The sequence below is a fragment of the Lissotriton vulgaris genome, unplaced genomic scaffold (assembly GCF_964263255.1).
Source record: "Lissotriton vulgaris unplaced genomic scaffold, aLisVul1.2 SCAFFOLD_607, whole genome shotgun sequence".
In the NCBI taxonomy this organism is placed as follows: Eukaryota; Metazoa; Chordata; class Amphibia; order Caudata; family Salamandridae; genus Lissotriton; species Lissotriton vulgaris.
In genome coordinates this window covers 663240-807418 of record NW_028250684.1, presented here as the reverse complement: position 1 = coordinate 807418, position 144179 = coordinate 663240, and the positions used below count along the sequence as shown (strand labels likewise).

The window sequence follows — 144179 nt, the reverse complement described above, 5'->3', positions numbered from 1 at the left end:
TTGCAATGCACCAACCGGCGCGTGAGGTGGGGGAGGGGTCCCTGTTCGGGCGCCAGAATAATGTGGTAAATATTTGATTTACCGTCTTAATTTCTATGCAGGTAAGTACTTGAACAAGAATAACTCCGTCCGTGGTGTTAGAGTTCTTAGGGGTTTTATTCCTTAAAAAGGAATGGTACCAGACCGGATATCGTATTCCTGTCACCACAGGGGTGCAGGAAGGGATAGAGCAATATTTTATTGACAATACATAGCTTATATACTTAAATCATATTATAGAAACCAATACAGTAGGCGTAACAGCTGAGAGAAACAAGATAAGAGCACACACGTGGTAGTGATACGTGTTAGGGATTAGTCAGTTCTTTCCTCTCTGTTCTAGTCTTTTCTCTCCTTTCGACTTTCCTGTGGTGTCCTTTCTCTGTTTCCTTGTTTTCGGTACCCCCGCCCCTTTTCCCTCCGTTGGATTTAGGACGCCAGCACTTGGGCTCTGTGCTTGGTTTCTGACCTTGTTGGCGTTTTTCATGCGTCTGGAGTGTGATTTGCGAGTCTAGGATTTATCTGGTGACCGTGTGGGACTACGTTTCTTCACGACGCGACCTGGCTGGAAGGGGCGTTCTGCTGCACGAGGCTTCGTGTCAGCAGCCCGGATGGGTGCAACTCCGGTCGTCTTCCCGAGCGAGAAAGAACCTTCGGAAGCGTAAGAGGAGCGTTCGAGTTGTGAAGCTCGAGTACTAACTGTATTTTGTACTTTGAGGATTCGTATTTGGGCTCAAGGGTTTGCCTCGCCGCCGAGGGAACCGCGGTAAGCCTTTTCCGGGTTTTGAGTACCCGATGTATAGTGTAGTTTTTAGCGCTGCATTTGGAAAGCGCGTCTAGTCTGTGGCCACAGTTATCTTGATTTATTTTGGAGACATTAGTGCCGTGTTCTGCACTTCTAGTTTTTTCCTGGGGTTTTTTGTCAGAAGTATGACTTTTTCCCCTTTTCGAACATAGAGAGTAATTCGAGGAATTGGTCCTTGTAAAGCTATTGGAGTCTCGCTCTCCTTGGGACAATCCTGCTATGTTACACAAGTAAGGAGGGGATTGGGGTTGTGTTGGGCATATATATGGTGTGAGAACAAGGATTCAGGTGAAGGAACACTGGACCATGTGTTAATGTGCTATTTCTCTTCTGTGTTTCTTTTCTCTTATGGCTGCAGGTTAGAAGACCTTTCCCTACGCTACAGAAGAGGGTCTGCAGTGCTGTAACATAGAGAGAGCTTTGGCTTTACTCTTTCTTTGTTTTACTTTTTCCTACCTTCTCCCTTTGCCCGGTTCGCGGTCGCGCTGTACTGAATTGCGTGTGGCGTTCCGAGCAGAGGCAGAGGAGTGGGGCCATCCTTGCTTCCGTGGTTGTGGGTTGAGTCGGAGAAAGATCCAACAATACGTAATTAGAAGGCGTGAACTAGGCGTGAACATAGAGGTGTGTGCTAGAAACGTCACATGTAAGTGTCATAAGTGGGTGGCAACAAAAGCAGAATCTTGCAATGTCAGCAGAAATCTGAGGCCTGGATGCGCGCGCAGCTGCATGACGTGTGCATGACGTGTGACTGGAGGGTGCAGGGGACTTGACATTTACACTTAGCGGAAAGAGACAGAAGTCTGGCATGTCAGATCAACTTGTACCACTATCATATCTGATATCTGATGTTTAGGAACCATATTATCTAGAAGAGAAAGGTCTCTGGGGCAGAAGCTATTCTATACTGACTGTGAGTGCGTGTATAAGCGTCTAAGTGTCTACATGAGATGCGAGGGGGCATGGGCCTTTCATGGTAACAGAGGCTATGAATTACTTGCACGGAGACAGTGAGGCTGGGCCCTTTTGCTCTGCAGCTGGGGGAATGTTTACTTAAACTAGTAGGTAGGAATGCATTTTCGAGGAGCGGAATAGATAATGCGAAGGTTGAATTTGGTCTTGGCAGGCAGCAGGCTGAGCTAAGCGCCGTGGGCCGCGCAGGGAGTAAGGCAGAGGTCACGGGTACAGAGGCAGCCCAGGCTGAGGCATTCGGAGTCAGAAGACAGAAAAAGGCTCGATGGCAGAATTCGGGGCCTGCTTCGCCAGAGCTGAAAAACGTGTAAAGTACACCACAAAAAGACGTTGGCATAGCATATTTAGGAACTGAATATTCAACCCGTTCATGGCGGGTCTGAAAGAGGACATGTTAACGTTGGACGCAAATGTATTTGCGTCTCCATAGCTGGCACAGGAGGGAAGTTACATGCACTTTAAACTCGTACATGGAGACGGTGGGGTACACGTTAGGGAACATTTCTTGACCATAAAATTTATATTTCCTCAGAAGGACAGGATAGACGACAGGATAGATGTGGGAGGCTACGAGGGTCTCGGGAGCCCTGTGCTCACGCGGCCATCTTGGTCATGTGCAAAGCTCCTCCCTCCGAAAAAAGACAGTTTTTAAATAGTTTTCCTAACTGTTGTATTGGCCAGGATATAACAATGATGGTCATGTTGTTGTAAGAACTGTTATAAAAGAGCATTTGCAATGCAATAGGTCTCACATTTACCCTAGTTTGAGCTATTGACATTGCAAATAACAATGCATTTTATTTTTATTTTAGTTTCAAAAACATAAATAAAAGGCATTGTCATTTACAATGCCAATGACTTAAACTTGTGTAAATGCAAGACCTATTGCATTGCAACTGCTTGTTTTACAGAGAACCGGGCCACAGGCTTTCCTAGGTACAAGGTTTGAGGGGAAACACTGGAGGAGAGACGCACAAATTGAGCATGCTATGCACCAAAATATTTGTGAACTGGTGATAAAAATGCATTTACTGCAGATAACATTGTGCATCTATCATTTCGTGCATCTGTGAATCAAGTCAGGTTTCAAATGACAGGCTTTTACATAACACCCTAATACATTCTGGGAATTGTGGGTTAGCTGCTTTTTGATACGTGATTAAATAAAAAGAAGAATTTTGATCTAAACTTGGACTTTTTGTCATTTCATTACACTTCAGAGTGGGCTCTTCTTTAATTAGATTAATTGTTTTCTGTGATTGTAGTTCAGTTGAACTCACTGGATGAAAGAATCCGGTTTTAACGGTTCGTCACACTGTGGGAAAATAGTGACCTCAAGCCGCTTTTGTTTTTTCTGGCCGCTAAATAGAATTGAGCGCAAGAGATCTCCTTCTGAGTGAAATCCTCTCTCCATGGCATTTGCAGCTGGGTGTTAAGTGTCCAATGCTTCTTCTTGCTGGCTCCGGGCGCGGCAATGGTTGTGGCCGTGGTTGCAGAATGCCCATTCTTTATTTAATAAGAGCGACCCGAACAGCATGTGTAGCTGCTAAGAGCCCCCAAGTTCTTAAAGCACCTGCTCCAGCAAACTGTCCCCAGAGGGCCACAGAGTCAAATACAGGACAGGGCCACCCTGGCTAATACCCTCTTGGGGCAGTTCCTTTGTATCTGGTAAGAGTAACTCTTATCACAGTTCCAAGAAGAAGTGGCCTTTTACAAAGCACTATATTCAAAGCACAAAAAGATGGAGCTAGCTCTGTGCTGTAGGCTTTATTAAGAAGATCACTATGGAGTAGAATATTCCGATTGCCTACAGCGCGTAATAGCAGGTTAGGCTGTTAATATTGCTCAGTGGGACGGCCACCTGCTGCAGAGACAGGTATAGAAAGCCTTAAGGTGGCAGATTGGGTTCCAGGCGTTAAACTATAACCTGAGTGCCTTAGACTCGTTAGACTCTGGGGCCGGGTGCAGGAAGATCACTGCAAATGTTGAACATTTAACCCACGTATTTATGCAGACGTTTGTGTTTTATTTACTTATTTTTACTTTTAACCCCTTCCAGGCTCATGACGAGCTGGGCTCGTCATGGCGTAGCCTCCTCGCACGCTGATGCCGAGCCCAGCTCGTCATGAAACATGGGATTTTGTAAATCTGAGCACAGGAGGAGAATTCTCTGAGCGCGGATGTGGTTATTAAGGAAATCGAAAAGTACTGCAGGTGCACTCCTCAATTTGTACGAAATTGTACCAAAGCCCAATAATGCATACATATAAAAATACAAATGGGATGTTTAAAAAAAAAAACAGCACTGGTAAACTTATTTTTTCGGATTTGTCCACAGCAAAGTACTTTCAGTCCCCTGAAAGAGACTTCCCAGACACCATCAGTATTGTTTGAGGGGTGCTCCTTTCGATTCCGGACCGCAAACACATTGCCTCTTGGAATTAACCTGAGTAAATGTATAATTGTATACATGGTGAGAAAACACTACAAGAGTGCCCATGCACTGGGGGTAGTACAGGGACCCGGTACCCAAAATGCACAATTTTTAGGGCTCAATGTGACTGTTATATTATCAGCACAAGTTGTAATTGGCGTCCCCGAGGCACCGTCCCCACCTCATGTGCGCTTCGGGGACAAAGCGCTCCCGTCGCCGTGCTAGGTGAGAGATGTCCCTGCTGGTTCTGAGGCTAGCATGACTGCCCTCCTGGGCCAACCCCGCACGTGAACAGGATCCGGCATCTGTCCCTCGCCGTTCACCTACAACCGATGAGGGTGTGCTGAGAAACGAGGCCTTGTAATTCTGCCCTGCTCTCAGAAAGCCGGGCGGCCATCTTCGTCTGGGAGGGTCTCCCCCGGGCAGCTGCTACCTTTTAATGGGGGACTCAGGAGCCGGGCATGCTGTTCCCACATCTTCCTAAATGAAGGCAGATCGTAACAAGTGGAGCCGCAACAAAGCAATATTTTCTCTGCTTGTGGGAGAAAATAAATAAACAAGCGCGAGCGAAGTGGACTGTACTGTAAATAAAAGCAGACTGCATTAGTGAGAAGAAACGCTCCCTTTCAGTCAGAGTGGCAAAATAATGAAATAAATAAGCAAGCGCAGCCGAAGCAGACTGCGCTGAAAATAAAGTGCTTACCAACTTATGAAGGAAACTGTGTAAAGCCACAAGTAAAAGATCCAGTCCTGATGGGCAGTCCCAAAAGGAGACAGGGCGGTAACAAGGAGGGACTAAGAAGCCTTATTATCAATCGGAAGCCTGCGTTTACCATGGACGATGACGCCAGCCAATGAAAAATATGGGTGGGGCTTCCACACAACATCTAAAAAATACCCTAGTACAGCATGCCTCGAAAAGCGATAGCGCATGCGCTGCAACGCTAGGCTATACCTAGAAATGGTGGTGATGCTGTTATGAAACGTGACCAGGTGGCAACCCTAGTCTCAGTGCTTAAATAACAAGAGATGTAAAGTTTGTCTGGTGTTGTTAACAATTGCGGATATGGGTAATGTGCAACACACGTGTTGGTAGACTCTTTTTTTATGAATGCTCCCACATCATCTAGCAGGAAGCATCAAGCGCCACCCCAGGGGAGACAAGTCGAAATTATTATTTTCGAGTTGAGAGGGGTTGTAAGAGCTGTGTGTTTCCCCAGTAATGGCCTAGCATAGTTTCGGGTTGCCACCTTTTCTATTGAAGAATACAGGCTATCAGTACAGTATTTAAAGTTTTTGGAAATGCCTGTCATTAGGATAGCTAAAGAACACATTGTAAAGTGCTTTCAAACATTTATATTGAGGGAGAGAATATAGCCTTACGGCTAGAGTGGTCGACCCTGCAGCTGAGGAACCGGGTTCAAGTCTCGGCAAGGACGCTCAGCATCCTGTGATTCTGGGCAAATCACTTAATCTCCTTGTGCCTAACAAAAAATGAATGCATTCATCTGTAATGAAACTGGTGCTCATGTAAAGCGCTCTGATACCAGATATCTTCAGGTCGAGTTCACGCTATATAAAACTCAAAAAAATGTATTGTGTAAACTATGTACTAATAAAGAGAAAGAATACCAGATTTAGGTAACTTTTCTAATGTTGTGCCAGCAGGGACATTAAAGTGCATTCATGCAGCTATAAACCTGGCCACATGGCAACCCTAGCAACAGGTCAATAATGTGGTGCATTGAAAGAGGGGTGTTGTTTTGAGATGGCGCAGGCTCTACAGACATTGAATGAGTTCTTGCAGAGCTGAAGAGTGGGCCTCAGAGCAGAATAAGAAAGGCATTCTACAGGACAGGACTGGAATAGTAAGAGGACTTGCTATGAGGGAGGGAGCTTTGTTTGAGGATTCATTACCAGCAAGGCAGGTGGGTCTGGTGTTCAGGACAAGGCAAGGGGTACATTGATACAGCTGTGTTCCCACTGAGGGAACAGAATGGGAGCTGTAGCCAGAAGATTATTGGGGTGTTTTTGAAGGTCTTGCTTACCTAGGACCTACTATTGCAATGACAAGGGTTTCTACACATCTGAACTGAGGTGCATCGGTAGAGCTGTGTTGCATCCACAAGATTATCAGGGTGTTTTGCCAGTGCTGCCTTCCCTGCCTTCCCTGCCTTTTAATGTTGCATCATCATAAAACTTTATTTCGGTCATACGACCATAAAAGGGCAAGTGCTATACAGTATACAGCTCACATAAATAGGATAACATTAAGAAGTAGACATAAGTGGGGGCGTGGCTAGGCGCCGGCAGAAATGGCCGCCTGAATCAACTGCTCCGTCCACCATAACCCCCAACAGCCTATATCCGCCCTAAAATCCTCAGAGTCCAGCACCTGCACGGCGGCATCGAACTCCCCAGCGGCAGCGGTACCATCCGGTCAAACCCCGGTCCCGCTGCGCGGCTCCCTCAGCGAGCGCCAGCCGTGAGAGTGGCGGCCCGGGGGCGGACCCAGAGCGGGAGTGCGAGGCAGACGGCCACCTCCCTAGGCGAGTCCCCGGCCTGAGGCCTATAGCGCGGTGGGGCCTTGTGAGTCCGGGACAGAGTGTTGCGCCCTAGTGGGGGGCTGTGATATCTACCAGGGCCCGTACACATTGTGGAGGACCTGACGGCCCGACGGGAGGTGAGGCTGGGCCAAGGGAAGGAGGGGTCGCCACAGGAGGACTGAGGGCCCAGTCTAGCAACACAGCGAATTGGGCGGAGGGAGAAGACACTCCGCTCCATGGCCTGCAACCTCGGCAGGCAGTCTACTGCCGCTGGGTAAGCCCAAACCCCACATACCGGTGAGTGCCCGTGGGCAACCCGAGTTGGGCCGGTACTACTGGGCCTATACGACCGGTGCCGGACGCCCAGGACAGGGGGGGCCCGTTGCGGGGCGCAGGCGCTTGGAGCGCAATCACCGCACCGCCCAGCGACGGCCGGCGGAGTGACATCGTGCCCCGGGAGGTAAAACTGCTGCAGAGACTCCATAATTGGCACCCATGGGGGCAGTGAACGCCCGTGCATCCTCAGAGCCAGGCCCGAAATCTGCAGAGCACTTTCACTAGGCCGTTTCGTGGACCTGCGCCGACAAACAGACAGACCCGGGACTCCAGGGCGCAACAATGAGGCCCAAGCAGGGTACGTCCACGCAGTCAAATAACCTGGATAAATACACAGTCCAGAGGGGCGCGCCAAGGACAATCATCCCAAAGATCCTCAACTATAGAGACAGAGACGCCATTCTTCAGGCAGCGAGACTGACTGGAGACCTGCACTACAAAAACGCCACAATAAGGTTTTTCCCGGACTTCACCCTCCAGGTTCATTGAGAGAGACGATCCTTCACAGGGGTCAAGGCGGCGCTGAGAGACAAGGGCATCAAATACATGATGTTTTTCCCGGCCAAACTCAAGGTCCTTGCCGGAGGAAAATCCTTCTTCTTCATGTCACCATCGGAGGTGCAGGATTTGCTGGACAGAGAGTCGCCCGCCATGGGCAGCGACCCGGAGGGTCAAGGCTGGAGGGACACCCGAGGTGGATCGCCGGGATCTGCTGATAGGAGATCGGACCTGGACGGCCACAGTCAACGCTCCTGGAGTTCCCGCTCGGCGAGCCCGAGATGGGACACACTCCGTGAGGCGGCTGGATGAGAGACTGAGGGACCCCGCCGCAGCTGAGTGGTAAACTGTACTGTGTTGCTTTTAACCAGGCCTCAGGGGGCCGCTCAACAATGGGATAAGAGTTCCAACTTGTGCTGCTGCTGGGGCCGAACGCCAGACACACTGAACTGCAGGACTTGTGGACAGATTCCATGCCTACTGTTGGGGGGGAGGGACCCGGGCGGCGGGCAGGCGGGGCCGGGCCAGCACACGCACCCGAGTAGTTGATACACCGGGAGGGGAGGACGGGTCTCACAGACTTCTAGTTCTTCCTATTCTGGGTAACTGGTGCGAAAGGCACTCTGCTAATTGGGGATGTGGGTAGTTTTAAGCCTACGGAGCAGGGGAGCAGGGAGGGGGGGTGGAGAGGGGGGTGTTGGACAGTTCGAGGGGTGGGTCGAGAGGGGGGGAGGGAGGATGGGTGGTAAGGAATGGGGGAAGGAAGTTTGGTTATTTGGCATTTTGACAATTTTACTGTAGCTATTTGGTCACACTGGCGAGGCACGGGCACTAAGGAGGTTCAGTGGGAGGCACAAGACAGGGAAAACTTGCAGTTCTTGAAGAAAGGTTATGGCTAAACAATGGGAAAAAAGTCTCAATGTACTCTGTTGGAATGTGAACGGGTTGGGGGATAAACTCAAGCGCACCATGGTGTTGCAATGGTTTTGCAATTCGTTAAGCTCCACCTACTCGACGCGGTGCTGCTTCAGGAGACCCACCTGCTGGGCAACACCTGCCAAGCACTGAACAGGTACGGATACACGCTGGTGGTCCACTCTGGCTTTACAACAGGATCGAGGGGGGTGGGCATTCTCCTCCGGCGGGGCTTCCCCTTTCTCACTGAACACACTACAACTGACCCACTGGTTCGATTTGCCTCGGCCTCCGGTACATGGGAAGGGCGCGGGCTAACTTTGGTATCTGGATACGTCCCACCGAGTCTCCAAACGCAGGCATACACTGATCTGGGGAAACTCCTTCTCTCCCTCCCGGAGGGGCGCTTGATCATAGGGGGTGACTTTAACGCGGCTGTATCTGGTATACGAGACAGACATCCACCAAGGAACACGCCTCGGGGGCAGAGATGGTTGGGGGACTTCTTAGAATCGTTCGGCCTCATGGATGTGTGGCGCCTGACGCACCCAACAGTCGAACAGTACACATTCTTCTCGGGGCCTCACCGCTCCTTCACCCGCCTGGATTACATCCTTACTCCACTGCACCGAGACACAGTAGTACAGACGGCGACCCACCTGGCGAGAGGTATCTCAGACCACTCGCCGGTCATGGCCCACTTCACAATGGGCATCAAGCGAGTGGGATGCGTGGCACCAATTAATGCCTGGCACTCCCGTGACGAGGACCTTCGCAACAAACTGACCCTCTCAATAGCGAACTACTTCGCTAGTAACGACGGTTCAGTGGAATCGGCTACCACTCTGTGGGAGTCCTTCAAAACGGTCCTCAGGGGAGAGACTCTCTCAGCGATCGCGGGGCGGCAAAAAGTGAGGGAGGCGCAACTGGTTGCGATAGAGGCTGACCTGGGTGAATTGGAGGAGACCATGCGCTCGGTGGACACCACAAGTGCGCGTCACCAGCTATCTCTTAAGACCGCAGAATACCGTGAGTTCGTAACAGAGGCGTCAAAGAAAATCGCAGCCTTCAAGGAGGGCAGGATATATGACCAGGGAGACAAAGCGGGCAAGCTTCTTGCCTGGCTCGACAAAAAGCAGCAAGCGAATAGAGTAGTGGAGGAACTTTGGTCGGAGGCCGGCACGCTCCTCACAGATCCGCAAGACATAGTCGCGGAATTTGCCCGACATTTCCAAATGATTTACCGCAAAGGGTCTGACCGCCCGGAGGAAGGCTCGATTGAGTTGCTGAAGGATCTTAAAATGCCTTCCCTCTCAGAAGAGGAATGCGAACTCCTGGAAGAACCGCTTACCACGGCAGAGGTGAAACGTGCAATTAGGGATCTGCGCCCCGGGAAGGCACTCGGGCCAAATGGCCTTCCGATCGAGTTCTATAAGCTCAAACCGGAGAGCGTTAGCATATATCTCAAGCGCATGTTTGATGAAAGCAAGTCGAACGGGACACTACCCCGGGACCAAATACTAGCGACGATCGTTACGATCCCCAAAGACGGCAAGCCTAGGGAACTATGTTCCTCCTACAGGCCCATTTCCCTGTTAAACGCGGAACCAAAAATCCTGGCGAAAGTCCTGGCGAATAGACTCCAACCGGTCCGTAACACCTTAGTCCATCCCGACCAAGCGGGCTTTATGCCCCGCCGTAACATGGCACTTAACCTCCGCCGGTTGAATGGGGTCCTGGCGAGATGCCACACCTTGACCGAAGAAGCAATGGTGGTGTCACTAGACGTCACCATGGCTTTCGACACTCTAGAATGGCCATATATGATGGCGGTCCTCCGTAAGCTGGGGTTCGGCCCCAGTTTTATAGGCTGGGTGCAGCTCCTCTATTCGGACCCGCTGGCACAGGTAGTTGTAAATAATGAAGTCTCTGAGACATTCACATTGGGGAGGGGGACGCGCCAGGGATGTCCGCTTTCGCCCCTCTTATTTACCCTCTCCCTGGAACCACTGGCCACCTGGATCCAACAGGACGTCTCCCTGAAGGGGCTTCGGTGGACAGACGGTTGGGAAGACAGGATTTCCCTGTACGCGGACGACATTCTCCTTTACCTGTCCCGACCTAGGAAGTCACTGATAGTAGCCCTTGACATTTTTACTAGCTTCGGCAAAAACTCCGGTTACAGCATTAACTGGAGCAAATCACACTTGTATGTCCTCCACGGCGACGTCCCCACTCTGCCGCGGAATTGCCCCATACAGGGAGCTACCGAAGGCTTCACATACCTGGGTATATTTATATCCAAGGACAAGGCGGTGATGTACGACAGAAACTTGCTTCCGCCCCTCCGGAGACTCCAACGTGACTCCGCTGCCTGGCAGAGGCTCCCCGTCTCACTACTGGGACACGCGGCATTATTTAAGATGATGGCACTGCCGCGCTTTCTCCATGTCCTACAGAATTACCCAGACTTGATTCCACCCGCCTACTTCACCGCGGTGGAGGCGGCACAGCGAAACCTCCTATGGTCTGAAACGCCTAGGATAGCGCTGCAGAAATTGACACTAGGCTGGTACGATGGGGGACTAGCCCTGCCCGACATCCGTAGGTACTACTGGGCAGCGCACCTCTCAGCAATCAACCAGGGCACTTATAGTGATGGGAACGATCCAGGGTATGGTATGGATAGGTGGCTGCTGCCGGGAGGGAACTATGAAGCGGTGCTGTACTCCCTCCTGGCCAGGCAGACACGCTCTGACGGGGCCCACACTCCACTCACTGCAACTTTGGCATAGGGTTCAACGTCACATGGGCTGGCACAACACACTCACCATGGCCACCCTGCTATGGGTCTCGGAACGACTCGGCCTCCTGGTTCGCACTAAAGGGTTCAGAAACTGGGACCTGATCGTATTTCCCGAGTAGGGGACCTCTGGGAGTCCGACGGGGTTAAATCGTTTTCCTATCTGCAAACCACATATGAGCTCGCGGACACTGAACACTTTAGATACCTTCAGATACGCCACTCACTACAACAACATATCCCGCAAGGCACAGTGCCCCCCCAAGCTTCCCCTCTCGAAGATAGATTGCTAGATGGCCATATTCAGGAACATGCTATCTCACTCACGTATAAGAAGCTGATAAACAACCTCCCTGATTTACTTTTGTGACTTAAAGGGAAATGGGAGGCAGACGGCTTGGAAATTGATGAGGAGGAGTGGAAAAGTGCACTTGGCTCCCCTAAGGAGGTGACCATTTCGTCGCGATTGCGGCTTGTGCAACTTAAAATCCTTCACAGGGTCTACTTCTCGTGTACAAGACTAAAAAGCATGGGCAGAAGTGAGAGTGATGTATGTAGGAGGGGATGCGGGGGAGTTGGAACCTTCTTTCACATGTTATGGGAGTGCCCACTACTGCAGACGTTCTGGTTGAAGGTAACGCGCTGTATGCAGGATGTGTGGGAGGTGGAGTTGCGCCATGAGGCGAAACGCTGTATCCTTAATATCTGGGAGCCATCGGACTTACCGGCAAGAGGTAGGCTCTGGGCAACGCTCGGCCAAATGGTAGCCAAACGCAACATCGCCAGACTGTGGGGGGTGGCCACACCTCCGCGACTCACTGAGTGGAAACGAGACATGGACTGGTGTATGTTGCAAGAGAAGACGGTATATGTGGCCCTGGGGTGCCCCAGGAAATGGGGGGAGATCTGGAGCAAATGGAATGAATATAGGGGAAGTATCTGTGAACCACCCCTCCCCCGATGTTCCATGCCTGAGACAGAGATGTAATGTTCTCGAACACTGTTGCCACGCTGCCTATGCCACTACTGAAATGTAATATCTCTAGCTTGCTCTACGAAGTACTCCTCACGCCTGGTGTGACCTGGACATTTACTGTTAGTTTTGTTTAACAATAAGAGTTTCTCATATAAAATGACCTGAGTTATTTTAGCCGACTTATTGAACATTCATACCAACATGTAACACACTGCCCTAATTAGCTATCCCTTACCAAACGCCGCCGGACCGAAGGTTGTCGGTCACTGGCCGTGTGATAGGCTTAACTGCCATGATACGATGCTGCCGGCCTCCGGGTTGTAGGCTTTGAAGCTGTGTACATGAAGCATGTGTGAATAAAGGTCTTAAAAAAAAAAAAGAAGTAGACATAAATAACATACTAAGAACATCAGTCAAGCAATAGTCTACAGTACAGTAAATATATGGATTAACCGCTTGGTGCACAATGAGAAAAAATAAATAAAACAGGACAGCAAAAACCTCTGCCTATTCTGAAGGAAGCAGCATAGTCTGCTATGATGCCTGGGTTCTTAAAGTGTACTGCACTCAAGACCTTAAGGTGGCATCAATAGAATATGAGCTAAGACTAAGAATAAAACAGATAAAACTGATAAAAAAGGTTGGGAGGATAAGGAGCTAGCTCATGTTTTTAGCGATTTCCTCCTAATTGCCCACATATAACCCAGGAATTTTGCTACTGAGCAAGCAGCCACTGGTCTAGGGTCCGATCTAAGGATACGGAGAGCTTCACCATGGATACGTGTTCCCAGCTGCTTGCAAATTGGTTTGAGACATTTGGCTCTCGGGTGAAATTGCACCGGACAGGGAAAAAATACATGGGCAGTTGCCTCTACTGTAAAAGTACAGCTGGGGCAAAGCTGAGAGGTAGTGTGAGGATGGTGCCAAAGGCCAGTGAAGGAGTTCAGGGGAAGAGAGATGCATATAGAGTTTCCTATCTTTAGGTGACTCGATAATGTCTAGATATTTTTCTAGCAAACTAGCCAATTTAAAATGCATGAACGCCATAGTTAGACATCCCCATGATGGATTAATAAGTGAAGCGTGTGCTGCCCAGTTCCAATACTGCTTTTTGACAATATCTTTACTAGAAGCAGTGACGGGTCCTTAGCATCCCAAAGGCCCCTCTAGTCTAATTGCGGCTAGCAAGGATTTCATACTTCGTATTCAGCCTCTTTTTTAAATAATTGAGTGCACTAACTTCCATGAGGGCATTGGCATATGGGAGCCACTCAGAATAGGCCTGCCAAAACAGTAGATGGCGTAGATTAGGCTTATCTGCAATTGGGACTCTACCCAAGTCAATCCTTACTGGGTGGAGAGGCGTGCTCTGGGGTGGCAAGGCCAGGTACCTCAGGAATCAATGGTGCTAACCCTTTCCAATGCAACTCCCCGAAATAATAATATACCTCTGTAGGATTTGTGAGGATTAAGCAATAAAAGCTTTGTCTTTGATGTATTGACCTCTAATCCTAGTGTTTTGGAAACTAATAATGGTAATCAGCAAACAATAATGTCACAAATACTCCCCCCCCCCCCCCCAGAGTAGGGGTATCTGCTGGAATTTGGCAAAGATACCAGACAACACCATTCCTAAAGAGAGAAAAGAGTGTGGGTGCCAGGACACAGCCCTGACGGACTCCCTTGCAATCATTAATTGGGTCAGTAAGCTGGCCTTGGACACCCCAGAGTACCCTGGCAATATTAGCTTTAGGAAGGCGGATGACGAGATAAAATCTCGAGGAGAAGCCCCATTTCCTTTAGGATTTGCCTTAGCTTATTCCTTGGCACAAGATCGAAAGCAGTCTATAAGTCAATAAAAACGACATAGAGGCTCCCCTGGCCAATAAGCACAATCTTCCAAGACAGAAGAAAACGAAATACCTGATCTTTGGGGCCTGTCTTTTGTCTGAAGCAGGCTTGGAAGGTGGTGAAGATGTTATATTCACTGATCCGGTCCTGTATCTTCGCAAGGAGTGCTCGGGAGAACACATTTTGGCACAGTCTATAAGAGTGATGGGTCTATTTTTGCTGGGCGAAGACCTAGCACCTTTCTAATATATAGGGATCACCTCCGCAACCCTTCCGGACTTTTGGTATTTTGGCTACCTCGTCTAGCGCTTTGGCTAAATACATTTTCCAATTCTCTTTGTCATATAGAAATACATTGCCAGTGATCACGTCAGGTCCAGGGGCTTTTGCCTTAGTAATTGAATCGATGCAGGTCCTGATTTCGCTTTTAGAGGAAAAAATCCTTAACAGTAACATAAGCAAAGTCTGGGGCCATTGCTTGTGTACCTAGCACAAGTGAGCCTGATCATAAGTGGTTAAAGTGGTCATACCATGCAGAAATAAAAATATTATTGGTCGGTGGTGGTGTCCTATGGTCATCCCCCTTGATAGCGAAGAACCAGAACATCTGCGAATATTCACTGGTGCAGGCCTGCCAAATTAACCTCCCACTCCCTTTTCGCTCTCACCTGAGCTGAGCTATAAGTCCTTCCTCAGTCTTACACTAGGACCAAGTTCTTAGATCTAATCACCACGGATAGTTGCTGTCTAAGACACCTACACTCCTGATTGTGCCATGGAAACTGAGATCTTGGCTTTGGTCCCGAATTAGCAGAGCGTATAGGGTCAATAAAATGTGCAGCCAACTGCTCGAAAAGACAAGTGCGGCAAGCTGAGATCTTTTCCAGGCCTCCCGGTTGAATGGTTAAGCATGAGATCTCTGCTGTACAAGCCAGTAAATCTTGCTTAATTAATTCAAGTTTGTCTTCGTCCTGAATCACCTGCTGCCACTTAAGGCACTGGTTATCATTTGTTGTAAATAGCTCTCTTACTGTTAGATCAGATCTAGTGCAACTAGGCGGGTCCCCACAGGGTGACACCAAAGTAAAACCCAGGGGATTATGATCGCTGTCGGTGGTAGAGCCAAGAACCATATCAATCACCCTAGGCCATAACCATAGGTCTACCAGAAAATAGACTATACGACTTATATTATTGGTCCAGTCCAGGAAAAAAGCATTAGGCTGGAGTGCCACTTGGGACCATTTTTTAATTGATGGTAGGTCAAGATTGGGAAGTTACCACAGAACATCCTCTTCCCTCTTTCCACAAACATTCTCCCTCTCCATTAGTTCAAAAGTAACGTTAAAATCTCCAGCTTCAGTCAAGGGGCATGGGGAGGGCCTATCATGCAAGAGCTCCTTGAGATTGGGTATCATGACAGACCTCCTACGCCCCTTAGTCCCTTTGGTGTAGACATTATAAACGTCGAGGGGGATGCCATTCTGGCCTTTGAGTTTGATACCTAAAATATCTGGGCTGCTAGATAGAAGTGTTCAAATTACTTAATTGAGAGCAATGCTAACCCAGATTAACAACCTCAAGTACTGGGGCGTTACCAGGGTGTTTTGGCGCCAATGTCTCTTAGAATTACTACTGCAATGGCAACAGATTCAGCAGGGTAGATTTGTCATGTTTTGGAAGAGATATAAATGCTTCCAATAGGACTGTTCTCTGATGAGATTTCAAGTACTGAGGTGGTGTTGTTAAACACAAGGGTGTGTGATACATAATGCATAAAAATCAGGGACTAATGATGACCAGTTTTTTGGGTGCAGTGGGAGAGGATGTCGCAGGGCAGCACTTACGACCACTGGCAAAACCTAATGTGTTTTTGTATTAGATCAGACGAGAACTGAACAAAAATAAATTAATAAAAATATGAATGAGAGATATGATGCAGCAGATATGAGATGAGGCATAAAGGATATGTATTAAGAGACATGAGATGTCAGAGATGCAAGCTAAAAACAAGAGATAAAAGAAAAAACATGAGAGTTAAGAAACAAAAATGACGAAAAAGGAGAGCTAAGTGGAAGCCATATCAGAGCTAAGAGTGAGATAAACAAATAATGAGATATAAGAGGTATGAGATAAGAGATGAGATGTGAGTGGTAAGAGTAGTGATATCATTACAGATACCATAACACATACTCTAAAAAACAAAATCTGCTAACAGATAAGATAATAAATACCGTCACAAGATAAGATGGTTAACACCCTAACAGATAAGATAAGGTAATAAATACCGGATGGGATAAGATAAAATATCGGTCATGCTTTCTTCTCCTATTAATCTGTTATTTCTTGTTTTTAGGCGCTTCTTCTGCCTGCCATTACCTCACTGCTTATACCCCAGCCGTGGTACGTCTCATTTCTTCAGTCTGTTTCCCTATGTTCTTGAGCTGTGGTTGTGCTGTGTGGAGATGGGCACGATCAGTGGGGACTTGTAGGAATGAGGTGGAGAACATGGAGGTGTGACCAATGGGTTGTGACCACGAGAAGTGCTGATGAAAGCAATGCTTGAAGCATGTTGTAACTATGTTGGGGGTCTGTCAAAATCAGTGATAGAAAAATAGTAATTTAAAAAAAATCCTCGGGTTCACAATTCAATGCTTAAGTGTGATTTCCTGTTGGTTTGATAACTTTACGGTGAATCTAAACTTTAATATTTCCTAGTCATCTACTTTGATGAGATCCATTAATATTTTAATGCTGTAGCGTAGCTACTGTCTCATTGTTGGTGATGCAACACCTTCTGCCTCTTCCTCTCTGAAAATATACAGCCGAGAAGTTACAGCTGCGCTGGTATTCAACATGGCTGCAAGCGGCTGCTAAAGCTGCCATCAAATATTGGGACACTGCAGTGCTGCAGGTCATAGCGGTGTTGCAGAACATAGTGGTGGGCAGCAGGGTTGAACAATGCCTGATTTGCCTATCTTGGAGCCTGGAGCAGTTCAGGGGTAGTTTGGAAGCTGTTTAGAGCTGAGACTGGCACAGTCAAAGCTGGTATGTGGTGAATTGCAGTGGCCTTTAACAAGCATTACCTGTTGGAAATCTGCCAAAAAGCCTGCCAGAAAACCAATCAAGAGCAACTGGATAGTCAGGGTGTCCCACTACAAGTATTTAGCACATTTAAAGTCCCGGCTCCCTGGCCACCCTTGCAAATTGTTTATCTACTCTGCTTACTTTACCACCTTAGGCTGCTTTACTGCAATTGTCTATCATGCTACAATCTGAATGGCCAGGAAGGCCTACTGGTGATTCATTACTAGTACTAGCTGCTTTACTGTGACTGATACACAATCATACCAGAAGTTACCATTGGATAGGTTGACCAGACATCACAAATTTGCCTGGGTCTTTCTGTTTTTTTTACCATCTGTCCCGGAAGATTAAGGCAAATTCGGCTCATCTCCTAGTTTTTGGATAGGGTCGACTGAAAACAGTGGAAGGCATGTTTTTATGTGTTACAAAGCAGAGCTTGTTAGCAGCAGGTATAAGAAAGCATTTTAATTAAAATGTGTGTTGGTTTAAAAAAATGGCATTTTATTTATTTGCTTAATATCTCTTCTGTGATTCTAGATTACTGAGCGCTGTCATTCTGTACCTCCCAGTTGCTGTTACGTTGGATATACCCTGCTTTCCGGCCTACATGCTGTTAGGGTTGCCCAATGCCTTAACCTATCCACTACACTCCGAACGGAGTAAAGCCATTACTTTGTTGCTGTGTGCTGCGAAGCACGTCCTGCTATCCAAGTGGGGCCGAATGTAGTTCCGACCCATACAGAATGGCCCCATAAACATGGGGTCTTATTAGGGATGGAGAAGTTGACAGCTACCATTAGCTACACACAGCCCAAATTTGGAAAACGATGGGGCACATGCATTACACACCTCTCTGGAGAATTTCAACAGCTAACATGGCCAATATACTTACGCATACTGCAGATCACGCCGCCAACACCCCCATCGTATCCAGGGGAAAAGAAAGAGTGATGTCTAGAACTTAGCAACTTGAGCACATGCTGTTTTCTTTTTCAAAGTTTGAAGTAAATTTGGATTATGTTTCCCCTCCCCCCCCACCCCGCCTTATTTTCTGTTTGGTCTCATGACTACTGTGCCGGCCAATGGATGTAGGCGCTGGATGATGTAAATTAAATTAGTGCCTTACTGCAAAGTTTCTGTCTGCGACTGCGCAGTGTTTTCAATTGAAATTAAGAGCGCCAACATGGACGCCCGGCCCAGGAGCAGTGGCGCAGACCCGGTCACTAGTCAGGGGTACAACTAAAGAAGAGAACTCAGATTGGTACCAGTACACACACAGTTAACTAACTGGAAGAGGCACGAGCACGAGTGGAGCACGCCGAGACCAGCGGCCAATTCCAGCGCCGAGACGGAGAGGAGAGGTTGTCGCGGGCTGTGGGTACTCCAGAGTTGTGGAAAGCCGTGGAAAGCCGTGGAAAGCCGTGGAAAGCCGACGCGTGCAGTCGTGAGCAGTGAGTGAGCCGAGCGAGTGAGCCGCTTTCGCTCCAGCCCCTCCAGGAGCTCCCGCCGGGAGTCGCCGTGAGTCACAGAGCGAGGAGCAAAAGAAAGCAGGCAAAAAGCGGGCAAAAAGAAAGTGGCTGCCGATACTACCACCACTACGGTCATTACCGCGAACAGCAAGACACCGCTGAGTGCTGAGATCTGTGAGCCGCTGGCAGTGTGAGTTAATCCCGTTTTTGTTGTTGCTGGCGGGAGGCAGCTTTGCGGTTGGGTCATGCGGCGGGGCACTATTGAATTACAAAAGCAGCGCTAGAACTATTAACTATTGAACCGTGAATTGTGAACTGTCGAGCAACTGCCGGAGCAGAGAGCAGTGAGCCGTGAGGATACAGCCACCATTAAACGCCGTGTTGAAAGGAGCCGAGAGGGGCTGCAATAAAAACTAAACACTGTTTCAAAAGAACTTTGGGCTGTCAGTGGGTCTGAGCTTCGGGCGGCTCATTGCTATAAGGCACGTGAAGAAAAGGCAGCTGGAGGGGGGCCCTCTGTTTAATACCATCGAGCTAAGTACCCTCGGCATGTGTCTTTACCCAATGTGATTGGAAAAAAGCTCCTGATAGTGGTCGGTCTAAGTCTTATTAAGCACTCGCAAACCTGTGTTCAGTTGATCATTGACCACTGAACATTGACTACTGAACATTGAATATTGATTATTGAACATTGAACTGTGTGATTTGAAATCAGCCTTACATAGTTTGTTTTGTTACTATTTGGTGTTGATATTAGTTATTAGTTATTTTTATTGTTATATTTTGTAGCCCTATCTGGGAGACAGTTGATGATGAGATCTGGTCTGATGTCTGATGTATCGATTAATGTAAAGCAAGATGAAAACGAGGGGTTCAGTGGAACAAGCCGCGCAGGCAGAGGCTGCGGTTTTCCAAGGGAGCTAAAGAATGAGTCAGTTGAGTTGAGTTCCTCACGTTTATCCCCCATATCTCCCATAACCCCTGGGAAGATTCAAAAGATCTCCAAGACCGACGTCCAGCCGTCGATTAAGAGTTTCTCTTTTAAGTACAACCACAGTCTGACCCATAAACAAAAAGAAAGACAACTAAGAATATTGATTCTATTACTGAATGTGGAATATCTGATTCATCATCTCAGATACTATGTCTAAAAAGTTCTCAGCCTTGTGAAACAACTGAGTCTAAAACTGACTCGAAAGTAGTAAAGTCATGCGAAGGGGTTGTTTCTCCAGAAAGGGGTTTAAAATCTGATCAATTCAGTACAGTAAAAGAGTCTATAATCGCCCCGGGTTTATTCAAGTTGCATGAAGTGGCTGGCCTTAAGGAGAGGAGGCTAAAGTCTGACAAAGTGGTACAGGATTCAGTGTTCCTACCGCCCGAACGTTTATTGGGGCAGTCTAGTAGGCCACAGACGCAAGCTCAAATTCACTGTCAAAATATGGTGGAACACCCTACCGGGCCAATCCTGGTGGAGGACTCAAAAAGTATCGGACCTGAGGAGCTCTGCAAAAAAACCACTGAGAGCGTAAATGCTGTCGCCTCAGTAATCAATATCTCCTCTGGCTTGATTCAAAATGTGAGTGATGTGGCCGTGGTGTTGGACCATAATGCTGACAATGTAAATAATAAAGGTGGTGTGGATGATTTAGTTTCAAGCCCTATAGAACAACCTTTACCAACCGGTGATGCACGTCCTTTTAATTTGGAACAGTCTAGTATAATTTTGGAGAATAGTTTTTCTATCAATAAGTCTATTCTGATTCCAGGTGTGGCTAGCAGGCGCAATAACCCTAAGGCCAATACAAATGAGCAATGTCAATCTCTTAACGCAGCTGACTTATCTTTGTTAACAAAATTTGATGGAAATTTTCAAGCAAGATCTGGTGCCTTCGAAAATTATTCCAATAAGCCAGAGTGTGGGGTATGAGATTGTATGCTAAACACTATGGATTCTATAACGAACGCCCTTAATTTTCATTCAGCCTAACTGGACATGCAGGTGGACATTTTAAATACTTTAGCATCACATGTTGTAGGAATTGATGCAAAACTGATCTCTAAGGTACAAGCAGATAAAGAGAATCAGCTAATATCTTGCACATGTGCTCAATTGATTGATAACATTTCTGACTTGCCTTAAATTGTTAGCTCTATGGTCCACGGAGTAAAATTGTTGTCTGGTAGAAAGCTGAGGGGTGTGATGAATCAATAAACCTGGGAAACTGAGTCAATAATCCCCAAGTTCTAAAACTTACCCACTCGCAGTGTGCCTGTCGCCCAACCCTAACTAAAGAACTAAAATTAGTATGAGGAGAAACCCATTGCTCAGACCCTCCCCCCCTCCTGACCAACTCCCCACCCGAGATATGATCAATGTCAGTGTTTCTTACTAAAATTGTCAAGAACACCCCCCCCCCGCCAACACCCTCTGCTCAGGTCCACAGTTACGATGTATCACGCCAACTTTTGATTCTTGGTCCTGCCGCTCCTCTTCCGCCTCCTGGCGCCACTCCTCCGACCGATCTTGCATTGTACTGTCCAACCAGTCTGATCCCACCTCCGGGTTATCAAAAAACCATGCCTTCCCGTCCACCTCCACTCTAAGCTGTGCTGGGAAGTGCATTGAGTACCTCAGTCCCTTCTCTCTCAGTCTCCTTTTAACGGGAAGGAAGCTTTGCCGTTGTCTTTGCACCGCCTGGGTGAAGTCCGGAAAAAAGGATAAAGTTGTATTCTCATACCGGAGCAGGTCTGCTGACCGTGCCGCCTGCAAAATCACACCTCTGTCCCCAAAGTTAGGCACCCTCGCTTGGTTGACCCCCTGGCACTCTATGCGCCCGTTCGATGGTAAAAAAATTACTGAGGCCTTTAGGTTTGAGGTGGTTCAGCACAATATCCTCCACAAACAGGTCCGGTGTCTGACCTTCCGATTTCTCCAGTACTCCGAGGATACAGACATTGTTTCTCCTATTACACCCTTCATACTCGTCCAACTTTCGACGCGTCTCTTCACGAGCATCTTGTAGAGCACGGACCTCTCGTTGCATCTCCGCCATACATTCCACTAGACTGGATGTTTTAATGTCTAGCGACTTGACCTTTTAACTAGTCTTGGCATGGTTTGCGGTCCTACCGTTTTGTCTCTCTACTGCACCTCAAGTCTTCACAAAGGTGATGGCAGTGGTGGCGACTTATCTCAGAAGGTCGGGGATTCCTGTTTTCCCTTATCTGGATGACTGGCTGGTCAAAGAGGAGTTGCCGGAGATGGTGCTTCATCATCTGCGAGTAACAACTGAACTGTTGTTCAACATGGGCTTTTCAATAAATGTGCCCAAATCTCACCTGGTGCCCTCTCAGCACAACCTTTTCATAGGAGCGGTACTGAATACTACTGTGTGTCGAGCTTTTCCACCTCCACAAAGAATTCTCGACATTCGGGAGATGATTCCTTTGTTTCACAATGGAGAGGTTGTTCCGGTCCTGAAGGTCCTTCGCCTGCTCGGTCTGTTTGCTTCGTGCATACTGTTGAACACTGATGCACGCTGGCACATGAGGGCGCTCCAGTGGTGCCTCCGCTGGCAGTGATATCAACACAACAGAGATCTCAGGGAGTCAGTCAGAATCTCCAGAGAAGTTGCAGCGGAGCAGACTTGGTGGAGTGTGCAGGGCAACCTGACTCAAGGAAAGCCCTTTCAGTCTCCTCCTCCACTGCCCACAGTGATCTCGGACGCCTCTACTCTAGGGTGGGGTGTCCATCTGGGGGATCTGGAGGTCAAAGGTCTTTGGTCTCTTGAGGAAAGGTTGCTTCATATCAACCTTCTGGAATTGCGGACGATACGTTTGGCACTAAAGGCTTACCTTCCTTCCCTTTGCGGTCAGTCTGTTCAGGTCCTGACGGACAATGGTACTGCAATGCTGTACATCAACAAACAGGGAGGTGTAGGGTCATATCGTCACTGTCGAGAGGTTCTTCTACTCTGATCCTGGGTTCAGGACCATCAGATTTGTGTGTTTGCAAATCATATAGCCGGTGTGCTGAATGTTCGTGCGGACAGTCTCAGTCGGCATTACTCGGCCGATCACGAGTGGCGCCTTCATCCGGAGGTGGTCCATCACATCTTCTAGATGTGGGGGTCCCCTCGGTTGGACCTGTTTGCCACTCACGAGAATGCACACTGTCCGTTAATCTGCAGTCTCCAGTATCCGATACAGGGAGCGCTGGGGGGTGCGTTTCAATTGGATTGGAGCTCGCAACTCCATTACGTGTTTCCTCCCATACCCTTGATTCCTCGGTTTCTGAGGAAGATTCGCCAAGACCGGGCCCAAGTTATATTGATGGCCCCGGATTGGCCAAGAAGGGTGTGGTACACAGATCTACTTCACCTCTCATCGCTCCCTCCACTCCGTCTCCCTCTTAGGGCAGACCTCCTCTCGCAGTCGCTGGGGCAGGTTCTACATCCCCCACCTCCAGAGCCTTTACCTTTATGCCTGGAGATTGAATGGGGCAACTTGAGTTCCTTCTCTCTCCCGCCAGATGTGGTGGATGTTATTTTATCATCCAGGCGACACTCCACTAAGTCTATTTACTCCTATAGGTGGTCTAAGTTTGTTAAATGGTGTGGAGAGAGGTCCATTGATCCTTTAAAGCCCCACTTGTCAGATGTTCTTCAGTTCTCACTTGTGTTGGCTCAGCAAGGTTGAGCTGCAGCCACTGTTAATGGCTATTTGTCAGCTTTGTCTGTGTTTCTGTTTGCCGGATCAGCCGTCTTTATTTAATTCTCCCATTGTTTTGAGATTTATTAAGGGCCTTACTAATAGGTTTTCGCCTACTCCTTTTGTTATGCTTGTTATGCTTCAATGGGATTTAAATCTTGTTTTTACTTTATTGATGGGTTTCCAGTTTGAACCCTTACATAGCTGTCCTTTGAGACTCCAGACTTTTAAAACAGTCTTTCTTGTGGCTATTACCTCAGCAAGGAGGGTAAGTGAGATTTAGGCTCTTAGTTCAAAGCCCCTGTTTTTGACCATACATGCTGAAAGGATGGTCCTAAGGACCAGGGCTGCTTTTCTGCCTGAGGTGGTTACTCCTTTCCATCTAGGGCAGTCCATTACTCTTCTTGTGTTCTATCCTCCCCTCACCCTTCCAAGGAGGAGGAGAGACTTTACCGCCTGAATCCTAAAAGAGCGGTGAGCTTTTATTTGGACAGGACTAAGGACTTGCGATTGGACGATCAGCTCTTTGTGGGCTACGTTGGACGTATGAAGGGCAAGGCTGTGCACAAGCGCACTCTATCCAGATGAATCATCTTGTGCATAGGGATCTGCCACAACCTGGCTGATAAGGAGCCTCCTGAAGTTATTAGAGCTCATTCTACCAGAGCTACGTCATGAACTTCTGCTTTGGCCAGAGGTGTTCTGGCAGTGGACATTTGTAAGGCTGCGACTTGTGCCTCCCTCCACACTTTCGCACAGCATTATTACTTGGACCCCGAAATGAGGAGGGAGGGCATCTGCGTGCTCTGTCCTACAGGACATTTTGCTATAGAAGGGTGGATACCCTCCTCCGGGAGAGGGGCGGCTGGGGGAATCTATTCATAAGGTGAGGAATCCACAGGCAGATGTATCCATCAGAAGAACAAGTTACTTACCTTCGGTAACACTTTTTCTGGTGGATACAGTATCTGCCTGTGGATTCCTCACTGACCCACCCACCTCCCCAATGTCCACCCTTGTATACCTTAAAGGTGACATGTTGTTTTGTATTGTCTCTTCTATCTCTCTTGTACATTTATAGGAAATGCTTATATCCTTTTGATTTTACACCATGTGTATTTGTTTGAATATTGTGTATTGTGTATACTTTGAATCTGTTGTCAGTCTACCTGTTCACCACGGAGGCACGGAAGAAATGGGTGGAACTGACGTCATCACGACAACGAGGCTCTCTTATGGTCCGGTGACGTCATGCGGAGTCGCTAACGGAGCCGTAGCATTGTGACGTCCCCGATGGCATGGAGAGCTAGGAAAAAATTCTGCAGAATTCTGGCGCAAGGGATATTCATAAGGTGAGGAATCCACAGGCAGATACTGTATCCACTAGAAAAAGCGTTACCAAAGGTAAGTAACTTGTTCTTCAGTACCCTCAGCTAAGCACATTTTATGTTCTACATATCGACCGCAACTCTGGTTCTCCAGCCAACAGGTTTGTGTGCGAGCTAGATGATAAACTGTAACAGTTTCCAACACCCCAAAATGATAAGCTTCACCGTTACGGAGAACTTTTAGTAAGGGCGCCAGATGAACAGCCCCAAGATCAAGTGTTTGCGTGCTCTTAGTCTACCACGCAATAAGACTAAGCAGATATTTCATTTTTTAATACATTGGTGTAAGGAGTGATTCGCGGTTTATGCTTTAACACTTCTCTAACACATAGCGGGAATAGGCGCCCGTTTTGCCACAGCACGATTCACAACACGTGTATTTGTAAACAAAGGGTTCCAATGTGTTGCTTGTGTCGATTACATTTAATTTTGTTGTTAAGCCAATGGGTAACATTGTGTTTTTTCACTCTGTGCTTCAACTTTCTCTTCCCTTGATATGTTTCTTTAATGCACAAAGTCTGTAACAAAACCAAAATACAGGAGTAGAAGGGTCAGATCAGTCTTGAATGCCCTTGTTCAGTCTAAACTAAACATGCAGATTCACCTGCATTCACATTCTAAGTTTCCGTTCGTCCAGGCCTTCTCAGAATTGTTTACTACCCATTGCCACTTCACCTAGCTAGCAGACGCTGCTCACGTTCCCCAGCATACTTGAGTAGCATGGGGTCTGACTGTGCACCACACTTTGGACGGGTTCGCTCTGAAAATGGCCAGCAGTGGTCAAGACTGAGATGCCCTTCAACCTCAGCGAAAATGGTGTCTCCCAGGCTGGACCGGGCTCCGCACCAGAAACAAAGACAGCAGCAGTCTGTGCCAGGGAGAGCATGTGGCCACCCCGAGAGAGAAAGGTGGATACGGGTGGAAAAGGCCCCAGTGTTGCTTCCAATCACAGAACATGGATAAGCGGAATGCCCGACTGTCAGTGTAATCAGGCGCAAGCTATGTCATTGAGAGTCTATGGCCCACACCAACCGCCCCCGGTTAATGAATACTACTGACTGCCCTGCAGAGTCCCTCCCGTTTCCCCTCACTCCTCACCCCGTCACTCTAGTTTTCAGTGCCCGGCAACAGCCGCCATGAAACCAACGATCCCTGCCACAAAGCAGGCGACGGAATCCCGACTGTGACGTCACAGCGGAGCTCCACATCCTGCGATGGACTGAAGGGACAGCGCGCAAGCTTAGGACTTGTGCCCCGCCAGAGCGAGAAGGTCGCCGCGAGACAGGATTTTCCATTGGAAGATGACAGGGGCATTGTAGTGGGAAGAAACAAGGCCACTGAGGCAAAGGTGAAACAAGCATTTGCAATGCAATAGGACTCGCATTTACGTGAGATCTATTGCATTGCAAACGATAGTGCGGGCGGGTGGGGTCGAGAAGGTACGAACAACGGGAATGGGGGATGGGAGAGAAGGCACAGACAGCGGGAGGGGGCACTGCAAGAAAATAGTGCTCATGCAACACGAAGTAAAGGGGAAAGTAACCATGGAAGGATACAAATGACGACATGGCCGTCATAAGGAGGGACTAACAGCCTATACACCAAACGGAAGGCAGCATTCAGAAAGGACAGTCACAAGCCAATGAAAAAGTGGGCACAGCTTCTCCCCATACGCTACTACCAGAGATCAACCCCAGAGCAGGGCTCAACCTACCAAAAACTGGGTTCCGAACTTTTCATAATTGTAGGAAGGTGGATACCTGACTATGGTTACCCCCAACTTTTTGCCTGGTGTTTTGCTGGTTTTCCGACTTAGTTGACCTGGGACCCTGCTATTCAGGGCCCCAGGCCTACTGCTCTCTCTGTAAAGTGGATTCCATGTACCTTAGGTACATATCTAATTGGATACTGAGTCACCTTATCAGTCCCTGTACAGTGTACCTTAGGTACCCAGGGCCTAGGTGTACCCAGGGCCTACCAGGGGCTGCAGCTTGTATTATGCCATCCGTGGCTGGCCATCTAAATCTGACGCAACTGGCTGCACGACAGCTGGGGCAAGGTGGTGTAATCACCCTTTGCTTTAGCTATAGTATACCTATATCTAACCCTAAAATGGACACATATATTCCTATCAGTCACTCCTATGGCAGGCCTTAACAATCCTGAAGGCAGAGTGCTTGTAATTATGTGAGATGGTGCTCTGGCATGAGCTGAGCCCGTCTGCAGCTTGCGGAACCAAGTCCTAATAGCTGTTCTATGATAACGCGTACCATATACGCTTAAGTGCAATATAATCCTCGCGGTTATTTGCTATCTTTGGTATCGCTTTATCAAAACATGTCGAGTAAGGTGTCATACGAATTGGAATACTAACCCCTTGCCAATTCTGGCGACGGGGTTAGCATTCCACCCTTCTATAGGGACACGACATGCATGTAACTGTGAACCCCGGTTAAAGTTAACTCGAGCCTCAGCATCACAAAATGGATGCTGCCACCACAGACACAAGTCTGACCTCCTGCTGCTGGGAGTCCTTCCAGCGAGGAGAGCTTGGACAAAGGGTTTCCTGTCAGGGGCGGTGCTAGCACCATCCCAGATAGGGTTTTGTGTATCCTAGGTAGGCAGGGCTGAATAGGAAGGTGACTGCAAGTGGCACCCTGGTGCTCACTATGCATCTGCCGGCTTCAACCAGTTCCAGGGGCACACCAGCCCCTGAGCTGGGGAAAGTCCGGACAGGGGAGAGGGGTGTAACCACCCCCCTTCCTGGTCCCACCCATGGGCAGGACCTAGTCGCGTACCAGCCCCTTTCTTTAGAATAAAGGTAGGAGCGGGGACCCTTCCAAATTAGATCATCTTTGAATCCTGAAACTACTTTCTACGAAAGGAACTCAAGACTTCTTCTCAAGATTTCTCCCTTGTGACTGAGGAGTAGTCACCCTGCAGCAGCAGGCACCAACTAAGTATCTTGCGGTTTGCTGAACGTCCTTCCTCCGGAACCAGACCGAACAGCACTACGAGACCCGGACTCCGTGCCCTCTCTGACCTCTACCTGCCTCTACAGCACAGCTGAGAACCGTGGGTGCGACGAGACCAGAGGAACCGGTGACCATCAGAACCAGCACGACACTGATCCAGCACGACCGCCGAGGGACCCTCGAGTGGGTGCACTGGGGTAAGAGAAGCCCCAACCCCAAGCAGCACGAGCACCGAAGTCCAGCCCCCCAGCATCCACCAGATCTGCGTGGGGCCCTTTTGCTTCTGCGTTGCTTGCCACGATGTCCGGTCACTTGCCCGTTGGCTAGTGACCCTCCAGACGACGTCCTACCTTTGTTTCACTGCTGGTCTAGCTCCTCTAGACTAGCCCTCGCTCCCCTGCAACAGAGGAGCACCCCGGACCCTCCTGGTCCACTCCAGACGCCATTTTGAGTGCACCGCGTGGGCTTGCATTTGCCAAGAGTTGTTGCCCCAATCCTGGGTCAAGCATCGCCGACAGCAGATACCTTCGTGGGACAGCTCGCACCTCCATACTGGTCGCCGACAACGCCTCCTGGTCCGAGAGACTGAAGAGCCCAGCGTCGCCCACTCACCTGGTCGAGGTGACCTTGTCCGGTGCCGTCCTGGTGACCACCTAATCACTGGCTAGTGATTCAGAACTCGGTCCCCTCTGCTTACAGGTACTCTTCTTCACTGATCAAGTCCTTGGATCAGCCTGGAACATTTTCACTGGTCGCCTGCCAGCAACTTCCGCTTCAGGCTCCTGGTTCGTCAACGAGGATTCCCGACGACACTTGAACCCTATGCAGCCGCAGCCCCTGGGCTAGGTAAACCGAGTACCACGGTGCTCCAGCGTAGATCCACTCTCTAAGTGCCTAGATCCACTTTCGTTTTTGACCTACCTACTCGGATTCGCCCGAGAACACTAACTTTGCATTTGCTAGCATCCATAGACTTTGTCCCGCATTGCGTGTGAGAGTTTCCACTCTGCACACGGCGCCCATAGGCCTCCTGCTTCTAATCTAAGGGTTCAGCATTGTAGGCCTAGGGAGCCTAAAGTCTCTGAGAACTGTTACTTACCTGCTAGTGATTCGCATTCCACTTCCATCGTGTATGGTTTTTCGTGCCCCTCGGGCATTTGCGTAAATTGTGTGACTTTCAGTATTTCTTTAAGAGCTTTGTATTGTGCTTAGCACCCTGCCTTCATAAAGAGTCCAGGGTTGTTGTGTTATAAATAAATATCCTTTTATTTTCATAACAACTTGTGTGGTGTCCTTTCACTTGGTGTTCAAGGGGTATATGTGATGGTATAACAGCTGGCTTAACACGCCCTCTAGAGTTTAGCCTAAAGACTGCTCTTGTCCATGCTACTAGGATAGCTGGTCTATAAGGTTGACTTACAACCAATCACCAAAAAGGGTCGTTTGGATTGATACATAGTGATCACTAGAATAGTGAGCACTGCATATCAGGCCAACTTCTCACATTGGTGAGCAGCGGTTGGGGTTTGAGCTTGCTGTTGTTTTACCACACGTATCCTAAGAATATCATTTGAAAGATCACATAAGTACCAAGGTACATATAACTTAGCTTAGAATACTCTGAGTTCTACTGAACCAGCTGTTGTAGTTCAACAGGGCCTAGCACACCCTGACTACAACTCTTAGCAAGGGATCAGTAGGCAAACAAATACTGTAGGTAAGTGCACCACTTACACCTCACTAGAAAAGCATGTCAGACAAAGGAGGGAACTCAGAGGCCCCCCTTGTGTCAGTCAACCCTCCACAGGTCATATCAAGATATGCAGCTCTTAGCTTCCAGGAGATGAGACAAGTGTGTACCTCCAGGAAGCTAAAACAGGGTTCTAACCCTACCATCCCATTCCTGATTGGTCTCTTAGAGACTTATGATGCCAGGAGGGCTTCTAACACAGGCCCTCCTAATCCAGATGGGAGCATGCCCCCCTTAGAGGGAACCCTTGGGGACCCTGACCTCCAACTCAATGGCACAGGTAGTGATGAGGAGGAAGAGGATCAGGAAGTGTCAGGGGATGAGGCAGAAAAGGGTCAGGTAGAAGTCAGTAGACTCACCAGGACCAACTTAAGCAGGCATGAGAATGGACTTGGGGAACCCCCAGGGCCACTTTCAGGCAGGCTTAACATTGGGAATGGACGAGTTAGGTCTCTATCCACAGGCTCTAACAGATCCATTCGAACCAATGGCTCTCAGACCTCTTCTCACAGAGGGATGATATCCCCTCCGAGAAGAGAGCATGAAGCTAAGATGAGGGAAGTCAATCTGAGGATTGAAAGGGAAGAACTTGCCCTGGCCAAAGAGAGACTTGCCTTTGCTAGAGAGCAGAAATTGAGTGGGGTAGACCCCACTGGTGGCAGCATTTTACCTAGAGAAAAGGACAGGAGTTTAGACACTAGACACCTGAGTAAGATAGTGCCCCCCTTTAAACAAGGGGATGACATCCACAAATGGATGACTGCTTTGGAGAGGGCCTGCACTGTCCAGTGCATCCCCCAGAGTCAGTGGGCAGCTATCTTGTGGCTCTCCTTTGAAGGCAAAGGTAGATATAAGCTCCTCACTACTAGAGCTGAGGATGCTAACAATTACCAAGTCCTGAAGAATACACTGGTTGATGGGTTTGGCTTAACAACTGAACAGTACAGGTTGATGTTCAGAGACACCCAGAAAACTCAGTCTCAGGATTGGGCTGACTTTGTTGATTGTGCCACTAAGGCTTTTGAAGGCTGGCTACTGGGAAGTAAGGTTACTGATTTCAAAGGATTGTATAATCTAATTATGAGAGAGCAAGTCTTAAGTAATTGTCAGAACCAGTTATTACACCAGCACCTGGTAGACTCTGATCTGACCTCTCCACAAGAATTGGGTAAGAGGGCAGACAAATGGGTCAGAACCAGGATTAGGCCTAAGAACCAGGGTGGTGACCAAAAGAAGGAATCAACCAAGCCTCAAGAGAAGGGTGGGAAAAAATCTTCTGATCAAACCCCAGGGCCCCAAAACTCATCTGAAAAGGGTGGGTCCCAAAATCCTTCCAAAACCCAAAAGAAACCTTATTGTCATACCTGCAAACAGGTAGCCATTACAAAAGTGACAGCAGTTGCCCAAAGGCCAACAACAATAAGGAGAACATCCCCCCAGGTAAAGCTTCCCAGCCTCCTGTTACTACTAGTAGTAATCCCCCAGGTGGTGGGAGTGCCCCCAAGAATCTGGGTGCATATACTTTGGGAGTTCCTGGGGACTCTGGCCTAACCAGGTCCCCAGACTTAGATACTCTTGTCTGTGAGACTGGCATGGAGTTTGCCAACTTCACAGCTTGTCCCAACACTTTGGGCAAGTACAGACAGGAGCCCCTCATCAATGCTTCAAAAGTTGAAGCCTATAGAGATACAGGGGCTAGCATCACCATTTTGACTGAGAGCCTAGTCCCCTCAAAGCAACTTATACCTGGAGCCACATACCAGGTAATGAACATTGATGGAGTACAGAGAGATCATCCCATAGCAGTGGTAAATCTCAGCTGGGGAGGTGTCACTGGCCGCAAAAGAGTGGCAGTGTCACCAAACTTGCCTGTAGATTGCCTACTGGGGAATGATTTAGAGATCTCAGCCTGGGCTGAGGTAGAGCAAGAAACCCATTTTAAAATGGTAAACCTCCATGGTAAGGTTAGTGGGGCAGTGATAGCCACAGCCCCAGTCCAAGATGTCCTCCCTGAACAGGTCAGGAGGGCTGTGCCAGTCACAGCCCTATCCCAGAAAGATGCCTTTCCTGGACAGGTTGGCAAGGCTGTGATGGTCACAGCCCATACCCAAACTGAGTCCCTTCCTGAAAAGGTTGGTGGAGTTGTGATGGTCACAGCTCAAACTCAGACAGATAATAGTGTTGTGAAGCCTGAAACTATGGATCACTCCACTCAGACAGAGAGCACTGAGGAGGAAGAGAAATCTCCCTCCCACCAGACTTTAGGAAAGGATCAGCCTCCTCAGGGAACTGATCTGACCCCTTGTGAAGAAAGCGCCCCAGAGGTAGTCAGGCCTAGCCTGGCAGAACCCCTGATGTCAGTGGACCCTTCCAAGGTGGGACCCAGTCTGGAGCAGGTAACCTGCCCCTCTCTACTCTGCCTCAGTCAGCCCAGGGCTGTAGAGGTCAGGGAGGTCAGTGGTGGCCCCCTGTCCAAAAGAACTCCCCAGTCAGCAGATTAGGGTCACTGGAGCTAGTAGACCTAGCCAAGTGAATATAAAACAGACTCCTGAGGGATCCCCCTTAAACTTAGTTAGGGACCTCCTACAGCTGGACACTGTTGGGCACAGCCAAACCTGGGGCCTAAAAACCCGAAACCTGACCTGTCCCTCCAGTAAGCCAAACAGAGGGACCCAGCCTCCAGCTTTAGGTAGCCAGAGGTTGACCCTCAGAGCTCACAGCAACTCAGTCATGGAAAGAAAGGCATATATGGTGGATAGTGATTGGAGGAAGTTGAGCCCAACATTAGAGGAGCCTCACTTCAGTACTCCATCCCAGCACCAGCCTTTTACTTTGCCAAAACACACCACAGGTAGTGATTCCCTATGGTGGAGACCCTCAGATACCCTTAGGGTGAAGGATTGCTTAGTGGACCATGATACAGGGGGTAACCATGCCAGTGCATGTACCACCTCATATGGCCACTCAGGCAATATAGGCTTACCTGGCCAAGGATAGCCTTATCTCCTTTCGTTTGGGGGGGGGGGGGTTTATGTAGGAAGGTGGATACCTGACTATGGTCACCCCCAACTTTTTGCCTGGTGTTTTTCTACTTAGTTGACTTGGGACCCTGCTATTCAGGGCCCCAGGCCTACTGCTCTCTCTGCAGAGTGGATTCCAGGTACCATAGGTACATATCTAACTGGATACTGAGTCACCTTATCAGTCCCTGTACAATGTACCTTAGGTACCCAGGGCCTAGGTGTACCCAGGGCCTACCAGGGGCTGCAGCATGTATTATGCCACCCCTGGCTGGCCATCTAAATCTGACACAACTGGCTGCACGACAGCTGGGGCAAGGTGGTGTAATAACCCTTTGCTTTAGATATAGTATACCTATATCTAACCCTAAAATGGACACATGTATTCCTATCAGTCACTCCTATGGCAGGCCTTAACAATCCTGAAGGCAGAGTGCTTGGAATTTTGTGAGATGGTGCTCTGGCATGAGCTGAGCCCGTCTGCAGCTTGCGGAACCAAGTCCTAATAGCTGTTCTATGATAACGAGTACCATATACTCTTAAGTGCATTATAATCCTCACGGTTATTTGCTATCTTTGGTATCGCTTTATCAAAACATGTTGAGTAAGGTGTCATCAGATTGGAATACTAACCCCTCGCCAATTCTGGCGACGGGGTAAGCATTCCACCCTTCTAGAGGGACACGACATGTATGTAACTGTGAACCCCGGTTAAAGTTAACTCGAGCCTCAGCATCACAAAATGGATGCTGCCACCACAGACACAAGTCTGACCTCCTGCTGCTGGGAGTCCTTCCAGCGAGGAGAGCTTGGACAAAGGGTTTCCTGTCAGGGGCGGTGCTAGCACCATCCCAGACAGGGTTTTGTGTATCCTAGGTAGGCAGGGCTGAATAGGAAGGTGACTGCAAGTGGCACCCCAGTGCTCACTATGCATCTGCCGGCTTGAACCAGTTCCAGGGGCACACCAGCCCCTGAGCTGGGGAAAGTCCGGACAGGGGAGAGGGGTGTAACCACCCCCCTTCCTGGTCGCACCCATGGGCAGGACATAGTCGCGTACCAGCCCCTTTCTTTAGAATAAATGTAGGAGCGGGGACCCTTCCAAATTAGATCATCTTTGAATCCTGAAACTACTTTCTACGAAAGGAACTCAAGACTTCTTCTCAAGATTTCTCCCTTGTGACTAAGGAGTAGTCACCCTGCAGCAGCAGGCACCAACTAAGTATCTTGCGATTTGCTGAACGTCCTTCCTCCGGAACCAGACCGACCAGCACGACGAGACCCAGACTCCCTGCCCTCTCTGACCTCTACCTGCCTCTACAGCACAGCTGAGAACCGTGGGTGTGACGAGACCAGAGGAACCGGTGACCATCAGAACCAGCACGACACTGATCCAGCACGACCGCCGAGGGACCCTTGAGTGGGTGCACTGGGATGAGAGAAGCCCCAACCCCAACCCCAAGCAGCACGAGCACTGAAGTCCAGCCCCCCAGCATCCACCAGATCTGCGTGGGGCCCTTTTGCTTCTGCATTGCTTGCTACGTTGTCCGGTCACTTGCCCGTTGGCTAGTGACCCTCCAGACGACGTCCTACGTTTGTTTCACTGCTGGTCTAGCTCCTCTAGACTAGCCCTCGCTCCCCCTCCTGGTCCACTTTGGCCATTTTGAGTCCACCGCGTGGGCTTGCATTTGCCAAGAGTTGTTGCCTCAATCCTGGGTTCAGCATCGCCGGCAGCAGATACCTTCGTGGGACAGCTCGCACCTCCATCCTGGTCGACGACAACGCCTCCTGGTCCGAGAGACTGCAGAGCCCAGCGTCGCCCACTCACCTGGTCGAGGTGACCTTGTCCGGTGCCATCCTGGTGCCCACCTAATCACTGGCTAGTGATTCAGAACTCGGTCCCCTCTGCTTACAGGTACTCTTCTTCACTGATCCAGTCCTTGGATCAGCCCGGAACATCTTCACTGGTCGCCTGCCAGCAACTTCCACTTCAGGCTCCTGGTTCGTCAACGAGGATTCCCGACGACACTTGAACCCTATGCAGCCGCAGCCCCTGGGCTAGGTAAACCGAGTACCACGGTGCTCCAGCCTAGATCCACTCTCTAAGTGCCTAGATCCACTTTCGTTTTTGACCTACCTAGTCGGTTTCGCCCGAGAACACTAACTTTGCATTTGCTAGCATCCATAGACTTTGTCCCGCATTGCGCGTGAGAGTTTGCACTCTGCACACGGCGCCCATAGGCCTCCTGCTTCTAATCTAAGGGTTCAGCATTGTAGGCCTAGCGATTCTAAAGTCTCTGAGAACTGTTACTTACCTGCTAGTGATTCGCATTCCACTTCCATAGTATATGGTTTTTCGTGCCCCTCGGGCATTTGCGTAAATTGTGCGACTTTCAGTATTTCTTTAAGAGCTTTGTATTGTGCTTAGCACCCTGTCCTCATAAAGAGTCCAGGGTTGTTGTGTTATAAATAAATATCCTTTTATTTCCATAACAACTTGTGTGGTGTCCTTTCACTTGGTGTTCAAGGGGTATATGTGATGGTATAACAGCTGGCTTAACACGCCCTCTAGAGTTTAGCCTAAAGACTGCTCTTGTCCATGCTACTAGGATAGCTGGTCTATAAGGTTGACTTACAACCAATCATCAATAAGGGTCGTTTGGACTGATACATAGTGATCACTAGAATAGTGAGCACTGCATATCAGGCCAACTTCTCTCAATAATAATATTTTATTTCTAGAAGATTAAGCAATATGCTAAACTCTAGCATTTCACATTGTGATTTTTTGTCCTTATGCATGATGTCTCTCTGTTAGCACATGCCACTGCTTCAATTTCGTTCAACAGTCGACTACACTAGATACTGTTTGCTATACTTGCTATGCTCTCACAAGTCAAAATAAGTACACAACCTTAATTTTCTGTCTTCTATTTAAAATTTCTTCACATCTGCGTAAAATTTTCGATCTTCAATTTTGCCTTTTATGTGCATGCACTTTATTAATCTGCTAACATTATTTAATTTTCTAAACAGATACAAACCCCCTGAGTAGGAATTGTGGCCTGCTAGTGGTTCACACACCTCAGGTTAAGAATCACTGTGTTAGGGATGAACAGAGATTGGAAGGTATATAAATATTGGAATATTGTTGGGTAATCGGAGTAATGAGGATCACCCCCAGGTAATCGAAGAATTACATCCTCAACTCAGACTTGTCACAGTAATTATTGAATGAGGACATGCTAGACCTGTGCCCTTATTACCTAATCGAAGCAAACACTTAGAGCGATATTTATGAAAATGTAACGCAGTACAGTGCAATGTAGCGTCACCTTGCTGAACTGTGATGCATTACAGGGAACGGTATGGGTAAAGGGCAGGAATGTGCCATATTTTCCACAATGTGACGCATTCCTGCCTTTTCCTAGCACTGGAGCACAATGGGCTGCTTAGCCCCAACGCAGACACCCTCACACCATGGTGCAAGGTTATTATTATTAAGAAGTTTTATAAAGCGCTGGCCAGACCCAAGGGTATCGGAGCGCTTTACATCAGTTGCATTCCAGAAAATAACACAATACATTCATAGTAAGTATGGGTCAAGGACAGAGAGTTCCATATCGAAGCATAGCCATGAGGCGCTGAGGACTTTGAAAGTCTTAAAGGAAAGTTGCTGTCCTGCCTGCGTAGCATGAATGAATGTTTTTGTGAAGGTAAGGGCACCTTCCTGCACAAAGACAATCCCTTGGGGCATTTTCCGCTTTATATGGCTGCTGCAGAATCATTTGGACTTTAGTTAGGCCTCCTGAACCCTCCTCACCTCTGCTAACCATGAAACGGGTCTCATATCTGCTTTAAATCTGACCCTTCTTGCTCAAAGAGCGCATCTCTCTGAAATTGTTGTTGCGGGCCAAAAATGTAAATTCTGGGAAAATAAAAGTGGATTGGCACAACTGTGACCCAAGGTACTGTCTAAGGAACACAGACAAAAACAACAAGCCATGATGAAGGATGCATGAGCTTTCTTTCACGAGCTCTGGAGGTGGGAGGAGTCTTAATGATCTCCACTAACTCCGGACTGCCTCACGTCGCAACCTCATCCGGTTCAAGCTGCCCGGAGCGGAAGTGACGGCTCGAGCTGCGGATGTCTGGGTCGCGGACCACTGCATCGACGAGCGGAGGCAGCAGGCTGACCGAGGTCAAACAGGATTACTTTAGAAGCCATCTCAGAGTCAGTGGATTATCATCCAACTACTGTAGAAGTCATTTTCACATCATCAGACATTATCAAGCTCTTGAAGTCATCAGCAGAGTTTAGAAAATTAAACAGATGATTCAAGGATGACTTTAAAATGAGTATCTGATGACTTCACAAGGTGTGACTATTCCTGATAACTTCATGAGGATTTTAAAATGAGTATCCGATGACTTCACAAGGTGTGACTATTTCTGATGACTTCATGAGGATTTAAGAATGACTTCATATGATCCAGTTGTTCTTGATGACCTGAGGATGATTTGAAAATAAACATTCAAAACTCCACAAACATCATTTCTTGTTAACATGATGACATTGCTCCTTATGATTTGCTGATTACCCCAAGAATATACCCATTATTTTGGTTAAATTTTTTGTCAGAAAGGTCCAACCTGCTGAGTGATTTCAGAATAATTTGCTGATTACTACTCAGTGAACACTATTTAGGTATTAAACGAGTGTTCTTTAGATGCAAATTAGCATACAGTGTGCTTCACAAGACTATGAAAAAAAGTCAAAGGTAAATATGTTGATTTTTTTAAATTTTACATCAGTTTTTTTATAATAATCAGTATTAACAAGTATATTGTAATAAAATGTTCAAAACATGTTAATTTTGATTCCACTTGATCAATTGTAACTAGGGCTAGTGGAATTAGGCAGCAATGGAGTACGAAATTATTGGGCATTATTGTCTAAACCATGCAGCTGGCTAAAACAAAGTATGAATTCAAAGAATGCAAATTATTCAGCACGTTCTGTGAAATTGCTAAATGTAGCTACTTGACATTTTAAAAAAGGGTTACAGGCTCGAGCAACTTGGAACTTTACATACGTTTTAATTTGTACACAGTGTGATACTGCAAACTAATTTAAAAAAATAGTAGTTTTAGCACAATTCTGCAGCAGTGTGAAACCATTCCTACTATGGCGACTTTTGGTGGGTGGCTGTGGTCTCAACAGAGGCCCTACCTGAAACATGTTTGCTAATCAGATTCTGAGTTTAACATTATGCACCATCTCCCGCTACTGAGCTAAGTCACTTTGTCCTACCCCCCCCCTACCCCTCATAGACATTGCTTACAGAGCTGGAGCGTCACTTCAGTCTCCACCTTTTCACTATCAACTGTCCGACATTGGAAAACCAAAGGTTGGAACACCATGAGCCTGGAAAAAAGTCCAATGTACAAATTTCAGGTTAAGTGGCTAAAACTTTGCCTTGGTGAACCTGGGAAGCGTCAGCATTCTTCACAGAGGGTGAAGTTTCCAGACTTTGTGGGTGGAGAGTGAATATTCACCTGCCTCTATTTTCATCACATAGAGAGATGGATACAAAGTGAATCCCAGTGCTTTAAATAACTATACGTCTACTCACCCAACAATTACAAAACCCTTTACTAATCAAAAGTTAAATGATTGACTTTATCACTGCTTGCAATTATTACTGCATTTTCTATCCTTCACATGAAAATCAATCTAAATCATGTGTATGTACATGTATATAAGGGAGTGTAAAATCTCCATAACTTTTTTTTTACGATTAATTACATAAAATTATGGCAAAATTGCACAAAATTGTGTTAATTACTTGAAATGCAAATCCCAAATTTTGTACTATGTTGTGCTGTTTTGGGTGCAAGGACGCATTTACAAAAATGCACTGTGAGCAACAGCTACTCAAGTTCTGTTGTCCACATCCATTTGTGGTGAATTTTTACCACAAATTGCACGTTCAATGGTGCATAATTTCTTGTAGCAGACGATAAATTCCACAAATTACGTAAATTATGGCAACCTAATTTTTACTTTGTCCAGGTCTAGTGTATGTGTTTGGTATTTGTATAACGTAAACCTGGGCAAAAGGATGAAAGGCAAAAATACTGTGAAAAGATTGTATGGGAGGAAAAGAGAGTTACTGGCAGTATGAGACTGTAACTTATAGAAGAAAACATTCCATTACTTAGAGGAAAACAGCAGCCTTTACTGAGCACCTGACCCGCATGCAAATATTCCGATGGTGTTGGCCCATTGCTTGTGTGGGGAATTGCAAGTCACTTGTTTGAATTTCTGTACGGTGACTGATTCTTTCATCCTCTTCAGCAAAAACAGGACAAAAATCAGAACCTTGGTTTAGTTAACAAGGACAGGTATGAAATAATGGGGAGAGACAATCCAGGTTGTTGTGTGTACTCTACGAGTTGGTCACTCATAATATTGATTGCTTCCAAATGATGTATTCAGTAAAACGTCTAACAACAACAGCAAACCTCATTCTGGAAACATGAACCTACATGGAAGGACACAGCCCTCAAAACTCTTGTAAAAGCCAAAGTACAAGGTTCAAAATCTGGAACCCCACTCTCCATGGCTTCTCAGAACTGTTTGAGGCGACTGAACGTGAAGAGTAGTAATCACCCAAATCCAAACAGAACCCAGTCTTCATAAAGATGATGTTGATCTTATTTGAAGCACAGCACAGCCAAGCACGGTGGAACACCTACTATTGTAACCCCAACCTTTTGACACTTTGATCTCTTAAGCCAGCAACTATGTTTGAAGCCGTTATGAGACAGAACAGGCAATTGAGAGGGAAGGATTACAGTAGCATACCTTTTCATTACTATGGTTGCTTTTGTAATCAGTGCAGTGGAGCCGAAGCTTGCCATTACATTTGGAAACATTAATAACACTCATATAGCAGTCTAGGGTTATGTGATAGCCCTTTACCAAGGAAAGTATAAACCTTTAAACAAAATTCAAAATACAATTAATTTATGGACAGAATGCTGACAGAATGCTGTACCCACAACTTTACTTTATAATATTTAAGTCACTGTAAGAATTTGGTACCACATAAAGCGAGAGGCACCAGATCAATTTATTTTCATAAGTTCCAAGTTGACTGCTACACACTTGATGAGGGTACGACGTTCTATACATTACCAAGTGGTAATGGTAATCTTTTTTGAGCAGTCACTGGGAATCTTTATGTTGGGAAGCACATTACAGTGTTTGAGAAAGAAACAAGCTATTCCTGTAGAGTATAACTATCGGTGGCTTCACTCAAACATTTTTTCTTTTCAGAAATGCTTATTGCATTCTAGGGGTTTGACTCATTAACAGTGAAACTCTCAGTTCCAGACGTAATGTGCTGAACATAAAAAGTCAGATATGCATATCTTAGTTGGTACATAAACATAAGTGCCAATAAACCAGATTCAGGTGGGAGACTCCCGATTTTTTGAAGGCACAAATGACAATATTTTAGTGTTTAACCTCAAAGTGCCTTTGCTTAAATAGACATTTTTTCTAAAATATCTCACTTTCTTTTTTAAAAAACGTATGCTCCCCTTTTGCGCACGTATAATAATTCTACTAACCAAATGGGAGGGCTGGAATTCAAACCTAACTAACAGTTTTCTGAAACTCAATTTCCTGCAGCTGCACCACGCACTTATACCTCCACCAATGTACAAGTGCTCTAAATAACACATGCGTTTCAAGTACGTTTCTAAAGCACTTCGGGGCGACATCCGGTGGCGCCGGAAAAGACGTCATCCAGGAAGTAACGTCACCTGCCTGAGCTACATTTTTAGGAACACGCGAGAGATACGGCCGGAAAATCGAAAAGGTATGCTCCAAATAGAATGATTGCTCATCTGTGCCCTTCCCAGGCGCGTTTTTAAGCAACCAGCACTCTAGGATGTCGTATTCAGCCCCTGTTCCCGAATTTCTTTGAGGTAAAAGCGTGGTCAGGAAAATAATGGGATAGGATTGTAGTCCGAAGTGGCGGGCACCTGGGAACAATTGAGGGGTACGTGTTATTTTTTATTGTGGCATTGCATCTCTTTTAAAGTATTATTTAATTCTGCAGCTGTCTTCTTCCTGGTTTAATTGTGAACTGACTCTGAGCATTCTTTTCGAGACAAGCACAGTTAAGTTGTATTTTTCCACATACTAGGCAACTGTGTATTTGCACATTTAAAATGCATGCTTTCCGTTTCCATGCTTCTAATTTGTATCCGCAACAGCTGACTTATAGTTTATATTGTTTTCTGAGGCTTGTGTATCTTTCACTTTTTGGCCTTTCTGGACTGTATATTAATAGCGCTCAAATCGCTTTGGGTCAAGATCTTACACATCCCTGCCTAAACCCCTTCCTTGAAAGCTCTTTATTTCTTCCTATCTCCACCCCCCCTGTTAGTATATCCGATTTTCCAACCACTTCCATCTGTCCCTCACACATTTAATACTAATATGTATACTTGCACATGAGGAGAATCAGCAGTCAGAGGATGTTTTTTGGAGGGGGTAGGAAGAGATCTCAGCACAGAAAACAATAGGAGAGTCTTAGACACTGCACATAGGTTTGTTAATAGCATTTTGTAGTACTTCAAAACGTATTTCCAAAATGCAGTTTGTGAATATGCCGGTCAAATGACCTGCCCTACAGTGAAGTTTATGGTGCTGCTGTTATCACTGATGTGCACCATCCCACTCGCCTACAAGACCAGTTCACAAGCAGTGAGAGTGTGGTGGCCATCACGAAAGCTGAGATTTAGAAGTGCATAATTATATGGAATTGCATGGGATAAGCCTGCTTGCCTATTCTATTTTGCATGGTGATCAAGGCATCCTTTACTTTGGGCCAGATGTAGGTAGGTAAATACCGGTCCGTAACTGCCAAAAATCTGTGAATTTCCCGGTACCGACTGGTATTTAGCCCTTTCCAATGTAGGAGGCTGTAAATAAGGATTCAGTAATTTACTGATTCCTTATTTTAAGGAATCGGTAAAATACCGATTCCTTATTTTAAGGAATCAGTAAATTACCGAATTCCTAAAACCTATGTAGGTAGCACTTAAGTGAGTGCATTTTTTTTCTTCCTGAAAAATATTTATATTAAAGAAATGACAAAACATTACACTTCAGTGTAGACAATCCCATCTTACGAAATACCGTTACTGTCACATTGTTTATGAGTTCAATCACATGTATATTTTACACGTTTTCCTCTCTGTTCCCAACCCTACTCAGTTCTAACTCAACCATTGGTGACACTCATATCTCTCCTCTGTATAAATTCCATTTGGACCATTTCCTGCCCCATTTCTTTGGGCATCCTCTTGCGATAAAGACTTCTTTCTCTGCTATCATACACTTATCTTTTTCCCTACTCCACACAGCTACTTCAGGTGGTCTCAATCCTCCCCATCCCCTAGCGATTTCTCTCTTGAATAGTGTGATTCCCAGCGTTACAAACTGTTGTTCCGTTTCTGTAAGATCTGGCGCCTCCTAGATGTTTAATAGGCCCAATTGTGGCGTCAAGGTAATCGTCTTTCCCAGGGAAGAGTGCATATGTGTTGTGATTCTATCTCATCCGCTTTGCACCTTTGGGCAATCCCACACCATATAGTAAAAGGTGGCCTGCTAAGAAAAACCAAAGGAAATGATGGACGGAGCGTTGACAATACAAGCACTCACCCCCAGTCAACTGATCTGGGGTTAATCCATCACCGTTCTTTAGCCCACTCTGCCACCCCAGTTCAGACATGGCCATATGCAAATCAGTCTGACCCTGTGCCTCATGGGAACAGTCCAGCCCGAACTGCCAAGCCATGCCTTCCCTGGACCGGAAACAAGCTACAGAGGACCGGTTTCTGGCATTTCAGCCTTCTTCAGCCCGGCTTGCTTGAATTCTGTGGCAAAGTGAGCAAGGGACTCACGTCTGAGCATACCCTGCCAACTTATGGCGAACAAAGAAACACCAAAGGAAATGATGGACGGAGCGTTGACAATACAAGCACTCACCCCCAGTCAACTGATCTGGGTTTAATCCATCACCGTTCTTTAGCCCACTCTGCCACCCCAGTTCAGACATTGCCATATGCAAATCAGTCTGACCCTGTGCCTCATGGGAACAGTCCAGCCCGAACTGCCAAGCCATGCCTTCCCTGGACCGGAAACAAGCTACTGAGGACCGGTTTCTGGCATTTCAGCCTTCTTCAGCCCGGCTTGCTTGAATCCAGTGGCAAAGTGAGCAAGGGACTCACGTCTGAGCATACTCTGCTGCCTGCATCCCTTGTAGCAAAGGTCGTCAGGCCTAGTCCCTATCCTTGCTAAAATGATTCCAGTCATGTATGAGGGATGGAAGATACGAGGTTGAACTAGGCGATATCTAAGTGTGATGGCAGCCTCTCTGGGAGACATCAGCCCCTGCCTCCAATCCTCATCCTCGATAACTCCCAGGTCCCCCTCCCATTTCTTCTTTAGCTGCCCGAAAGAGTCTGGCATATTATTGTATAGCTTTTTATAAGTCAGGGAGACCGCCTTAGCGTGCAATTGTCCATCTAGCAAATGATCTTCTAAGGGAGAGGATTGCGATATGTCTTCTCTAACTCCTCGAACCGAAGGATCTTACCCTTCTGAATCATATCGCCTACCATTGAAATACCAATCATGTCCCATTTATCAAATCCCAGATGATGCATAGCATACCCAGCGTTTGTTAATACCACAGCGGCGTCATTCTAGTAAGTCTGTCTGTCCAGCCCAGCCGAGAATTAGCCAATTTCCTTATCTGAAATGTGTTCTTAGCTGGGCCTATAATTTGCTGTCGCTGATGACCCAGAATAAAGCGCGCCAAGATATCCAGCCCTATCCATCTGATATCTATCTAGAGCACATGCCGGGTCATCTGGGGGGGCAAATTTCCATCTATTTACTGTCACCGCCTGTGAGGCCCAATAGTACAAACGTATGTCAGGTAACGCAATACCTCCATCGTACCATCCCTTCATCAATTTTTGAAGCGCTATCCTCTGGGCCTTTCCATCCCATAGCAATGTACGCACCTCCCCTTCCACCGCGGTAAAGTAGGTGTTGGACCCGACCCTTTTGGCAGGTTCACCCCGAGATTTTTTGCTTTTTCCTAGCCTGTTTCTGGAACCTGGTGGTGGTGATTTTAGGCCTCTGCGCACTTTTTCACTGTGGTACAGTGTAAAGTGCCTGAGCTCTCTGTGTATGTGTGGTGAGTGACCTGCCCTCCCATAGGAATGTGTGGGGAGTGCAGGGGCGAGTTTGATATGTGCAAACTCGTGAGATTGAATGCTGCGTAATGGTATATGCGGCATGATTGTGTCTAGTCTAGAAGTGCCACTTTTAGAGGTTGGCGTATTTGTGTAAGTTGTTTCTGGCGTGTGATTGGCTGGTGAGCCTGGCCCAGAGTGCCTGGGCCTGCTTGTGGATTGACTGTCTGGTTTGAGGGTGACAGGGGCTGCAGAGCCCCCAGGAGGTTGTCTGAGTCAGCCCGTGGATGAAAGGCTGCATCTGCTGCCAAGGAAGTGGGAGGAGATGGCACCTGGGAGTGACTTGGGATGTGCCTGCCTGACCAGAATGCTGGCTCCACCTCCCGCTGGGCGACTGTTACCTCTGTCCCTGATACTGAAAGAATGAAGGAAGCCAAGAAAACCCCAGTGCTCCAGCAACACACAGAACTGGTTTAGACCGGGCTCAGGGCCCACTTGCACAAAGACTTCAAAGAACTTCAAAGGCTTTTAGGGGTATAAGAGAAGGACCCCTGACAACAGAAAAGGGGATTCTACAATCAAGAGGAACCTCTGCTAAGGGGCGCTAGGTGGCGCCAGACCAAGATGGCCGCAAGATGTGAGGCTCCCGCCCGACCGAGCGCTTCAACCCATCCTGCAGTGATCCTGCCTTCTTAAATCTGCCTTTATATTGCCCCCACGTCTGCCTCTCATCGTGCTGATTACGGCGATACCAGACTCGCCCTGTTTGCCTGCTTCCGGACGAAATCGGCTGCCTGTTTGCGCTGGGGCGGCCCGGGGTGCTGCTGCGGTGTTCCTCCTGACCGGCTCCACTCCGCCAGGATCGTCCGGTGCTTTGCGGCCTTGCTGACGAGGCCTGAAGGTCTGGCCCGCGGCGGAGCTCCGGTCCACGGAACACCCGAGGACTGCTACTGATGCCCAGGGGGGGGGGGGGCTACAACTCTACAGGTGAGGGCTGCCCGCTATCTCCTGGTTTCTCCTGCTGATGCCCGCCCTGCCCTCCCTCGCCCACCACCGCTACTGAGCCCTACGGAGTCGCGCGGTGCATTTGGCGCCCGGACCATCCGCCATCTTGGGCTGGCTCCTGCGAGGCTGTGGCGGCTTGGAGCGGCAACAACGCTGGACTTGCCCCTCCGTACTTCCCCCCCCCCCCCCTCCACCTGAGGCACGGACTGACAGTACCTACCGCCTGCGCCATTTATCTGGGAGCCGGATCGTTCACGCTACCTGCGCTGCAGACGCCTGTTCCCGGGCTGTGACTTGGTCGCTCCGTGCCTCGCTTCTGTGGGGTTGCTGCGCAGCCCTGGACCCTCCCCCCCCTGCCACTGCTGCATTACTTGCTGCTTGACCTACGTCCTCAATCCTGGTGCAGGGGCACAGGCCCGACCTGCCGTGAGGCCTGTACAGTCGGTGGCACTGCGTGGGACGTCGGTCCGCGGTGCTGCCATTCCTTCGGGGCTAACCTCCTTGCCGCCTCCCTACAGAGGTACCATTTGGTGGACTGCCTGGGCCTCCTAGCTCGACTTCTTACTACTGCCTGCGAGTACACGGCCTGAGGGACAGTCTCAGCCTCCACCCTCCACTTCTTCGCGTCCTGGCGACTACTTCTCCTCCGTCATTGCGGATGCCCAGAGAAGTCATGGGCCGCAATGACGCCAGGCAGTCCATGATCCCTTTTTGAAACCAAAAAGACTCCTAAACCGACGCCAGAGCCAGATGGCGATCCGGTCTCCCAGGCGCCTCCGGATGAGGACTGGAAGGTACTGTTGCTAGGTCTGAAGCAAAGCCTCGTTACTATTGACGCCAAGATGGATAACATTAACACACACATGGACAGCGTGGTCACCAGGCTTGAGCAGCATGACACCCGTATCAAGGACACGGAAGATAGAATCTCTGTCCTGGAGGATGGCGCCACCTCAACAAGCAACCAGGTCACTCAAATGGACAGGCTGCTCAAGATCATCGCAGATAAGAACGAGGACTTGGAAGCGAGGTCTCGGCGCAATAACGTCCGAATCCTGGGCCTTGCGGAGACCACCAACACTGGTAAAATGGAGACCTTCGTGGAGAACATGCTCGTCAAACTGTTTGGGAAAGAATCCTTCTCGTCGCACTTCATTGTTGAGCGAGCCCACAGATCCCTGGCGGCGCGCCCGCCTCCCGGAGCGCAACCTCGCCCCATAATTGTGCGCTTCCTGAATTATAGAGACAGAGACTCGGTGTTGAGAGGGGCAAGGGAGGTGGGAACTGTGGCCTACTGTAATACCACCCTCTCCTTCTTTCCTGATTTCACCTCCGCCGTTCAAGAGGCCAGGCGCAAATTCACGACGGTCAAAAAGAAGCTTCAGGCGCGGGAGATTTTCTATGCTATGCTCTACCCTGCCAGACTGAAAGTGACATTCCAGGGTAAACATCACCTCTTTCAAAACCCCCATCAGGTAGATGACTTCCTTAAGAGCTGCAGGGGGGAGCGGGGTGGAGAAGATGCAGCTCTGCGCAGATCTAGGTCGCAATCACCACTGTCGCAACAGGACTGAGAAACATTGTGATGGTATTGTCCTCTCTTTTTCTTTCTTTTTTGATTTGGCGGACATGTAAAAGACTAAACACCCGGGAGAGCATTGAAGCATTGTCAATCCTGAAATACAACACAGCCGAATGGCTGTCTAAAGGGGTGGCAAAATTCCTTGGGTGGGCCTGGCTAATCAGAATAAGGTGTGTTCGAAGCGCCATAAGTTGAAAGTCAAATATGCTGGACTTAACCTATTCTTCTTGGGCAGTATTCCTGAAATGCTTTTTATATTTGTACTAATCTTATTATGGACGTCTTTCTATGTACATTTAATTGTTTTTTAAAAAAACCAAGATTTATGATAATTTTATTTGTTTGTCTCAATTTGTACATACATACTTGTTGGGTGCTTTGTGTATGTATTTATTATGCTTGTCTTTTATGAAGAACAAATTCGAAATAAAGACGTTAAAAACTGAAACTGATTTGGCGGACAGGGCGCTGAATGTCATTTTGGCCACACTTAGGTTTGTGTGCTTTGTTTTGGACGCTAGTTAGATGCAGGGTGTTGCTGTATGAGTCACATGCCTGCGCTCGGTCACCCACCTCCGTCCCACGTCAGACGACAGGCTTACCTGTGGTCACTGGGTGTAAGTAAGGAGGTGGTTCGGCACGTCTGGGGCCCCTAGTTTCGGTCCCCCCAATGGGCGAACCCCTGAGCACTTCTTCCCTCCTGGGAAGTGGTCTTTGTATTCTACTCTGTTTCGGGTGTAATTGGTTTGGGTTTCGGGGTACTGGGTGGGGGCTGAATTCCCGGCCAGTTGGGGTTGCCGGTGTGGGTAGGAAAGTTTTTTGTTTCATTACTGACGACCTAGTCATACAGGTTTTGATGTTCCCGGGTGGAACGTGGGGGGGTTACCTGCGAGGCAAGCTTACTATATTCAGGGTTGAGTGTGCTTTGGTCTTCAACTTTGTGCTTTCATGCTACAAGATGCTACTTCTGTGTGAATGGGCGACGTAGAGAGTATGCCACCAGCGCACCAACTCCAGCTGGTGTCGTGGAATATCAGGGGGCTGAACAACCCAAGGAAGAAGAGGCAAATCTTGGGGTACCTAGATAGGCAGGGTATTTCAATAGCTATGCTCCAAGAAACACATTTACGGTCGGATAGCTCATCCCTCTTTGCATCTAGATGGGCTTCTTGCAGGGTTTTCTCTTCCTACTCTAATTATGCCAGGGGGGTTACGATCTTGGTTCGGCGGGGTGTGAGGTTTGTGCCTGCGGGGACGGAGGTGGACCCTGGGGGACAATACTGCATGGTTTGGGGGACACTACACTCTCATTCGATTCTTCTTGCATGCTATTATGGCCCCAATATCGATGACACTTCATCGTTGCTCACATTATGGGGTAAAATTCAAACCCTGGGCGTAAGCCATGTGATACTTGGCGGCGACTTTAATGCCGTTGTTACGCCGTGCATGGACCGCTCTCACCCTCAGGCAGTACACTACTCCCATACCCAGCGCGTCCTCTCTTCCTTAATCACGGACCATTCCCGCATCGATTCCTGGCGACACTTGCACCCGTCCCTCATACAGGGCACTCACCATTCGGCAGTACATTCCACATGGGCGAGATTAGACTACGTATTCTTATTGGTGGGCCTCTCTCCCTGGTTAACCAAAGCTATACACCTTCCCAGGACGTTTTCCGACCATTCCCCGGTCCTCATATCACTGTGCATCCCCATTGAGACCTCCCCGTATCTCAGTTGGCGCCTCAACCCCTCCCACCTTGCTGATTCTGCCTTTAGAGCGGACCTTGAACAAGACATCCAAGACTTTTTTGACCGAAATGTAGGGTCGGTATCGGACCTCACCGTTGTCTGGGAGGCCTTCAAAGTCACTGTCCGCAGGTGGTGTATCTCTAAGGGGGGCGGGGTCCTTAAATCCCTGCGGGGTGAGCTTCGCAAACTCGAATCCGAACTGAGGGAGCTTGAGCGCATTGGTGTGCGCGAGTCCCGGGACCATTCTTCTAATGCTCTCCTTCGTGAAAAACTGAACAAATACACCGAGGCGGCGGATAGGGAGAGCAAATTCCTCGGCAAGCAACACACAGGGCGGGTCTTTGGTGAGGGGGACAGGCCCGGAAGGGCACTTGCCTCTGCGGTACGCCCCCCTAGGTACAATGGCTATGTCACCACTCTGCTGGATGAGCACCAAATCCCACAACGAGATTTGCCTGCACAACTCCGCATTCTTACCGATCACTATTCTGCTCTTTACACCTCTCACAGGTCGGTCCCTATCGACCTAGGTCCCTACCTGGACGACACTGCTATTGCCTGGCTTGGCCCGTCCCAACAAAAATTTCTCCATCATATACTCGAAGTGGATGAAATTAAGGATGCCATCATGTCCATGAAGTCAGGCAAAGCGCCCGGATCTGATGGCCTGCCGGTCAACTTCTACAAAGCGTATATCCATATCCTAGCCCCTATACTCCAGCAGGTTTACTATGCCTCCCTTGAAGGCGGTATCTTACCCGCATCTATGCGCGAGGCCCTCATCACTTCCCTGTTGAAACCGGGCAAGCCACCGGAGCACTGCGATTCCTACAGACCCCTGTCCCTACTTAATACAGATGTCAAAATCCTAGCAAAAGTCCTGTCGTCCCGCCTCAACCGGCTGATGGAGCGTCTGGTCCTTCCCGACCAGGCAGGTTTCGTTCCCAATAGGGCAACCTCCTATAACCTGCGCACCCTCCAGGCAGTACTACAGGATATCAATCCAAGATGCGAGGCTGCGGCTGTGTTTCTCGACGCCACTAAGGCGTTCGATTCTCTTGAATGGCATTACCTATTTGCCCTCCTCGAACGCATGGGGATCCCTTACAGCTTCTTTGACTGGATTAAGTTGCTTAATGGTGAACCGTGTGCTTCTGTCCTCCTAAATGGTGCACAGTCTGCCCCCTTTCCCATCCACAGAGGCACCAGACAAGGGTGTCCCCTTTCCCCTGTCCTTTTCGCGATAGCCATAGAGCCGCTTGCTGCCAAACTCCGACAGCACCATAACCACCGCTCTCTAATCTACCCGGAGCGGCAGCTCCTAGTGGCATTATATGCCGATGATATAACTCTATATGTCGACAAGCCACAAGATAACCTCAACCCCCTGCTACGCGAAACCACTAACTTCGGCGCTATTTCGGGAGTTCAAATCAATTGGGCGAAGTCTGCCCTCTTCCCCATAACAGATAAAACTGTGCAATTTCCCCTGGACTATCCCCTGATGTGGGAATCCGAGGAAATCAAGTACCTCTGTGTGATAGTGTCCCGCAATCGCGAGACCCTCATCAGGGCTAACTATGGCACCGTACTTGACAAGCTAACTGACAACCTTACCAAATGGATCCATCTCCCACTTTCGATGGCAGGGCGCATTTCCCTAATAAAAATGGTCGTCCTTCCCAAGTTGCTATACCTTTCCATCAACATACCTTACAGCCCTGGCCCTCACTTCTTTCGCTCCCTCAATTCCCAACTGTCGAGACTGATATGGGGTGGCAAACAGGCTAAGATCAGTTTAAAGACGCTAATGTTACCCTATCATCAAGGCGGGTTTGACGTTCCTGACTTTCAGAGGTATTATGATTGAGCCAAGGCCCACTTTGTGGCGTACTGGTTACATCCCCCTCCCTTCATGGCCCACCTGGCGGTGGAAGGTGGTTATATGCGTCCTGTACAACCATCGGGCTATCTTTATACCGAATCGAAGATGTCGGATCGCGACCCCACTACAGTGGACTGCACTGTCAAGGCTTGGCGCCGCATTGCGGCCTGCATGGAGGTCACCTTTTTATACTCGCCATGTATGCCTCTAGCGCATGACCCCAGATTGAGGGTCACCAGTGAGGAGATAGGGCGCAAGCTCCTCAAGAGACTAGCGATTCACACCTGGGGAGATCTCTTCCTTCAGGGGCAGTTCCGTTCCTCGGCACAGTTCTTTGGGGAGACCCACCCCACGGTCATGGACACGTTCCTCTATGTCCGCTTAAGACAAAACGTCAGGGCAGTCATTCCGAACTTTCCTGATGAGCCGGACGTCCTGCCCCCCTTGCACTCGCTTTTACAAACTGAAACCCCTAAACACGTGGTGTCCATGCTTTATAAACACGCCCAGCCTGCCCCATCCCCTCCCCCGCTCAAGGTTCGTAGTGAATGGGACGGTGACCTTGACGCACCGCTCTCTGACGATCAGTGGGAGGAAAGTTGCTCGCATACCACCGCAGTGACTGGTAATACTCGCTTACGGTTAATTCACTTTAAATTCTTGCACCGCACTTACTTAACTCCTTCCAAATTATTCCGGCTTGGCCTCCGAGATAATGATCGCTGCCTCCGTTGCGGGGCGGGAGGGGCTGACTTCTTCCATCTGGCGTGTACCTGCCCTGCAGTGGCGGAGTACTGGCATGCCATTTTTAAAGCGTTATCTGATATGGTTGGGATTGGTATGGACCCCTGTCCTAAGACTGCCTTGTTGGGGCATGCGGTTCCGGCATTGAAAACACATAACAAAATGTTTGCGTTGGGCCTTCTGCTGGCCAAACGTCATGTTGCATGTAGATGGGGTAGAGGCCGTGCTCCAAAATTCAAGGTCTGGCTCAACACGATGTCTACCTGGCAAGATCACCTCTACAACTACTCTGAACTCTTACCGCACAAGTCACGCCCCAGGGACATATGGGGACCCATCACTGCCTATATACTCCGACACCAGAGCGAAGACCCTCCAGATACCTGAAGCACTCTCCCCTTCTCCTCTGTCCTTGGCCTGTTCCTTGCCCTGACTGTCCTACTTCCACACCGACCTCTTCCCTTCCTCCCTTCTTCCCTCCCTCCCCAGGTTGCTTTCCCGTGGACGTGCTTGCCTGTACTCTGCGCCCTTAGGCCCCTTGCCCTGCGATACTTCCCTGCCTCCTAATCATGGGATGTCCTTATGCACTCCTTGCCCACTCCCGCTGCCCGGCCTCTACTAGCACTGCGTCCTGCTGCTCGCGGCACCAGCATCTTACATGTAGCATTACTCACATGACCTCGGCACTCTACTGCCCTCACAGACTTAGTTACATGCTGTTTCTCCCCCCTTCCCCTCCCCTTTTCCCCTCCTATCCCGTGTTCATCATAAGCATTTCATAGGTGTGGACCACACTTATACTGGCGATGGCCGTCCCTACCATTTAGCTGCATTCTATGGTACCTCACCTCCAACTCCTCTGATCCACATACAAGTTATGGTGGTACATTACGGGTGGGAGCATTCCCAGTTCTGTTGTTTGGGGGGAAAAAATGATAAAAGAAGCCTCATTTGCATTCTTTAGGTCTCGTAGCGATACAGCGCGTCAGCGCTGTACTCGCCGAAATCTTTTGTCATGGACTGTGCTTCCCAGGAGACAGCCTCGGCCACGCGCATTGCCTCTTCAAGGAGGCGATTTCCGCTGGCCACGCGCTCGCGAAGGCGCTCAGCTGCTGTCTCCTGGGAAGCAGCAACACCACACGCGCATGCGCAGAAACAGCGACAGACACACACACGAGCGCTCATGCACGCACGCACCCACACATACAGCGAACCCACCCCCGCCGTCGCATGCATACACACACACGTGCAGCGAGCATCCCCCCCACCCCTCCGTTGTCGCACCCCCCCCACCCCTCCCCTCCGCCGTCGCACCCCGCCCCCCACCCCTCCCCTCCGCCGTCGCACACACACACGTAGACATACAGGCATTCTCTCCCCCCGCCCCGCTCACCCTCCGCCGTCGCACCCCGCCCCCCACCCCTCCCCTCCGCCGTCGCACACACACACGCAGACATACAGGCATTCTCTCCCCCCCGCCCCGCTCACCCTCCGCCGTCGCACCCCGCCCCCCCACCCCTCCCCTCCGCCGTCGCACACACACACGCAGACATACAGGCATTCTCTCCCCCCCGCCCCGCTCACCGGTCAAAGGCCCTCCGGACTTGTGCAGCCTCCGACCGCGGGGCTCTCCCTCGATGCTCCTCCAGGCACTCCGTGGGCTTCACAAAACGGAAGTCCCGCCCCACGATAGGTTTCGTTTTGTCAGTCCCGCCCCACGATAGGTTTCGCATGCAGCTCGTCTGTCTGCTGGGCCGGTGTCGGCTCGGTTTGTATCCTCGTCTCTCCTCGCTGTAGTCCGTGATGTGGCAGTAACTTGTACAGCTAGTGCATTGGTGAGTAAGTCAGTGTTCAAAAGCGTGGTAAGCCAGGGTGGTTCCATACATGCAACTTGGTTGATCCAGGGTGTGATCAGTGTGTTCCTGGGTTGATGAAGGGGAGAGTGCTTTGTTTGTCCATGGGTCTTTCGATTGCTGTTTGTCTAGTAAATGTTTTATTTGGTCGGGGTATTCCTCAGTAATATTAGCAAATTCATGAGTGATTTTTGTGGGATGTGGCGTCACCTTGGAGGTCATTAGGGATACCTCACGGTTAAAGGGATATACCTCAGTGGTCTAGGCACTTCATTAGTCTTGTGACTTTTTTTGATGCCTCTTTTGGTCGAGTAGGGGGACCATTTGCAGTCCACCGTCGAACATTTATTGTGATCCTTCTGGAGGCTAGAGCAAGTAACAGTGTCCCACAGGGGAAATGTTTCAGAAGACCGCAAACCTAAGACCCTCAAAATTTGTTATCCCGGACTCTGAGTGCACCGAGTGCGAGTACTGTGCTAGATTACTATTGTAAATTATGAACTGCACAGTAATAAAAGGCTCTTTGTGACAAAAGCAGTAACCCACAGACCTATTCACATAAAATACACTGTTATGCTCAGCGTGGTACAAGTTCGTTGCAGCAGTCATTGACTCTTAAAAATGGTTATGAAAAGAAGGCATAAAACAACTAGCTTATAACATGGAGAAAATAAAAAGTGCTGAACAAGCACTCTAAGACAAAATCACAGCAAGAAAACTAGAATGTGTGGCGCTGCAGATAAGTTTCCAATTCAACAGTTATGTGTTTTAACCACTCAGTCTACTTTTTTTTATCTGCAATGCCATGGATATCTGCAATCTTGATTGAAGAGATCGGCGACTTCTTAACTTTGGCAAAGGAGTTTTTGTAAACTAAATGGCAAACCCCCAGCTGTTCTCATCGCGCTGCGAAAAAACTGCTTATTATGAAAAAGTGAATCACACAGCCATCGACACACAAGAATCCCGTTTGCACTTCCTGGTGCACTAAATGCCACTCAAGACTCAAGTGCTTCTGTTCCTCCACATAATTTGCCTCATCAGAAACGGGTCCGTAAAAAAATTGACAAAGAAACTGTTTGACATCAAAGATTCAAACGTTTGCATAGGAGAAAAACAAGGCTTTTGTTCATGAGCAAAAATAAATCCATATGCATGGTGAAGGAACAAGATGAGTGATGTGGGTTATTATTTCCATGACACAAGTGAGGTAAATGGTTAAAACATGTTTACAGTTAATAGTACCCATGCTTTCCTTTTTGTAGTAACACCAAAAATGAGTTAACGCCCGGTCTTTTCATACATTTTATGTGATAAATGAAAAGAAAAATAAATCATTTTTCTTTCCCTCTAAGCATGACACCTGGCAAACGTACAACATATTTCAAAGTTGATTGATCAGGAAATACAAAACTACACATCCTATAAACTGGGCTGCCTCAAAACTAAAGGGACCGTGCATTCTTTTACATATGTGATCATCGAAATAATGTCTGAAATATTGATAGCTTTATATAGCATCTAATTTTTCTACGTTTAACTAGAGAAACTGGTTCGTCCCCCACTACAAAAGCGGACAATGACACTGGTACTAAAATCATACAACATGGTAGCTGCAGGAACCAACTGGCTCCGTGTAATTTTCCTCATCTATTGTTGACGTTTGCACCCTTACACCCCTGTGTCCTCACCTCTATGTGCAAGAACCTGCCCCTCCCGCTGCACCTGTTAGGCTCGCTTGTGTGCACTCCTCTCTGCCTCCCGCTCTGTGCACCTCTGCGCCTTCCTATGCATTCTTCTCTGCACCTCTACACTCCCTGTCTCTTTCGTGCTGTGCGCATCCATGTCCCTCCCCATCCCCGCTTGCACCTCTCGGCTTCTCATGTGTGCACGTCCCTGCTTCCTTGTGTGTGCACACCTCTATCCCTTCTCTCTTTGTGCATGCTTCTGTCATAAGAATGGACGTGGTACAGGTAGGCTGTTTTTTATTTATTTATTAGTTTTCACTTTTATATCGCGCAAACTTTACCCGCAGGTATCCGAGCGCTTTAAATCAGCATGCTTATAACAAGCAAGACTAGCACTCTATATTACTGCCAACTTAGCTTAGCATAAGCAACAGCTAACCACTCACAAACAATGTTTATATATCAATTGCAAATGTAAAAAAAATTAATGCAAAGCATTGTCATTTACAATGCCAGTAACTCAAACTTTAATGCTGCGAGACCTATTGCATTGCAAATGCTTGTTTTGTATATGGTTTGCCTTCTCTCACTGTTATGATATGTGCTTTTCCGGACTGAGCCTCATTTATATCGCGGCCGGCCCTAAGGGGTTGTAGGCACATGCTGTGTCTAATTATCCTGCCATGCCATTTCAAGTATGTGTCTGCCTTTACCTTCCCCCCTCTTTTCATGGCTGCCGGCCTGCCGTCTCAGGTTGTAGGCGAAAAGCTGTGTGCTGTTTCTACTGCTTTGGCACTCAATAAAGGCTTTAAAAAAAAAAAGAGGAACTTCTGCTGGAAGAAGGACTGCTGAAGAACTGAAGGAAGATTGCCTTGCTGTGTGCTCTAAGGGCTGACCTGTTCTGCTGTCTAACTGAAGCTGAGAAGAAGAAAGGGACTTTGCTGTGTGCTGTGTCCCTGCCTGCTTGAGCTACAAAGACTTTGCTGTGTGCTGTGTCTACCAAGGAATCTCCAAGGGCCTGAATAGAGCTGGCCTCCTGTCCTGGAACCCAGGGTCAAAAGGTTCCCTTGAAACTACCAAGAAACGCCGTAAAAGATCGTGCTCATTCACTGCTTGGTGCGTGGTTAATGACTGGTGGCCGTGTGGGAGATCGGTGTGCTCATCGGCACATTCCTATTGCAGATCGGGGGCTCGTGGTGCTCCCCTTCGTGAGGTAGTGCCCAAAAGGTCCTTGTGACACCCCGAGCGCCCTGCCGCCTCCTACGACCTCGAAACTGCTGGGTCACTGATCACCGCCGCAGCCCGGGGTCTGAAATATCCTGAGAAGCCTCGCCGGGACCATGGAGAACAAAGATCGGCAAAACTGTCCTCTCATTGGTTGAGAAGGACGAGCCCCCTCAGCAACGCCGCGCATGGATTGGCTGACGGTACAAAGCTCTTCCGCGGCGCCGCGCTGTCATTGGCAGGCTGCGGGAGGCTTGTCCGAAAGACCCGCGCTCTGATTGGCTGTGGGCTGAAAGCTGTACGTGAGGTGCCGCGCTCTGGTTGGCTGATCCCCCACAGAAGCCCCCAAGTCACGGCGAGCTCGTCCGAGCGCCGCGCTGAGATTGGCGGGCTGCGGTAAGCTCGGCGTGGGGAGCGGGCTGCTGATTGCTCCACGCACGCCGTCACCCAAGGGGCTCGCCTGCTGAGTCGCGCAGTGATTGGTCCCTGTAACCGGGACCCCCGAGGACGTCGCCGAAGCTGTGTGTGTGGCCCCCGAAGCGTGGGAAAGAGTGAGCCGACCTCGCCGAGGGAGCCAGAAGCGATCCTTGCCCCTGGCCTGTAGTCCCTAACTCGGAGAGCCGAGCTAGCACGCTGGAGTGCTGAGAGCGGGCAGAGGGCTGCCGGGACTGGCCGGGGCTTAGGAGAAGTCAGCTGGGAGTAGCGTGAAGGCGCTAGCAACTACCGGTGAGGCGCACTCGCCCTGGCTGGGGCTCGGTAGTTCGGAGCCCTAATTTTGAAAGTACTGACATGCTGGCATTGCTTGATTTACTCATTTTAAGGGCGGATTGGAGATAATTCATTAGCGTTATTGGCACTACTGATTTTAGAGACTTGAGACTACCCTTTGATGACAAGAGCTTGATAATACAGGTGCAGATGAACCAGAGAGGTTCATGGGGGCATATTGGTTCAAGAGCCTGTGGGGCTCCTGCCGTTTGGCGCAGTACTGTTCTAGGGCTAGTGAGAGCCCATGCCCTAATTTGCTTGGTATCCCAGCTGCCCAGCAATTAGTGGGCAGCTGCACTGTTTAGGCCCTGACATTTGAGACTTAGGGCGTTCTAGCCCCAACAAGGCCAGTGGCCTAGGGACTGCCACAAGTAGTGGCTAATGTGGTTTTGCGCAATGTGATATGGTGCAAGGAAATGTAATGCATTTAATATGATTACACACCTTGATCTTACACCTCTGAATGTTTTTATGCATCATGTGTTTTTGCGCTATTGAGTTATGTTCTGGAACCTCTGAATGTTTTATGCATCATGTGTCTTCCTGGATTTTACACCTTTGAATGTGTTGGTTTATGCATCATGTGTTTTTCCTTCCCTACACCTCTGAATGTTTTAGGCATCATGTGTTTTCTTTCCTTACACCTCTAAATGTGGTGATGCATCATGTATAATGTGTTCTTGCTTATACCCCTAGATGTATTTTATACTTAGGTGGTTGTTCTTTCTGATACAGGTGGTCCAAGTGAGGTCCTAGTTCCCTGCGTGACATTCTCCTAAGGTGTTTAGGGTTGCGTAGGTGGTACTTACCCTTTCCCAGTAGTTACTGGATGTGATTTATATCTGTTATCTTGTGCTATACTTATTCTAATTTCTACTAAGTACTGATTCTGACAGTGGCCCATGTGGCCCTGTCCTGTACCTAATCCCTTATGAATATTGCCCGTGCCAGTTGGCACAATGTACATGTGTGATTTCTATCTGATGTGATTTGACAATACAGAAGGTATTTTCATATAAACTTGTGTGGAGTTCCTTTTGTGGTGTGCCTAGTATGTTGTTGCTGTTGTGTGCTGGCGCAAATGCTTTACACATTGCCTCCAAGTTTAGCCTTACTGCTCGTGCCAAGCTACCAGTGGGTGAGCAGGGGTTATCTTGGCGTGTGACTCCCTTGCCCTGACTAGAATGGTGGTTTCTGCCTAGCTTTGGCGTCAGCCTTAGCCAACCAGAAATAGCTAGTTCTAACAGTAGGCATCTGGGACTTTATGCGGGCAGTTTTGTAAAACATAAAAACCGCAGAAGAGCAAGCATTTTAAAGAGGGCAGCGCGGCCAATCAGTGATAGTGGTAGGGATCTCCAATGTTGGGCATCTGCTCGCAATCACGTCAATAGAGGCGCTAAGTTGCGACCATAAAAGAGAGCTTGATCAGGCGTGACATAGATACCCAGGTATCTAAAACTGTCCTCCACCACCCTCAGATCACAGTTTTTAGGAAGACGCGGGGTCTATCCATGAAGTACATACAATACTGACTTGTCCCAATTAATAGCGTAGCCAGAGTACTTTCCAAAAAGTGAGTGCATTTTTGCTTTAAGGATTCGTTATTTACCACCAACTACAAGTTGCTGGTAAATACCGAATACCTTTTAAAAAAGCAAATATTTGGCTTTTTACAAAGTGCCATGTGGCAGACATACATGCCCTAATAAGGAATACATGCCCATTCATTCCTATGGGCCTCCAGGCCCATCAGAATGAATGGGAAGGTATTCCTTATTACTGAATCGGTATTACGGATTCGGTCATAAGGAATACTACCGAATCGGTACATTTTACAGATTTTTTTACCTACATCATATTTACTGATTCCTAAATACCGAATCGGTAATATTCGGTATTTAAGAATCGGTAAATTGAGATTACCTACATCGGGTCTAAATCCTTTTTTGTAATACAGAATAAATGTAGTTCCTTAATTGTCTTGACTGAAAAGCACTTTTAACATAACTTTTAAAATATGAATGAACAAAAGCCCCCACCCGTCCTGACCCCCATTCTGGCGGGAAGACTGGTGGGAAAAACTACGTCAGGAAGGGGGTGTGCCAGCCTATGCCAACTCCACCCCTCAGGTGGCGGAGGCGAGGTGAAGTACGACCTCGGGCTCCGGCCATCTTGAAGATGGGGGGCCTGGCTAATCCCAACTAGGCTCCTGCCCCCCTCCCACAGGAGAGGAGCAGGTTAGGGGGTGTACCCACCCCAGGACCCAGTGGTCCCTGTCCTTGCCCTACCTGTAACGCCCCTAAATTCATTATTTAGGGGTTCCCTGAACCTTCCTTCCTTATATCCCGAAAACCAAAGAAGAAAGAAGATAAAGAAGAAGACCCGCCGTGCAGCTGCTAACAGGGCGCCAACAACTGACTTTTCCCCAGCCCTACCGGCTTGTCGATCCTGGAACCTGCTCCTGCCTAAATCCCGGCGACTCCTGCGGACAGCAACCTTGGGACACCCGGAGGACCTGCCTGCCTTGACCCTCCTGAAGATTGGGACTCCCATCAGCAGAGGCTCTCCTGCCACGACCCCCCTGGTGCCAGCCAGGAAGCTCCGGACCAGCCCACTCTGCACCAGACAAACCCGGGCCGGGCCCAACTGAACCAAGACCACGAGGACGTCCCCCGGCGACTGGGACCCAAAGTCCAGTGCCCAAAGACTCACCTCGACGAACCAGACGACGCCTGCAGACTCAGAACCAGGGGCCACCCCAACCGCGACCTGCCGTGGGTAAGCTTTTCCGACACCCAAAGACACCCCTGCACCCGGCGCCCTACAGCTCCCTGTACCTCCCTTTGGGGTACTTACCTGTGCTCCAAGACCCCAACTTACATCTCGAAGTGCTGGTCGCTCCTGGAGAGTGCCCGTCCTCGAGCCTGCAGCCTTTGTTCCCTTTTGACCTTTCCCATTGGATAACATTGAGCACCCGACTGCTCAAAAGCACCCTGCACCCAGCCGCCCGAGTGCCGCTGGCTGTGCCACCTTTACCCTATCCTACTTCCCCTTTTGCCCTGAGCAAGCGACCAGGTGCTCGGCTCCCACAGCCGCGTGGAAGGCTAGCCAGCAGCCACCAACCACCAACCGTAGGCCCTTTTCCCTCATTGGATAACATTGGGTCTAACTTCCTCTGCACCCGGCCGCCCCTGTGCCGCTGGGAGTGAACTAACTGTACTTACCTGACACTGGGGGACCCCCTGAGTCTATGCTCAGAACCCTGTCTTCACCAGCCAAGTACTCACCTGGAAACCGATAACTCACTTACCTGCCATTGGATAACATTGACTGGTTTAACTCGAAAAATCTTCTAAGTGTGAGATTTTGGAAACTAAAAATATTCATATAAAATCACCCAAATTCCGAAGTACTCACCTGTGATCAGGGGAGAAGCCAGTACTGTACCTTGTAGCCCAGTACTGAATCGCTAAAGTAATCCTTACTGTATTTACTGGTAACCTGTATTTTCTCCCTAGGAATCCATTTTCTGCTTTTCTCTGAAATTTCTTCTTGTCTACTTTTGAAAACTTCAAATATTCTTTAAAAATCGTATGAAGTACTGAAACGCAATTATTCACCTGCTTTAAGTTTAGATCCCGGTGCTGCCCCTAGGAGACCAGTACTGGGTTACAAAAGTAACAAGATCATACTTTTCCTGCAACCTGAATTTTCTCCCTTTGGATAACATTGCCAGATTTCTATTGAAACGTTTCTAAGTGTGAACTTCAAAACAGCTTTATATTCCTGAAAATTCACTAAAGTAATTAAATCGGTTTTGCTAAATTGGTTTCAGCTCCGACCCCAGGACTGAATCTAAGACCCAGTCCTGGGATTACTAAAGTAATCGACAAAGTAATCACTTGTACTTATATGATGAAAACCTGCTGAATTCAATGCTATATAGCTTGTTTAGAATTGTGTTGCCTCCTGCAACCCCTCTATCTACTGTGTACACCAAGTTTATTGCATCTTTGCAAAGTAATTACATGAGAGTATTCATATCTAGAAAAGTATATTTTTATGCATGTTGGTTCTAAAAATAAAACACATATCTTTTGGATATAAAAACAATTGGCCTGGAGTTCAGTCCTTACACTGTCCTCTGGTACTGCCTTACTGCTCGACCAAGCTACCACTTTGGAGAGTAAGGTCATTCCTGACTTTAACCTCTGTTATACCTCTGGGGTTTGTGGACTCTGTACACACTGTACCTCCTTCTGGTCCAGTATATACAGAGCCACTTTCTCACAATTAGTCTTTTCCCACAGATCACAATATTTGGAAAAAGTCAAGTAATGTCTTATACACAAATTAAGCCAATCGCTACTGAATATGAGGAAGTACCACAAGGTAAAAGCCTTCTTTTGAATACAAAAGGGGGAGATTTACAAAACCTCCATGCAGGAGATTTACAAAATCTTGATGCAGCACCTCACCCCCCCCTTTTCCAGTCTGCGCGACGTAGGGAGTAGGAGAGCGCCATATTTTCAAAGATATGGCTCTCCTCCCCTTTCTCTTGCGCCAGTACGTATTTCGCCTGCAGTGTGCCATGCACACACCTTAGCGTAGTAGCGTGTGCATGAATATAGCATAGGTTTTGTACACGAAGGGTACTCTTCCTGTACAAAATACTATGTTAGGCATGATCCAAAGCTTTTCCCACTTTGCATACTTGCTGCACAGTGCAACACACATACATAGAAAGTCTGAAAAGGAAGGAGAAATTAAAGCATTTCTCCTTCCTTGCTACTAGTTTAAAAGGGCGCAGTTTTCTCATGCTAATCCCAATCTACTGTTTTTAGTAAATTGGGTTTAGCATGAGAAGCCTTGGGTGGTTGCGAGGGAACGCCCATGCACCACCCATGGTACTCACACATGTCGCAAAGTATTGCGAAGCAGCACAATGCTCTGCTTTGCATTACTTTTACGTTCTTTCCAGCGCTAAACAAGTTTAGTGCTGGAAAGTTAATAAGGAAAAAAAGATTTTGCGTCACTTTTGTGATGCAAGCATGGTGCAAAATCTTAGTAAATCTCCCCAGAGTGTGCTGTATTCTTGCCAATTCCTACTTCAGACTGTTTATATTTTACCTTACTAGTTACTTAGAATTCATTGGACTGTATAAACAAGGTACATTTATTACGTTCTAGTACAATTCCCTATTTTACAGGATGGTGCATACGTCATGCACCTCAGAGTACTTGTTTAGCAACAGATTAGTTGATCTAAAATACTTGATGGGCACGGGATTTGAGAATATGTGGCCATAGAATGTTCTCATGTCATATACTCTTTAAATTAAAGCCCTGACTCAATAATAAATCATTCATTAGTTGCCAGCAACCATCAAAATGTTTCCTGGAATTTTCCCGGAGCAATTCACACTCCCCCTGCAGTTGTCATGAAGTCATCCTATAGTAAGCCACACTCATTCTAATGCTTTCATGAAATCATCCTGGAGTAATCCATACTCACTCTAAAGTTGTCATAGAGTCATCCTGGAGTAATTCAGTCATCCAAAAGTTGTCCTGGAAGCATCCTAGAGCAGTGGTTCCCAAACCGGGGTCCGCGGACCCCCAGAGGTCCTTGACACATTCCCAGAGGATCTGCAGGCAACACTTTTAAAAGCACTGCAAAGTTCCTTGTAGTATCAGTTGGTTTTTGGGCAGCAATAAAAGTGTCAAGATAACTCTGGTGATTAATGTACCTGCTGGAGAGAGATGGGGGTTTGGTCTACTGGCAGCTTTGACTCATCTAAGGAAGCGCAGATGGTTAATATGCCTGCGAAAAATGTCTACCGTGCACTTTTTTTTTTAAACAGTATTTTATTTTGTGCATAGCTCAGTGGGTTCCTGCGTTTGCCATACAGATTCTTTTGTTATTGTGCAGTTCACAAGTTCCAATCGTAATCGAGCACAGTGAGTTATGAATTACCATCAAAGAGCTGCATGCAAACTGCATGGTACCAGTTAGTAAGTTATGCTTTTTCCTGATCTTTCGTTATTCTGATGCTGCTAAAACGGTTTGTTTGGGTAGAAATAAATCCTTATTATTAAGTCAATGCTAACCCCTGTTTTATGTTCTGAATCCTGAGTTTGTGCTTCTCCATACCAAGCACTCTTAAAAATGTCCACCCGTATGGATTATGCAAACAAATAATGGTTGAAATGCTGAATAAATCATACATTTACCCCCAGTCAAGAGATCTGGGTTAAATCCATTGTTCTTTTGCTCACCATGCCACCCATGTTTAGACCCAGCCATAAGCAAATCAGTCTTGACCCTGTGCCTCATGGGAACAGTCCAGATCGAACTGCAAGCCAGGTCCTCCCTGGACTGGAAACAAGCATCATAGGACCGGTTTCTGTGTATTACCCTTAATCAGCCAGGCTAGCTTGAATCCAGTGGTATAGTGAGCAAGGGACCCACTCCTGGGCATACCCATCCCATTTAGGGTGAAAAGTGCTATGCAAACAAATGATGGGCGGAATGCTGAAAACATCATACATCCCCCCCCCCCCCCCCCCCCAGTCAAGAGATCTGGGTTAAATCCATTGTTCTTTTGCTCACCATGCCACCCATGTTTAGACCCAGCCATAAGCAAATCAGTCTTGACCCTGTGCCTCATGAGAACAGTCCAGACAGAACTGCAAGCCAGGTCCTCCCTGGACTGGAAACAAACATCCTAGGACTGGTTTTTAGGTATTACCCATCATCAGCCAGGCTAGCTTGAATCCAGTGGCATAGTGAGCAAGGGACTCACATCTGGGCATACCCATCCCACATACTCCCTCTTTTGGAAGGTTAAGTTCATGGCCCTAAGGCTAGGCGAGCGGCCCTTTTTAAAGTATTTGCCACAATGGCGGTGCCTCAGCCTAACTATTGAATGCGGCTACCACTCCGAAAGCTTGGAGCACATACCCTGCACATGCCCAGCTCTACTAAAAGATAGAAGGACTCTTTTGCGAGCGGAGTGAAACAAACTAGGAGCTCTCTCATGTCGTCAGGCCATAATAGCAGCTATGAACCAAGAAAATACAAAGCTAAAAATTCGGTTCGCTAAATTTGTCTTCAGAGCTGCTAAAGTGCTGGGGAAAGAGAAGGCAGCAATTCTCCTGCTGGTCGTCCTTGCCATTTGTATGTAATAAAAACTCTAGTGGCCACCGCCGCCTCCGCTAGGCCTATATGGACACTGTTTCAGCATTTTAAAACTAGCTGGCATATTTATTTGGTCCTCTTTTCTAGATTTTTTAAAAATCTTTCCACGATTGTTACGTTATTCAATGAGCCTGATCCGTAAAAGACAAATGTATATTTGGGCAATTTTTAATTTTAACTTTTATCGCAAGATTATTGCACTGCCCTTGCACTAACTAGGGTTCTTTTTTTTGTTTCATTTTAAAATCTTTGTATAGGTATTCATGAGTCACACGGTTTTAACATATTATGGCTTTTAGTAATCAAACTATAAACTTGAATTTGAATCTATAGTGAGATGAGAGGTGTTATAAAATAACTTAAATACATGTGATAGTGGGGCTATGGAGAGATGAGAAGCACTGTTGGAGGGTAGTAGTGAGGAAATCATTGAAGGCTGTCAATCATTAAAGATTGCCAAACGATTGGTGTATCCTGGTGCATAGTCAGGTCAATATTTACTATGCTTTAAAAGCTGATACAATTCAACATATAATGACAAATGTGTTGTACAATGCACCAGTTCTCCTCAAATTTTCTTGGGGGATAGCCCCTTAAAGCCACCTTTGTATTGGTCAGGTCACTCGCTGTACTTGGTGTGCTCTGTACGGGGACTGGTGTGACAACATTTGCCAGAGCAGCTTTAGGTTTCCAGTCCAGCCATTTGCAGGAGCCTCCGGCAGTGAAATAAAACCAAATAATAAGTTAGTCGCGAGATGCAGCACCAACCTTCCCATTAAGATTTTTTGATTTTTACAAATATTTTTAATATAAAAATACTGAAATCTTTTGTAATTCAAGTCTAGTCTTTGTTTGATGTGCACACAATGTTTGACATTTAAATCATACGAATTGCTTGGGGGTCCCCGGCTTCCAGTATGGACTAAATGGGGTCCTCAGGAGTGAAAAGTTTGAGAACCACTGTCCTAGAGTCATTGTGAAGTTGTCATGGAATCATCCTGAAGTATTTAACACTCATCCTGAAGTTGTCAGTTGGTGTTCCTTGAGTAGTAAAAGATCATCAAGCATATTCAGTTGAAGTATCAGGACACCATCCCAGCGTAGGTTTAGTGATGACTCTGGAGTCCTCTCTTTTAAATATTTTGCCCTATAGGCATACTTGGGGATGGCTTGGGATGACTCCCCCAGATAATTGCAGGAATAGCCCTGCTGAGGTCATCAGATGACTTCAGAATGACTCCAGGATGATACTTGCTTTTTGACTTTAAGCAGAGAGGGCCAGGATGTTCCACGGACGGACGGAAACGCAAGTGAACTATATTGCAGGGGGCAGACAAAGCTAATACCACAGCTCATCTTGTCCACACGGAGGCAGCCGGCGTTAGGCCTGTGTGGTGTGCGCGTACGGAGGTGGCCGCTCCCGCCTGCTCTCCGAGCCTGTGTCCCACCACATCCTCACTCACCCCTCACATCCCCTGACTCCTTCCAGGTGCGCAGCCGACTACTCCCCTCTCCACCTACCGCCCGAAAAAAGGAGGGCTCTGCACAGAGCCGAGAGGACTGGCTGAACGTTTTGTGCTCAACCTTTAGCCCCAGCCTTAAGTCTCTCCAAGTTTCTCCGAGCTCTCCAAGCTATCTGGGCCACCTCGGTGGAAAGGGAGAGTAGTCGATGCTGTGGGGGGCAATTGGGGGACCTGCCCGGGTGCAAAGCTCTTAGGACATGTGCCTGCAAGGCAGTTAAAGCCACAATGTTGCGCAGATAGGTAAACAAGTGTGGTGAAGCGGTCAGCAGTACATCAGTGTGGCCAGTTTTCGGTGGACTGTTGCCCCTACTAGTGGGTCTCTCTCCTTGACCTCTGTTAAAATTCTGATCCCCCTCACACAGTCATCGTTCCCAGCTCATGGCCGCGCACGACAGAGGTAGAGGCAGGAGGGACCGGGAGGATGAAGAAAAGAGCACAATAGTTCAACAGCAGGTCCATAGAAGGTCCAGAGAACCTAAGGGGCCTAGGAAGTTACTTGGGGGCTCACCGAGACAGAATTGAGCCCCATTACAGTCTATTGCAAGTAACCAAACATCATCTCAATTCCTTCACTGGTGAAGGCCCGCCTGGGATGGAAGGCCAAGTGGTCATTACAAGAAGAACAACCTCTTATCTGACCTATCTAAATTAGATAGGTCATATAGAGGTTGTTCTTCTTCGTGTATTTATCTTCTTTCCCCCTCCTCTTAGGCCTTAAATTAACTGGGGGATACCTTTGTGTATACAGGCCAAGCAGTCATGCCAGTAAGGAACTGCTTCCCCAGAGAAAGGGCACCACTCTCCTAGCCGATATCACATCGGTTCCGCCTGTGGATCCCCAGCAGCAAGTCTTAGGCCTGCCTAGAGGTCCGCCTTCACAAGCGCTGATCAGCGAATTCTTCAGCAAGACATCAACCAAAATCCAGACCCGGGCCAGCTCACCTGCTTCTCTACAATCTGGCCCACACGTGGTGGGGATATCACAATGTTACTACAAGTCTTATGCGTTATATAAATGCAGTGGTCGACACCAGCATAAGTTTGAAAAGTTTTTTTATCACGAAGCAACGACTGTGTTGAACCAAACAACCAGCCGACACGTGTTTCTTCACTAGGGGTAGTCCTGTGACTCTTCAGAGCTGGGAAGGATACAAAACATTGGGTGAGAGAAACAGGATAAACAGAGGGTAACCTAGTCGTTGTCCTACACGGGGAACAGTGGGGAAGGGATCGCCCTTTATGCATCTGAAAACAATTATACTATACAAAGCGTGTGGTGAATAGTGACTGTTGTGATTGTGCCGCTCTCATGGGTTGGATATCATGAAAAAAGCACAGGAAAACACGGTACATGAGGTGATGTGCCATAGTATACAAGTGTGAGCAGTTGTGGTTACTTAGATGCAAAATTTACCAAAAGGGCCAAAGCAAGAAGCACAAATCTGCAGCAGCAGGTAGTACGTATAGATGGTAGAAACGGCCTCAATGCAGTCAGTGGCAAGAACGGTATCCAGTATTAATTCAAACAGGAAAATAGGTGCCTGAGATGAAACCAGTGGTCAGTTTGCGCGAAAACACATCAGAGGCATTTGTCAATGTATTGCCATGAGAGAGGATCCTGCTGGAGGACAGAGAGACCCTAGGTGAAGGAATGGAAGTGGGATACTGAGCAGACAGAAAAACGAGGCGCGTTTAAACCGCTGGGTCAGCAGAATGCAACTGGTCGAATTAAAGCTGGTTACCTGTTACATGTTTGGACTAGTGCGGCGAGCCTGCCCCTGTGTGAATGAGACATAAGTGGAACAGGGGTTAATCCAAGGACAAGGCCACCAAGAATGGTGGTTACACTGAAATTGAAATGTAGTGGATGGATCTGAAAAGATACTCACCAAAAGACCGGTGATAATTCCAACCTGGTTATGGGCGTGCATTTTATTCGAAATGATGGAGACGTCGGCACTAGAAGCGCGCCGCGTTGGGTTTGGAATACGAATGGGTGGTTTAAGGCCGCTGTGGGAGAGAGCAAAAGGTTAGGTGTGGACATGACCTAAGTAAGTTTGGTAAAGCACAAGTGGGGTTTCACCTTACTGTCTTAAAGTTGAGCCGTGAGTATGTGGGATCAAGGAGAACGGCCGGGGCAGGTGCTCAGGGCGGCGATGGACAAGTAATGCTGCGAAAAAGAGAAATGGACGCAGGTCCTGGACTACAAACAAGGTGGATTTACCCTAATGGTTGCAGCAAAAGTGGATCCAGTGTCTGGCGGAGAGGCGGGGTCGAAACGCCTGGTGGCGGTGGACAGTGTCGAGCTGGAAGCAAAAGGGCAGCAACGTAAGGAGGTGGGGAGGGGGGTCCCTGTAGCTAGCAGGCACTGGTTGAAAAGTAAGAAAAAGGACTTACCCCGGGAGCGGGGAATGCCGTAACAATCCACAAAGTAAATGCCTATTGAGAGGCGGATACGCCTATGAGGGACAAACGAAGGAGAGCGGAGATGAAAGCCGCAATTAACCATGTGTGGGGAAACCGGGTAGTCAGTGAAGCGAGACAGTTTACCTGCAATCAGTAGAAGACTGGCGGAAATACACTGGAGCCATCTTGGTAACCTGGGAGGGAATGGCAATAAAGCATAAGACGTGTAGTAACATTGTAATATCCCCACCACGTGTGCCCAGGACTGTGCTCATTCTCCAGTGTGGATTCTGTGATTCACACAATTCACAATAAACAAACAATATCCCAACTGGTATTATTGAAAAGGCAAATAAACAACTATGCATGAAGCATTACGAGAACAGAAACAAGGAGACTACGTTTTTCAAAAGTGCTTATGGCATCGTATAATCAAAAGAATAGTTTGGCAATTTACAGTTGTAGCAGCACTGTAAGTGAATGAATAACAAAACAACCCGAATTGGACTTGTTCCTCTGCATATGCAAGTGATACAAAAGGTGGCGACGCAAGTGACAATTGTGGTCCGCATATATGGCGCATAGTGAATGGTACTTGAATATATACAGTGAATAAAGGAAAACACAATTCACAGCGCCATTCTTCCTGACTTCACTAACAACCCCATCCCTAGCCTTTATTATTAATACATGTGCCTGCTCTCCACTAATCAACAAACCCTTGTACCTCCCATAAATATTACGCTCGCTTTTGGACAGCATGGAGAGCTACACTCCGTCGCAGAAACTCTTCTCAAAACCTACAAAATGGGATCTTTTTGTTAAAGTCACCGTGTGCCATAATAAATGACACATCGCCCTCTCCTAGAGGAAATATCTCTCCCCCTCGAACGTGGATCTAACAAGCCAACTTCCCTTGTAGGCCAGACACCACGAATTAGCTCTTGGAACTAAAAGCTGGACCCATGCTAATCAGCATCCACAGCCCTTCAGCTTTATCGATCTTGCAGGATCCAAACCAGCCCAGGAACCAAGACCTAGTCTCATCAGGTACCCATCAATCTTCCACTCCTTTCCGAACAAAACCAACTGCCTCCACAAGAGACAAAAAAAACCTTAAAACCTTAAAAAACAGACAAAAAAACGACGCCTTGCAATACAGAGATCTTGACTTGCAGGGGCTCTCATCAAGTTGGCACCGTACGAGAGGGGGGCATTCCACTTCCCCATCTTTAATCAAATTCCAAAATCAAAAATGGAAACTGTGGACTTTAAGGACGTCCTCACCACCACTGTTTCCCTCAACAACTTGTGGACAATCACACAGGAAGCACCCAAGGCCAGTGCCACCGATGTCGGCGCCCCCATATTGTACACTACCACAGCCAAGGCCAGCACCTTGTCTACTCAATTCACGGGGCACCCTCACAACTCTGTTGCCCAGCCACTTAAGATATCAATACACAATATCCAAGGGGTGTTACTAACGCATGGTGTGGACCCAACAAGTGTATGGCAAACGCTAGCAACAACACAGCTGTGCCACATGTCTCAACAGATAGCTGCCTGTTAAGCCTGTATCTGCCACAGTCAACATGCGATCCCTTCAATGTCCAACGGGCCAACCAACCACAATTTCCAACTTCTAGACCCCCCTCAAACTCTACAGGCGACTGACAGGCAAAGACGAATGGAGGAGAGCCATTTTCCACTTGATCTCGCAACTTTTCATTCTATGGCTTCTCAACTACCCCTGGCAGAACCTGGGGATCCATCAATGTACTGACAATCACCCAGAAATTGCCTTCTCCTTGTGTTTTCTGTGAAAGTAGTATGTGTCATATCAGAAGTGTGAGTATAGAAGGAGGATTGCTGTCTCGAATGTCGCTAGGTTCCAAGCTTGTGATTGCGGTGAAGTCAAAGTGGCAAATGCTGGGGTGGTGCTTAATAGGGCATGGAGGTAATGCCAAGTGGGTGGATAAGGTGCAACCATTTAGTTCTAGTAGGACAGATAAACAACTGGTTTACCTGCTCAAACGCATTGAAAAATGTTTCCAGTATACAGCAGTAAAGCCTGAAACCGAGGGTTTTACTGGTGGGAGGTGCATCTGCTAAGAGTGGTGTACCCCATGTAGTGTAAGCTTATGTGTTCCAACCAGTCTAAGATGTGTCGAAGGGTGATTGTGTTCAGCGTATGTGCGTGTGTCGCATGAGCTGGTAATATTATTAGGATTGATTATTGAAAAGTGGAATGACAGACCGCAAGCCAACAAAAATATGTAATGTCCTGTGGTCAGTCAGTTGACAGCTATGAGAGTATAATGTGCTGTTAGGGGTGGGTCAAATAACACTATTGGCTGTCTGTGGAGTGACTTCTGATAGTGCCAAGGCATCATAGTCTGCAGGCCAAACCGTAGAGTAACATCCTTGCTCGAAGACCACACAGATCTTTAATTGGAGCTGGTGTCAGGTCGGGCATCGCTGATTGCTACTACAGAATACCACATAGCCATTGTCTTATTTGCCGAATGTGTTTTACGGAACAGACAGCCTTTTCATTGGTTTGCATATATAGAAATACAAAGTAAAGACATTGTTTTTATTTGCAGAAATCAGTTGCTCTTTCTCGGTGTGTTACTTTGTTATGTGACTAAGGCATATTTTCCGTTAATGTATCAAGAACCTGGTGCAAATCAGTTGATCTTCCCGACAGAACCATTGTTTTTCTTTAGCATACAGGTTCTGAGGGTTACTGGGTTACCCCATTATCTCTAATGACTAGAGAATGGAGGGCATGTCTTCTTTCCTGTAAAACCGGTTCCTGGTCAATCAATCAATCAATCAAGGCATTTGTATAGCGCGCTACTCACCCGGAGGGTCTCAAGGCGCTTGGGGGAGGGGGGTCCTCTACTGTTCGAACAGCCAGGTCTTGAGTTGCTTCCTGAAGGAGAGGTGGTTTTGGGTCAGGCGGAGGTGGATGGGGAGGGAGTTCCACGTCTTGTCAGCCAGGTAGAAGAAGGATCTTCCTCCTGTTGTGGCTCTTCGGATGCGGGGAGCGGCGGCGAGGGCGTGGTTGGTCGATCGTAGCTGGCGGGTGGAAGTGTAGAAGGTCAGGCGGTCGTTGAGGTATCTGGGGCCTTGGTTGTGGAGAGCTTTGTGTGCGTGGGTGAGGAGTCGGAACGTGATTCTCTTACTGACGGGGAGCCAGTGCAGGTCTCTCAGGTGTCCGGCGATGTGGCTGTGTCGGGGGATGTCCAGGATGAGTCGTGCTGAGGCGTTCTGGATGCGCTGGAGTCTTTTGTGAAGTTTGGCTGTGGTTCCGGCGTAGAGGGAGTTGCCGTAGTCCAGTCGGCTGGTGACGAGCGCCTGGGTGACCGTCTTCCTGGTTTCGGTGGGGATCCACCGGAAGATCTTGCGTAGCATGCGTAGGATGTTGAAGCATGACGAGGAGAATCGTTGACTTGTCTGGTCATCGAGAGGGAGGAGTCCAGGATGAAGCCCAGGTTGCATGCGTGGTCCGTTGGTTTGGGTGCGCTGCCCAGGGCAGGGGGCCACCAGGAGTCATCCCAGGCGGAGGGTGATGATCCCAGGATGAGGACTTCCGTCTTATCCGAGTTCAGTTTCAGGCGGCTGTTCATCATCCACTTGGCTACGTCTTTCATCCCTTCGTGTAGGTTGGTTCTGGTGGTTGCGGGGTCATTGGTGAGGGAGAGGATCAGCTGGGTGTCGTCGGCGTAGGAGAAGATGTTGAGGTTGTGTTGGCGTGCGATGGCCGCGAGGGGGCTCATGTAGATGTTGAACAGGGTGGTGGTCTGAGTTATGATCCTTGAGGTACGCCGCAGATGACTTCGGTGGCCTCGAATCTGAAGGGGGGGAGGCGGACTCTCTGGGTTCTTCCGGCGAGGAAGGAGATGATCTACTCCAGTGCCTTCTCCTGGATTCCGACGTTGTTCAGGCGCTGCACTAGGGTGCGGTGGCAGACCGTGTCGAACGCTGCAGAGAGGTCCAGGAGGATGAGGGCTGCTGTTTCCCCGTTGTCGAACAGGGCTCGGATGTCGTCGGTGGCTGCGATGATGGCGGTCTCGGTGCTGTGGTTGGCCCGGAAGCCGGACTGCGAGTGGTCGAGGGATCCATTAGTCTCGAGGAAGGCGGTCAGCTGTCTGTTGACGGTCTTTTCGATGACTTTGGCAGGAGAAGGAAGGAGCGAGTTGGGGCGGTAGTTTTTGAGGTCGGTTGGGTCCGCTGATGGTTTTTTTCAGTAGGGCGCTGAGTTCGGCGTGCTTCCAGCTCTCTGGGATGGTGGCGGTGTTGATGATGTTCCGGAGGTGGGATGCGATGACGGAGTCGTCCTTGTTGAAGATGTGGTGAGGGCAGGGGTTGGTTGGTGATCCGGAGTGGATGGAGTTCATCGTGCGGATGGTGTCTTCGGTGTTGACCGGGGTCCAGGCGCGGAGGGTGGTGGTGGGGGGCGTTTGTACGGTCGTAGGGTGCGTCGGCTGTGTGCTGAAACTGTTGTGTATGTCTGCGTCTGTTTCCGGCGCTGGGGTTCGAGAGCTCTTTGACGATGTTGAAGAGTTCCTTGCTGTTGTGGGCGTTGTTGTCCAGTCGTTCCTTGAATGCGGTTCTCTTGGTGGTGTGGATCAGCTGGTGGTGTTTTCGGGTGGCGTGCTTGAGGGTGGTCATGTTGTCTGTAGTCGGGTCTCTGCGCCAGGCTTTCTCGAGGGCCCAGCAGTTCTTCTTGGAGCTCTTGAGTTCGTCGGTGAACCAGGATGCTTTCTTGCTGCCAGGTCTGACGGGGGGGGGGCTCTTCAGTGGAGCGAGGTCATCTGCGCAGTTGGTGATCCACCTTGTGAGGTTGTTGGCGGCTTGGTTGGGGTTTGTTGAGCTGGCGGGGGGGTTCTGGCTCAGGGATGTTATGAGTTGGTCGGTGGTGATCTTGTTTAAGCTTCTGCGGGGAATCTGTTGCGGGTGGTGGTGAGTGGTGGTCCTACTGAAGCTGAAGTGGACGCAGCTGTGGTCTGTCCAGTGGAGTCCGGTGGTGTGGCTGAAGGAGATGTCCTTGCTGGAGGAGAAGACGGGGTCAAGCGTGTGGCCGGCGTAGTGGGTGGGGGTGGTCACCAGTTGCTTGAGTCCGAGGTTGGCGAGGTTGTCCAGCAGGGTGGTGGTGTTGCGGTTGTTGTTGTTCTCTAGGTGGAAGTTGAGGTCCCCAAGGATGATGTGGTCAGCGGAGGGGAGGGCGTGGGGGCTGATTAAGTCGGCGATGTCTTCGCTGAATTGTGTGCATGGTCCCGGGGGTGAGGATGGTCTTGGGGTCGGTGTGTATCTGGAAGTGCAGGTGTTCGGCGGTTGTGAGGGTGTCGTCGGAGTTGGTCGTGATGCGGATGGTGTTCTTGTGGACGATGGCGATGCCTCCTCCGGTCTGGTTGACGCGGTCCCTTCGGGTGATCTTGTATCCGTCCGGGATGGCGATGGCGATGTCGGGCACTGAGGAGGCGTTCATCCATGTTTCCGTGAGGAAGGCGACGTCTGGTGATGTGGAGTCAAGGAGGTTCCAGAGTTCGCCGGTGTGTCTGTGGACGGAGTGGGTGTTGAGCAGGATGCACTTCAGGTGGTTGCTACTGGTGCTCGGCTTGGCGGGTGCGGTGCAGGTCCGGATGCAGGAGAACTTGCAGGATTGGCAGGTGAAGGGTCTGTGGCTGCGTCCTGGGGTGGCTCGGTGGCAGCCGGGGATTCGGCCTGTGTTGAGTGCGTTGAGGGTGGCGGTGTCGTAAGTCCGGCGGGTGGGCTGGCAGCTGCGGGGACCAGAGGGTCTGGCGCTGGGCGCGGTCCAGGCGCGGACGGGCGCATACTGGCTAGCCTTTGGCGCACAATCGGCATGCCCACTGCGCATCAACGCTGCGCGCACGCATGCACTCTGCCATAAATGGAGAGTTGGGGGGGCGGGGCGAGGGAGGAGCAGCTGGGAGGCGGGAGCGGGGTGGCGAGTGGGGGAGTGAGCGGTGCGGTGATGCTGGAGGGAGCGTGGGTGGGGCCGCGGGGGAGCAGCGGCAGGGAGCGGGGTGGGGCAGAGAACAAGCAGTGACAACGGGACAATGAAAGTGAAGTGCGCTAAAAACGACGAAACAAACAAATACAAGTACAATAACGAGGCAATTTACGGTGATACAATTTACCAAACAACGAAGCAGGCACAGAGGGCAGGCAGGGTCAGGGGGCCAAACCAGCAGGGGCAGAACTCTCTAGGCAGCAGGAGGAGGCCGGGCACACTCTGGGTGGGCCACGCGGTGGGAGGAGCGACCGGGTCTGACCAGGTCAGATCAGGTCACAGCTCCTCGCCTGTGAGCCTCACCTTATGAACCTTTGTGGGAGGGAGGAGCAGCTGGGAGGCGGGAGCGGGGTGGCGAGTGGGGGGGTGAGCGGTGCGGTGATGCTGGAGGGAGCGTGGGTGGGGCCGCGGGGGAGCAGCGGCAGGGAGCGGGGTGGGGCAGGGAACAAGCAGTTACAACGGGACAATAAAAGTGAAATGCGCTAAAAATGACGAAACAAACAAATACAAGTACAATAGCGAGGCAATTTACGGCGATACAATTTACCAAACAACCAAGCAGGCAAAGAGGGCAGGCACGGTCAGGGGGCCAAACCAGCAGGGTCAGAACTCTGTAGGCAGCAGGAGGAGGCCAGGCACACTCTGGGTGGACCACGCGGCGGGAGGAGCGACCGGGTCTGACCAGGTCAGGTCACAGCTCCTCGCCCGTGAACCTCCCCTTATGAACCTTTGTGGGAGGGAGGAGCAGCCACAATCCTAGGAGGCTGTCTCATTGCTCGCTGTCCCCCAGTGTTGGGCTCCGCTCCGGCGGCTTGACAGGGCGACTTGAGTCCTGAGGCCTACAGCCATTCCCAAGCATCTTCTAGTGAGTTAAAAAAGCTTGCTTTGCCATCTCACCGGGAAGAGCACCAAATATTTCAGGATTAGTACACATAGCATTTGACAGCTAGGAAGGAGGCTCTGTGCTGTTGCACTTTTACTGTGTAGTTCGGGAAATGCACAATGCGGGCATTATCAACAACAATTTCGTCAAGTTTCCTGGTTTCCTGTCGGATGATGTCCCTGTCACGATAATGTAGTTAGCGAATTAGCATTGGACTGGGGCTGGAGCCTGATGGAGGCCTCCTTGTCAGGATGCAATACATACATTCTACTGAGAAGAACTGCATGAGGGAATCGGGCAGAAGCAGGTTTCACAGCCAGTTGCCCAAATCGTTAACAGGGTTACATCCTTTGATGCTTTCCAAGAGACTCACCATGCGCACTTTATTTCTGCGTGAGAGGCCCTATGCTTCTTCAGCCCTGTCCTCAAGGGGTGGACAAAATCTGTCAGCAGCTGGACTTAGGATACCAGTTCTTTGAATGCCAACGGAGTTCAGCAATGGTCAACTCTGCCATGCATAGTTTGTCTGCTAGTTTACGATGATGTGTGCAGCAGATTAAAGTCTATTGCTATGCTGTTGCTCTTGCTTTCTAAGGAGACACAAATGTTCACAGTGTTGTGCGGGTCCTTTCCACTGCGTGCTGTACCTTATCCAACTTCTCTTGTAGTGACCAGGGGTGATCACGGGCACCTACAGTCACGGTGTGGCAGACCATTGCAGCACCCTGCTAGATATCTTTGTGGGTGGGTTGATGGCGCTCGTTCAGAGGCAGCTTATCAAGAGGGGATGTCCCCTGGGTCCAGTGCACAATCAAGGGGCAGAAAGCACATGGGGTGGGCCTGCTTCGTAGTGCCTTGGAAGTCCGCTGAAGTGCTACAGCACGAGCAGCTGAGGCCTCCTATCCAGGCGCAGGTGGCCCCAACTGGGCCTCCTTGGGGCTTGCTGCAGTCACCAGCACAGATTGAGCACTGGTGCTACTGCATGTTGGCTTGGAGCACAGGGAGTTGATTGGCAAGTCAGATTAGTCACTTCAGTCTAGCAAGCTTTGTAAAATGTCCCCACTCAACAGCAATGAGTGCACTTGCAGCTATTGCTCTTTAGCTTGGGTAAGCAGGCAGAGTCCCTGGTTAGGGCAAGAGGGTCAGTAAGGTTGTTGCGTCAGTGTTTGTCTCAACATTCAGGGCCCAGTTTGGCACATGGGCCAGTTGCATGTGCCTAAAGGGTGCAGCGCCTCAACCCCCGGTATCTACCACAAGTGGATGATGCAGCTGCAGCTTCCTATGCCATGTGGGGAAGGCAACAGCGGTAGGTTTCTGGCTCCTCCGCCTGTCTGGGTCCCCAGGGGGGTATGGAGGCTGCACTGGGGGGGGCTGTGCACCATCAGTACTCTTGGATGCTTCAGTTCAGGGCCGCTGACCGTTCGGCAGCAGCATGTTCCATGCACCCGCAATAGTCGTTGATGCGAGGACCGAAGGGGGGAGGGGCATCATACACGCCATGCCTGGGAGCATGCCCCAGCTCCAACCGTCAGACCAGATGTCTTCTTCTCCACTCCTCCGGCTCCCAGGGAAGCAGCATCTTGGCAACCGCACCGACAGAGCAGAGCTTTTTACTCAATTCCAAATGGGAGGGCCCAAGTCAGCGCAGCCAATCAGGCAGTGGCAGCAACACAGTCGCAGCTAAGCCAGCGGCATGCCAGCAGGGACCGGGCCCAAACTAGGTTCCTCATGCCCCTCAATATGCTCACACCGGATGACCATGTCCTCAGTAGCCTGATCTCAGCAGAGGCCCCCCACTCCACTTGCAGTTACCTCAGAGATGCCAGCGAAGCAACTGCTGGATTGCAATACACCAGCAGGCCTGTACCGCTAGCAGCAAGCCAGCTTTGTGCAGCAACAGTCACTAGGGGTTTCACAGGTGGCCTACCCGCAAACGGCCTGTACCATCGGTTGATGGTCATCATCAGGCACAAGATCAAGGCGCCGCAACTGTTCAGGATATGGATGGAAGCAGGAGTACTCTGGATAACCCGGATTTATCCAGCAGAGCTACCTAATGCATGTCCACCATCTTAACGTTGCTCAACAGACTTCCTTATGAGAAGACGCTGTTTAGCCACACTTGTTTGTCATTTCAGGAATGGGATCTACCAGTCAATGGCCTTGTTGTAGACGTTGATGACCTGTTATTTTGTAAAATGCCAAAAACCTTGGCGCAGATAAACAATGTAATTCTTCCGGATGCGGGGCATGAGTTGTATGATAGCAATGTTGAAAGGCACATTGGGGACAAAATCGAAATCGTGTATTGCCAAGGACAATTACAAGGGTCAATTACAATGAAAGAATGAAGTTGCTCACATTTTAAAGTGCATGTGTTGTTCGATGTAGATTGATTTCCCTTTTGCATTTGTTTGTTACAGTATGTGTGAACCAGAAGCAAGGTCTCCAAGATGGTTGTGACTTTTTGTCTCCAAACTTATTCTGATATAGGTGATCAGAAAGGAAAATGTCTGAAGCCAGATTCGCAGTAATTGGTGGCTTTTGCTTTTTTATACTAAACAGCAAGGGTCAAAAGTCAGTGCATAGAATTTCAAAAGCATTGTAGGTGAAGGGCTCGGCTTTACACACTTCATGTTCATGCTGTGTCCTTTGGTAAGGGTGGAGGTAGAATGTGTTGAGTGATTTTCAGAGATTGCATTTGAAGTCAATGTACAGTCAAGTCAAGTCTTCCAATTGATCATCCTGGTTGGGATGTATGCTTTGTCTAAGTTACATAGAGGAAAACATTGCCGCTTTGTGAAGGACCGATCAGATAGCTCAAAGATTTAATGTGTCTGCTACAGAATATTCTGGTAACCTAAAAAACACAAACTAAAATCTTGCCATGAAGGTCTAAGCACTCTTTCAAATGTTTGCATACAGGAAAAGGATTTTAACGCTCTGCACAACTGCTTGCAGTATTAAAAGTGGATTGCCCTTCAAGAGGAAAACAGAGGTCTACTTTTACTGGTCAAATCATTTGAAGGATTATGATATGAAAATGTAAACCTTATGCAATCTTTCAAAATGTATGTTCTTGTTCCTTTTCATCTCTCTGTAGAGTCCAGGATTGGAGAAGTCGCTGTGCCCAATGGATCAGGTATAGTCCCCTGTATGAGAAGAGCCGCTTGTAAATCTGTGGATGCCTGCTGTATTGTGCTGTGTGTCATAATGGCTTAGAGGAAGAGTGGCAGCTGTTCGCTGCAATTTGTTTTGTATGACACTAGCTCAGAAGAACAGTTACAAATCCTAGTATGCAGCATAGTAAGTTAATCTATGCCTTGATCATAGTAACATTCCCAAATCCTTTCAACAGTGTTGTAAGATGCCAAAAACCTTGGCCAGTATAAAAAATGTAATTCTTGCTCATGAGGGGCATGAGGGGCATGATCGCCGTGCTGAAAGGCATGTTCGGGACACAATCCAGATCAATTGGTGCCAAGGACACTGTCTGTGGTAATCTGTTCCTGAATTCCAGTGAATACTGCCCTTTTAATAGATTTTGCCTGTGACAGAGAGATTTGTAATGGCGAATGTTCATTATTTTAACAAACAAGATTACTTTCCTTTAATTAAATGTGGTGGAGTAAATGATGGTTGATTAGAAGATGTTTATGAAACCGATGTACAGCAGGTCATGATTTGGAAGCAGTCTATGTCATGTGATTGCAATCTCAGTTTCTTAATATTTGGACACAGTTTGTCCCAGACACAATAGCTGGTTTGCCAATTTAGTTGATGGGTTGAGAAGTAAATGGCTCAGATAAATGTCTCCAGGAATAAAACTTTGAATCTCTTTGGCCATTTTACAATTCGAGAATCCAGAATGAGTAGGAGGAAGTTGCTCACACTATAAAGTGTAACAGGGATCTTGACTTTTGGTACTTTGCATTTGCTGTGCAATGTAATTTGGCTTGGCTTTTGAATTTGTTTGTTACAGTGTGTGCGAAGTACATGCAAGGTCTCAGCTGGTTGGGAGTCTCTAAACTTATTCTGATTTAGTTGTTCAGAAAGGGAAATGTCTGTAGCCAGGTTCCCAGTAATTGGTTCAGAAGCTAGTGCACAGGGGTTTCTTGGTCATCCTGGCTTGGATGTATGTTTTGTCCAAGTTACCTAGAGAAAAACATTGCCTCCTTTTGCAGGGCTGATCAGATAGCTAAAATATGTAATGCGTCTGCTACAGAATGTTAACCTTAAAAACACAAACTAGAATCTTGTCATGTACAACGGAGTGCTCTTGTTGTTTTTACGTAACAGAATTGGGTTCTAACGTTTTGCCAAACTGCTTGCAATGTTAAACAGTGATGGCCCTTCATGAGGAAAACTGAGGTCTAGCTTTACTGGCCAAGTCTTTTGAATGATTACAGTACTACCATTTAAACATTATGCAATCTTTCTAAATTGGTGTTCTTGTTACTTTTCAACTCTCTGTAGAGACCAGAATCTGAGGAGCCGCTTTTCCCGAGGCATCAGGTATTGTCCCATGTGTGAGAAGCTATCTCTGATAAGCAGATTGAAATACTTAATGCACTGTGCTATGTTTGGTTGTGATACTGTCTGATAAGAACAGAGACTTCTCTTTTCTGCACTGTTTTGAGTATCATCCTGGCGTAGAGGAACAGAGAGAGCCCACTGCTGCATGGTGCTACATGTCATAGTGGTTCAGAGGAACAGAGGCAGCTGCTTGCTGCAATTTTGTTTGTGTGATATCAGCTCAGGTGAACAGAGACAAATCTTAGCATGTAGCATAGTAAGTGGGTCAATGCCTGGATCAGAGGAACTGTGCCAACTCCTTGGAACAATGGGTTCTCGGTGATACTAGCTAAAAAGACCAGCAGCAGTTACTTTCTGCCCACTGTTGTGAGTGATAGTGACCAGCGATGGCTGCTGCCAATCTGAGGTGGGGTGGAGGGGGGCGGAGAGGAGAGGGCAGTAAAAGAAAAGTAATAATAAAAAATATAAACTTACCTTTCCTGCCAGCCTCCATGATCTTCTGCTCCTGCTCCATGCCTCGCTGCTCCACTGCTTCAGTCCCGGCACTGCAATCCCCAGGAGCACAGGATCTTGGACTGCACACAATGCCAGCGCTGCTCTCATGCTACTACTCCCAGCATGAAAGAAGTGCTTGGATTGGGCAGATCGGTGTGATCCGGTTATACACTCCTGCAGGGACTGGGAGCCTGTCCCCCTAGGCCCTAGGATATCTCCAGGGAACAGTCTGGAGATATCCAAGTGCGCATGTTGATTTGGCCAACCGTGGACAGCCAGCCAAACCAACATGCGCACTTTCAGTGGCTACCACTCCTCCTTCCTCTGCTGTGTGACACTGCAATATTGCCCCGCCATGCCCTAGACACGGCAGACTGGAATTAAAAATAAAATGACAATAAATTAGCTTTATTGTCATTTTCTTTTTCTTCTGTCGGCTGCATTTCATCAGTGAGGTGACGCTCCTCCACCATAGCTGAGGAGCCACCCCTGATAGTGTCTCAGATGAAATTTGCTAGCTCCTTGCAGCACTGTGTTGTGTGTGATGACATCTTCGATGAACAGAAACAGCTCATATAAACAGTAATAGCTGCTTTGCTGTGTTGTGTGTGATGCAGGCTCAGATTAACAGTGACAGCTCAGTGTCTTGTGTGACTCTGGCTCCGATGAACATCGACAGCTGAGGTCCACTTTTCTGTGTCTTAATTGGCTCAGAGCAGCAGTCACAGCTCCTTGCCACAGTGTGTTGTGTATGATAACAATTCACAAACAAGCATTGGCAATGCAATAGGTCTCGCATTAATTAAGTTTGAGCTATTGGCATTGCTAAATATTGCAACACGAATTGCAACAAAAGTCTATAAATTGTAGGCCAAAAAATGTGATTTTTTTTTGTAGCAATGGTGGCATGCTGCGCTTTAGATGAATATGTTTAAAAGTAAAGTGCGTAAGGCCTGGTAATAAACACTACCAGGACACCAGTACGCACTACTCAAATTCAATTTTAACGTTAGTACATTCTTTTAATTTTTGCAAGCAATAAACAGAAACATCTCATTTACATTTAAATTTTCCTTTGTTGAGAAACAAATTCTATATTCACATGTAAAGTGCCTGTAAAGTACATAGTTCATACAACTCCAAATCAAAGCAATTCATCAACACCCAATGCATTTCGGGGCAAGAGCCCCTTCGTCAGGGGTCTGTGTGTGAGAAAAGAAAAAAAGAAAGAAAAGAAATCACATTACTATCGATGCAGGAGAAAATTAGAAATCTAATCTCTGTATTGTGCAGACTTCTTACCGCTAGTACAACGGAATTTGTGAATTCCAACATGCCCAAATGAAATTGAATGACCTGAGCGGAAAAACAAAACCAAATTTGTTTTTAGATATATGCACCTACTCAACAAGGTGTTCACCTACTCTTCCCTGTATTGAATGACCTGTTACCTGTATGACTATCTGCGTGAAAATCTGCAGAGAAAAGGAAAAATCGAAGGAAATTTATGTAAGACCACCCGTGCAGCAAAGGTTACTCAAACCTTTATTGCATGTGAAGAATAATGACGCTCACCTTATCTATGATGTCATTGTATCAAGAGCCTGTACAAGAAAAGAGGAAATTACCGTCAAAACACGCTAAAAGTAAAGAATACGCACGGCATTCACTTGCTACTCCAGGACATTTACCGAGAAATTTACCTGCGAGCCTTACGTAGAAAGCATCAATCTCGACAAGTGCTCATAGTTTAACAAACCTGCCGGAAAAAACGACAAGCTGTCAGACGCTGGCCAGCGTACAACTATTTCTTAAACAGAAAATAGTCAAGGAAATGCCTTTAACGACCCTTACCGGATGAGGTGAAACTGTAACCCGTCACAGCGTTCTTCCCGAATGTCGGTGCAAAACGCTTAGTCCTTCTCTCATTATTACCACGGCTGCGCCAATAGACATCAACAACGGACTACCGCTCTGAGCGAAACATGTTAGTTAATGTAATTTCACCTGATTCTCTCGATCGTAATGATCAACCACCGTCACCTAATCCATGCGCTGGATGGTAACGTGTTCGCTTGCCACTCTGACATTTAAATTAGTTTGTAACCGAATCGACGATGTTCTGCTTAGTAATTACACCCGCCGCCATCTTTGAACGGTGAGCGATAATATCGCCCGTTCTAAAGTGCATAAGTTTATGAATAGACCTGCCGCCAACCTTGCACGGAGAGCAATGATGAAACCGCCATTAACTAAGTAGAGTGTCAAAAGAATAGAGAGTGCAAAAGGGACATTTTAAACATTCATTATGAGTTGTGTGCCAAATCAATCCTAACATGTTTGGATCATTACAATGCAATATATTAAAATATCACACGGACTCTTTCAAACATCTAATGGTGCATATCTGAACATATAAATGAACTGTACCTAATCATAGTTAAAGTGACCAATTGCATTTGCAGATACACACAGAGGGCATTTAGATCTCAAATCATAATGACTCCTACCTATTTACAATCTACAGGGTATGGTATCAACAGTAGGCAACTCACTCCCACCCATAATTTCAGTGTATGTATGTTTACATGTGTAAGTGTCATTCTGTTCCAAGTGACCAACGGGCTCAAAAGTACGTGTTTTACAGAAAAAAAATGAGATCTCATTTGTCATTTAGTCCATTAGGAATAAGGGTCTGGAGCCTGCGGATCCAGAAAGTCTCCCTTTGGAGGAGTACTTTTGCATTTATTTATTAAAAGTAAAGTGCGCCATATTGCGATTGCTACAATAGTTAATTGTGGATGCGTTAACAATTGATGTGTGCACTGATGGCTGGTGGTGTGTGTGCCTGTAGAAATTATGCACTGGTGGTGTGTGTGTCAGGTGGAAGTGTGCACTGCCGGGTGGTGGTGTGTGTGCCTGGTGAAAGTGTGCACTGACGGCTGGTGGTGTGTGTGCCTGGTGAAAGCGTGCACTGACGGCTGGTGGTGTGTGTGCCTGGTGAAAGCGTGCACTGACGGCTGGTGGTGTGTACCTGGTGAAAGCGTGCACTGACGGCTGGTGGTGTGTACCTGGTGAAAGCGTGCACTGATGGCTGGTGGTGTGTGTGTGCCAAATCAATCCTAACATGTTTGGATCATTACAATGCAATATATTAAAATATCACACGGACTCTTTCAAACATCTAATGGTGCATATCTGAACATATAAATGAACTGTACCTAATCATAGTTAAAGTGACCAATTGCATTTGCAGATACACACAGAGGGCATTTAGATCTCAAATCATAATGACTCCTACCTATTTACAATCTACAGGGTATGGTATCAACAGTAGGCAACTCACTCCCACCCAAAATTTCAGTGTATGTATGTTTACATGTGTAAGTGTCATTCTGTTCCAAGTGACCAACGGGCTCAAAAAGTACGTGTTTTACAGAAAACAAATGAGATCTAATTTGTCATTTAGTCCATTAGGAATAAGGGTCTGGAGCCTGCGGATCCAGAAAGTCTCCCTTTGGAGGAGTACTTTTGCATTTATTTATTAAAAGTAAAGTGCACCATATTGCGATTGCTACAATAATTAATTGTGGATGCGTTAACAATTGATGTGTGCACTGATGGCTGGTGGTGTGTGTGCCTGTAGAAATTATGCACTGGTGGTGTGTGTGCCAGGTGAAAGCGTGCACTGACGGCTGGTGGTGTGTACCTGGTGAAAGCGTGCACTGATGGCTGGTGGTGTGTGTGTGTGCCTTGTGAAAGCGTGCACTGACGGCTGGTGGTGTGTGTGCCTGGTGAAAGCGTGCACTGGCGGCTGGTGGTGTGTACCTGGTGAAAGCGTGCACTGACGGCTGGTGGTGTGTACCTGGTGAAAGCGTGCACTGACGGCTGGTGGTGTGTACCTGGTGAAAGCGTGCACTGATGGCTGGTGGTGTGTGTGTGTGCCTTGTGAAAGCGTGCACTGACGGCTGGTGGTGTGTGTGTGTGCCTGGTGAAAGCGTGCACTGACGGTTGGTGGTGTGTGTGTGCCTGGTGAAAGCGTGCACTGTTGGCTGGTGGTGTTTGTGCCTGGTGAAAGCGTGACCTGACGGCCAGTGGTCTTTGTGCTCGGTGAAAGCTTGCACTGACGGCTGGTGGTGTTTGTGCCTGGTGAAAGCGCGCACTGACGGCCGGTGGTGTTTGTGCCCGGTGAAAGCTTGCACTGATAGCTGGTGGTGTTTGTGCCCTGTGAAAACGTGCACTGAGGACTGATGGTGTCTGTATCTGGTGAAAGTGTGCACTGATGGTGTGGTTGTGTGTGTGTGTGGTTGTGTGGTTGTGTGGTTGTGTGTGGGTGGTTGCGTGTGGGGGTGGGTGTGTGTGGGTGGTTGTGTGTGTGTGGGTTGTTGTGTGTGTGTGGGTGGTTGTGTGTGTGTGGGTTGTTGTGTGTGTGTGGTTGTGTGGGTGGTTGTGTGGGTGGTTGCATGTGTGGTTGCGTGTGTGGTTGCATGTGTGTGGTTGCATGTGTGTGTGGTTGCATGTGTGTGTGGTTGCATGTGTGTGGTTGCGTGTGTGTGTGGTTGCGTGTGTGTGTGGTTGCGTGTGTGTGTGGTTGCGTGTGTGTGTGGTTGCGTGTGTGTGGTTGCGCATGTGTGGGTGGGTATGTGGGTGGTTGTGTGTGTGTGTGTGGGTAGTTGCGTGTGTGGTTGTGTGTGTGTGGTTGCGTGTCTGTGGTTGCGTGTGTGTGGTTGCGTGTGTGGTTGCATGTGTGTGGTTGCGTGTGTGTGTGGTTGCATGTGTGTGTGGTTGCATGTGTGTGGTTGTGTGTGTGGTGCATGCCAGTGCACATTGCCGGTGCTCGGGGGTAAAAACTTTGCAGTACCTAATCAGCCCACTTTGTTCTTACCTACTTTAGCCAACTTTTTCCACTTCAAAATCAGGACATGGAGGTAGCAGCAAAAGTGGTATACTTTATAGACCACATAAGCAGCAGACACTGTACCTATCAAGAACAGTGCTCTTTGGAGGAACTAACATCACAATACTACGATTTAAGCTCTGTTCAGTCCTCAGAAAAGGAAGGAGTTACTCCTCTGTAACTTGGACTTCCCCCAGTCTGGAATGTTCATGGCAGGCTTCCAAGGGTTCTAAAAATGATGTAAAATTTCCTGACGTATTTTAACATGTGGACCTGAAACACAAGGCAATTGTCTAAATGACACCGCTCATCTGGTAAACTAGCACTACAATTGTTCTACAACAGTGCAATAACCTCCGTCCTGCTGCCTGCGACAAGTCACGTATAATGAATACATTTATATCAACTATGTGCCAAACTTTGGAACAAAGCACTTGGCCATGCATATTTCGGCTTGTAAGTGTGTGGTGTGTCATGAAATATGTGTAGTAACCACGCTACGATGGTATGTTGTAAACCAAGTAGGTTTATTCAGCAATAAGATAACAGGTGGTAATTCATAACAAATCACAGCCCCACCAGGAGCAGCCTGCTAGCTGCTCAGCCTCTCTCACCAACTGTCACACCTCATCCAGTCACTCAGGCACTCTAGAGAAGGTCCACGCACCAACATTCCATACAGAGGACACACACACAGGCTGAGCAGCTAGAGAGAAGAAACATAGGGAATGAAACATCATGTGAGGACACTACATACCTCTTCCCTAATGAACAAAAGAAAGAGCGAATGCAAAACAATGAACAAGCAATTAACTATAAACATATATGTACATCATACATAAATAGTCCACATCCCATAAATGAAGAGAATGTCAAGAAGAGAAAATGAACAATTTAAAAACAGAGTCAAAAGTCCAGACCCAGGGATGACGGGAACACCGCACCTCGAGAGGGAAAGGAACCCAAGACAGGAAGGAAAGATGGCTACTGAATACAATATAACCATCCCCCTTCTCAAATGCAAAAAATAAATATAGTTGAAAATGTAATGTTGAATAATGGGACTGACACCCAAAATCCTGCCCCCACCATTAACAAGGGACAACTGTAATGTGAAATAGAGGGACTGAAACCCAAAATCCTGCCCCCACCATTAACAAGGGACAACTGTAATGTGGAATAGAGGGACTGAAACCCAAAATCCTGCCCCCACCATTAACAAGGGACAACCGTAATGTGGAATAGAGGGACTGAAACCCAAAATCCTGCCCCCACCATTAACAAGGGACAACCGTTTGTATATTCCCGTGTAGGAAGACACATAATGTGAACAAAGGGGCTGAAACCCTAAGTCCTGCCCCAAACTAAAAGGGACACCAAAAATGTAAAGTGCTCTCCAAGAGGGAAGGCACGTAGGGAATATAACCCTGCATCAATCTTTCGTAATATGTAAAGTGCTCTCCATGTGGGGACGCACATAGGGAAAATAACCCTGCATCAATCTATCGTAATATGTAAAGTGCTCTCCATGTGGGGACGCACATAGGGAAAATAACCCTGCATCAATCTATCGTGCTGCACAAGGTGTCTTACGCACGCAGGGTCCCAGACCCTGCAACCAAAAAAAAAAAAACCAAAAAAAAAACACCCTCATGTAAGGGTACACTGAAATTAAGCTTAAATTTGGACAACAACAGTTCCAAAACATACCCTGACGTAGGGTCAACCCTCTTGTATCTAAATCCTGCAAAGAAAACTACATGTCCCTAAAGTAAAGGAGACATTAATGTTTAAAACTGTAATACTGTACTCAAGACATTTAAGATTGCTACATATATACTGAAAAGTGATTTCGACTTAAATGCTGCAAACAGATATGGAATTAAGACATCAAAAAGAAAATGTGAAAAATAGCCACTAGATGGCAGCATAGTACAGATGAGTGAATGAAGATAGGCATGTAAACCAGATCGACACAACTCGAGAATAAAAAGAAATGCAACCTTCAAAGAAAACGAGTCACTGTTATTTCAAAATCACATGTGCTCAGATAAACCTTCAAAGTATGTTTTTCCGATTTCTACATGCTACAGTTTCATGAGTGAGTTGTAGAATCAGAAGAAAACAAATACATCCTCTCACCGGACAAAGCTTAATACTCATGAAAATGAACAAACAGGCAAGGAAAGCGTGTGATTGTTGCTCCCACGACGGTGTTCCTGAAAGGCCAAAGCTTCAATTAGCTTTATGTAAAACATCACAACCGACACAAATGTGGTTGGCAAATGGGAGTCAAGCACTTAAAATTGTACTGTAAAATCACACATGGAATTGAAGAGTTAGAATTGCCAGCCTTAAGATGGCGGCACGTACATCACGTCGTACCGGCTGGCTCCCAGCACACCCCTGCAGCTAAACAACCATAGACAGCATTGTGAGCTTCGAGAAAAAAAAACGTCATGAAGAGTTCCACTTCAGCAGCCTCTCCTCACCACAGCACGAGGCAGGTAAGGTGCGCGAGCTCAGTTTTAAATTTGAAACACAGTCCAACAGTTGTTTGTAGCAGAATACATTTATGGGAAAAAATGTATAAACTAAGAAATAAACGTTAATAAAGCTTATTTCAAAAATCGGGTGAAATGAGATAAAAACAGCATAATAAAGCTTTCATATCTCTGTTGATTTTTGTGCTACCTTGACAGACTGCCTCCAAAACGGTAACACTGTTCTTCTGAAGCAAAGGTGATATGTGTCTCCAGACACATCCATGTCAATAATATCACATAAAATGCCAAAACTCCTCATGGTGTGAACTCTCCACATGGAATACGACCAACTGTAAAGTTAAGTGTTCATGTAGAAAGCGCCGGTGACACATGAAACGTTATTTAGGGACATCACCCTGCACAGCCTAAGAAGTAGTGGATGAAACTTCTTTTTTTTAAACTGTTCAGTGTCAAATTGTGCAGGATCATAAATGGCCAGACTAAATATGAAAACAAACTGCGCAGCTGCCAAAAATAAAACAGTCTCACTCTGCACACGCTTAGGCAGATGAGAAGGCCCATTGTACATATGGGTTCTTTCTGAGCTACTTCATAGGCCTCTCTAGACTGTGTGTAGCACACTTGTGTGGCGGTTGTCTGGTGTGAAGTACAGCACGCTTTAGCTGGCGCAGAATCTCTCCTTAAAAATGTCCATTCGCAGGTTTGATTAGATTTACAAGAGCCAAATGCCATTAAATTAATTACGCTCACTTCTGATGAATTCGCAATTAATGTCCATATACCCCAGGTGAACCACACGCAGCACGCTTGGGCAGGGGCTGTCCGGTCTGATGGACACTGGTGGGGCTTCATGGCGTGCTCTTTATGTTCCCTTTGTGGCTCCTTACCTTGAGGTATCTTGATTTTCTTAGTTTCATCTTGTTGCTCCTGTTTCTTTTGTCTTGTTACTGTTGGCTGTGCCAGACGTCTGCTCCCTGTGGTAGCTTCTACCCAACATGTTGAGGGACACATTTCCACTTCTTTCAGGCTTCTTGCGTAGGGAGGTCTCCAACTCGTCGCCAAAAATAATGTAGTAACCACGCTACGATGGTATGTTGTAAACCAAGTAGGTTTATTCAGCAATAAGATAACAGGTGGTAATTCATAACAAATCACAGCCCCACCAGGAGCAGCCTGCTAGCTGCTCAGCCTCTCTCACCAACTGTCACACCTCATCCAGTCACTCAGGCACTCTAGAGAAGGTCCACGCACCAACATTCCATACAGAGGACACACACACAGGCTGAGCAGCTAGAGAGAAGAAACATAGGGAATGAAACATCATGTGAGGACACTACAATATGGCTTGTACATTCTACGCAGGCCTGGCACAGCTGAAGAGGTTTCCTATGCTCGTAAGTTTGCATTGAGGTTGTTTGGTTACCAAAAGAGCCGTCAAAATGGCTCTTAGAATGTAGTACGTCAGGTGTGTTTGCTGTGTTCGTAAAGAAAATTGCCCTTTTGGTATACGTTTTTATAAACGTTATATATGACATTCGGCACGCAACGCTATCATTTTCAAAAACGAAACATGAATCTAGTCTGCTAGGCATGACTTTTAGTGACCAACGCCTTTAACCAATTCCAGATTAGTCAAGAATGTTTTCAGTTAAAGGTGTATATCAAACATACACATCCATTAGTAAGTAACACGCCATCCATTTACATGCAAAGCTCGAAAGTGCACAGCTTTCTGTGTACATAAAACGTGCTCTGCTGAGCTACTAAAGATGGGAGCGGATTTTTTACTACAGTCTTTGTTTACACTATATAAACATCCTGCAAGAAGCGCAAAGTCCTGAAGCCCGCCCTGCGGCAAGGGAGGTGTTGCTTTGCCTTTAATACATTGCATCCTCTGTGCTTTCGAGCACACCGCTGCCTGGAAAATCTGTATATCAAACGCAAGAAAGCTACTTGTTGAAAAGTACCTTTACAACTAGAGTGAAGTAAATGGGTTTGCTGCCTTGGGATTACAGCGACATTCTTTGAGTGTTTAAAATGAGTGTGTGACAGAAGGAGGGGCGGGTGCAGGCTGTGGACGCAGCAGGATCAGTACCAGAAAGCAGCGTACATATATGTGCATAGCAAGCACACGTGAATAGGAGCCTCGCCTGAGGCGTTCGGGAAGCGTGGGTATGGCCCACCGCTTTGAGAGTTAACGTGGCATATATTACGCGGCTGGTTTACTTTAAACTTGAAGAAAAAGCTCCCCCGCCTAGGAGGAGAACCCCCTGAGCACAACGTGAAATTGACCGTAGTCTGATTCAATAAGCGTAAAGTAGTCAATAGTTACTGTTCAGATTGGAAATATTCAGAATTAGGATATATTAATATATCCTAATTCTTTGAACTGGATGTGGATTACATGCCTTGCTACTTACTTGAAAAAAGATATATAAAGTTCAAAATAATAAATATAAAGTTCAAAATAAAAATGGAAAGCTGAATATTTCCAATCTGAACAGTAACTATTGACTACTTTACGCTTATTGAATCAGACTACGGTCAATTTCACGTTGTGCTCAGGGAGCTTTTTCTTCGTTATCTACTTTACACTGCCTGGCCAGACAGTGTTTTCCCCTAGTAGCACACTACAATTCATTACAATCCCACCACTTGGATTATATAGCTGTGCGAGATCCTTCCTATCTACATTACTTTAAACTTGGTAATAAAATGCACAGCACCGACAGAGTATTTTCTTGTTGCAGCAAGGCAGTGGTGGTTTCTGTTAACATAAGAGAGTGCAGTATAGTCGAGCATTCTGAATCATGGGTCGGGTCGCTAGTACTCGGGTGTCACAGGGTGCACTGACCTGCAGCAGAGCTCAGCCCAGCCTCGTTGCAACCAAAAAACGCGAGTGATCGCAAAAACAAACAAACAACAAGAGACGGTCGCCTCAAGGCTGCGTCCGGTGAACTTGGGACCGCAAGGGAGAGGAGTGTGCACCGAGAGCAGCCGGGTGAAACTTCAGCGGCAGATCAAGACTGCATGGAAACAAACAAGTCAAAACGATACCGAAGAGCCGCGCGCGTGAGCTTCTACCGTAGACAGCTCACGTCGCGCAGCTCTTAGGTTTCGGTTTCCAAGGCTCATGGCAGAGTCGCGCTCGCACACATTCACAGCAAACAGCCAGCAGCAAAAGCGCGCTCACAAGGCCAAATCCGAGACGGAAAATGCGCGCGTCCGACTCGTGTCCACATATTCAGTAAGCAAATAGGTATACTAAAGTATACAAGAGGTCCATCGCTACGCTCGACCTAAAAATGATAAGAGCATCTCACTGGACTGTATACTGTGTTCGTCTGATACAGTGCCTACTTTGTTGAATAATAAGTGCCAGTGTGCAAGCACTTCTCAGATGCCCATGGCCAGGGTTATTAAATGTCAGCATGCAAGGCTGTGAAGTCCTAAATCCACCCCAGGTCTCTTAAATCCAATGCCAGACACTCCCTGCCTCTTTATATCACTCTTGTAGGATCCTGCTTTCTCCCTTGCTGGCAGTTTTTCAGTCTTTCTTTCTATGTTTCTGTGTGTGTTTTTCCCTGGAAATATTTGATGAGGAAAAATAGGTGGTGGTCTCCAAAAATGAATGCCAATGAGACTCACCCAGCAACCACCAGCTCATATTAATCGTTGGTCTTATACTGGTGTAGAGGAACAGTAGCAGTTCATGCAGCACTGTTCTGGGTGTGGGGGTAACACCGGCTCTGAGCAATATTGATAGATAATGGCTGTGCTGTGTTGTGTATGGGTGTATCAAAGGAACTTGTTTCACTATGATGTGTATGGGTTTTTGAGGCTCTGTAGAACAGTGGCAGCTCCTTTCTTCACTAAGCTCTTTTGCTGGTATGATCCTAGCATAGACAGCCACACACACTTCCTATTGTACTGTGCTGTTTGTGGATGTGATATGGACACAGAGTAATATGGCAACTCTTTGCTGCACTGTACTATTTGAGTGCATGACTCATGGTATGAAGAGCAGTGCAATATTCGGCATTTGAGTAAGACGCTGACTCAGAGAGACACAGGCAGCTTCTGTGTTAAGTATGGGAGCAATATCTGCTCAGAGGAGTGGTGACTGCTTTTCTGTGCACTGCTCTGGGTGTACATAATAATGGTTCAGAAAATGATGTCTGCTCCTTGCCGCACTGTAGTGTGTGTGGGTGGTATGCTGGCACAGACGACCAATAAGAGCAACAAACTCCACTGTGCTGCATGTGAGTATGATACAAGCTCAGGTATACATCCTCAGTGGTATCAGGCGTGGCCCATGCAGGAAAGAGTGGTATGGCGGAGTAGGGGGAAGTCGACAGATGACGACGAGGGAAAATAAAATCTAAAAAAGGAAACCCACTTACTTACCTTGCACTCGCCGTATCGCCTAGTCAGCAATCCAGCGAGCGTAAGGTAAGTGTTTTTCTTTTTTGAATTGTATTTTTCCTCGTCGTCGTCTGTCAACTCACCCGCACCCAACCCCACCGCTCTTGCCTGCATTGTATATCATGGTATATCGCTAGAATATCAAGTTTAAATATCATTCTGCAAAAATATCATACCCCGAATATTGGCTACCAAAATATTGTGAAGGCAGACAAATGTAGATAAATTAAGAGTTCTTAAATCAGTACTTATCTATATATATGGCCTGCGTTCACAATATTTTGGTAGTCAATACTTATGATGTTTTTGTAGAATGATGTTTTGGTGCTCAATAATCAAACAGTACTGGTATCAATATCTATCATAGTGAAAATAGTTAGTACTAATTTATCTGGCCTCACTCAAGACCCCGATACAGACTATAGTTTTGATAGTTTTACTGTGACCCATTAATATTTAATAATCTAAGATTACAAAACCCAGCCTGAAGCCATGCAACTTTGTTGCATAATACAAGAAAACAGTGGAGCAACAAGGAGACTGCACCACAGGAACATATCTTTAACCTACGTTTTGGTGGCGCAACGCTCTGCTCCATATTTACAATGTGGGCTTAAGCCACATTTTGTGCCTGAAGTCCGCTTTGTACATATGGTGCCTTTCACTCAGGTATCTGCGTGAAAGGGGAATACAATGGATGTTGGTGTGGTCGTTCCACCGAAATACCCACTGCTTTTTCGCGCAGCCCCAGTTTTACAAGAATCTGTAAATCTGAGGATGCACCACAAACTAACACCATGCAAAAGGAGGCCTTAAATTCGTGCAACAAGGAGAAATAATTTTCTTTCTCCTCTTTTGTGATTTTTCTATGTGTGCTGCATTTTTAGCACACATACAAAGAGCAAAGCGCCATTAATGATTGTTTTTGTGCATGAAGGTGTCCCTTTTTGTACAAAAACAATAATGAAATAATGGTGATTTGCTACTTCTAATGATTGTTTATTTGCAGGAAGGGGCACTCACATAAACATTCATTCCTGTAACGCAGACATCCTTGCACTATGGCACATGGGTGTCTGTGTTGGCGCTGTCCAGCTATTTACAGCTCTAGGAAAAACACAAGGGTGCACAGTATTCTTGTAAATACAGTGCATCCCTGCATTTTGGAAATGGCGGGGTGCTGCAACATTTTTTCAGCGTTGTGCTGCGCCATTTCCTTGTACATATTCCCCAGTGGCTGTTCCTTCTTTGAATAACATTCCTGCCGGTTGCTCTAATTGTTTGTTTATTTGTTTTTTCCTGATCTTGTGCTTATATCCTTGCCTGTCTCTCTTTTTAATTTTGTGCCCGTGTTTTTGCGTTCTCCTTTCTGTCTGCCCGCCTACCTCGCCGACCTCCGCTCTCCCTCCCCGCTTCCCGCCACCGCCGCTAAGCCCCGCCCCTTTTGCCTTCTGTATCCCTCCCCGCTCCCGCCTCCCAGCTGCCCCGCCCACCTGCGCACTTGGCCTTATATGGCGACCGTGCGACGCAGGTGAGTGTGACCCACTTGTGGGACACCCCCGCGCCGCACGGCCACCAGCTGCTGCGTGTGCCCCTCTGCCCTGCCTAGCTGCCTCGCTGCCTGTCGCGCTGCCGCTGACCACGCCCCCTCCTCCAAGCGGCGTGGTCCGTGCTTGCCTGCCGGTTGCTCTAATTGTTTGTTTATTTGTTTTTTCCTGATCTTGTGCTTATATCCTTGCCTGTCTCTCTTTTTAATTTTGTGCCCGTGTTTTTGCGTTCTCCTTCCTGTCTGCCCGCCTACCTCGCCGACCTCCGCTCTCCCTCCCCGCTTCCCGCCACCGCCGCCAAGCCCCACCCCTTTTGCCTTCTGTATCCCTCCCCGCTCCCGCCTCCCAGCTGCCCCGCCCACCCGCGCACTTGGCCTTATATGGCGACCGTGCGACGCAGGTGAGTGTGACCCACTTGTGGGACACCCCCGCGCCGCACGGCCACCAGCTGCTGCGTGTGCCCTCTGCCCTGCCTAGCTGCCTCGCTGCCGGTCGCGCTGCCGCTGACCACGCCCCCTCCTCCGAGCGGCGTGGTCCGTGCTTGCCTGCCGGTTGCTCTAATTGTTTGTTTATTTGTTTTTTCCTGATCTTGTGCTTATATCCTTGCCTGTCTCTCTTTTTAATTTTGTGCCCGTGTTTTTGCGTTCTCCTTCCTGTCTGCCCGCCTACCTCGCCGACCTCCGCTCTCCCTCCCCGCTTCCCGCCACCGCCGCTAAGCCCCGCCCCTTTTGCCTTCTGTATCCCTCCCCGCTCCCGCCTCCCAGCTGCCCCGCCCACCCGCGCACTTGGCCTTATATGGCGACCGTGCGACGCAGGTGAGTGTGACCCACTTGTGGGACACCCCCGCGCCGCACGGCCACCAGCTGCTGCGTGTGCCCCTCTGCCCTGCCTAGCTGCCTCGCTGCCTGTCGCGCTGCCGCTGACCACGCCCCCTCCTCCGAGCGGCGTGGTCCGTGCTTGCCTGCCGGTTGCTCTAATTGTTTGTTTATTTGTTTTTTCCTGATCTTGTGCTTATATCCTTGCCTGTCTCTCTTTTTAATTTTGTGCCAGTGTTTTTGCGTTCTCCTTCCTGTCTGTCCGCCTACCTCGCCGACCTCCGCTCTCCCTCCCCGCTTCCCACCACCGCCGCTAAGCCCCGCCCCTTTTGCCTTCTGTATCCCTCCCCGCTCCCGCCTCCCAGCTGCCCCGCCCACCCGCGCACTTCGCCTTATATGGCGACCGTGCGAACGCGCAGCGGTCACGCGCAGCGGGCGCGCCGATTGTGCGCCGAAGGCGCGCCAAAGGTAAGCCCATCTACGCCCGTCCGCGCCTGGACCGCGCCCAGTGCCAGGACCCCTGGCCCTCGAGGACCACGACCGACCCGCATGACGTACACCGCCGCCGCCCTCATCGCACTCAACACCGGCCGAGTCCCAGGATGCAGCAGAGCCACCCCACGACGCGTCCACGGACCCTTCAGCTGCAACACCTGCAAGTTCACCTGCATCCGAACCTGCCTCGCACCAGCACCCGCCAAGCCGAACACCAGCAGCAACCACCTCAAGTGCATCCTGCTCAACACCCGCTCCGTCCACAGACACGCCATCGAACTCTGGAACCTCCTCGACACCACAGCCCCTGACGTTGCCTTCCTCACGGAGACCTGGACGAACGCTTCCTCAGCGCCCGACATCGCCATCCCCATCCCAGAGGGCTACAAGATCACCCGGAGGGACCGCAACGCCAACCAGGTGGGAGGAGGCATCGCCATCATCCACAAGAACACCATCCGCATCACGACCAGCACCAACAACACCCCACCCTCCGCCGAACACCTGCACTTCCAGATCCACACCGACCCGAAGACCACCCTCAGAGGCACCCTGATCTACCGACCTCCGGGACCACGCACTCAATTCAGCGAGGACATCGCCGACTTCGTCAGCCCGCACGCCCTCCCCTCCGCTGACTACATCCTCCTGGGGGACTTCAACTTCCACCTGGAGAACAACAACGACTGCAACACCGGCACCCTGCTCGACAACCTCGCCAACCTCGGACTCAAGCAGCTGGTGTCCACCCCCACCCACCTCGCCGGACACACACTCGACGCCATCTTCTCATCCAGCAAAGACATCGCCTTCAGCCACGCCACAGAACTCCACTGGACGGATCACAGATGCATCCACTTCACCTTCCAAAGAACGACGACCCACCACCACCAGCAACAGGTTGCCCAAAGAAGCTGGAACAAGATCACAGCCGACCAGCTCGCCGCATCCCTGAGCCAGCACCCTCCGGCCAGCTCAGCGAACCCCAGCCAGGCCGCCGACAACCTCACGAAGTGGATCAGCAAATGCGCGGACGAACTCGCCCCACTGAAGACCCCGCCCAGCAGACCCGGCAGTAAGAGAGCCCCATGGTTCACCGACGAACTCAAGAGCTCCAAGAAGAATTGCTGTGCCCTCGAGAAAGCCTGGAGAAAGGAACCCACGCCGGACAACAGGACCACCCTCAAGCTCGCCACCCGGAAACACCACCAACTGATCTGCATCGCCAAGAAAACGGCCTTCAAGAACCGACTGGACAACAACGCACACAACTGCAAGGAACTCTTCAACATCGTGAAAGAGCTCTCCAACCCCAACGCCGGAAACAACGACATCACCCCTTCGCAAGACCTCTGCAACTCCCTCGCCTCCTACTTCCACAACAAGATCGCGGACATACACAACAGCTTCAGCACTCAACCGACGCACGCCACGACCGCAACAACACCACCCACCACCACCCTCCGCGCCTGGACCCCGGTCAACACCGAAGACACCGTCCACACGATGAACTCCGTCCACTCCGGATCTCCGACCGACCCCTGCCCTCACCACGTCTTCAACAAAGCCGACGCTGTCATCGCACCCCATCTGCGGGACATCATCAACACCTCATTCGACACCGCCACCTTCCCCGAGAGCTGGAAGCACGCCGAACTCAGCGCTCTACTGAAGAAACCTACAGCAGACCCCACCGAACTCAAGAATTACCGCCCCATCTCTCTACTCCCGTTTCCAGCCAAAGTCATCGAGAAGACCGTCAACAAACAGCTGGCCGCCTTCCACGAGACGAACGGATCCCTCGACCCATCGCAGTCCGGATTCCGGGCCAACCACCGCACCGAGACCGCCCTCATCGCCGCCACCGACGACATCCGAGCCCTGATGGACAACGGGGAAACAGCGGCCCTCATCCTCCTAGACCTCTCCGCGGCTTTCGACACGGTCTGCCACCGCACACTAGTGCAACGCCTCAGCAACGTCGGAATCCAGGAGAAGGCGCTGGAATGGATCGTCTCCTTTCTCGACGGAAGAACTCAAAGAGTCTGCCTACCACCGTACAAGTCAGAGGCCACCAAAGTCAGCTGCGGCGTCCCTCAAGGATCCTCACTGAGCCCGACTCTCTTCAACATCTACATGAGCCCCCTCGCGGCCATCGCACGCCAACACAACCTCAACATAATCTCCTACGCCGACGACACCCAGCTGATCCTATCCCTGACCAACGACCCCGCCGCCGCCAGAGCCAACCTGCACGAAGGGATGAGAGGGGTAGCCGAGTGGATGACGACGAGCCGCCTGAAGCTGAACTCAGACAAGACGGAAGTCCTCATCCTGGGTTCCTCGCCCTCCGCCTGGGACGACTCCTGGTGGCCCCCCGCCCTGGGCACCGCACCCAAACCGACGGACCACGCACGCAACCTGGGCTTCATCCTGGACTCCTCCCTCTCCATGACCAGGCAAGTCAACGCCGTCTCCTCGTCGTGCTTCAACATCCTGCGCATGCTTCGGAAGATCTTCTGGTGGATCCCCACAGAGACCAGGAAGACCGTCACCCAGGCCCTCGTCACCAGCCGACTGGACTACGGCAACGCACTCTACGCCGGAACCACCGCCAAGATCCAGAAGAGACTCCAGCGCATCCAGAACGCCTCAGCCAGACTCATCCTCGACATACCACGACACAGCCACATCTCCGGACACCTAAGAGACCTGCACTGGCTCCCGGTCAACAAGAGAATCACCTTCCGCCTCCTTACCCACGCACACAAAGCACTCCACGACCAAGGCCCGAGCTACCTCAACGACCGCATCAACTTCTACGCTCCCAAACGCCACCTCCGATCCGCCAGCCACGCCCTTGCCGCCGTCCCACGCATCCGCAGAGCAACCTCAGGAGGAAGGTCCTTCTCCTACCTGGCCGCCAAGACCTGGAACTCCCTCCCGGCCGACCTGCGCCTGACCCAAGACCACCTCTCCTTCAGGAAGAAGCTCAAGACCTGGCTGTTCGAGCAGTAGCGGCACCCCCCCCCCCCCCCCCCCCCCTCGAGACCCTATGGGTAGGTAGTGCGCTCTATAAATGTCTTTGATTCTTTGATTCTCTCCAAACTGCGGAAGGACTGAAGGTTTTGAAAAGTTTCAAAATGCCCTTCGGCATCCTCACATAACTTTTAAAAACCTTTTTCAGTTTTGCTATGTGGGAAGCTGGTGGGATCTGTTTTTTAAACACAATAAAATTAGCCCTGTGTTGTTGTGGGAACATTGTTTCTGCCACACGGGCTGTTAGCTTAGTGCCATGAAGCCACAATTTATTGTATTGCTGACAAGCCATGTGGCTCCACTGCAGGACTCCTTATGCCAGTGGCGTATGTAAACCGTAGCCCCCCCCCTCCCCTGCAACGGATGGTGAGGATGTCCTGGCAGAACCTATACACTCGAGCTGACAAGCTGAAAGGGTCCCCCTTAATGTATTGAGGACAACTCCCCACAATGTAGGGACGACAGGGGTGTCCAATACGGCACTGCCTTCAGCATAGATGAGGGAGCGAGTATGATGCTCACCTGTCAGTGTTGTTTTGTTTTCCCACTGTCACTCAGAGATTTCAACCCTGAGTGACAATCCTGAAAACAATTCCATGCAGCCAGATGTTGGTGTGCATTGACATCACTATCTGTAGGTCCAGTTGTCAGAATTGCATTTGTACCAGAGTTCAGAATCGAGTGACATTATTAGAGCTCTCCCTGATCCAGATATTGGCAGGTTGTTGGTTGTGGTTGTGAGAAGTTGGCCTGATATATGAGGTTTCCAATTCTGGAACCACCTTGTATCAGTCCAAACAATCCCCTTATGGTGTCTGGTTGTAATTCAACCTTATAGACAAGCTATCTTAATGGTAGCATAGACTAAGCAGCCTTAAAGGCTAAACTCAAGAGGTCGTGTTAAGCGAGCTGTTTTACCAATCACAGTCCTGTAATATCAAATGAAAGGACACCACACAAGTATATATTATTAAAATATATGTGTTTATTTCTAAAATAATCCCCAGTACTCTTTATGAGCAAAGGGGCACATGCGTTAAATCAAAAGCACAGTATAACATACAAAGTTGCACAATTATGGATGAGGGCGGGTGGCCACTCAAACCATATATTAAAAAAGTGGTATAAGAGATACCAATCGAACAGTGGTTAGGCCTAGGGCCTAAGGAATCGCTGGGAGCAGTCGGGACTAGCAATGCTGAAGTCGGGAAAAGCCCACGGGAATCGGGTGCAGCGCTTAAAGCGCGGCTTGCACCAATGCAATGTCAATGGTGCGTAAAAGTTACACAAATAGAGTTTAAGGATACTTCCGCTGAACCTAGAAGGACCAAACTTTAGACACAGACCCTAGAGGTGTGTACCAGTGTGGGAACACCGGCGTTGCAATGTTACCTCACCCACAGGAAGCGGGTGCATAGGGTCGAAGTGGCGTCAGGTTTTGTCACGCAGGTTCTTGGTGCTTGAAGCTGAAGATGCTGCAGGCGATGTGAAGGAGAAGTGTCCGGTGTGATCCAAGGGTGGATCAGAGTAGAAAAGTACCTGAAAGCAGAGGGGACAAAGTCTGGGTCACTCAGCAGTGACCAGGGTGGAACCAGGACGGAACCAGGCAATGTCGGGCGCAATCAGGTGGTTGTCGAGGAGCATCTCTCCGCTGTCATGTGGGCTCTGGGGTATCTGCGACGTCTAGGAGCAGGTCACGATCTGTCCCACGCAGGCTCTCACCGTCGGCGCAGTCGGCTTCAAGATTGGAGCAAACAAAACTTGGCAAGAGCTTTACACACTTCATGTTCATGCTGTGTCCTTTGGTAAGGGTGGAGGTAGAATGTGTTGAGTGATTTTCAGAGATTGCATTGGAAGTCAATGTACAGTCAAGTCAAGTCTTCCAATTGATCATCCTGGTTGGGATGTATGCTTCGTCTAAGTTACATAGAGGAAAACATTGCCTCTTTTTGAAGGACCGATCAGATAGCTCAAAGATTTAATGTGTCTGCTACAGAATATTCTGGTAACCTAAAACACACAAAATAAAATCTTGCCATGAAGGTCTAAGCACTCTTTCTAATGTTTGCATACAGGAAAAGGATTTTAACGCTCTGCACAAATGCTTGCAGTATTAAAAGTGGATTGCCCTTCAAGAGGAAAACAGAGGTCTACTTTTACTGGTCAAATCATTTGAAGGATTATGATATGAAAATGTAAACCTTATGCAATCTTTCAAAATGTATGTTCTTGTTCCTTTTCATCTCTCTGTAGAGTCCAGGATTTGAGAAGTCGCTGTGCCCAATGGATCAGGTATAGTCCCCTGTATGAGAAGAGCAGCTTGTAAATCTGTGGATGCCTGCTGTATTGTGCTGTGTGTCATAGTGGCTTAGAGGAAGAGTGGCAGCTGTTCGCTGCAATTTGTTTTGTATGACACTAGCTCAGAAGAACAGTTACAAATCCTAGTATGCAGCATAGTAAGTTAATCTATGCCTTGATCATAGTAACATTCCTAAATCCTTTCAACAGTGTTGTAAGATGCCAAAAACCTTCACCAGTATAAAAAATGTAATTCTTGCTCATGAGGGGCATGAGTTGCATGATCGCCGTGCTGAAAGGCATGTTCGGGACACAATCCAGATCAATTGGTGCCAAGGACACTGTCTGTGGTAATCTGTTCCTGAATTCCAGTGAATACTGCCCTTTTAATAGATTTTGCCTGTGACAGAGAGATTTGTAATGGTGAATGTTCATTATTTTAACAAACAAGATTACTTTCCTTTAATTAAATGTGGTGGAGTAAATGATGGTTGATTAGAAGATGTTTATGAAACCGATGTACAGCAGGTCATGATTTGGAAGCAGTCTATGTCACGTGTATTTGCAATCTCAGTTTCTTAATATTTGGACACAGTTTGTCCCAGACACAATAGCTGGTTTGCCAATTTAGTTGATGGGTTGAGAAGTAAATGGCTCAGATAAATGTCTTCAGGAATAAAAGTTTGAATCTCTTTGGCCATTTTACAATTCGAGAATCCAGAATGAGTAGGAGGAAGTTGCTCACACTATAAAGTGTAACAGGGATCTTGACTTTTGGTACTTTGCATTTGCTTTGCATTTGCTGTGCAATGTAATTTGGCTTGGCTTTTGAATTTGTTTGTTACAGTGTGTGCGAAGTACATGCAAGGTCTCAGCTGGTTGGGAGTCTAAACTTATTCTGATTTAGTTGATCAGAAAGGGAAATGTCTGTAGCCAGGTTCCCAGTAATTGGTTCAGAAGTTCAGAAGTTAGTGCACAGGGGTTTCTTGGTCATCCTGGCTTGGATGTATGTTTTGTCCAAGTTACCTAGAGAAAAACATTGCCTCCTTTTGCAGGGCTGATCAGATAGCTAAAATATGTAATGCGTCTGCTACAGAATATGTTAACCTTAAAAACACAAACTAGAATCTTGTCATGTACAACGGAGTGCTCTTGTTGTTTTTACGTAACAGAATTGGGTTCTAACGTTTTGCCAAACTGCTTGCAATGTTAAACAGTGATGGCCCTTCATGAGGAAAACTGAGGTCTAGCTTTACTGGCCAAGTCTTTTGAATGATTACAGTACTACCATTTAAACCTTATGCAATCTTTCTAAATTGGTGTTCTTGTTACTTTTCAACTCTCTGTAGAGACCAGAATCTGAGGAGCCGCTTTTCCCGAGGCATCAGGTATTGTCCCATGTGTGAGAAGCTATCTCTGATAAGCAGTTTGAAATACTTAATGCACTGTGCTATGTTTGGTTGTGATACTGTCTGATAAGAACAGAGACTTCTCTTTTCTGCACTGTTTTGAGTGTCATCCTGGCGTAGAGGAACAGAGAGAGCCCACTGCTGCATGGTACTACATGTCATAGTGGTTCAGAGGAACAGAGGCAGCTGCTTGCTGCAATTTTGTTTGTGTGATATCAGCTCAGGTGAACAGAGACAAATCTTAGCATGTAGCATAGTAAGTGGGTCAATGCCTGGATCAGAGGAACTGTGCCAACTCCTTGGAGCAATGGGTTCTCGGTGATACTAGCTAAAAAGACCAGCAGCAGTTACTTTCTGCCCACTGTTGTGAGTGATAGTGACCAGCGATGGCTGCTGCCAATCTGAGGTGGGGTGAAGGGGGGCGGAGAGGAGAGGGCAGTAAAAGAAAAGTAATAATAAAAATATAAACTTACCTTTCCTGCCAGCCTCCATGATCTTCTGCTCCTGCTCCATGCCTCGCTGCTCCCCTGCTTCAGTCCCGGCACTGCAATCCCCAGGAGCACAGGCTCTTGGACTGCACACAATGCCAGCGCTTCTCTCATGCTACTACTCCCAGCATGAAAGAAGTGCTTGGAATGTGCAGATCGGTGTGGTCCGGTTATACACTCCCACAGGGAGTGGGAGCCTGTGCCCCTAGGCCCTAGGATATCTCCAGGGAACAGTCTGGAGATATCCAAGTGCGCATGTTGATTTGGCCAACCGTGGACAGCCGGCCAAACCAACATGCGCACTTTCAGTGGCTACCACTCCTCCTTCCTCTGCTGTGTGACACTGCAATATTGCCCCGCCATGCCCTAGACACGGCAGACTGGAATTAAAAATAAAATGACAATAAATTAGCTTTGTCATTTTCTTTTTCTTCAGTCTGCTGCATTTTATCAGTGAGGCGACGCTCCTCCACCATAGCTGAGGAGCCACCCCTGATAGTGTCTCAGATGAAATTTGCTAGCTCCTTGCAGCACTGTGTTATGTGTGATGACATCTTCGATGAACAGAAACAGCTCATATAAACAGTAATAGCTGCTTTGCTGTGTTGTGTGTGATGCAGGCTCAGATTAACAGTGACAGCTCAGTGTCTTGTGTGACTCTGGCTCCGATGAACATCGACAGCTGAGGTCCACTTTTCTGTGTCTTAATTGGCTCAGAGCAGCAGTCACAGCTCCTTGCCACAGTGTGTTGTGTATGATAACAATTCACAAACAAGCATTGGCAATGCAATAGGTCTCGCATTAATTAAGTTTGAGCTATTGGCATTGCTAAATATTGCAACACCAATTGCAACAAAAGTCTATAAATTGTAGGCCAAAAAATGTGATTTTTTTTTTGTAGCAATGGTGGCATGCTGCGCTTTAGATGAATATGTTTAAAAGTAAAGTGCGCCATATTGCGATTGCTACAATAGTTAATTGTGGATGCGTTAACCATTGATGTGTGCACTGATGGCTGGTGGTGTGTGTGCCTGTAGAAATTATGCACTGGTGGTGTGTGTGCCAGGTGGAAGTGTGCACTGCCGGGTGGTGGTGTGTGTGCCTGGTGAAAGTGTGCACTGCCGGGTGGTGGTGTATGTGCCTGGTGAAAGTGTGCACTGACGGCTGGTGGTGTGTGTGCCTGCTGAAAGCGTGCACTGATGGCTGGTGGTGTGTGCCTGGTGAAAGCGTGCACTGACGGCTGGTGGTGTGTGTGCCTGGTGAAAGCGTGCACTGACGGCTGGTGGTGTGTGTGCCTGGTGAAAGCGTGCACTGACGGCTGGTGGTGTGTACCTGGTGAAAGCGTGCACTGACGGCTGGTGGTGTGTACCTGGTGAAAGCGTGCACTGATGGCTGGTGGTGTGTGTGTGTGCCTTGTGAAAGCGTGCACTGACGGCTGGTGGTGTGTGTGTGTGCCTGGTGAAAGCGTGCACTGACGGTTGGTGGTGTGTGTGTGCCTGGTGAAAGCGTGCACTGTTGGCTGGTGGTGTTTGTGCCTGGTGAAAGCGTGCCCTGACGGCCAGTGGTCTTTGTGCTCGGTGAAAGCTTGCACTGACGGCTGGTGGTGTTTGTGCCTGGTGAAAGCGTGCACTGATGGCGGGTGGTGTTTGTGCCCGGTGAAAGCTTGCACTGATCGCTGGTGGTGTTTGTGCCCTGTGAAAACGTGCACTGACGACTGATGGTGTCTGTATCTGGTGAAAGTGTGCACTGATGGTGTGGTTGTGTGTGTGTGTGGTTGTGTGGTTGCGTGTGGGGGTGGGTGTGTGTGGGTGGTTGTGTGTGTGGGTTGTTGTGTGTGTGTGTGTGGTTGTGTGTGTGTGGGTGGTTGTGTGTGTGTGTGTGTGGTTGTGTGGGTGGTTGCATGTGTGGTTGCGTGTGTGTGGTTGCGTGTGTGTGGTTGCGTGTTTGTGGTTGCGTGTGTGTGGTTGCGTGTGTGTGGTTGCGTGTGTGTGGTTGCATGTGTGTGTGGTTGTGTGTGGGTGGTTGTGTGTGGGTGGTTGTGTGTGTGTGGTTGTGCGTGTGGTTGCGTGTGTGTGTGGTTGCGTGTGTGTGGTTGCGCATGCGTGGGTGGGTATGTGGGTGGTTGTGTGTGTGTGTGGGTGGTTGCGTGTGTGGTTGCGTGTGTGTGGTTGCGTGTGTGTGGTTGCGTGTGTGTGGTTGCGTGTGTGGTTGCATGTGTGTGGTTGCATGTGTGGTTGCGTGTGTGGTTAGGTGTGGGTGTGGTTGTGTGTGTGGTGCATGCCAGTGCACATTGCCGATGCTCGGGGGTAAAAACCTTGCAGTACCTAATCAGCCCACTTTGTTCTTACCTACTTTAGCCAACTTTTTCCACTTCAAAATCAGGACATGGAGGTAGCAGCAAAAGTGGTACACTTTATAGACAACATAAGCAGCAGACACTGTACCTATCAAGAACAGTGCTCTTTGGAGGAAGTAACATCACAATACTACGGTTTAAGCTCTGTTCAGTCCTCAGAAAAGGAAGGAGTTACTCCTCTGTAACTTGGACTTCCCCCAGTTTGGAATGTTCATGGCAGGCTTCCAAGGGTTCTAAAAATGATGTAAAATTTCCTGACGTATTTTAACATGTGGACCTGAAACACAAGGCAATTGTCTAAATGACACCGCTCATCTGGTAAACTAGCACTACAATCGTTCTACAACAGTGCAATAACCTCCGTCCTGCTGCCTGCGACAAGTCACGTATAATGAATACATTTATATCAACTATGTGCCAAACTTTGGAACAAAGCACTTAGCCATGCATATTTCGGCTTGTAAGTGTGTGGTGTGTCATGAAATATGGCTTGTACATTCTACGCAGGCCTGGCACAGCTGAAGAGGTTTCCTATGCTCGTAAGTTTGCATTGAGGTTGTTTGGTTACCAAAAGAGCCGTCAAAATGGCTCTTAGAATGTAGTACGTCAGGTGTGTTTAGTGTTCGTAAAGAAAATTGCCCTTTTGGTATACGTTTTTATAAACGTTATATATGACATTCGGCACGCAACGCTATCATTTTCAAAAACGAAACATGAATCTAGTCTGCTACGCATGACTTTTAGTGACCAACGCCTTTAACCAATTCCAGATTAGTCAAGAATGTTTTCAGTTAAAGGTGTATATCAAACATACACATCCATTAGTAAGTAACACGCCGTCCATTTACATGCAAAGCTCGAAAGTGCACAGCTTTCTGTGTACATAAAACGTGCTCTGCTGAGCTACTGAAGATGGGAGCAGATTTTTTACTACAGTCTTTGTTTACACTATATAAACATCCTGCAAGAAGCGCAAAGTCTTGAAGCCCGCCCTGCGGCAAGGGAGGTGTTGCTTTGCCTTTAATACATTGCATCCTCTGTGCTTTCGAGCACACCGCTGAATGGAAAATCTGTATATCAAACGCAAGAAAGCTACTTGTTGAAAAGTACCTTTACAACTAGAGTGAAGTGAATGGGTTTGCTGCCTTGGGATTACAGCGACATTCTTTGAGTGTTTGAAATGAGAGTGTGTGACAGAAGGAGAGGCGGGTGCAGGCTGTGGACGCAGCAGGATCAGTACCAGAAAGCAGCGTACATATATGTGCATAGCCAGCACACGTGAATAGGAGCCTCGCCTGAGGCGTTCGGGAAGCGTGGGTATGGCCTACCGCTTTGAGAGTTAACGTGGCATATATTACGCGGCTGGTTTACTTTAAACTTGGTAATAAAATGCACAGACCGACAGAGTATTTTCTTGTTGCAGCAAGTCAGTGGTGTTTTCTGTTAACATAAGAGAGTGCAGTATAGTCGAGCATTCTAAATCATGGGTCGGGTCGCTAGTACTCGGGTGTCACAGGGTGCACTGACCTGCAGCGGAGCTCAGCCCAGCCTCGTTGCAACCAAAAAACGCGAGTGATCGCAAAAACAAACAAACAACAAGAGACGGTCGCCTCGAGGCTGCGTCCGGTGAACTTGGGACCGCAAGGGAGAGGAGTGTGCACCGAGAGCAGCCGGGTGAAACTTCAGCGACAGATAAGACTGCAGGGAAACAAACAAGTCAAAACGATACCGAAGAGCCGCGCGCGTGAGCTTCTACCGTAGACAGCTCACGTCGCGCGGCTCTTAGGTTTCGGTTTCCAAGGCTCATGGCAGAGTCGCGCTCGCACACATTCACAGCAAACAGCCAGCAGCAAAAGCGCGCTCACGAGGCCAAATCCGAGACGGAAAATGCGCGCGTCCGACTCGTGTCCACATATTCAATAAGCAAATAGGTATACTAAAGTATACAAGAGGTCCATCGCTACGCTCGACCTAAAAATAAGAGCATCTCACTGGACTGTATACTGTGTTCGTCTGATACAGTGCCTACTTTGTTGAATAATAAGTGCCAGTGTGCAAGCACTTCTCAGATGCCCATGGCCAGGGTTATTAAATGTCAGCATGCAAGGCTGTGAAGTCCTAAATACACCCCAGGTCTCTTAAATCCAATGCCAGACACTCCCAGCCTCTTTATATCACTCTTGTAGGATCCTGCTTTCTCCCTTGCTGGCAGTTTTTCAGTCTTTCTTTCTATGTTTCTGTGTGTGTTTTTCCCTGGAAATATTTGATGAGGAAAAATAGGTGGTGGTCTCCAAAAATGAATGCCAATGAGACTCACCCAGCAACCACCAGCTCATATTAATCGTTGGTCTTATACTGGTGTAGAGGAACAGTAGCAGTTCATGCAGCACTGTTCTGGGTGTGGGGGTAACACCGGCTCTGAGCAATATTGATAGATAATGGCTGTGATGTGTTGTGTATGGGTGTATCAAAGGAACTTGTTTCACTATGATGTGTATGGGGTTTTGAGGCTCTGTAGAACAGTGGCAGCTCCTTTCTTCACTAAGCTCTTTTGCTGGTATGATCCTAGCATAGACAGCCACACACACTTCCTATTGTACTGTGCTGTTTGTGGATGTGATATGGACACAGAGTAATATGGCAACTCTTTGCTGCACTGTACTATTTGAGTGCATGACTCATGGTATGAAGAGCAGTGCAATATTCAGCATTTGAGTAAGACGCTGACTCAGAGAGACACAGGCAGCTTCTGTGTTAAGTATGGGAGCAATATCTGCTCAGAGGAGGGGTGACTGCTTTTCTGTGCACTGCTCTGGGTGTACATAATAATGGTTCAGAAAATGATGTCTGCTCCTTGCCGCACTGTAGTGTGTGTGGGTGGTATGCTGGCACAGACGACCAATAAGAGCAACAAACTCCACTGTGCTGCATGTGAGTATGATACAAGCTCAGGTATACATCCTCAGTGGTATCAGGCGTGGCCCATGCAGGAAAGAGTGGTATGGCGGAGTAGGGGGAAGTCGACAGATGACGACGAGGGAAAATAAAATCTGAAAAAGGAAACCCACTTACTTACCTTGCACTCGCCGTATCGCCTAGTCAGCAATCCAGCGAGCGTAAGGTAAGTGTTTTTCTTTTTTGAATTGTATTTTTCCTCGTCGTCGTCTGTCAACTCACCCGCACCCAACCCCACCGCTCTTGCCTGCATTGTATATCATGGTATATCGCTAGAATATCAAGATTAAATATCATTCTGCAAAAATATCATACCCCGAATATTGGCTACCAAAATATTGTGAAGGCAGACAAATGTAGATAAATTAAGAGTTCTTAAATCAGTACTTATCTATATATATGGCCTGCGTTCACAATATTTTGGACGTCAATACTTATGATGTTTTTGTAGAATGATGTTTTGGTGCTCAATAATCAAACAGTACTGGTATCAATATCTATCATAGTGAAAATAGTTAGTACTAATTTATCTGGCCTCACTCAAGACCCCGATACAGACTATAGTTTTGATAGTTTTACTGTGACCCATTAATATTTAATAATCTAAGATTACAAAACCCAGCCTGAAGCCATGCAACTTTGTTGCATAATACAAGAAAACAGTGGAGCAACAAGGAGACTGCACCACAGGAACATATCTTTAACCTACGTTTTGGTGGCGCAACGCTCTGCTCCATATTTACAGTGTGGGCTTAAGCCACATTTTGTGCCTGAAGTCCGCTTTGTACATATGGTGCCTTTCACTCAGGTATCTGCGTGAAAGGGGAATACAATGGATGTTGGTGTGGTCGTTCCACCGAAATACCCACTGCTTTTTCGCGCAGCCCCAGTTTTACAAGAATCTGTAAATCTGAGGATGCACCACAAACTAACACCATGCAAAAGGAGGCCTTACATTCGTGCAACAAGGAAAAATAATTTTCTTTCTCCTCTTTTGTGATTTTTCTATGTGTGCACTTGGCAAGAGCAATCCACGCAGGACCGGAAGATTGCTTCTCACTCGGACCAGGAGGGTCAGAACGGGTGCTCCTTTTCAAAGGAGCTGGTGCAAGTCTGGAGCAACCAGAATAGCAAGTCGGTTTTAGGTTTTCGTCGGCACAGGGGCCACAAGCCAGCTGGCAAGTAACCGGGCCAACGCGTCGAGCCAAGGCAAGCAGAAGGGCCCCACGATGCACTCGTCGAGTGTAGAGGGGTGAGCTTCGGTGCAAGAGTGGCTCAGGGTTGGGGCTTCTCAAACCCCGGTGTACAGCTTCGAGGGTCATTCGTGGGCTGCACGGTCAGCGTCTCGTGGTCTTTTCAAGGTGGCGTGCCCCACGCTTCCGGTCGCCTCCACGGGTCTCAGCTCTGCAGGGACTGTGGATCGGGCGGTAAGAAGGTAGGCAAGCTAGATCTCGTTGATCTCTGTCGCTCGAGTTCCGGCGGGAACTGCAACAAAGCCGACGTCGAGGTGCTGGATGGTGCCTGTTTGCACAGGGTGGTCACTCCTTGACCACAAGGGAGATTCTTCAGTCTTCTACGTTGAGTAGGATGTCGAAGGGTCCAGAGTTTTGTTTCAAATGTTTCATCAGGATAATCTGAGTGCGTTGGCACTGCTCCCATTCTTATACCAATCTAGGGGGCTGGATTACCTGCTAGGTCCCCTCCTATGGGTGGGACCCAGGAAGGGGGTGGATACACCCCTTTCCTTTGATCCAGGCCGCGCTGGGACTGGGGCTGGTGTGCACCAGAACCGGTTTGGCCGGATTATGCAAGGGGCAGCCTTGTGCTCCCCCAGGCAGTGTCTGGTTTCTTTAAAACCTCCCTGCTACAATCCACTATCTCCAGTCTGGGGTGGTGTAACACCTCCCTACGAAAGGAAAGACTTTGTCCAGGCCTCCTCTGCTGAGTTTCGGTCGGCAGCAGGAGGTCAGACTTGTGTCTGTGGCAGAAGCATCCATTTTGTCGATCTGAGGCTCTTTTAAAAATCAACCGCGTTTCAGTAAAGTAACATGTCTTCTCCTTCTAGAGGGGTGGAATGCTATCCCCGTCGACAGAACTGTCGAGGGGATAGTATTCCAAATCGTATGACACCTTACACGACATGTTTTGATAAAGCAAAACCAAAGTTGCTATATAACCGCGAGGATTATAAGGCACTTAATAGTATATGGTTTGGCATTATCCCTTAACAGCTTAGGGAGTTGTTCCCAACAGCTGCAGACAGGCTCAGCTCATGCCAGAGCTCCATCTCACAATAAACCACACGCTCCGCCTTCAGGATTGATAAGGCCTTCCATAGGAGTGGCTCACAGGTTTATATGTGTCCAGATATAGGTTTAGATATAGGTATACTATATCTAAGCAAGGGGTGATTACCCCCACTTGCCCCAGCTGAGTGATCAGCCACTTGTGTCAATTTAAGAACCAGCCAGGGGTGGCAAAAGATATGCTGCAGCCCCTGGTAGGCCTTGGTGGCACCTATGCCCTGAGCACCTATAGTGCATGGTACAGGGGCTGACAAGGAGTCCATTTCCAATGGTGGTATGTACCTATAGCACATGTATTACGAATTTAGAGAGAGAACAGCGGGCTGGGGGTCTGATTAGCAGGCCCACAGCCTCAGTAAGTCGAAAACCAGTGAAGCAAAAAGCAAAAATTGGGGTGACCATAGGATAGCAGACCCTACTCTCCTACAGTGGTAGGTTTGGTTTGAGGTGCGTACATGGCCTGTGTGCTGATATATGAGCGGTGCTGCAAGATTTATTTGGGGTACACTAAACAAATTATGTGTTTTGGTCTCATTCAGTGTTACCACCTCTTCACCGAGAAAAATACCAGCAATCTCTTCATGTTTTAACATTCTGCAAAGTCCTGGAACTGAGTCTTAATTAGAACTGTAAAATCTTTTGATATTTACTCAAAAAAGTATGGACTGATAAGTAAAAAAGACAGTTTTTAAGTAGTTTTCCTACATTTTGTATTGGCACGGACATTAAAATGCTGGTCATGCTGTTATAAAAAAGTGTCCAGGTGGCAGCCCTAGTCTCAGTGCTGAAATAACAAGAGATGTAAAGTTTGTCTAGTGTTGTTAACAGCAGAGGACATGGGTAATGTGCAACACACGTGTTGGAAGACTCTTTATTAGGTCTCGCCTACGCAGCGCGTATGTGCTGTGTTGGAAAGAGACCTTTAGCCATCGGTTCCCTTTTTCAGCCAAAAACGTGCAAGCGTTCCATTGCCTTCAATGGCAATGCGTGCACGTTTGGCGATTCCCTTGCGGAGTGAGCTTGACACTATGGGGCCGATTCTGATTCGGTAAAATCCCCTACGAATAGCCGTACGGAGCATATTTCCTGTATGAATCGTACCCTTAAACATACCCGTACGTACGATGAAGTACGATTCGGACCCAAAGCAGATCTCCGTACAAATCGTACGAAAGACCATACGACTGGAAAATACGTACGAATCTAACTCGGAACATGCAGTACGCAACGTCCGTACGGATCAAAGCAGCATTTTCCGACCCAGCAAGTGCGATTCTGTTTAACACTCCGTATGACTCTTTTTCTACGGGAGCTCAAAACGTCCAGAAAAGCAGATTTCGACTCGAACTGTTTACAAAATAGACCTCCCATGACTGCAGGGGTACGGTGCATAGGGGTACGGTGTGTAGGGGTACCGTGTGTAGGGGTACTGTGCGCAGGGGTACGGTGCCTAGGGGTACAGTGCCTAGGGGTACGGTGCCTAGGGATACGGTGCGTACACGCCCCATGATTCTAGGGGGTACAGAGCATAGGGGTACGGTGCATAGGGGTACTGTGCGTATGTTATTGTGTGGCTCTCCGTACGAATCACTCGTATGCAACGTTTTCCGTACGAATCGCGTTCACATTCCCTGGTACGGATCGTACTTGTCGGGTCATACAGCATGTTTATGATTCATACGGTTCACTTTCAGGGCCTGTTTCGTACTGGTTTTCCCTTGCTTTTCGTACTGCTCGCATGGATTCAGACATTTTTTTTTTCCTACGGATCGTACTACGCGATTCGGACGGATTTTTACGATTTGTACGGAAAGGGCTACGGATACGAATCGTCGTACAGATTAGTTTCCCGAATCGGAATCGGCCCCCATATGTTTGTAATTAACTTACAAACACATGATACCGCTGGCTTGCTCCCGCAAGGGAATCGCGCAAGCCCCCTCCTCACTGCTGCCAGCGCGAGGCACGTGCACTTGTTTTTTTTAACGAGAAGCACTATACATGTTAGGGTTCTGTGCCCACAGTTGCAATGGCGCCACTCAAGAGTTGTTAGAATGGAAATAAATATGCTCAAAGATTTTTTTAGGTATTTGCAGGGGTAACATTTTACAGCAAAGACAAGGTTGCCAGGAAGTTCTACACCACTTCGGCAGGAAACTGTTTTTTTGGTCTGGGATTTCCTTTTAAAAATTGCCTTATTAGGGATGGTGGAGTAATTGTTTCAACTGAAGCAAACAGCTACAATCCCCGGAATGGAGTGATTTGAAAAACGACAGCCCAGGACTGATGTCACGGTGTCCCGCCAGAAGAGGGTGCTCTGACACCCAACCTGTCGAATGACTCGCCCCACGCTCTGCCAATGTGTAAATGAGCTGGTAAAGGGAGCCCGGAGAGACACGAACAAGACCCCCAGTGAATCATGGACCCGGTCACTGAGGACTAGGCCGGTGCCTCTTAAATGTCTGATGGGCTGGGGCGGGAACTGTCGCATAGTCCAGGCTCCGGCTGAGGTACAAGCGAGTCCACAGCCACTCGCTTGGGAATTCTGCATCAATCCAATGAGGCCATTTGCTGCTACAATACCCAAGAATCGGCGGGATCCGAGATGGGGGTTACACAAAATACGTGACACTTGACAAACCAGGAGGTCCTTTTAGTCTGCACTGGGACCACCACCCCACTCGCCCCCTCTCAGACACATTATCTTGGCCCACGGTGGCCACTCTACCGGTCCGTGTCTAGGCCCTCCCATCCCCTCAAGAACCGGCCCACCTTTCACGCCCGTCACAATTTGTCCTAGGGACACCAACTTCAACTCAAGAGACAGATATCTTTAAATTACCTTCCCCAACCCCACTCATACTTTCTGACCAGTAAGCTGTAAATCGACATCAAAGTCATTTGTATTGGGAGCACCCGGATTTCCTGCTCAGTAATTGGCCAACATAAAATGCCAGTCGCACAGAGACAGCATTTTCACACAATAGTGAGTTGTCTGCCCTTACTTATCTGCAAAGAATCGAGCCCACCCCTTTGCCTCGTCTCGGTCGTGGGTCAGAGGTGACTCTTCCTGAAAGGCTGTAGCCCGGGCAGCCGTATCCCCTCAAAAGGACTGCCGATTGTGTTCCCACAAAAGGGGGTTGCCACATGGGGTGTGTCCCTCCCAGAAGGGCTATGGGTAACTCTGTGCCCCACTTAGGAGGACTGTAAGTAACTTGTGTCACTTTTAGAAGGACTAACTCTGAGTCTCTCCCAGTAGGGCTGTGGGTAACTTTAGTCTTCTTAAAAGGGTTGTAACTGGGTCTATCTTAGAAGGGCTGTGGGTATGTCGCCCCCAAGTGCTTTAAGTGGGAGGAAAACAGTGTTCAAGTTGGTTACCGTGAGAAACCTCTAAATGGGGCGTGGTCATAGAAACACAAGCTAGGAACCCTTCCCAAGAGTTTTGGCTTAAAAACATGTAAACTAACATAGTGTGCATTACATAGCATGCCGCCTGACCAGTGTCTAAATGCTTCTGAGTTTTTTTATCGCATCCAGACAGGTCACACATCAACAAACTTGCATATCTACACCAAAGCTACCTATTAGTGTTGTCAATGCTTGTTAGCTGCATCAAATAAAGGAAGAACAACTTTGTTTCGAATAATTCGAATGTTACAATTAGGCAAATATAAGTGTGAATTATACCTTACTAAGATCTGTGGGACAGTGGGTAGTGGCCTTTCAGGGTGGCTCAGGCACTCTTGTTCTCCACTATCCTCCGCAGTCTCTCACTCAAGATGCTTTTGCCATTTTTCTTCCCACATCCTTCTTAAATCCTCCATCTACATATCTCATATTTTCCCACTATTACCATAGGCATGTTTGCGACTGTCACTCCGTGTGCCTACAGAAAGGTCACAGATTGGATGTGCCTGCAGTCTGCTCGCCTCTATGACCTGCTGACAGGCACTGTGAGAATCTCACACTGCATTCTGCCTCCGCTTCAGCGATCTAAACCATGCCATATTTCAACATCGATCCCTAATTTAAACTCAGACACCTACAGATCAGTCAGTTCAAAGTATGCAGTACACAACAGTTGTGTGCTGCTGCCTGCCGCATGAAATAACAAGCATTGACATAGCCAATAGGTCTCGCCTTTGGGACCTTATAAGTGTTTAGTTATCCAGCACAATATCCTTGGTGCAACAACATCCACTGTTGCATGGCTAAACACTTATAAGGTCCCAAAGGCGAGACCTAATGGCTATGCCAATGCTTGTTTATGAATGCTCCCATATCATCTGGCATGGAGAATCAAGCACCACCCCAGGGGAAAAGGGTCAAAACTATTATTTTCGAGTTAAGAGGGGTTGTAAGAGCTGTGTGTTGTCCCCAGTAACGGCATAGTATGGTTTTGGGCTGCCACCTTTTCTAGTGAGAAACACCGGCCATCAGTTCACTATTTAAAGATTTTGGAAATGTCTGTATTTATTGTAACATGGCCTCTCTGTCTTTATTTTTCTTAAATTATCTATTGGGTCATTAGGGTAGCTGAAGAACACATTGTAAAGTGCATTCTAACATTTATATTGAGGGAGAGGATGGTGAGCAGCCAAAATAGCCAAAATAAAATATTGAACTACAATAATATTGAGGTGATAATATCGATGTTAAGAATATCGATCGACAGAATATCGACCCTAAGGTAAGTAATATCGATTTTTTTTTAGATTTTTTTTTTATATCGATGTAAGTAATATCGAAGTTAGTAATATCGATTTCAAAAATATCGATGTTAATAATATTGATGCTACTAATATCGGTTACTAATAGCGATATGTATATGATTGTTATATATTTTATTATGTATTTAATATGTATGTGTTATATTTCGTTTAAGTGTTCTACTGGTTTTAAAATATATGTATACAATTTTTATATGTTAATGTTATTTTAAGTTAATTTTGTATTTTAGTACCGTAGCAGGCTATGGGTTTATAGGGGAATAGGGTGGTAAGTAATTTAAATGTAATTAAGTAATTTATTTTCACCAATTGGTATTAATTTTATATCATTGTTAATAAATTAATTGGTAATTAATTTGTATTAATTGGTAATTCATTCTTATTAATTGATTAATCGATAATTATGTTAAGTTTATTATTTTAATGTTGGAGTGTGTTGTGCGTTTATAGGGGAATAGTTTGTAAAGTAATTGATATCTAATTAAGTAATTATTGAATTTATTGTTGGGTATTGATTGATTTATTAGACATTAATTATTAATTGGTAATTATTTAAACGTATAATTTTTGGTTATGAAAATTATTTTATTGTTTAATCATTAATTGGTAATTAAATATTACGAAATATTATTTATTGCTCTTTTTAATTAATTTACTAATACATCATTATTAATTGGTAACTAATGTTTAATAATATTTTTGGAATACACAATTATTTAATTGTTCACTATATGTTAATTGGTAATTACTTTTTTATAATGAATGGTTTTGTTATAAAAAGTATGTTATTCAATATTTATTAATTTGTAATAGTTATTCATTAATATTAATTGGTATTGATTATTAATTTATTAGTTAATTATTCATTGGTAAGTATGTTTTTAATAATTATTTATTGGTATTTGTAAATAGTTTGGATTTATTTAATAATTAATTTTATAATTATTTTAAAACTAATTTATTTCTAAGTATGTTATTTTTAACTTCTACGCTATCCAACACTTTCCCTACTGTTGCACTCTATGGAGTTGGAATAGTAGTTTTTACCCCTACGCTATCCAACACTTTCCCTACTATTGCACTCTCTGGAGTTGGAATAGTAATTTTTACCCCTACGCTATTCAACACTTTCCCTGCTGTTGCACTCTTTGGAGTGGAAATAGTAATTTTTACCCTTACGCTATCCATCACTTTCCCTACTGCTGCATTCTCTGGAGTGGGAATAGTAATTTTTACCCCTACGCTATCCAACACTTTCCCTACTGTTGCACTATATGGAGTTGGAATAGTAATTTTTACCCCTACGCTGTCCAACACTTTCCCTACTGTTGCACTCTCTGGTGTTGGAATAGTAATTTTTACCCCTACGCTATCCAACACTTCCCTTACTGTTGCACTCTCTGGAGTGGGAATCGTAATTTTTGCCCTTTCGCTATCCAACATTTTTCGTACAGTTTTTTTTTTGGGAGTTGGAATAATAGTTTTATTCCCTCTGCTATTTAATATTTTTTGTCTTATTTTGGCTAATGTAGTATAAAATTAATGTTTAAAATTATTTATAAGTTATTAAAATAATTATTAAAACTGATTATTAAGTAAGTATATATATTATGTTATATGTATCAGTTTAATTAATGTTTTAATAAGTTACAAATATATATATATTACTAATTTTAAACATTATATACTATTTGTTACTATGTTTATCATATTTATGAGAATTATTTAGTTTATTTTACATATTTTTTTCAATTAAAAAAAACAATATTTTTTTATAACGTCATTTTTGACATCAATATTTTTTTCCGATATTTGTATACTTACCATGATGTAGATAGGATGTCGATATTCTTGACATCAATATTATCGCTCTGATATTTTTGTAGGTCGTTTTTTTATTTTTATTTTTTTTATTTTTTTTTTCCCCTTCGATATTTTGTCAGTGATCCACTGCTAGAGCGGTCCACCTAGCAGCTGAGGATCCGGGTTCAAGTCTCGGCAAAGACGCTCCGCATCCTGTTATACTGGGCAAATCACTTAATCTCCCCGTGCGTAACAGAAAATAAAGGTGTCCATCTATAATGAAACTGGTGCTCATGTAAAGCGCTCTGATACCGGATATCTTCGGGTGGAGTTCGCGCTATATAAAACTCTAGGAAAAAAAAAAGGAAATTTACTGTGTAAACTATGTACTGATGAAGAGAAAGAATACCAGATGTAGGTAACTTTTCTAATGTCGTGCCAGCAGGGACATTAGAGTCCATTTATGCAGCTCTAAACCTGGCCATATGGCAACCCTAGCAACAGGCCAATAATGTAGTGCATTGAAATAGGGGTGTAGTTTTGAGATGGTGCAGGCTCTACAGACATAAAGGGGTCGATTCCAATTCGGGAAACAAATCCGTACGACGATTCGTAATTATTGCCGTTTCCGTACGAATTGTACAAATCCGTCTGAATTGCGTAGTACAATCCGTATGAAAAAAATACGTCCAAATCTGTGCGAACCTTACGAAAAAGCAAGGGAAAATCCGTATGATACGGACGCTCACGGTGAACCATACAAATTGTAAACATGCTGTACGACCCGACAAGTACGATCCGGAACCAGAATGCGATTTGTACGGAAAACATTGCGTATGATCTGCGATTCGTACAGTAAACTACGAACCCACACTGAACGAAGTGCATACGAACCCCGTAAAAACGTTGCATATGAGCGAGCCACAAAAGCAAATACGGAGTGCACGCGAACCCCGTAAAAACGTTGCGTATGAGCGAACCACAAAAGCAAATACGAAGCGCACGCGAACCCCGTAAAACGTTGCGTATGAGCGAACCACAAAAGCAAATACGAAACGCACGCGAACCCCATAAAAACATCGCGTATGAGCGAACCACAAAAGCAAATACGAAGCACATGTGAACCCCGTAAAAACGTCGCGTATGAGCGAGCCGCAAATACGAATCGAACCCACACTGAACGAAGCGCACGCAAACCCCTAAAATCAGCACAAGGAGGCAGAAAACGACTCACACAACACCACAAAACACGTCTCCAGTGTACAAACCATGGAAATGAATGTCCTGGCCAGATCCAAACAGGCAAACAGAGGGCCTACCTCAGAACCACCCCTTATAACACACCTACCAAAAATTCAAACTAAGCCCCACTCATAAATGGACCAATAAAAAGGGACCACACACGCAAACCTGATCCTTTGCAACATACACCATTAGCAAGAGACACAGACAACACACCACCAACTGCACACATCCACCTTGGCACATACCCCCAATCAAATTCAGACCCACACCCCCATTCACATTCAGACCCACACACCCACATCCATACACACAGTCACCCCACACCATGTCCGCACAGAAGAATCCAAAGTTCCTAAAGGAGGAGACGGAGATCCTTGTAGATGAAGTCATCAGAGTCAAGCCACAGCTCTTTGGGGCATCGGTCGGTCAGACGGACCAGCATAGCTGAGAAAACACGCCTGTGGGAGAGGATAGTCAATAGGGTGAATGCTGTTGCAACCATCAGACGTACCAGGAAGGAGTGCCAGGCCAGGTGGTACGATCTGCGGAGGATGATCAAGTGGAAGGTGGACGAGGAGTCCACCCAGAGCCAGATCACTGGAGGTGGTGGTCCCCGCAGACCAGTACAGTACCATCCCTGGGAGAAGAAGGTCATGGCCCTGCTACCACCGGTGGGAGTACAAGGAATTGAAGGAGTCGTAGAACCTGGTGAGTACACAAACAAGGCATGTAACATGGGTTTAATGGCATCCACAGCCCAAGTGCAAAAAATGCCCACACCAAGCCCCCCAGTGCCCACCGCCCACAACTACATGCAAAAACAACGCTAATGCCACTAACGTGTATGCCTCATTGAGAAAGCAAGGTCATGCTATGTCCCATGCTGCAGGAAGCATAGACCAAAAAATGGATGTCCAGTATGCTGGGAGGGTGGGTGTCACAAAATGCATTGTGGGACTCAAAATCAGACCCAATTGCATGGACGTCTGCCAGGGGGGGGGGCAAGGGTGCTCTTGCGCCCCGATGGCCAATGCGTCTGGTCTGGGCCCAGTCAGGGCCGGCCCTAGTCCATCATGCTTTTGAAATGGTGCCATTGTTCCAGGGGGCAGCCCCCTCCATTGGGTGGGAAGGGTGCAAGGTAGTGGCGAGAAGGGTGCAAGGCAGAGGGCGAGAAGGGTGCAAGGCGGGGGCGAGAAGATTGCAAGGCAGAGGAGAGAAGGGTGCAAGGCAGGGGGCAAGAAGGATGCAAGAGGGAGGGCGAGAAGGGTGCAAAGGAGAGGGTGAGAAGGGTGCAAGGCAGGAGGCGAGACGGATGCAAGGCAGAGGGCGAGAAGGCTGCAAGGCAGAGGGCGAGAAGGCTGCAAGGCAGGGGGCGAGACGGCTGCAAGGCAGGGGGCGAGAAGGCTGCAAGGCAGGGGGCGAGAAGGCTGCAAGGCAGAGGGGAGAAGACTGCAAGGCAGAGGGGAGAAGGGTGCAAGGTAGAGGGTGAGAAGGATGCAAGTGGGAGGGGAGAAGGGTGCAAGGCAGAAGGCGAGAAGGATGCAAGTGGGAGGGTGAGAAGGCTGCAAGGGGGAGGGCGAGAAGGCTGTAAGGCAGAGTTTGAGTTTGAGTTTAAAATTACTTGTAGAGCGCACGTATACCAGCGGTTTCTTGGCGCTAAATCTAACAGGATCCGGGGCTAAAAGGCTGGGAGAGCTGAAGGAGTATTATTCAAAAGACTTCGTGAACAAATAGGTCTTGAGGTGTTTACGGAATTGTGGGGAGAAGGGGGGGGAGAAGGCTGCAAGCAGAGTGCGAGAAGGATGCAAGTGGGAGGGGAGAAGGGTGCAAGGCAGAGGGCGAGAAGGCTGCAAGGCAGAGGGCAAGAAGGCTGCAAGGCAGAGGGCAAGAAGGCTGCAAGGGGGAGGGTGAGAAGGGTGCAAGGGGGATGGTGATGAACTTAAAAGTCTGCCCACCCCTAGATACATGTCTGTGGACGCCCATGCACAATTGCCCTCATCCCATATGGCCCAGGTACATACCCATGCACCATGCTCAATGCACAGGGAGTGGGAAAGTACTGACAAGATAGCTGACACTGGGTCCTGGTGTAGGCAGCACAATGGCCTCTTGTGACCAGTACAAACACAAACACCAGGACAACAAGGTCCGATATCTTGGACAGTAACTCACAACAACTGTCATGGCAGCATGCTCCATGGGGGGACAGCCACACCACGAGGGTGGCCCAGTGCCAACTCAGACTCCAACTACCAGCACGACCTGTCACACACACCCCTTAAACAAACATACCCTCCTGGGACAGGCAATGGAGTGCCCCACTGTCACAATGGTCATGTAACACAACAAAACCAATTCAGATCTGATGAAGCATCGAAGTAACAAATGCACGGTGCAGATTCTAAAGCCCCTTGTGCTTCTTTCACACCGCTGTTGCGTCACCTTTGTGACACAGCAGTGGTGCTGGGTATTTACAAGGTGACACATCTGGGAGATGTGTCACGTTCTAAAGCCCTGCACCAGAAGTAGGTGTTCTGGTACAGGGGGGAGGGGTGGGCATTATGGCGCAGCCGCGCCTCCCAAAAGTGACTATGTGAAATCTACAAGATTTCACTCTCACTTTTAAGCACATGCCGCGTCAAAACCCTGTGCATGCATGATGCAGGTGTAAGGATTGAAGCAGCATCGTGCAGATAGGGCCCCACAGACCTTTGCTGGAGCTGCGTTGCGCTGGAGACGCAACTCCAGCAATGCGCTACTTATACGGCACAGATTTGTGACGCAGCTGTGCCGTTTTTCCACCATGGTGCTCCACAATGTGAATATGTTGCATATGTACTGGCATAGCTGTGGTGCACAATGACTGGTGAATCCCTGCTGATATGCAGGGCTGTGCCAGTTATTGTAAATATGCCCCCACATGTCAATGAATCTGGAGCACATATCAATCTGACCCCACAACTTACCCATCCACAAGTGAACACTGAGTACAATCCAAAGCATGGACAACTACCAGGTGGAACAGTTCCAACTACAATGTGTATGAAAAATGGATGTTGCATTAAATGGCCTTAACATTGTCTGTTTCTCACACCCACAGGGCAACGTGTGGAACCTACCCCCAACAATGGGGGAGATGATTCACAGTCCCAGGCTCAGCAGGACCCTGAACCCACCGACAGCGACGCCTCTCACCACTCCACGGATGACCCCGACCGACCTGGCACCTCTGGTGCCCCAACCCCTGCAGCACCTGGATCAGTGATATCTGCGCCAGCCACCACCACCATTCCCGCCAGATCCCAGCAGACATCTCAGAGCCCTGCCCACATTGAACAACTGAGCCAGTCTGACAATGAGGGACAAGGTTCGGCGTGCACCCAGGAGGTGGCAAACAACACCACCATTGCCATCACTCAGGGTTCCCGTCGACCTGATGTGCCCACAACGGCAGGCCAGGCTTGTGTGGGCAGGGGTGGTGGGAGTGGCACCAGGCGGAGGCGAGAACCTGACCAGCCAGCTGCAGGGCCTGGTATGTCTGAACTCCGCAACATCATGGATGCATACCAGCGGGACACCAGGGAGAATAGCCAGGTAGTGGGGACCCTCACAGAGATAAAAAAACCTGCAGGCCGAGCAACACGCCATTCAACAAGAACACCAAGGACGGATGGAGGCAAGACTGGCTGAGCTCCTGGCCTTACAACGGGACATAAGCCATTCACTCCGTTGGATCACTGACAACATGGAGCACCCTCCCTGTGTCACCAGGCCAGACACCTCGAGTTGAAGACCGCCACCAGGCACAGGAAGGGAGGAGGAGGAGGAATCATCCAACGGAGCGTCCCATGCATCGTCAAGGCCTACATATGAGAGTCCCCCAAGGAAGGTGGGTCGTCCACGGAAAGGACAGTGAGAGGCAGCTGGCCATGCGTATCTCCCAGGTCACCTGGTCTGGCACCTGGACTTTGTGTGCAACAGTATCACCTCAATGACTGTCCTACTCAACCACATGGACTTGCTGGTTGCAGTCTGAACAATGATGCCAAGCACTGTGGTCTGGACTCTGGTGACTCCAACTACAAGGCATCACATCTCCCTCTGTGAACTTTGGATTCCCGGCATTTTTGTACAGCACCTATCACTTACTCACAATTCCTGCACCTGACTGAGAAATAAACAAAACACTCACAAGTGAACTTGATGTTGCAGTCATTTAGCATGAGTCTACAACATACGTGTAGGGATATGTCAAAGTATGCCTGAGTGTGGAACAAACTCAAGCCATCCATACACTGGGATCTGAGTCCGGTCGAGGACACATGTAGGTCACAATGTATCATCAAATACATACATGGAGTGCAATACTCACCCGTGATGGTTTCAAGCTGCTGAGGGAGAGGGCTTGCCATATTGCGCGGACAGACCGGTTTGGAAGAGCATCATGAAGGCATAGAGGTCACGGGTCATGTGGAGGTGCCCGGGGAGGGAGTCCCAGGTCTGTTTGGTGAGGTTGAGAACTATCTCCTGCATGCAGTTGTTCTGTAGATTTGATGTATGTTGGCCAGGGCAAGGTTGGCTGGACGGAGTTGGGGCATTGGGGTGTTGGATGAGAGACTTCCATGCAAATATTTGGGTCTGGGGTTGTGGAGTGCCTCCTGAGTGTGGCTGAGGAGTCTGAAGGTGAATCTGCAGTTGACAGTGAGCCTATTGTAGGTATCTCAGGTGGACGGTCATGTGGCTGTGGCAGGGGATGTTGAGGATGAGGTGTGCCGATGCACCCTGGATGTGTACAAGTCCTCCTGGAGTCTGGCTGTTGTTCCTGCATAGAGGGTGTTGCCGTAGTTGAGCCGGCTGGTGTTGTGGACCTGGGTGACTGTCTGTCTTGCCTAGGAGTGGATCTATCTGAGGATCATTTGCAGCATGCGGAGGCTGTTGCAGCATGAGGTAGAGATGGTGCTGAGTTGCATGGTTATTGTGAGCGAGGAGTCTACGATGCAGCAGCTTGCGTGCGTGGCCACTGGGTGCTGGTGTGCTGCCCAGGCCGGTGTGACACAAGGAGTTGTCCCAGCCGTAAAGGGACAATCCTCAGGTGATGACCTCAGTCTTGTCCAAGTCCAGCCTCAGGTGGCTGATGTTCATCCATTTGTCAACGGACCTCATGCCTTCTTGAAGGTTGGATCTGTGAGTGGCTGGGTCTTTGGTGAGGGTGAGGAGCAGCTGTGTGTCAATGGCATAGGACATGATTATGAGGTCGTGTGCGCATGTGATGGTGGAGAGGGGGGTCATGGAGACATTGAAGATCGTCACGCTGAGAGATGAGCCCTGGGGAATGGGCCAGATGAGCCCAGTGCACTACGTGCTGAAGGGGGAGGTTGAATCCCTGGGCCTTGCTGGTGAGGTACTTGGTGATTTAATCCTTGGCCCTCCTCTGGATCCCAGTGTTGTAGATGTGTGATCTGACGATGTGGTAGCACATGGTGTAGAATACTGTTGAGAGGTCAAGGGGGTGAGGGTGGTGGTCTCAGCAATGTTGATCAGGGTCCAAAATGTCATTGGTGGTAGCAATGAGGCCAGTTGCAATGGTCTGATTACTTTGGAAGATGGTCTGGGGCGGGGTGCCTGGAGGTGTTTGCTTACAGGGAGTTGATCAGTTGCTCGTTGACTGTCTTCGAGATGACATTTGCCGGGTAGAGAAGCAGGGTGACGTTCCGGGAGATCCTGCGGTATTGGCGTCCGTTGTTCAAGAAGGCCCTGGGTCTCTGCATGCCTCCAGCTACCATGGAATGTGGCGTACTCAAAGAAGACATCCATGCTGTGCCGAAGGTGGGCTTCAAGGATGGGGTATGCTGTGATAGAGATGTTGTGTGGGAAGGGTCCGAATGGAGAGCCGGAGTGGATGGTGTACATGAGCCAGGTGGTGTATTTGCTGCTGATGGGAGTCCAGGACCTGAGGGGGTGTATGTCCCGTGGATAATTGCGCTGTCTGCCTCTGTGCGGCGAGGCTGTTGTGTATGTACATGAGCTTGCAGTAGTAAAATGTTGCCAGGGATTCCCCTGGCCTTGCGAGGGTGGGATGTCTTTTGGATGGAGAGCTAGGGTTACATAGTCCACTCACGATGCTGATGAGCTCCTTGATGTTGTGTGTGTTGGTGTCTAGGCTCTATCTGAAGGATGTCCCCTTGTCCATGCAGATGATATGGTGATGTCTGTGTGTGGCGGGTTTCAGGGCTGAAAGGTAACTGATGGTTGTTTGTTTTGCAAGGTCTGCACGAGAGTCCGGCTAGATCTGTATGAGTCCAGTATGTCTGCCTTGTCCCAGTTGGCTTAAATGTTGCTGTGCTTCACAGGAAAGTCTGCCAATGTGGCAAGAGTGTTGGATCAGTCTCTGATCCAGTGTGTGAGGTTGTTGGCGGTGGCGTTGATTGGAGTGTCCTGGCCGAGAGTGTCACACAACTTGTCTCTGGTGACTTAGATCAATCATCTTTGGGGGATCTGTAGCGGAGTGTGTTGCCTGTCGGACAACTGGATGCAAATGTTGATGTACCAAAGAAGGATGGGGGTGTGGTTGTCCTCCAGCCAGAAGTTGCTGTCCCCCAGCCACATGCAGTCTGTGGAGGTGAGGGCCTACATGCTGATGTATTTGTTGATGGCTTTAGCGGAATTTTGGGTGGAGGCCTGTAGATGACTGTTAGTCTGAGGGTGGTCAGGGGGTTGGTGTGAAACCTGAAGTGCAGGTGCTTGACAATGCTGAGTGTGTCCTTGGTGTTGTATGTGACTCTGAGGGTGTACTTATGAATGAATGAATGGCAATTCATCCTCCTGGATTGATGGTGTGGTCCCTGCGGGACATCTTGTATCCGTCTGTGATGGCAATGTTGAAGTTATGTGCTGAGGATGTGTTCAACCAGGTTACTGTAATGAAGGTGATCTGTGGGGCCGTTGTGTTAAGGAGGTAACAGAGTCCAATGGCGCGCTGGTGGACGGAGCGGGTGTGGAGTAGGAGGCACATGACTTGGTTGTACGGACATGGTCTGGTAGGCGGGGCAGCGTTGTGTAGGCAGTAGGAGTTACACACCCAGCATGCAAAGCTGTTGTGTGTGTGCTTAGGGATTGGCTGACAGCAGGTTGTTGATTGTCTGGTGATAATTGCTTGGAGGGTGGCTGGTGCATGATGTTGTGTTACGTGGGTCATGCAAGCACCAGAGGGTCTTGCACTGTGCATGTTGCAGGCGCTGACAGTGCTGCCTTTGTCACGGCGTAGGTGCAACAGAGTCACAGACAAGCTGATTTCTGCATCAAGAATGGATGGAGGGAGGCAAGAGCATCTGAGAAGCGTGTGTGTTGCAGAATCAGGGCCCTCGTTGCGGCAGTGCCACAGGGGAGGCAGCAGCAGGAATGCATGAACACCTGATGGTGGCAGGGGTGAAAAACTAGCACACAAGGACAAGGAGGTTAGAAATCCACAGTGTAACAGGTGTATGGAAAGGAAGGAGTGTCTGGTCACTCATGGGTCACTCAAAGAAAAAGGATGAACAATAACCAAAGACGACGGGCACAGGATCAGGCTGCAAAAGGCCAAGCTGCGCACAGGACACACATCGTCAGCAGCTCAAATAATACATACACAACCAAGCACTTCATGCACAATAGGGATTATTAGCCATGAAGAACTGCATGCATGTTACCAAAGTACACATACTCCCATATGCACTATCTTTGACAATTATGCCATAGGTAACGCATGCAAAGTGGCAAGAGACCTGCGGTGACAGAGATGAGGCACATTGTACTGTGGTGAACACATTTACTATACAAACGGATCAAGTATGCTGCATGAGCCAATGTCCATGACCAGTGCCATTGGTCTGTGAAAATTAACAGCCATGTAATAAGTCTACCTGTACTGCTGGTGATCCAATGTGCACAGGACTGCCTGTGACTGTCAGGGCCTTAAATCCTCAGAAACATGTGATGCTCAAAGGGCCCTATCTCCCGATAGCCCCTTGGTCTGAGTAGAAATGACAGACTCAAAAGGGTGATCAGGCGAGGGAAGGAAAGGAAGGGAACAGCAGGGAGGGAGATCTGAAACAAAGGTAAACAAGCATAAGGATTCTACACTTCTTGTCACTGAATCACAAAATACCTCAGGACCTATACTGTAACAGTAATACCTGTAAAGGAAAAGAACAGCCACTGTATCCTAGTTGGGATCACAGTAATGAAAAGTGGTAGTGGATATGATGATCAAACAAGGACATTACTACACACTTACAAAGAAAGCAGTTCCATATGTTTCCATGTACTTATCCAGCAGTTAGCAACATACCCAAAAAAGTCAGAAGAGCCTCATACCATGGGAATTGGAGCTTTCTTCCGGACGTGCTCTACAAGCCCCTGCTGTGAAAACCGAGATGAACAATCCACATGAATTCATAGCACATGTAAAGTTGTTGAAACACCATAACACACCAAAGATAATGTTCGAGTTGCAAAAGAAATGGCCAATACTATGATCCTGTTCCAAGGATTGTGCAACTAGCACATGGATCACAGGAGAAACATAAAAGGTAAGAGAGTATTGCAGCGATATGAGGGGGTATAACACTCTGCAGGCTGCTTCAACAAAATTAAAGGCATGCGGTAATCAAGAAATTCACAGTGTATGAATAAAGTCCAATAAACAGATATTCAAATGCGATGCTGCGCGTCTCACACAAAGCCAACAATCAGTAGTTCCCCCAGGGAATCAGTGATGGTTAAGAAGGAAAATGACACAGCCCCCGCAAGAGCCTTAAGAAGCTTGTCCAACGAGGGAGGGAATAAGTTAAACACAAGGAAGCCCCACAAGAGCCAGTCAACAGCTCGTCCAACTGGGCTTTGAAATGCCAAACATGACAAGCTGCTGGGCTGGAACTCAACAGAGAGTAATGATGAGCGATGGCGGAAATGCACTCCTACCGTGACCAGGATATGCAGCACACCACAAGAGAATCCTGGAATTAACAGCACACGACTGGTGCCACGGAGGCGTTTACATTCACTTACAAACAACGTTCTGACTTCATCAGCGCAAAGTTCTTGGCTTTCTGGAAAATGAAATTTCTCATCCACTTATCAAGAAGGCTTGCACCTTAGTGTTCTCCATTGACCCTGAGGAAGCGACGTGACAGTGACATGACATGCTGGCACAAAGGGCAATGCATCCATACGACCAGACTCACAGGACAGTTGACAGAACATGTGGGACATACCCTGGCCTAAACCTACACAACATGGATGTTGGAAATCCAATTGTACTGGCACACATGATTAAGTGGATGAGCCAAACACATCCTGCTGCACACAGAGAGGCTGCAATTCCCCATAGAGCCTGTTGTTGTTATGTCCCACACAATGTCAACCCGTGGCATCCGCAATGTTTTAGGGGCAAGGTTTACACACATTGATGCCTTCACCAGAGTCCACACTCCAATACAGATGACTGTCAAGAAGGGGGATTGTCATGTCATGGGTCGGTGCAACATGTAATTTGATCCATGGTGATACATGTATGCATGGTACTACAACATGCACAGAAACAGTTCCCACACATTCCCAAAGCATACCAACAACAAAAAGCCTGTTTGGATCTCTTACCCGAACTGACATATACACATGTCTGTGCATGGAACGCCGATTCAGCCCACGTTGCAATCATCATGAGAAACAGTAGGAGGGCAAAGATGACACGAGCAGACAACAGGCATAGCAACCTGGGAATGAGAGACACACAAGAGCTCACCTTTAAAAATCGTTGCAATAGACAAGGGCAGTTACGAAACATGAACAATGTAGGACACATGCAAATCTCAAAGAAAGTCATTGCGCATTACTGTGTGACCTGACATCAGCACTCGAGTGACACATCAGAACACACATCAAAGTCACTTTGCATACAGTCAGCTGGACACACACATTGCAACACATGCCACTCAATGCTGCAAGCTTGCTCACTCAAACCCAGTAACTCACAATTATGAGAAGAAGTTGCGTATGAGCTGACTCTGGATATCATCCTCATCACTTGCATCGTGACCAAGCCCTTGATCCTCAATGGGTGGATGTTCCTGCTCCTCAGGATCCAGGATGAGTAACACTGCCTTCTCAACTGCCATGTTGTGCAGCATGCAGCACACTATGAAGATCTTACAGACCTTGTCTGGTGCATATGGGAGAGATCCGCCGGTCTTATCGAGGCACCGGAATCAGCTCTTCAGGAGGCCAAATGTTCTCTCAATCACTCGCCTGGTCTGCCTGTGGGCATTGTACCGCTGATCTGCAGCTGTTCTTGGGTTGTGGAGAGGTGTCATTAGCCGTGGCATGTTGGGATATCCCGAGTCCCCTACATGTAATATAATGTAATGATGTCTTGTAAAGCGCATGAATCACCCCACATGGGGTATCTCCGCGCTGTAGACCGCTGGGAAACCCGTCCTGGCTTTCCCTGTGAGATGGTCCCTACTGGGTATCTCCAAGGTGAAACCAGGCATCCCCGGCGTATGTGGGGGGCCGTTGTGGAGATGAGGCAAGTTAATTCCCAGATTTGCCGAGTGTGATCCCTGGTTAGAGTAGGCACCGAGGCGAGAATTATCGAGTCTGCTGGCCCTGGTCCACGACCCTGCCGCGTCGGGAATTGAACCCTGGTCCCGGGCTCTCTTCTGCTTCCAGGTCTGCCGCTTCTAACCAGTGAGCCACACCACTCCACATAGATACATCATGTAAATAAGTGGGTCAGGAGATGCCGTAAGAGAAAAAGATACTGAAACACACAGGACAAACTGAGTTTACCCACCAACAAGACATGCCCGGTCGTTGTGCAGCTGCAGCATTATTTGTGGCACCCTGCTACGCCTCATGATGAATGCATCGTGTGCCGATCCTGGAAAACGTGCAAAAACATGGGAAATCAGCATGTTAGCAAGACACACCACAAGGACATTTATTGAATGATAATGTTTACGGTTGCGATAAGCCTGCTCCTGTGCCTGCGGTGGCACCAAAGCCACATGTGTCCCATCAATGGACCCAATGACATGTGGCATCCCTCCTAGGGCATAGAAATAACTCTTGACATCTCTCAACTCCTCAGGAGTTGGAAATTTGATGAATTCATCAATGTGCTCCAACATGGCTGCCAAAACATCACGCAGGACACGGATGAACATCGTCTGTGACATTCCACTAACATCAGCTATGGTTAATTGAAACGTACCTGTTGCAAAAAAATGTAGGGCTGCCATCACCTTTATCTTGGGGGTCTGCACAGTAGGATACCTGTGTTGCGGTTGGAGATGTGGTGACAGCTTGTTTGTCAACTCTTGAATCAACTGTTGAGTGAATCTGTAACGTCGGATGCAGACACGTTCCCTCATGGTAGCCGAGTTTGGGATGGCCTTGGTACAGGCGGTGCCCTGCAGGACATATTTGAGAATAATGGAGATTGACAGTCAGCCAACATCAATGGCAATCTACATAGGACATGCAAAACTGCTACTAGACATCAGGTCACTATGGAGTCTGGCGTGTGCAATACATCCAGGACACATATGCCAGCTTGCTGGCACTCCTACAAAAAGCCAGATACACCTGTTGATTGACAAATCGGCATGGCATGCCCTGAAATGAGCTGCTGGGCCGGTCTGAGTGAACAGCACGAGATATCCCCCGAGTGACACACATCACAGTACCTGCAGTTGAATGTTGTCATCCCATACAGACAGCTTACTGCAAGGTACACGCACAGGTCACGTGGAATGTCAAATGTACATATCAAACACATTGCGATTAAGGTCTACACGTGACAACAAAACGAAACAGCCATTGACACGACGCAGACATGTATGCCTGGGGAAATATGATGTCTGATGCACACAGACCCAACAGCTGTGGGAATCCACATGTGGCATGGTGTCCGTAGATGTGAAACCATTCCCATCTCAACACAGACCCATGTTAGATGCACCAACATCAGATGCAGTTTACGGAACACACACACCAAGCTCCATATAACACATGACCCACACCTGACATAGTCACATAGGGTCATGCTGAGCGTGACATGTCATTTGACAAAGTGCCCCACCCAGACCCTGGCATCATGATACAGGTGCTGGTAGTGATGACTGTGCCATCCCAGTGTTGCTGTGCATTACAAAATCTGACTAATGATACACATGTGACAAGTGTCAAGGTGATGTGTGCCACATAGTGCCCCATCAGACATTACATGTGTCCACAGGTCATCACACATCGATTGTGCAACAAGATTAGATGCCCTGCGCTATGTCACTGGCTGCCACACCTAGGGCCTGCACATGAAATTATGCAATGACAAGTACTTGATAGACATCCTTGTGCAAACCATTCCCCTGCATTGGCATCAGAGTGTGAAACGCACCGTACCCCTGCATTGGCATCAACGTGTGAAACGCACCATGTGAAACACACCGTACCCCTGCGTTGGCATCAATTTGTGAACACATCCTGGGTGTCATGGATACTGGGATTTGAGTGTGTCAAATAAGTGCCCTGCAAAAGTCAGTTGGCCCAAAAAATACAATGTAGCAAAATGATTGTTGAGCTGAAGCTCAAATTTTAAACGATGTGAATGTGTGTCAGAGCCGTATGTTTAAAGGGATTGGAGGAAACGTATGATGCAAACAAATCTGACCTATCACTCTGTACTCCTCGAACTGAAAGCCCCTCAGCAGCACTGATTTAAGGCTGCAGGAAACCCTGAGAGAGCACTTGCCAGCACAACATTGGAGCGGACCACACTGCTGCTGTCTCTGCATCCTTTGGCCTTTCATGTCTCGTACTATGGAGAGGGCCCCAGCCTTCACTGATGAGGAAAACCAGGCCCTGCTGGGTAGCCTCCTACCACAGTACAGCAAGCTGAATGGGAGACCTGGGGAGGAAGTGAGTGCTGAGTCCACAACCTTTGACTGTGCACCTGTTGTGTGAGTGTCACAACAGGCATTGTGTATGGTGGGACAGACATGCAATGTGATTTGGAGTGAGTCCCAGGGGGTGTACATGGTGGTGTATCTCATGCAGAGCATGATGTAGTTCATGTGTGATACAAATAATCAACATGGGGGGAAAAAGAAAACTGTGATCCATCCAGCTTCCTACATAAACATCCAAAAAATCAAATGGGGGAATGGATCACTTTTTTGCTGCATAACTTGGGTTAGCATTTTTCTATTTTCCATGTCCCAATAAAAAACCTTCATTCCCGTGCAGATGGTAGGTGTAGCGGTATATCTTGATTCTCCGCTCTACTGTTTATCACGTGACCGCATCATCATAGGGTTAGTGTTCATGCTTGCCTCCACCCGGAGGTGTACCCCTGGTTAGTGCAGTAGTGATCAGGAATACTCGTGTCTTTGATTAAAAAATACTCGTGCAGCCAGGTTAGGATTTTAATAGATCTGGATTCAAGATATTGTTTAAAAGTAAGTTGTAGTGCGTTCTGAGACTGAGTTGACTGTGTCATCAGGGATTGGATGCCCATGTGGGGACTGACATATTTCAGGTTGTGTCACATAAATGATTGTACCTTGGCACTCAAAACACTTGTTAAGAATTGAACATGTTTAGAATGTGTTAATATGACAAATTGTGTAAGTGACACTAGTGTGCCTGCATGATAGATGTCTCACAAGGTAGTGCACACAAAACGAGATTTCCACTTTCATGTAAGACGCTGGCACCTTTTCAAAGAGGCCAGTGTTAGTGATAAATGATGTGCCTTGATCTCCATATACATGTTCCCACAGTGGTCTTGGGGTCTTGAAAGTCCTTTGTAGTCGATTATACAAACTTATGAGTGTCAAGACATCAAAACCTCCGTTGAACTATGTATATGGACAATCTGCAATGCCATTTGTTACTAACAGAGTTTTCTTTAGAAGTGTGCCAGCTTTTTCAATGAATGTGGAAATGTTTTTAGTGTGCATTTTCTTGTGAGACATCTTTAATGCAGGCACATAAGTGTTCTTTTCCCAAAAAGGCAAATTATCACATTCAATACATGTCGATTGTGTAAAGTTTTGTGAGTCCCAAGACACCAAGATTTATTTGAATGTAATTTTTGACCAATGTACTTGCAGAGCTCTGAGTGTGGTGACACCTTGGTGAGTGAGGTGGGTTAGTTTGCCCTGAGGGGCACCACTACTGTTGCTTTCTTGGTGAACAAGAGGTGGCATCACTTCATTGTATTGATCTGCTCTCCTGTAAACAAACACTAGCTTCTCTGGGTATTTCTGATTATAGTTGTGGCTTGGTGTGTTCTTTGTATCCTTGTGTCCAAGTAGCATTGTGTCTATACAAACTGGGCAGTACAAGACTCAAAGATGTGCAGAGTTATCATGCTTTTACTCATGATGCATGGCATGATTTGCACTGTGACCTATTGATTTTGTGCCCATGTGTCAGATGTATACAGGTGACTGATGCATTTCTGTTTCTTCTCCTTGCCCACAGCATCATCACCCGAAACGGGAGGAGACAGCTGCATGGACCTGGAGGAGGGACCCAGCCACAGTGCCACCAGCGCTGAGGAGTCAGAGGGAGCCAGTGGCATGGAGGGTAAAGGGAGTCAGCCTGCGGACCTGTCGGAAGGCGACACATCCTACCACGCAGATGAATCCGCTTCTGACTCCCAGGAGGAAGGGGAATACGCCGCAACACCTGGCCGTATCACTGTGTCTGTCCCGCCTCCTCCAGACCCATCTCCACCCTCCCAGTTGCTCCGGTCCCTTCTGTCCGTGCAGCCCCCCATGTCTCCTTCCGCCACGGCACCGCAGCCCTTGCCCCTGTCTCCCCTGCTGCCCTCAGTGCGGAGCCTGTGGACATACTCCGCCAGATACAGGTTGGTCAGACATCGATGCTGAATGTCCTCCATGGCCACAATCGTATCCTAACCCAGTTGATGTCGTTCATGGAGGGCATGTCAGCAACGATGTCTGACCAAAGTCGGATAATGAGGTCCATGGACCACTCAAGGACGGCAGCAGTTTCCCTCCTGCAGCGGTCCATCCCCCCCTCTATTGGCCCCATCCACACTCCCCTCTCCCATACCTGTCCAAGGCACATGCAGGAAGACACGATCACGCACACCAACGGACACAAGCAGCACACCCCCACGAAAGTCGAAGCGCACACCGCCTGGCACACACACTCAGGGGGCTGCAGGCACACCCACAGGGACAGGGGTCAGACCACAGACATGCAGCCAGAGTCACAGTCCGCAACCCTCACAGCTCTCTACCTCAACTCCCATAGTGTCCTCGGGTGCAGGGGGTGGTCTGGACAAACTGGCTGCAGTGTGCAGCGCAGAGTTTCTTTCCACCTTTGGTGCTGCACAAGCCACTGAGGAGGATCTGTCCCCCCCTGCACCCACCACACCTACCCTTCCCACTACTGTCCCTGCGGTGCCTGGTCCTGACCCCGATGATGCCCCCCAAGGGTCCAAATCCTATTAGATACTCCATGTGCAGGCAAGTTGGGGTAGATGGCCTACCCAACGTCCCCCTACAAAGACATTTGTGTGGACTGGCCATTGGCCTTATTTGAGAGGGGACTCATTTTTGCTAATCTTATTATTTCCTGCTGAATAAAGCATTTTATTTTACTTTCACCACTATCACATTTCAGGTACTTGATGTTGGTGATGAGGGGCCTTGAGTTGGTGTCATGGTAATGTTTTGGGGTTCTGAAAGATGTTTTTTGTTGATGGTCATGAGGTGGATCATGGTATCTGTGTGCTATCACAATGTCTCTGCAATTAATCATTGTGTGTGTTCAGTTTGGCTAGAGATATTGTCCCAAGGAGTGTTCCTTCCTCTGTGGCACCTGACATCTTCACTGCAGACAGTTGCACAATTGTTGTGCTGACATGTGTGCACATTTCCTTTTTTGGTGAGGGTTCCCTTCAACCATGGCCATGCCTGCTCACAGATGTCTACTGCTAATTCGTCTGTGCCATGCTTGCAACTCACTGTACTTGTGTTTTGAGTATGTAGAAATGCCTTCATGGACACATTCACCCTTTTCACCACTATGCATGTGTGTAATCACAGCCTACCCCTGTGTTGGGAATTGTTATGCAGGGTATTTGGGCACATGACTCACAATTTTGTGCATTGCATCTAAGGGGTTGTAACCCTATCCCTTCCATGAGAGACTACTTCTTGGTGGTCCGACCACCACCTGGACATCCATATCAGTCCTGGGATGTGCTTGACAGTGTGTGTTCCCTTTCGCTATCTTTGTTTGGAAGGCTGTTACACCACTATACACTATTGTGTCATGATGGTAGGGTGTGTATTTCGCCTGCAGCCTCCATGGGTGGGTATGCATGTGAAATTTGACATCACACCCACATGTGGTGTGTCACGCAGTGTGTGAAAGTAATCCATCCTCCAGGGAGTGGGACACTGCTGTAAGTGATGTGTTGCTATGGCACTATCATTGTAGTCACAACTTAGGGATGTGCACATACCCCCATGTAGTTTTGGTATGCTGATGATGATGTTCCCCCATATATCTGAACTAAACAAACAACACCGGTGCCAGCGCTGAGAACATCAACTTATCCTACTATTTTTTAGGGGAAGAAAATGGTTGTTATGAACATAACATAATAACCTGCTTTTAAATTTGCAAAAATACAATTGTATTACTCTTTTTTACACATCACTGAATTTTTACACATAATTATTTGTGCATGGAAATACCAATGAAACAAACAGACTATATACATATATATACATACATCAGAAAATGCAATTGTAACTAAACAAGAGAATTATTTACGACACGCTGTACATTTCACACATTCTTGGCCATACATTCATAACACACTACCACTATCCACACTCACACACACGAAGGTCCCAGTGTCAAAAACTACTACAAAAAGTAATGAATAAAGACAAAGTTTTTCACTACATTACAAATTATTCTAATAATCTGATAAAGGAAAACATCCTTTTGCTATTTACAGTCCAATGTTATATTCTAGTGTGTCTGTGGTGTGTGGGTGTCCCTGAGTGATGTGGTGGTGTCCCTGAGCGATGTGCTGGTGTCACTGACTGATGTGGTGGGTTCCCAGAGTGATGTGGTGGTGTCCCAGTGTGATGTGGTGGTGTCCCAGAGTGACTTGGGGGTGTCCCTGAGAGATGTGTGGGGTGTCCCTGAGTGATGTGGTGGTGTCCCTGAGTGGTGTGGTGGTGTCCCTGAGTGATGTGGTGGTGTCCCTGAGTGATGTGTGATGTTCCTTAGTGATGTTGTGTTGTCCCTGAGTGATGAGTGATGTGGTGGTGTCCCTGAGTGATGTGGTGTTGTCCCTGAGAGATGTGGCGGTGTCCCTGTGAGATGTGTGGGGGTGTCTCCGAGTGTGTGGTGGTGTCTCTGAGTGGTGTGGTGGTGTCCCTGAGTGATGTTTGGTGTCCCTGGGTGATGTGGTGTTGTCCTTGAGATATGTGGTGGTGTCCCTGAGTGATGTGGTGGTGTCCCTGAGTGATGTGTGTGGGTGTCCCTGAGTGGTGTGGTGGTGTCCCTGAGTGATGTGGTGGTGTCCCTCAGTGATGTGTTGGTGTCACCGAGTGATGGGGTGTTGTCCCAGAGTGATGTGGTGGTGTTCCAGAGTGATGTGTTGGTGTCCCTGAGTGATGTGGTGGTGTCCCTAAGTGATGTGGTGGTGTCCCTAAGTGATGTGGTGGTGTCCCTGAGTGTTGCCTCAGAGTGATGTGCTATTGGTTAAATTAAAACCAGAGTGATGTGCTAGTGATTAAATTAAAAAAAGTGCTGTTTATGGAGAGAGGTTTTTTTTTGCTTTGTTTGACTGCGAATGTAAGCAGGAAAAAAAAAGTAAGGTTTGCATACAAAAGAATGAACTATTTTGGGCGCGTAAACTATAATAATAACAAGTAAATATAATACGCATGCAAAATGTTTGCATAGCAAACAATGTACGAGTTTGGGTACGTAAACAAGGCGGGATGGAACTACATGGAAGGAGAGATGTGTGGGCATAAAGGAGACTGTGAGAACGCGCGGCGGAGATCAAAGAAAACTCTAACGCCCATATGGAGAGGAAGGGGGTGGTCTGCCTTGTGAGTTTAATGCGTGTGGCAACCGAGGGAGAGCGCAGCGTGCGCTGGAGAGGGAGGGGTTTGGATGCCTAGTGAGTTTAATGCGTGTGGCGACAGAGTGAGAGCGCGGCGCTTTGGCGCCATCACATTTTTAGACCGCCACGTCCACGTCCACTTTGTTCATTTGGTAATTCAAGTTATACCAAAAAGTAAGGCCAAAGCACATAGCACCAACAGGCATTTCCCCCCCCCCCCCCTAAAACAAAAATAAAGAAAAATAATGTTGCCTTTTGAAAATGCTTTGACCCTGTAACATTTGTGTTTAAATTAAAATGTCGAAAAGGCACCTATTGACATCGTAAGAAGGCAGTTTGTGAGGATGAATTGTATGAGGGCACAGTGTGAGTGTGTAAAGGTGTGTGATGTGTGATGTGTGCGTGCACAGGTTTTAAGTGTGCAGTGTGTGCATTTGTGAATTCAAGTAAAAAAAATAATTAAGGCCAAAACACATAGCACTAACAGGCATTCCCCCCCCCCCACCCCCCCTAAAACAAAAATAAAGAAAAATAATGATGCCTTTTGGAAACGCTTTGACCCTGTAACATTTGTGTTTGAATTTAAATGTCGAAAAGGCACCTACTGACATCATAAGAAGGCAGTGTGTGAGGGTGAATTGTATGAGGGCACAGTGTGAGTGTGTAATGGTGCGGGATGTGTGCGTGCACGGGTTGTAAGTGTACAGTGTGTGTGGCCTAAAATACTGTGAGTGGGTAATGTGTGAGAGAGAAGTGAAATGGGGCAGTGTGTGAGGAGGGGGCAGTGTGGTATGTGTGAGTGGTGCAGTGTGTGTGTGGTGTTTGGGTGTCCCTGAGTGATGTGGTGTCCCTGAGTGGTGTGGTGGTGTCCCTGAGTGATGTGGTGGTGTCCCTGTGTCTTGTGTATTGGTTTAACCTTTGCACTGTGTTACGTTAGCAGGGGCTTGTTAGAAGTTTAGACGCCATTTTTCCTTTTCTGCTGCCTCTGCACGCAACACATTTTGTTATTAAAGCTTTTCGCCTAGTTAGGTATTTTGCTTTACATGTTTGCTTATAATACCAACCTTGCTTGGTAAGCTATGTCTGTACAGTGAATACCGAGACCTTCAAGGTTATTTCAATACAGCGCTTATTGTTTGGATTGATCAGCGCACAGAGTAGACATAATATGGATGCAGCTGTGGTTAACTTTGGGTTTAGGCGCGTTTAAGAAGGCACTGCATGAAGCAGGATAGACACACTTGATGAATATCCGTATGCAGAGTGTTGGTGCAGGAGATGATGTGATCCATTGCTGCTGAACCCAAAGGCATGGGCCCGCCCTTCTAAACCCAAAGAGACCTTCTCTAGATATATTATAATATACTAGCTAGGGAGGGTAAACCGAGGTTCTATTTAAACCTTTTTCCTTAAGCATTTTAACATGCTTTCGCCCTTCTTATTTTATGGAATAGTAACCATCCTGTTAACCTTGTTCCTTATAATATGTTTGCTTGTATTAGCTAAGATACTGCGTTTGAGAACACCGCATTAGAAATAAACATTTCAAACTCGCACGTGTCCTCATTGACTCCTCGTTCTGGATTGATATGTTAGTATAACGAAAGAGTGTTCATGTGTTCCACGTTACCTGAGGTGTTCTAAGTCCATGTTCTGGGTTGTCTAATCACTGGGGGTCGGTAAGTACCAATGAGACACTGATAGCTAGTCTGGTAGGGGATTTTGGATGCTGAGGTGAGTTTTGGCACACCCTAATTCACTGAGGATCCAAGTCTCTATGCACAGTTCTGTATATGAGCAGAAATCCCTGCTACATGGCGCCCGATCGTTGGTGGTCTTATTACATGACACTTGAGTAGTACTTGTATCGGTCCTTAAAACCCTTCGCTATTGTTTACGGAAAACAGTGGTGTCGGACAAACCTGCCTATATTAATATAGGTCCTTTCAAGCTTGAATATTTCAAAACGATTTCCTTGAATTACTACCTAGTTGTGCTACGTACTTTTTGTTGTACCTTTCTCTTTCTGTGTCACTATGGCCGCTGTGGACATTCAGCAACATAGTCGCATTGCGGTGCACAATCATTTGCAGACTTATAATGTCCCCATGGATGGCATGGCTGTGATCATGGTGGTGAGTGCGGAAGTGGCTTACCCTTACGAAATATTTTATTCGTGGGTGACCTTCCCGGCTGTGAACGAAAATACAACTGTATTCGACACGTACACTGCCGCGGCTGTTCCAAAGGAATATGCTCCGTATAGGACACAGGAGATTCAGATTAACGCTTGGCCGCACCAAGTTTGGTTTAATGGCGTCCTACCCCACTCTTTAACAGCTCCGAGGTTGGGTCCCTTGTCCATTCCAGGTGCAACTTGCCCTGTTTTGGCTGGATTTACACCTCATCCTCAGCACGGAGCGTGTTTCGTTGCTGAGTTAAGACGACTACATGTAGTCGCGATTAGCGTGATTAGGTCGCTAGTGCAATACATTACCCGCAATCTCCCGGGCGGGACCCCAGGAGGTGCGGCGCTTCCTGCTGGACAGGGCAGAATGAAACTTAGTCCTGTGATGGTCAACGCTGTGATGGGCAAGCGCCCCCAGGATAAGGATGAATTTCCTTTCTGGCTTGCCAAGAAGTTTGACCAGCTGGAAGCAGTATTTCCTAACGCGACTCCTGGTGAAAAACACAGGATTCTGACAATTAGCATGCCTAAGGACTTGACCCCAGAAATTGGTGACTGTGAGTCGTGGGGAAAAATCTTTGCGGCAGTTTATGCGAGGTGCTTCAGCACTCCGTCTATGACTGTCCTCCAACGGTCATTAAACGTGTTCAGGATGAGCACGGACCTGAGGCAGTGGTTGAATTGGGTATGCGCCTATGCGGCTCCTTTGACGTAGTTTCCTATCTCATACTTGCGAAGGTCAAGGGGGATGCGGTGAACTTTCAGGTGTCCAATGCATTGCAGGCTGTTCCCAATGCCGACAAACCTCAACAGTTACCGAGGATTATTGAGGCGGCTAATAAAATCGTGGGCTGCAATAGCGTGGGTGTCAAGCCATTTTCCACTAAGGAGAAAAAGCAACCCCAGGGCCGAAGTCAGAGAGTGACGAACAGCCCAAGACCAAAAACAAAATTGGCCGAAAAAACAAAAACAGGAGTCTCATCCTGCATCACCTGTGCCTGCGCCTACAGAACGTATTTATGACTTGGGCGATTGCGCGACGATAAAATCTCCTGATCGTTTTCAGGTGTCTGAACAACGCTCTCCTCGTTCTTTTCAGGACTCGTCGGCCTCATCGACCGGTGGTGGAGGAGGAGGCAGAGGTCGGGGTGGCCAGCAGGGACATGACCAGCCCCGCCCGAAAGACAGTAAAGGCAAGCAGGACACTTCAACACCGAAGAGAACCCAGTTTCAGAAAAAGAAAGTTGCCGCTTTAACAGCGAGATATGCCACTGATAGTGAGAATGCAGCTTTGGAATCAGACATGGGGTCTGACCTTGCTGGACAGCGCGGCGGAGATTACCATAGTGCGAGAGGCCCTGCGTCTGCTACTGAAGGTGACAGCGACTGATCGATATGTTGTTGTGGAGACAGCTGATACTAGAGTAGCTCGACCCTGATAGACTTTATAACATAGTCCTTTTAATTGAAGGTGACATACAGCGTACCATCAAAGGGGTATTTTGGGAAAATCTTACGACTACAGATGACATTTTGTTAGCGGAGGCTGACTGGCCCCCACCTTTTGTGCTCGCAGCTCCGAGAGTGGAGGAGGTGATCCTCCCTAGTTTCGCGCACACGGTCTTGAAAGAGCATGTGCTGAATTTTGCAGAAGAATGGGCTAAGGCTCTTGCGCTGGCTTTGTACCGTACACAGTGTGGTTGGAATAAATTTTCCGCACACCACAAGATTCCTTTTTCGGTCTATATCACAGCCTCAACCTCAATATCCCATCTGACGTGAAGCTAAGGCTTCCGTCGTGGAAATTCTTGAACAATTGGAATATCAAGGTGTGATTGAAACTTGTGTGTCACTGATGAATAACCCTCTTTTTACTGTGACCAAGCCTGACGGCTCGTACCGTTTGGTATTGGATTACCGGCATTTGAAATCGCATTGCCGTACCTTTGCAGTACAGAATACTCACGGCTCTGCTCTTGTGGATAGTCTTGTGTGTAAACGGTTTAAAAACATGCTTGACATATCCAACGTTTTTTTTGCCCACAATTTAGACGGACTGAGTTCCCAGTGGACCGGTTTTACCTGTGGCGGCAAACAGCGCCAGTATAAAAGACTACTGATGGGCTATAAGAATAGTCCAGGTGTGTTTGCTGCCTGTATAGTCTCTCTCTTAGAGAGGATAGACACTGATGCGTGTACGTATGTGGATGACATATATCTCACAGACGAAGAGCTTTGGGCGCATCTGTGTCGAGTTGACCGCATAATGTGTAACTTTGCGTACTTTGGTTACAAATTCAACTTTGCAAAGTCCCACATTGCAGAGTACACAGTGTTGTTCCTGGGCTATGAGCTCAACAATGAAGGTCGAGGATTGGCTCCTCACTTCTTGGAGAAATGCGCACAACTGCGCATTCCTACAACTCTGAAAGAATTACAGTCCTTGCTGAGATTTTAGAATTTCGGGCGTACTTATATTCCCGAATATGCCCAGCGTATAAAGCCTTTGTATGCATTGATACCACCTACTTTTACAAAATCTTGCTGGCTGCCAGAACATTCAGCTATCTTGCAATCTTTGCAAGCTGATCTTCTAGAATCTAAAGTCTTACTGACTCGTGATAACCACACCAACCTGGTGATAAGAATCATCCCGGGGCGGTGGGTTTCACGTACCTTACTTTTAACGAAGGAGACACAGTACCTATTGCTTACAAGTCACACTTGTACACTTCGACTGAAATGCGGTTTTATTCTGTGGAAAAAGTTTTGACAGCAGTGCAAATGGCGATTCTCAAGGAACGTGCGCTGTCGCAGGGAAAACGCATGTTGGTAGTAACCCCGTTTCCTGCTTTAGAGGCAGTAACGAAAGCCAGTGTGCCAAATTCTAAAGCTTTACACCCTCGGTGGATACAATGGGCAGCATCATTGACGTCTCCAGATGTCACATTTATTTTTGATGCCTCCTTACAGTCGCAGGAGTTTTTGCAGTATGAATTTGTTCATCCTGCCCCTTTGGCTATGCGGCCTTTAGAGGACGTCCATTACATCATATACACTGATGGTTCAGCGCAGGTTGCGCATGGGTCTAAACACGCATACGTTTCCGCTTGCGCTATTGCGGTAGGTGCCATGGTGAATGACGAGTTCAAGTCCAGAGTCGTGCACACGCAGACTCTAGGGAAGTGCACCGCACAGTTGGCAAAGCTTTGTGCGCTGATGCATGCATTGGAGTATGCTCATCATGGTGTGATAACTCTTATTGTGAGCGATTCTTACTACTGTGTCCAGTCTTACAATGAAAACCTGTTCTTTTGGATTTAGAATGATTTTCGTGATTCCAAGGGTAGCACAATAAAACATAAAATGATCTGGGTCCAAGTGGCTGAGCTTAAAGAGCAATTGCCCCTCGTGTTTGTGATTCATATTCTCAGTCATCAGCGCGTGGGATTCCACGCTGTTGGCAATTCGATTGCCGATGAAGCAGCAAAATCAGCGGTATCAACATATTTGGTTGCAGCAGTTACACGTTACAAAAGTAAGATTGATGATGATATCTTGGCAGCTGTTGCTGCAACTGAGAAGGGAAATAAATATTCAAAAGGATTCCCTTCGAAGTATTCATACCACTTAAGTCCTGATAAATTTCCTTATGTGAAAATTCCTGACGTTAGTGAGAGGTTACTTCCCAACGCGGACTGCAGGCCTACACCAATTACCGCAGCCCATGAAGGTGTTGCCTCTGCGCATGTGGGTGCTTCGGCTACTGTAGCTCAGTTACAACAACGTTTCTGGTGGCGGGGGCTGTATAAACAGACGTGTGACTATGTCCTTCAATGTGACATTTGCCAGCAGATTAAGCCTTCAACTGCTGCGCGTCCGCCCCAGACACAGTTGTACATTTCCAATAAACCCCTTGGGTATGTTTATTTAGATCACTGCGGTTCCTTTTCTTCTGATGCTGCGTATAAGTACATCTTAGTAGCAGTTGATTCATGCACACGCTTTGTGTGGGTCTGGCCTCACCGCAGCGCTGATTCACGGACTGTCATAAGAGACTTGCGTATCTTTGTAGGGATTTATTTCCTGTGGTACCTTCCATTCGGATCAGGGTCCAGCTTTCACCTCTAAGGCGTATAAGGATGCCATGATTTCGTTGGGGGTCCAAGTCAAGTTTTTGTCTCCATACAGACCTGAGGGTAATAGTGTTGAGGAACGGATGAACCAAGATTTAAAGCAGTCCTTGACGGCTCGAGTTATAGGCACTGGCAGGCACTGGCTGGCCCATCTCAATGGCGTGTAGCGTGCTCTTAATAATCTCCCTAGAAGGTCTCTGGGTGGGTGGACCCCATACGAAATGCTCTTTGATATCAAGATGTATTTTCCGGACCTTGACGGGCTAGACTCGGTAGCTCAAGCTAGCTTCTTTGACGTAGATGAACATTGCAATGTTTTACAGGATCTACAAAAGAGTAGAGACTGTCTTGCAAAAGAACATTTGCCCTCCACCTCGGATGATGCTTTGCAGATCCCGGTAGTTGGCTGGCTACCCCAAGTTGGAGAACTAGTTTGTGAGAAGATCGATAACAAGAAAGATTTTGGTCCCTCTTATCGAGCTCCGGTTCCAGTGCTTGGAGTGAAGGGCACAAGAACAGTCATTCTACCACCACTTCCAGGTTTTAAGGAGAACAGGTATAGCTCCATTGACAATGTCAAGATACACAGATTGGCCGATTCTTCTTAGTATGACACCGGCAGTCTCACGTCCTTCGATTTTGAGAAATTCTGTTTTGGCCCCGGTTTCCAATCCTGTGCCTGATGTTGCTCTCGAGTTGCCTGCAATTTCCAGTCCTTTATTGAGTATACTACCTAGTGCTCAACATGATGAAACTGAATATACTTATCCTACTGACTTATCTATGCCTGATTTGCAAACTCGCTTGGCTACAGAATCCAGATTTTCATTTGACACTGTTTCCCACACATCTAAAAAGCCCTCAAAGATTTCTGTTTTGGCAAGACTGTTTAAAAAACGTTTTTTGATTCCCCCTTGGCCCCTTGGACTTATATTTGGATGGTGCTGTTTTCGATTTACCTTTTTATGACAATTGGTTTTGTGTTTTATTTTTTCTGTCTCATCAATGGACACTATGTCAAGGAGAGAACTTGCATTCGACATATCAATGGAGCTTTGGTTCCCCATTCCTCATCACACAGATTGAAGAGAGACTTGGCCTTTGTTAACATCACTGCCTGGCCTGTCTTAGATGGGATTGTATGGGGTGCTGTTTGATTTCAGATTCATGGGCCCACTGAGGTCATAAATGTCCCTAATGTGCTTAGAGTGTCTCTGGGGGATGTAGTTGAACAAAATATACGTTCTGATGATTGGCATGTTCAGGCCGTTGAATCATTGTTTTCTGATTTGAAATATTATGCTGCCTTTGATGCTGAAGATTTGTGCTTGGAGTCTGCTAATTACGGTAATTTGTATTGTTATCAACATTTTGGCAATCACTACCTGCATAAAGCTAATACCAGGAGGCTCACTGTAAATTACACCCAGTGGGAATACTGTCCAATTCCTATACACGGCAGTTCTGCTACCTTTTTAAAAAGGTTCACTTACTTTACAGATTTTAATCAATCTAATCCAAATGCCTTTTATTTTAAAATGGGTGATAAATCCATATCCAAAGTTAGACTTACCAATACTAAATTATTGTATTTGAAGTCCTTTTTAGACAAGTTGGCTGTTGGGGGCTATGAGTTGTGGAAGGATACAATTGACCTTAAATCAGTTTGGGGTTCTAAAAGCTGGCAAGTGCAAGGCATTGAGGCTTTGCACCGTGCATGCCTCATCCCGAACCATATGTTGTTTTTGAATTCTACTATTTCACAGACAACATGCTTTGGATTGGCTACTCCTAAAAGATTAAATGCTCCTTCTTTTCCTGACTTAGAGGAATATTACGGTTGGGGTAATTTTACTAAATTTCCATGAGAGAGTTACAAACTCTATTATTGAATTTCTCCTTTAACATATCCAGTTTGGATCCCGAAGGCTGGTTGCTCTGGCACTGAAGTGCTGATTCGTGCCATCCTCGTTTTCTGGGTTTAGCTCATGGCTTTACACAGGTAAAGGTAGATCCCCGTTTTGAAAGTGCCCATTCTGTGACTACCTATTCGGTAGGCAAATTGTGTCAGAACTGGCTCAGACATTCTACCTTGGCGTCAGTTAAACTGCATTTATCTAAACTGACTGATGATGTTGATCTGAATGATTTTATTAAAGGCCTTGCTAAAGGTATATCTAAAAGATGGATATATGCTGTTTATAATGAATTCTGGAAAGCTTCCCAGGTTGAGGCGGCTACCCGCCTTAGGCCTATAGATCAAGCTAATTTAGAAAAAGTGCTAGCAGTTGTAGATAACAGCATTAACACGCTCTCTTCTCGCATTTACACGTTAGATAATATTGTGTCATCTGATGTAGATATTGTGCAAGATGAATTGTCTGCTTTGTACCACGGTCAAAATCAGTTGCATTCCATTATGCAATTTGCATGGACATTGCAAGCCCTTATGGCATGGTAAAGTGCAGTGGCATTACATGAATACGTCATCCTTGTTTGCCCCTTTTAATTTAACTGACAAGCAATGCTTACTATCAATGAAGAATGCTTCTTTTTCCATTTTTCCATGTTACACATTGAGAGGTTAGAGCCTTTACCATTTTCTGTGGCCGAAGCCAATGCTGCTACGTGGCTTATTCACGGTTTAATAACTCTGCTGTTTCCTTTATTCAAATTTAAAAATTGTGTGAAGTACTTTGCCATTGGCAGATATGAGCCTCTTGGATGTTCTTACCTCCATGAAGCCTGGTCACTTCCTTTTACATATAGATGTCTTAGGGGGGAAGTGAAGTTTATTTGAATGGTGAAGAATGCACTGAAACACCGTATCATTCTTTAATGTGTCGACATATCAAATTACATGGCTCTTGCAACCAAAACTAGCCTAATTTAGCCTGTATTTTGAAAGGTAC

General features: G+C 47.8%; 1 protein-coding gene across 2 annotated transcripts; it reads left to right on the top strand.

Annotated features, from left to right (window-relative positions):
• Positions 1-40355: 40355 nt before the first annotated feature.
• On the top strand, positions 40356-132450 carry LOC147663162 (uncharacterized). 2 transcript variants are annotated; one of them, XM_086950622.1, is made up of 6 exons: positions 40356-40460; positions 77523-77561; positions 78896-78934; positions 99429-99467; positions 100823-100861; positions 131295-132450. In XM_086950622.1, the coding sequence occupies exons 2-6, from the start codon at positions 77553-77555 to the stop codon at positions 131778-131780; spliced, it is 612 nt and encodes a 203-aa protein (XP_086806748.1). In that variant the 5' UTR covers positions 40356-40460; positions 77523-77552; the 3' UTR covers positions 131781-132450. The 2 variants fall into 2 exon arrangements, with proteins under 2 accessions (XP_086806748.1, XP_086806749.1); XM_086950623.1 differs by lacking the exon at positions 131295-132450 and adding an exon at positions 119866-120945.
• Positions 132451-144179: the final 11729 nt, after the last annotated feature.

Bases quoted from the DNA above. Each gene is read 5' to 3' on its own strand.
- LOC147663162 (XM_086950622.1), top strand. The intron at 78,935-99,428 runs GTATTGTCCCAT...ATCTCTCTGTAG, and splicing joins CGCTTTTCCCGAGGCATCAG to AGTCCAGGATTTGAGAAGTC. The intron at 100,862-131,294 runs GTATTGTCCCAT...CCTTGCCCACAG, and splicing joins CGCTTTTCCCGAGGCATCAG to CATCATCACCCGAAACGGGA.